This window comes from Pangasianodon hypophthalmus, chromosome 18, assembly GCF_027358585.1.
Source record: "Pangasianodon hypophthalmus isolate fPanHyp1 chromosome 18, fPanHyp1.pri, whole genome shotgun sequence".
Classification (NCBI taxonomy): Eukaryota; Metazoa; Chordata; class Actinopteri; order Siluriformes; family Pangasiidae; genus Pangasianodon; species Pangasianodon hypophthalmus.
Window position 1 is genome coordinate 18592597 of NC_069727.1, and position 126677 is coordinate 18719273.

A 126677-nucleotide genomic window follows, 5' to 3' on the forward strand; every position below is an offset into this window, starting at 1 on the left:
TAAAGATTGTGTCTAAGTACATATTATTATTGTTATTATTATTATTATTATTATTATTTTTAATAAAAGATCACTTCACAGCAACTGATCAGACTAGATGTGACAGAAGAAATTCAGGGTCAGTATTAATGATCAGTGATCATTTTGGAGCAGTAGCAGTCCTAAAGGTATTATGAAGGAAATATCAAACAAAACAAACATTTGTTTATTGTGTAAAACGGCATTTATGCAGTCCATCTTATATACTCAGGAACTCGAGAGTAGAGCCAGCAGCAGTGTAGGAGAACTGACTGTCCTCGGGTTTAGGAGGGACTGTGTGAACATTTTGACAAATATTGTCAAAAAAGTGCAGGAGAAGAGCCTTTTAAAATACCCAGCTGTGAGACAGATGACATGTTTGGACCCAGCTCACATGTTTTCAGATCCAGAGCTGTGCATTTCAAGAATGAGAAGGTTTGTACAGAATTTTCTGCAAGGTGATCAGTTATCGGGAGGTGTCTGTGCTGGTACATCAATTATTAAGATTTTATAGTCCATGTCAAAGATGTAGATCAAAACCAGATAGAGCAGTGATGAATGAAAATGGAATGGAATGAGATGTTTCATTACTCTGATTATATATTTTTTATTATTGGCTGTGCTACAGGTGACCAGAGTGTCCAGATTTCCTGTCTCTTGAGGCAAAAACTGAGTCATTTTCTTCCTTCAAGCCCATGGACACAAGACGAGATGTGTTCTTGCATGGATTCTGAGTCAGTCCTACCTGGAGCTTTGGGCTTTTTGTCAGAAATTCCTACTTCTGTCTCTTGGGCAGGCAACAGTTGAGGGGGGCTTCTCAGTGAACACAGAGGTGGAGACTTGCAACATCGAAGAACAAACTGTAATTGCTCAGCGGCTGGTGTGTGATTATACTGCTGCTTGTAGGGGGGTCTCAACACCCCACTGACTAAAGAACTACTAGATTCTGCAGCTTTAGCTAGGTCTGTTTATATACATATATATATATATATATATATATATATATATATATATATATATATATATATATATATATATATAAATCAGATTTGTACAGAGACGCTGAGGTGGTTGTTTAATAAAGTTTTCCACAAATTAATATATTCAGACCGTGAGTTAAGTTTCTCAAGATCCACTTTGTGGCCACAAAGCACTTTTCATGTGTCAACTATTGTAATTTTTAAAATGAGTGAGAAAGAGGAATCTATTGAATTAGACCAGTGTGGCCACAGAAATCATGCATCTTCAGTAAGCACTTTATCCTGGTCAAGGTCTCGTTGGATCTGTAGCCTATCCTGGGAACACTGGACACAAGGTGGCACTACAGTGGTTGTGGTACATGAGTTTTAGGCTCATTTACATATTCGTTGAACTGTCATGATCATTTGCATATCAAAAAGTACTTCACCAGACTAAACCATGCACTCGAAAAAATACCATATCTGATCAATGTAACCTGTGAAAAAAGGGCCAGATGACTGCTGTAAAGGTTCATAGGGCCAAATGCTGTAAAAATAAATGTGTATGTGACTTTTAATGAGCAAGATGAAACATTGGTACACTTTGACTGCAAAATCACTGCATCTCAATCTCAGAGAATATGGAGAAAGCCCAAACAGACACAGGGAACCTCCATGTGAACCTCCATACAGACAGTAACCTAAGATTAGGATCGACCCCTGACCCTGGAGTTGTGAAGCAACAACACAAACCACTGCGCCACTGTGCCACCCAGAACACAGTTACTTTCTCTTTACATACAGTATCTCACATATCTTTGTGTGCTAATGGAGAGTAGGCCTAGGCCTAAAGGGGAATCGAGAACGTAAGTACTTACAAAAGAGATTAAAATTTGAATTTTAATGAGGGGAAAAAAGGGACTATCATTTGACTAGTCAGTGTATTTAGATTTGTATTTGTAACTTTGCTCTCAAGTCTCAAGACATGATCCCTAGCATAAAATATCTTAATGTATTACTGTATTAACCTAATGTATTAAGGTTCCTGAATATTTGGACTATATATTTTATTATTATTATTATTATTATTATGTTATATTATTATAAGATTCTATAAAATAATTAACTCTACATATAAGACATTATATAAGATATTTAACTCAAACTAACTGCTTCAAAGTGGCTCTGCTGAGGATGTTCATGCTTTCAACATGATCGACTTTGTCATATCCTTATTGATTCATCAACCTCATCAAACATGCTTAAAAAATTGTATCACATCATTGAACTGTTTTGTCTCTTTTTACAGAGGTTTGTGGCAAATGTACTGCCAACAGGAAAAAGTTAGCTTCCTTCCTGCCATTATCAGGAACTATCTGAGGGCATCTGCGCTGGTGCGTTTGTGGTTTTAATGTTCATGAAAAGGCATTTTGATTCCGCATTGAGAAAACCCGTCCATGACTTTGCATAAGATTGCTTAGTGGTGCTCGAGTTAGCCACAGAGTGGCAGTGCTGTTTTGTTGGAAGAGTAATGCCTGTGTTTCTGTCTGATGTTAATATTTGACCACAGAGTCTGGATCGCAGTGTTTACAGCATGGCTACCTGCTTGTGTGAATTAGTTCAACCAATGATTTGTTGTGTAACCAGATTAACTCCTACCTGTGTCAATTTTGTTAACCTGATGTGTAAAATGACAGTGTATCACACATCTCAGGATATTCCTTCTCTCTCTCATTTGGAGCTTATGAATCATTCATAGATGATAGAGGTCACCATGCTTGGTTTGCCCTTTACCTCTTTTGGTGGACAGGTAGTCCATGTCTCTAATTTATAACTCTATTAAAATAAAGCAATTTGCTTGCTTTATATTTTGTCTGTGTTTGTTTACTCTCACATGTTAATTTGACTAACATTTCTCTATGTTTTCTACAAGGCTCCGTCCTACAGCCTATACTTTTTCTCTATATATGCTAACCATATATAATAAAAATGGTATCCGGTGCTTCGCTGATGACACACAGCTGCATGTTTCAGCAAATCCAGATAACAGACACCGGCTTAATAAAGAACGTGCAAAGGACTTTAGACACTGGATCCTGAGTAACTTCCTCATACTTGAGTCAGACAAGACAGAAATACTTGTACTCTAGGTGGCCTTTCAGTTCCATCATGTGTAGCAATGAAAGACTGTGGTGTGATTATTGACAGTACAAACAAAAATGAGTTGAAGTTTAAAGACGATGTTTGCTGCTACTGTACAACTGTGCTTTTTAGGCAACATAAGCATGTAGCCAGCCGGCTAGTTCACTGTTAGTAAATAAGCTCATGTCTGTCACATGGAAACACAAGTGGGAGTTCAGGATTCTAGCCCTGATCTGATTGTCAGATTTATTTATTAGGGAAACCTGTTCAAATATACCATGAATACCATAATTCTGCTTTCATTTTGTCTAACAACATGTTTTTAATCTGTATATTATTAGGTTTAGATTATGTGGAGCATCTGCAATACAAGTTCCTGAGAATGGACTTGTGAATCACCTTCAATTCAACAGCCCTGTGGTGTAAATTTTGTTTTATAACCACAGTACAATAAAAAGACAGGAGAGAAAGAGGATTTTTCTACAGAAGTGATTTTCTGGGTAACAACAGTTTGTGCCACTCTGCAATAGTAAATCGCATTTTGTCTCAAACTGATAGACTGTCTTGGATAATGGGAAAAAAAAAATTTGGCCAGATGACACCATACTTGGCTCTCTGCACTGCAGCACATTGAGGTAAAGATGAAATAAACCAGTCTAGAAATAACAGAGGCACCACAAAGTGTCTCCCTGCAGCCTGATATCTCTGCATGTGGGTGTGTAAGGACAAGACTAAATTATATAAGTTACTTAAGTGTAACAGTTCATGGAAAGTGATTACGGAGAAAAACAGATCATTACTATTAACATAATGTCCACGTTCTTATGTGAGCAGTGTGCCGATTTATATTTGTACTGAAAAGACATTAAAGAAAAACAACATGTGCAAAACAACATGATTTACTTCACTGCGTGCAAATATTAGTAGATGCCATATAACCTTACATTGATTTGTGGCTTGGATTATTGAAGACAGCAGGATTTAATGAAATTTACACAGTATCCCATTATCTCAAATATAATCCATCAGCCAAAAAACGTGCGTAGTGTTTGAAGTTTGCTTCTTTAGTTGCACTGGAGGTAAAATATTAACGAAATCTATGAAGTTTTGAGCACCATAGCATTGTAAGCTCCAGCACAAACCAAAAGAAGCTCATGTTGGAAACCAAACTTGCCTTGGCTCATGAACAATGTTTGAGCTACATGAACTATTCTCTTAACATCCCATTCTTTTGCCTCACTGGAAAATGATGACATGGAGATAAATGGATGTTTCTGAGTCAAATGGAGGACATTGCAATTCATATTTAAGAGTAACTCCCAATGAATCAGAACTACATATCAGCTTATAAGTTAGTTATCAGGAATTATCAGAAAGAAATAAAACTGTATATCTTCACATTATTACTTTTTCCAAGTGGATACAACTAGTGGGAGGGTTTTGCTTTTGAAATTGGAATCAGGACAAATTCAACAAAACGCTTTTCAGATCTCGCATCTGTGAAACAAGGAACAAAGTTTGCCTGGAGTCTTACTGTCTAAATGCAGCGTGTGTAAACTAGATATATTATGAGTGTTGAAATATGAATACATTCTCTTCATTGTCTGGCTCACACCTTATGTTCATAATTACATCAATAGTAGTAAAACTTTATATGGCACCATGCATAATTCATCATCAAAGTCTTTCTAAAAAAAAAAATGTAGAAGTTTGTTGCCATAGCATGTAGGCCTCATGTTAGAACTGTGACCAAGCCACTTTCTGAGTGTCTGGCATATAAAATTCCCAGAATTTATAATCTTGATATTTATACTCAAGGCTGTAAATGCAAATATAGGAACCTGAGAGGTTCCACAATTAGGGCAGTGGTGGCTCAACAGTTAAGGCTCTGGATTACAGGTCAGGGGTTCAAGCCCCAGTACTTCCAAGCTGCCACTGTTGGGCCCTTGAGCGAGGCCCTTAACCCTCTCTGCTCCAGGGTCGCTGTATCATGGCTGACCCTGTGCTCTGACCCCAAATTTCTAACAAGCTGGGATATGGGAAGAAAAGAATTTCACTGTGCTGTAATATATGTGACAAATAAAGGCTCCTTCAGTTTAAAGGTCATATAAAATGTGTCATAACTCTTTTTAGGTTCTTGAACCAAAGTTCAAACTTTGACTAGATTTACAGTACAGACTTACAGGCTATCATGAAAAGGGAACATGTAAAGGTGCTGTCTAAACACTACAGATTTAGAACAAAAGTGTCTTGGGTCTGATACTAGATTTAAAAAATGGTGATGTGTTATTGTATTTACAATAAATTTCAACATGAACAGACTTTCATTCAGTACATTTTAAAAGGTTTTTTTTTTGTTTGCTTGTTTTTTGTTTTAAAGCAAAACATTTTGTGGTTGATTTTACATTAATTACAGCATAATTTTAGTCATAAAGTGTCTTTTCTTCATAATTTACCCACACGTATTAGGGAAGTGTTGGTATTCCTGAGGGTTTTGTCTTGCTTCCTCTTACTCTGCATTAATATTGTTTGTAGAAACCCTTAATGCCTAATTAAATCTTTGTCCTCAGTTACTAGCTAGTTTCCATGCTTGGCATCTATATTTTTTAGTTGCATAGCTACAAGAGCCCCTTGACCTTACACACTCGAATGGCTCAATTGCATTTTATTTGTATACATTTTCAAGAATAGATATTGTGATAAAGCAGCTTTACAAGCATTCAGATGTAGATCCATAATGAGCGAGCAAGAGACAAAAGCTGCAAGCAAAAACTCCCTGCGATGACATGAGGAAGAAACCTTGAGAGGAACCAGACTCTTGTGGGTGACACCGGATAGTGTGATTACTAATCATTACTCTTCCTCTCTAACTGTATGCTAAAAAGGCAAACACATGTTCAGTATGAGTATATTGCATATGAGTCCTGGAATGAAAACAAAACAGTCTTTATGATTCCAGCAGCAGTTCTTTGAACACACAAATATACAGTTACAGTAACCAGGTGAGATTATCCACTGAAACAATGCTACATTTGAATGCACCATTACATTGCCTCCAGAATACCCGTACTCGTAGAAAAACATTTCCTGAATTTCCAAACATTCTGGTCTAGAAATAATCTTTAGAAATAAAGTCCATTTATTTCCAAATGTACCAGACTTTTGCATGTGAAATGCTATCCATGTTTAAAAAAAAAATCAGGGCTCACAAAAACCATTCAGGCATATTCAGTGCCTCAAAGATTTCTGAACAACAGCTAAAATAATTGTGATTCTTTCTCTTTGAAACACAGCAGATGAGATTATTGACTATTTCACAATTTCACATCAGTCTTTAAGACACATTTCCCCCTAGTTACAAATGGGACATGGGACAATTTCCTAGTGGAAGTGAATATTATCACTCTTTATTGACTCACCGTAGATTTATGGTTTGTTTACATGTTTGTGTGGCCATGACAGTGAAGACATATTGTACTTGGAAAAAAAAGCCATTACTGACTCATATACGATGATAAATGATTTGATCTTACTTTCCTGTCTTATTTCATACTCTAGTATAGTCTCAATGTACCATAGAGATTATTTTCTCATTTACAAGCTGCAGGATTACAAGTTGCAGCATTCTTGACTAACTTTGGGTTGTGTATCTAGCTTATGAGCTATTAAAACTCTCAGCTGACTATTTTTTAACTTCTGAGCCGGTGCCATTCTGACCTGTTTCATGTTTCGTGACTACTCCTAGTGGAAAGTGTCAGATCCTTATCATGCAGGAAATCATCCTGCTTCCTTGGAAGTGCTTTAGGAGGAGATTTCTTGCTACTTCACATTGAAAACTCTGAATATTTTCTATCTAATAAGATTCAGTCAGGGAAAATAAACATCAGTAGCCCCTCTGGCACCTATATTTGTCTTCCACCAACATGGATATGATCCAAATCCTGATAACTTTCCTCATGATTGAGGACATGTAGTGATCTGTTCTTCTAAAGTAAACACTTTCCCTTTTGTCACATACAGGAGCAATGTGTTTGTTACAGAGGTTTGGGTCGTGATTGTGATGCTATTGTGTACATCCTGATTGTTTGCTCTTATGCATACACATCATACAGTCAACTCCAGAAATATTTGCACCCTTCAAGCAATGTGCATAAATGTTAAAACACAATTCTACACAATGCAGCATTTTACCAGCAGCACATGGCATACATGGGAGTCTCTTTTTTCTCAAACTGACAGCAGCACTGGATAAAGGTCAGGAGGTGATGAAGCATTCTTTCTAAATGTCACTTCAATATGCATCTAATGTTCGTTATTCAATTCTTTCCTCAGCGATGTACAGATTTTGTATTTGGTTCCACATGACAGCATGAAAACGGTTGATAGCGACCCTTCCCCCACCCCACTCCTGTGGAGTGTCCTACTTGCCGACCTTCATGTGGAGCTTGTGGTGACGTAGGTCAGTGGAAAAAAATGCTCCGACTCCCTGCTGCTTCCAGGCATAAGGGAGAAGATCAAACAGTGGAGACAGGGCTGAGGCTCACATCAGTGACAGTGTGACGGTGCAACACTTCACTCGTCTGCCCTCTAAGTCTGGTGATGTCTGTGTGCACTGAAACCATTACAGCTGACATTTAGGTGACCTCATTTTAAATAACCAGGATCTTCAGATCACTAAGAGTGTTTTTTTTTTACCTTAGAGTGCACTTTTTTGCAATATCTTTTTCAAATACAAAAGAACACACTGACAGGTTTGTAGCTAATGCAGAATCACACAAGAGACACAGCTGGGAATGGAACATGACCTTATATTCTCAATTTAACTATGTTTAATGTTTCTTGTCCTTTTTTAATAGCCATAAAATTCTACAAGAAAGTTGGTTATAGTATGTTTTTATTTGACTTGCATTTTACACTTGTACTTCAGTCACCTACCAGTTCATGAGCTCCTAATTACTTGGCATTTACCAAGCAGACCATGGAATTCCCAAAAAATCATTCATATGTTATCACTTACTCACTCACTTTCACTAACTGCTTTATTCTGGTCAGGGTCCAGAGCCTGTCCTGGGAAAACAATACACGAAGTGGTAATACACCCAGGATGGGATGCCAGTCCATACCAATTCACACCTAGAGGCAATTTAGCAATTTAGCCCATAAACCTACTAGCATGCTTTTGGAAGATGGGAGGAAACTGGAGACCATAAAGAAAACTCATGCAGAGGAGGACATGCACAAAAACTGCACAAAGACAGTAACCAGAGCTCAGGATCAAACCAGGGACCCTGGCTTTATTAATCATTTACTGCTCCTTTTTATTCTATCAGCTTCTCACTTTTCTTCATTTATTAATTCCAGGACATGTTTAGTCATTTCTGTATTTACTAATCTCACTGCTTATATGATTATGTCCAAAATATAGGCATTTGACTGGTCCAGAGTGGTTGACAGACTACACAGAGCGATCGAAAGTGTCAGCACTGACCATCCTGCTTATTAGGATGGAATTTGACCCCATGCTCTCACTACTGTCAACATCATTTTAAGATGACACCTCAGATATTTTTACACACCCATTCAAAATGTCATTCCACGTTAAAGTTTGTTTCTCTAGTCTGTATACTTAAAGGGACATGGTGGGAAATTAATTCTGCAGAAATATTTTTGGCAATACTTTCCCAAGTAATAGTTTTGCATTTCCTCATGGGTTTTAGGGACTGGTGAAATGTAGGCTAGTTTACTTTTATAAATGTTGCATTCCTGCTGTGTAATTATTAATTAATGTTTAATAATGCATAGTACATACTTCATACGTATATGTGTTAAGGATCACCACGTCAGATCCTGTGGGAAAAACTCAATCATCACTGTAAAAAATTCACTGTAGATTTTTTACAGTAATTTACTGGCAACCTGAGTTGTCAATAAAGTAAATTTACAGTAAAGTACTGTAATATCATATATAGTATAAAATAACTCATAACCCAGTTTGCTTATTTAGTTGATGCAGGATACAGGTGAGATGAAGCGTCTTGCCCCAGGGTCAAGGACCCAGTCAAGGCAGTTTGCTGGTCCTGGGATTAAACAGACACCTTTTTTGTCTTATCTGTGACTCGAACTGTAACCACTGAGCCACCACAACTCACTCAACGCATAGAAGTAATTTAATCAGAGCAAGCTAGTTGCGGTGGTGTTGTGGTGTAGTTTTGGTGACTCAGTGGTTTAGGCTATGAGTCACAGCTCAGAAAGTTGTGCATTCAAATCCCAGCACGGCAATCTGTCATGCTTGGGCAAGACCCTTAACTTTCAGCTCAGCTTTTGTTCTGTATCAGCCAAATGAGCAAGTTTAGAGCTCTATAAGATAAAAAGATAGAGCTCTATATTAACACTGATTACTAGGAACAGGCTCTTATGCCCACTTCATCTATGTAGATAATCATTTGTGCAAATCAGGGTGAATTGGTACAGAATCTAAAGCCTGTACACACAGTATATGAAGTATTATAATGCATTAATAATCACTGTTTAGTAATCCCACAGTACCAAAACAATCCAGGTTCAGATAGCAAATTAATGACTTCTGTCGTTCTGGGAATTCCATAGCAGCATGTATTTACAAGCAGCTTGAGCTGTGGGGGTCTGATTTCACTGTTCTACACTAATGACCTCTTTTCTTCTGGTTCTGGCTGCATTTAGCAATACATCTTCATACGAAGTTGTCTTTCCTTTTCATTTCTAGATTACTTAAAATAACACAGCATATATATACAATTGTAACTTCAGGGTAAGGAGGACGATGCTAGTTTCAGGCTTGGGAGAGATTGGAGTGTTTGGAGACATGTCTGATGAATGGAGATTTAAAATAGTCCCTCTGGCAGCGAGCCCTGTTTTTTTGGTTTTTGTTTTGTGTGTGTTTGTGTTTGTGTGAGCGTGTGAGTGTGTGAGTGTGTGTGTGTGTATGTGTGTGCGTGTGAGAGAGAGAGATATATCTTATGAAAGCATGGATTCCAACTCAGTAAGCTCTAATGTTCAGCACCAGGAAACAATAACAACCTCTTTATCTCATATTCTTGCAGTGACCTCCAAGATGGATTCACATGAAAGAGCGTCTGTGTTACAAAAGCCAGCCTTCCTGTGAAGCAGCACTAAGCAATAAATATTGCCTTTAATAAAAGAAGGCCTACAGCCTTTATATCACTCTTTCTTCCACAGAGACGCTGGACAAATCTAAGGTATACACTGAAAAAATATTGAAGTGAGATTTACTCAAGAAAAGCATGGTAACAGTCTCTACACGTACAGTCTTAGTAAATACATCGATCAGCCATAACATTAAATCCACCTGCCTAGTATTGTGTAGGTCCCCCTTGGGCCACCAAAACAGCTCTGACCCATTGAGGCATGGAGTCCACAAGACCTCTGAAGGTGTGCTGTGGTATCTGGCATCAAGACGCTAGCATCAGATCCTTTAAGTCCTGTAAGTTGTGAGGTGGAGCTTCCATGGATCGGACTTGTTTCTCCAGCACGTCCCACAGATGCTGGATCAGATTGAGATCTGGGGAATTTGGAGGCCAAGTCAACACCTTGAACTCTTTGTCATGTTCCTTAAACCATTCCTGAACATGTTTGCAGTGTGGCAGGGTGCATTATCCTGCTGAAAGAGGTCACTGCCATTAGGGAATACCGTTGCCATGAAGTGGTGTACTTGATCTACAACAATGTTTAGGTAGGTGGTACGTGTCAAAGTAACATCCACATGAAAGCCAGGACCCGAGGTTTCCCAGCAGAACATTGCCCAGACCATCACACTGCCTCCGCCTGTCGCCGGTTCACCGGTTGTCCTTCCTTGAACCTCTTTTGGTAGGTACTAACCACTGCATACCAGGAACACTCCACAAGACCTGCTGTTTTGGAGATGCTCTGATCCAGTCATCTAACCATCACAATTTGGCCCTTGTCAAAGTCACTCAGATCCTTACGCTTGCCCATGTTTCCTGCTTCCAACACATCAACTTCAAGAACTGACTGTTCACTTGCTGCCTAATATATCCCACCCCTTGACAGGTGCCATTGTAATGAGATAATCAACGTTATTCACTTCACCTGTCAGTGGTTTTAATGTTATGGCTGATCGGTGTATAACTAAGCATATTTTAAGTAAGTATTTATATTTTTACATGGCACCAAGGATTACTCTTATAGAAATGTAAGTAATTATTTCTTTTTTCAATTTTTCTTTTTTTCTAAGTTAATTTTACTCAAGTTAAGTTAGTAAGTTAAGTTACTCAAGTTAAATTGCACAAATAAAATAAGTGAATCAAACTTACTCAAACTTACTTAAAATCATTACTACTTAATGGCCACGAACATTTTAATCTTCAGTCGTCTCTGCAAGGGCCAGTGTGGCTGCAGGCTTTCATTCCAACCAGGCAGGAGCCACACCTGATTCCACTTGTTTAATCAGTTCCTCTTGGTCTCCAATCAACTATCAAGTGTGTTTTCCGTTTGGTTGGTATGAAAGCCTGCAGCTACACCGGCCCCTTATGGATAAGACTGAAGACCCCTGTCTTAAACAGTTCTAACCAGAAGCAGCACTCCAATGGGTAAAATGCACTTTCATCAGCACTAGTAAACACACTGAACTGGCGGAACCCAAAATGATAACTTAACTGATTGGTTAAGTAATCACACACACACACACACACACACACACAATACACCTGCCTGAGAAACACAGGAGTGAACAAAGAAAACTTTACTGAAACAATCAGTGAGATTTACAAAAAAATCAAATGTTCTGATCTTTCAAAACATTTCATAATGCAAGAGCCTTAGGCCTTAAAGCCAACACAAAACAATTCTGCAAACAACCCATCCATAACACTCAAAATTAAATCAGTTTAAAGTGCAAATGCGTATGCAAATTGAGTTCAGTAACGACGCCCCAATTTAGTGTGCAATCAGTTCAAGTAAACATTATTTCTTTTTTCCAGTTTTGTTAGCACTTTCAAAATAGTATTAAATTTAGTCCAATAAAGTAAGTAAAATATACACTTTGGGTTTCAGCCACATACTAGCAGGCGATTCGCCACCAGCTCCGCATAGTTCCTGTTTTTAAAATGTTTGCTAAGAGATTTTCACCTGTATAGGCATTTACATTAAAACACATTTTGTCATCATTAATTTCAGATTTTTCATTTTCATCTCTTCTACAACTCTAAAAGTTATGGTTACTTCTTAATGGCCACTAACACCTTAAATGATTCCAACCAGAAGTAGTAATCCAATGGGAAAATCCACTTACATCACCCTTAAATAAAAAAAAAAATCAAACACAGTAGAGTAACTAAAATACACACTTTGGGTTTTACACTGTTTTCTTTGTGTACACAGTATGTAGGATAGTATCTTTTATATGAAAAGAATAATGTTTTGTCCATTTTGCAGGTTTTGCTCACTGACTGTGCAATTTGGGACATTTCTACCTGAAGGTGTAAAATACAGAGTGGTGTTTCAGTGTAAATAACCTGCAGTGTCATTCACCAGCCTGAAACTGTTTGAGCAAATTAATATGACTGAAGTGCAGGTATTAAATTTGTGAAATTTAGGGTTCTTGAGTGCTGAGGCAAGATTGTCTTTACAAATATTTTACCAACTGAACACACGCATGTGTCATTTTAACTTTCTGCTATATTTCAATTATATAATTATAATTATGCAATTATGCGTATATCTGTGGTACATTAAACCAAATTAAAATGGTAAGACAAAGGCAAAGACGCTCTATTCATCATAGTTTCAAGAAACTTTCCTGTTGTCATGAATTAGTTTTTTTTTTGTTTCAGCAGCAGTACTAGGATTTAATAAGATTTTCAAATGTGCAGATTATTTAATACACATTAGAGGCACTTCTTATTTTTTTAATTATCAATAATTTTAATAATCAATTTTTAATATATGCTACTTATTCTTTTTTTTTCTCTTTCCTAAATGTAATCTCAGTCATTCTTTTTGCCCATATTGCATTTCTTTGTGTAATATACTGTATACTACATACTTTGTGATACTGTAAATACTTTTTTGTCTCTTCAACTAATACCTCTAATTCTGTAGTCTCAGTTTTCAGTTTACATTTCCAGAATGACTTTTTGAAATCGGAGCTTGCTGCAGCTATTGAGAACAATTAGTGCTCACAAAAAGCCTGATTTACATATTGTTTTCTGCATCTTGTTTGCATTTTGATTAAATTTAGACTATTATTATTTTTAAATCCTCAACAATATTCCCCCCAACTACATGTGTAATTTACATGATTGAACAAGCAAATTATTACTCTTTATTTAATAAATCAGGGCCTTAGCGTGTTTTAGCCTTCACACCAGCTTTTCAAGCCCCAGTGCTGCTTTGACAGGAAGTTTTTTCTTGCCACTTTAACCTCTGGCTTGCTCATTAGGGATCTAAATCCACATCTGGATTTCTGCAAAGCTGCTTCACGATAATGTTTACTGATAAAATTGCTATACATAAAATTAAATTAAAGTGATATCAGGTTTTTGGTTGATGTGTATAAATAAAATGCCATGTGCCTTCCTCTGCTCTGTGCTAATGAACAGAATGAATGGGTGAAGCCTACATCACTGATGTCATGTTTTGGCTGAGTAGAAGCTCAGTGATTATGAGTTAAAGACATCTCTGCTTATTCTGTCTGGTATGGTTCCCCTCTAGCACAAACACTCGCAGCCGGCAGAATCCTTTGAGCTGTAAAATACTCCTACATTCATTCATGCATAATGTAGAAGCTTTAGGTTTGTACATGGTCAAGTTTTACCTTAGGTGCTTACACTGTGCATGTAGCATTTGTTTTTTCTTTTCATTTTCAGTGCTGGTTGTTCTGTATGATGCAGTATAATTAGGCTTGTTAAAATGACATAGGCCATGTTGAAAGCAAAAAAGGTTAGACATCACGCAAACGTACTGTAGAATGCCATTTTGGGAAGGTCGTGGTTGCCTTTGCCACATAATTATGCCCTGGGCATGAGCCCTGTTTTCTAGTTCTTGTGCACTGGTGTGCAGAGATTGCTGTTTCCATTCATATCTAAAAACACAGGTTGTAGTCGAAATGTCATTGTCCATTAAGTGATAGAATAAGCAGTTTTGGATGTTTTGGTATTCTGTTTGGATGGTTTGCTTTGCTTTGTAGCACTATTTACCTGGGGAAATGGAAAGTAAACAACATAAGGTAGCTATAGAAACTGCATTTGTATTCACAGGTTACACTTAATGTTGCATAAATTAATATTTTTAATACCTTTAAACTCAAGAATGTGATAAATGCACATTACGTTCTGATTAACTGCAAGCCAGGTATTGTGCCATGTTTGACATCATCCTTGCTTTGCGTGCAGATTAGTTTCTGTTCTTTTCATACTAAACATCAATGATCAAGAGGAAGCAAAAATAGAACCATAACCTTGAAGCCAAACAGATTTTCATGTTTGAGTGGCACTCGGTTCAAAAGGGTTCATGGCTGCATTTGTATGTAAAAGGCATCACAGTGCTTTCATCTTTTTTCCTCACATCTTCGTGTTACACAGTACTTTGTACTGGTGGGTGTATAAGCCGGCCTCGTTATAGCCAACAAAACTTTTCTACATTTATTAATTCACCAGTGACTTTTATGCAGAATGATTTACACATGAGGCAGAATCCAGTCTAAGCTCACAATCTTAAAAAGGGTTCCTGATGGATTTGTTGGATGATTAAAGGAAAAGTCGGCCATGAAACACATTAAATTATTTATATGTAAAGTATTTATATTAAACTATTTGTGATGTGATATTTTCGTTATTCCCATGTGAAGTTACTGACTGTATGTCACACAGGAGGACATTTCTAGTGGAATTACGTTTAGGACAACAAATTTAAAGAATCTCAAATATTAGTGATAACAGTCAGTTTATCTTAAAACCAAAAAAGCAAAGAGCTTCTCTTCTCACTTACCATTTTCCAGCAGCATTCGATGTCTTATTAATGAGAAATCCAATGTAGAAGTTGTGGAGACAGCAAACGTTGGACTGAAAGATCCAGAATGCACTGCAGCTACACATCGCAGACTTGTGGCAGAGACTCGGCTTGACTAGTTAGAGACCTACGAGATGATGAGCTAGATCACATTCATGAAAGTTTAAGCTTTGGAGTCTTATCTGTTTGAGCACAGTGTACAGGTAAGGAGGAGGGAGAGCTGGACAAACTAAGGGACTAAAGATCTGCTGCATCATTCTCTTTAAAAGCTAAAAAAAAAAAACAGTCCATTCAGAGTTTCATTACGAAATAAACGTTGGATGCCATTGAACTGAATGCCGTAAAAATTAATATGCAAGTCATTCAGGGTGGATTTTTTCTTCTTCTTAATGAGGTTCCACTTAAACCCTTTTGTGTAAGGCAGGGAAGTATATTGACAATGTACATCTCTCTATGTATATATTAGTATTTATTGTAAATTTGGATACATTTGCAGAAAACTTGAATGAAACTCCCTGTAATCTGTGAAATTCTGAGAACACTGGGAGTGAAAGGCCCAGCACACACAGGAGTGGCTTCGTTTTGATTGGACTACAGGTGATTTATGGCTGCACTATAAGCAGAATGGGTGTTTGGCCCAAATCACTCGGCTTTTCGTAGAAACATCTACTCTCCAGAGGAAGGAACAGTTCAAATATATTATTAGAAATTATATCAATATTCAGTGCTTTGATTTGGTAGAGCAATCTAATCACGGTCGGATTTGTCAGTATATTTAAAATATTTCTTTTCATAGAACACTTGTATGTAGTGAGTTCTTACAAACTGAGAATAAAAATAGCTGTAACCCTTGTATAAGAGGACTGGTAATATTTTCCGCCACTGCTATGGGCATAAAATCGGAAAATACAAATGGCAGGTGCTTCGATATAAATATTTAATATTGAGACAGTGGCCAATCTTGACAACATCCACTTTTAAGAGTGCATTTAGTGCCAGAATTATGGCCAACTGGACAATGTTAGAGATTATGAAAGCTCAGTGCCATTTATAGAGCAGTGCTGTTACTATGGACATTCACTGTACTAGTCTGCAGGCATAAAGGATGTTTGGTGCTTGACATCAGTCTAAACACAGGTGTTAACTCTCTAACTATGTACTTACAAATTTTCATTTTGAACAAGATATTTTGTAACACACTATAATAATCGTGTGACTCAATAATTTTATGCTTGGCTAACTGAACAGCAAAACATGTTTGGAAGCCTTTTAGTGTCTTGGCTTGAGTTTGGGCTTGCGTGCATTTCGAGTTCTTTAATAGTACTCCAGGTTTTATAATGGGTGACTTGATCAGTCCAGAGTGGAATTGGCGGACAGCTTCATTTACACTGATTAAGGAAAACAATCACTGGCTAGCTCACAGTGTTTCTGGGAGATTATTATGGATAGGAGCTTTGTGTGCAAAATGGAATCTAGATTTTAGAGGAAGAATATCTTGGCCAGAGATGAAGTGATACATCAGTCTGATGAACAGAATGAGAAAATGAGATCCTATTCTTCACATGTCCTCTCTTCCAGTCTCACTGTATCCCTATCCATTTGTGTGGATTAGTTGGGGAGATATTGTGGGGCTGAGAAGTCTCCGGTGCTTTGAATTGTCATTTTTCTTGCAGCTATTTTCCATTTAGAGGTGCGCTTTAAAGCGGCAGCCAAGACAAACACAGAAAACCTGCATGTGAGTGGTGCTTCATCTAAAAAAACATTTATAGATACACATGAACTGAATACACATGTGTAGTAGATTTATCCTGACCTGCTGTTTTTATTGTATGAATACAAAAAACTCCAGATGTGTAAATGCCAGCACTATCAACATGGTCTGTGAATTCTGGTTCTGACAAACACAAATAGTGCATATCCTAACACATTGTTTAGAACACATTATCTCTCATTTCAAATACTGGTTACCTCCCTAGCCTTTGTTTATAATGTAACCTCCATAACTCGTTTCTCCTACTACATACTGTATAACAGTTTCTTTTTAACTGCACTGGTTTGTACCAAATCTTGACTCCTAGTCACAATGTCTCAATTAATACCCTTATAATCTTTATCCTTATACAATCCAAACCCAGACAGTGAGTCTCTCGTGTTATCTTCTTTATTTGATTTTAAAATCATCTGTTCATTTCTTAAAGACGTTAGTCATTTCAGTGTGAATTATGAACAACAGGTTACTTTATTTTTTAGCACTTTTGTGATACTATGTTTTATGGCATGGATGAACTGCAGAAGACATTGCGCAAACTGACGGTTTCAAAGATTTCCACATCTCGCCCCTTCATAAGTCACTTTCTCAGATTTAGGTCCAAAAGGAACCAAGTGTGCGCAAGTCAGATAATCCACCATGATGAATGCCTCCAGGGCAGAACACCAGCAGTGTGAAGAGGATTCAGCAGCCTTACTTATGGCCTCAAAGAACAATTGCTTGAAGAAAAAAAATATCTGGCAAAACGGGGAATGTAGCAAAACATTGATTTCAAGCCAGGTGTATGAGAGGGAAAATGTCAAGAGTGCTAATAAAGATATATCAGTCTATCTCATGCTGTCCTGCTTCTGGCAATTTTGCAGATATAGAAGAAACTCCACTATAAAGAAATTTGCACTATATATTTTGTAGACACGACAAAGCAAACCCTTTTGGATATATCTGAATATCTTCTTGATTGGCTCCTAAAATGCAATCTGAACTTCATCTAAGTCACAGTAGTATGAATATTTTAAAATCCAATCATGAATGTGAACTCATATTTTATAGTAACTAGTGGAACACCTCTTAACTGCAATACACAAATTGGCAAAAATTAACGAAAATTTTTTAGTAGCTGTGGTGCAGTTGATGGGTATTTTGTTCAATGGCCCTATAAAAGCCTTACTGGTTTGTATATACTCTCAATTCCGAAACTATTGGCATCCCTTACAAGATTGGACAAAAATAATAACCATTACACTGATTCAAATTATAAAAACTACACTATATGGCCAAAAGTGTGTGGACACTGGACCATCGCATGTGTATGTGTTTCTTCACCAAACTGTTGCCACAAAGTTGGAAGCACACAATTGTATAGAATGTCTTTGTATGGTGTAGCATTACAGTTTCCCTTCACTGGAACTAAGGGGCCCAAACCTGTTCCAGCATGACAATGCCCCTGTGCACAAAGCGAGCTCCATCAAGACATGGTGTGTGAAGGTTGGAGTGGAAGAACTCGAGTGTCCTGCACAGAGCCCTGACCTCAACCCCACTGAACACCTTTGGGATGAACTGGAACACCTACTGCACCCCAGACCTCCTCACCAACATCAGTGTCTGACCTCACTAATACTCTTGTAGCTGAATGATCACAAATCCCCACAGCCACGCTCCAACATCTAGTGGAAAGCTTCCCAGAAGAGTGGAGCTTATTATAACAGCAAAGGGGGAATAAAACTGGAATGAGATGTTCAACAAGCACATATGGGTGTTTTGGCCAGGTGTTCAAAAACTTTTGGCTGTACAGTGTACTAACCAATTCTTGGTCTAAGAAAAAAGAAAAAAGAAACAAGAGGGAAAAATGTATTTTATATCAGAGGTTTTAAATCAAGTTTTTGCAGCCAGGGACCCCTTTAACTGTAAAATTAAATTCTATGTGCCCAGTATTTTTTATTAACATGATATAAATAATAGGGTCATTAATTAAATGTATCGTAATGCCCCTTTTGATCGTATGTTGTTGTTTTTTTTCACTCATTTTTCTCCCCAGTTTGGTAACTGGCAAGTCCTACCCACCAGCCAGGGATCCAACAGGGGAGGATGAAGGGTAACGTGTGCTTCCTCTGAGATACATCAAGCCATCCAACTGCATCTTCTCAATCTACTGTCTTTGCTGAGCCACAGGGCAGCGCAACACACATGAAGGTAAGTGCTATCTACCCTCTTCCACATACGTGAGCTCACAGACACCCACGATTAGCTAATGTCGCTGTGATTGACAGGGGAGAGAGAATGTGACGCCTCCCACCCAGAGATCACGGCCAATTTTGCTTCCTTGGTCACCAGACACAGATGGTCGTGGCATCGGTGGGATTCGAGCCCGTGATCTCCGACAATAGGGAAAACGCTAGTCTGTTGATACGTTTATTGTTTCTTTCTTTTTTAAAGTACAGCAGCCCTGTGCCAATAAAAGTTGAGGGAGAAGCGCTAAGGAGAGACATACACGACTCTCCCTCCCGTTCTGATGTAACCGTGCTGTTTGCAGTAGTTCTAGCCAAAATTAAATCTATATGCATATGTTACAGGAAATATATTATGGTGTATATCATCCCCCAGTCAACATTTGTATTTGAGTGACAACATCAACAACAGTGTACAAAAACTACCCTCTATTTATGAATCATGCAAAAATAAACACAGAATGCACTGGTCAGAAGAGTATGTGTGTGATATTACAAATCAGAAGGACAACCAGCACACAGTGCAAATGATACCAGTGACAGTAGGCCTCATTTACAGCATACATTACAGTGCAGACTAATGCAACAGATCCTCAATGGACCGAGCTCTCTTCTGCAGTAAACTCTGAGGCTCGATCATTAACACTTCTATGGTCTTGGGCTATACCCAGCTACTCCCTGCAGAATTTGCATGTGCAGGAATCAGTGTGAAATATTACAGCTGCTGTTGATTTTCTTTGCCACTGTCACATCTGGCTTGCTCATTAGTGATCTAAACCTACATGTGGATTTCTGTAAAGCTGCTTTGTGACGATATCTATTGTTAAAAACACTCTACACTCTAAAAAGAGTTGAATTAAACTAATAACCTGAACAGCCCCTTACTTTTCTTCCCCAGGTATGTATATACCGCTGATTTTAATTAATTAGTTGAGGTTTAATTAGTGTACACACTAATTAAACATCAGTCACAGATGATAAATCTGCTCAGGCGTTGTTTACAGTTTAAACGACGTCACGGTTGCCAGATTGGTGTTTAATCATCCACTGGGTCCTTTTATCGCATTAGGGTGGAAACACATGGCCGGTAGTTAGTCTATTATTTCGGCTGGTTTCATGCATTATTGGTGATTATCACGCCATTTATCGTAAGGTCCATTTTGGGTGGGTTCTGGTGAAATTGGGCGGGTTGCCTATGAACTGTCCGGAGTCTGAGGTTAAAAAAGTCAACCTGGCAACCCTGAGCAGCAGCGCGGCGAGCGGCTGAAAAGCGCCGGAGCTCTGTGTCGGGTTTATTACAGAGAGCGCAGGATGCGAGCTGGAGCGCTCCCTCTCACAGCACTCACTCAGTCTCTACTGCACAGCGGTTATTCACAGAGCACAAGCCGGACCTGAGGCTGCAGTGAGGTGCAGTGAGGCTGTCCAGACTTAACTTATTATTATAAACAGACACGCAGCGAAGATGAACGATATTAAAGTTGCTGTTCTTGGAGGAGAAGGAGTCGGAAAATCAGGTACACTTGTGTTCTCTTACACTCCTGGGCAATGTGTGCGTGCGTGTGTGTGTTTTAATTAATTGTATATTAATAATATAATTTTTAATTAATTGTATATTAATTATATATATATATATATATATATATATATATATATATATATATATATATACATACATACACGTATATGTATATAAATTAGCAAGAATTAAACAAATAGATAAAGGAGCTTAGTATGGGAAGCTTTTTCCTTTGTTTTCTTTAAATGTTTAAGTCTCGTGACACTTGGTGAGCTGTATCAGGCAGATAACCAGATAATCACTAATCTTTTAGAAAAAAAAAACATCCCAGAAGATATTTTTGGAAAATTTTGTACACCCACACATGTGTTAGTTTGAATTTTACATCAAACATTTTAATCATTATCATGATTTTTCCTTTGCGTATAAGAAGACTACATAAATGAATTTCCCTGTTTCTAGCTTTTCCCCAAACAAACAGTTCACTGCAGCAAAAGGAAACCAGCAAATGGAGACACAGGAGCTCTCAGGAGTGCACTTGTTTGATTTTTGCTCATTTACTGATAGTAATTTGTTGTTAAGACCATTAAAAGCTTAATATTTGCCATTTTGGGCTTGGCCCATTTTTTGCCCAGGAGTGTAGATGCTCCTTTTCCTTCTGTTTTGCTCTCTTTTGATTTGTAATGATTTTCTCTCCACTCACTCATTGTTTTGCATTGACAGCACTCATCGTGCGATTCCTAACCAGGAGATTTATCGGAGAGTACGCCTCATCATCAGGTACATTCACTTTGTTTACTGTACTCCTCTCACACACCTGTTGATTCACATGTTTTCAACTACATCTCTCTAATGCTCGACAACATATTTGCAAAACTGACCCATTTTTCCTAATGACAGTCTCATTATACTCTAATGTGGCCATAGAGTGAGTCACATCAAAGTGTAACATGCATAGTACATCATAATTATACTGTATTTTGGCCATAAAGTGTCCAATTAAGGTGTAATGTTCATAGTACATCATAATTATACTGTAATTTGGGCATAGAGTGCCATATTAAAGTGTAACATGTATAGTACATCATAATTATACTGTAATTTGGGCATAGAGTGCCATATTAAAGTGTAACATGTATAGTACATCATAATTATACTGTGATGTGATATAGTCCACTCTACAGGATTTTATATATCCTGCTCTTGTTCCAGGAGTATATCACACTAGAGCAGTATAGAATATTTTATGATCTTATATACACCATATGCTATACTCTGTGGTATATCTCCATGATATACAGTATGTAATATTATATAATACCTATTTAATAACACATTCTCTGTGGAGTCATGGAGTAGTACCTGTCCTGAAATATTAGTGTTTTCCCTCAGGAATTATCAGTGTTTCGACTCAGGAAAGGCTGTTGATTAGCTGATTAGTTGTCAGCTAATCGTGTGTGTTAGACCAAGCACAAAACATTAAAATGTGCAGGACCAGGGTCATGAGCCAAGCCTGTACTCTATAGACTGGCACAGTGTATATAATGTGGAGAGTATATAACTGAGTAGTAAAGTAGTAATGCTTATTATATCATACTAAAGTATATAATGTCATAGAATATATTACACCATGGAGTGTACTCAACTGTGCTATGAAATATTGTCCATGATAACCAGAGTGCAAATTATGCAATACCATTTCCTCAAGGTGATTGATCGTATCTGCATAAAATAACTCAGGGATGTGCTTTAGGTCATGCAGTTCCATTTAAATTACACCAATAAGCTAGCTAGCCACTTCATTTCATGTAACAGCAAATGCATGTGTAATAAAATGGTATAGCCCATTGTAGGGGTGTTCAGAACTAGACTAAACTAGACTAGTCTGAAATGGCTGGACCAACATTATATGTTAAACATACAAGAATATATCATCAGGGAGAATACGTCATACTAGAGTACATCTCCCATTCTAATATTTGGGGGGGTTTTGCTGTGTTTTTTTTTTTTTTGTCGTTACACTGCAGACTAAATCAGACGCTCTGCCAAGTGCCTGTACTTAGTTATTTAGTGTGATCATAAAATGCAGAAAACTGCTAAGTGCAGCAAAATGCATTTGCATGACTCTGTGAAAATTTGTTCTTGCTTTCAGAGTGTATATACAGAAAACGTATGTCTGTTGATGGAAGGCAGCTGAATCTGGAACTTTACGACCCATGTTCCCAGGTATGTGTTTACAGCAGTAGTGAAAGCAGCAATAATGATTACAATAAAATAGGATCCACAAGCTATGAGATATCACACCCTCATAAAGGTTAATAGATGCATTAAGGAAAACGAGACTGAATACGATATGCTGTTAAAATGCTGTAATGAATAGTAGTGCTTGTGTAAGGATATTTGAGTTTTATTCCCAGGCGCTTGCATTTTGCTGCAGCGTGGGGTAGGGGTGGGGACCAATGCATGTGTACTTGCAGTACCTCAGTTTTGGATAAATTATAGAATGTTGATTTAGGATATAGATTGTCAATGCAAAATTCATTTAAGTAGTTCACTTTGTGTGTTTAGTAGGTTAATAGTTGTGGAATAGAATTCCACATGGGGAAAAAACTAAAAAGAGATCTCTGTAGTTTCTCCTAGACAGCAATGAAATCAAATGTCTGTCAGCTTTTTCTCCTGCAATAAAATTACCCAGTAATTTATCTAAGTAAAATACTACCACATTTACTACAAGCATACTGATGATGTAAACTAGTGTATTTCTGATTTGCTTCTTTAAGTACTTTTCCTAAGCTAGCATTTGTAAGTATACTTGAAGAGAAGTACACTAGATGCCAAATAAACTATTATTAAAGCTATTATTTTAGTTATAGATGATCTTTCCTTTTGTTTGACTCCTTAAAAAAATCACATCACTTTTTTTTGTCTCATTCTATTTCTCCTAAGCAATTTTAGGAGAAACATTTGTGTTAAAGATGATATGTAAATGAAACACAAGTGAAAATCCCCAGTGCATCTCTGAGATATCAAACTTGAAGCAAAGTAAATTCTGTGGAAGCATTCACTTCAGGCTAAATTTGCCATTTTCTCCCACTAAGTTATGACTCTATACTGATCAGTACATGCTGAACTCTATCACACCTGCATAATTGACTGCCTTTATGTGTAACTTTCATGGAGACTAGATAGATCACCTCAAGGTATACAGTACAATACTTTAAACCTGTTTATGTCTCTGCAGCCCCGTGAGGGAAAGTCCACTCTGAATGAGCAGATCCACTGGGCTGATGGCTTTGTGGTGGTGTACGACATCAGTGACCGCGCCTCCTTCATCACAGCTACAGCTATCGTGCACCTGATCCGAGAGCTCAACCTGGGAGCAGCCAAAAGGTACAAAACAAATGTAGATGTGGAGGACAGAGCTATTTTTTATCCTCCATTCACAAGTACTTGATATGCCTCTGCTGTGTAGGCAGTCGATAGCTGACCAGGAATCCAGCTCAGGGTTTCATTATAGAGGAGAGCAGAGAGGCTATTGCTGCCGGAGGAGGCTGAGTGGGCGCTTTGTTAACACAAGGACTGACAGCGTAGCCTACTCATTTATTTTTGTCAATGGCTAAAGCCACCTACATTTTTAGCCCACATCTTGTTTAGCTTTTTAAATAGCAAAGTGAATCTGTGATTCATTGTAAGCACTGGCAGTGAAGCTATGACTGAATGTCAAATATTAAATGCTTTCCTGTTTGTAATTAATCAGCTGATTCCTCATCAGGCGCATATACTCAGAAATGTTTAATTTGGTCATCACAAAGAAATCCAAGGATTGTCCAAAATGGGCAGAGTAAAGCAGAAATATAAACACCACAATCAGGTTAAATCGGCCTTAATCTAACCAACCTTTTCTTTCAGTTTAGCTTTGAAGATAGACCACCTTATTAGTACATGGATTCCAAATGAAAAGTTGTAAACAATGTATAATTCTCACACAATTCAACAGATCTGATAAACTGAAATATTAACACTTAATCTATCTTTCAACATCCAGACAAAACTCTTGACATTATTTGTAACACAAGTCTCCTTCAGTCAATAAATGATTTCTTAACCCCTCTAGGGAGTCAGAGTCAGTGGTGTTCTTGGTGGGCAATAAACAGGACCTGTGCCACATGCGTGAGGTGGGCAAGGACGAAGGTCAGAGGTTGGCGACAGATGGGCGCTGCCAGTTCTACGAGCTCTCGGCTGCCGAGTGCTACCAGGAGGTGGCACTCATGTTCACAAAGTTGGTGCGTAATGCCAGCCTGAGCGGAAAAGCTAAAGAGCGCCGGCGCCGGCCCAGCGGCTCCAAGTCCATGGCTAAACTGATCAACAATGTGTTCGGCAAACGGCGGAAATCAGTGTGAGAAAGTTCCAGAGGAAGAAGAGACATGCATGGACACTTCTGGTGCCATCATAAGAGATGCACTTAGCTGCAAAGAGCATCAAAGATAAACATGGTTATTTCTGCCTACTGCATGCGATTATCTTTAAAATGTCACATCCAAGTGATAGCAGTAGAGTGTTTTGGGGTGACCATTTTTGGTTGACATTATCTGCTGTTTGCCAGAAATGTCATAAATGTCCCAGCTGTGCTCTCCAAATGTTCCAAATGTAGTATGCTACAGTTCATGTATGAGTATGAGCAGAGATTTGAACTATAAGCAAGTTGTGCCCTTAGTATTATAAGGTTGAAGAGCTGTTTTGAAATATGGGACATAGTTTCTAGCGCTCTAAAGTTTCTACTTTCTAGCAAAATTCTAGCATAAATATGTAGTTCATAAACGAACATTTACATCTCAACAAGGCCTACACTTTAAGGTGTATAATATTGCAGGTTTTCCAGGTCATGAGCTTGTACCTTGACGAGGGACCCTAAAATTACTTTTTCCTGGGTTTACTGGGTTTGAGGAGGGGATACACCCTGAATGGGATGCCAGTCCATTGCAGGGTACCATGCACACACATTCACACACTGATTCACATCTAGGGATATTTTAAGATCACCAATCCTCCATCGCCATGTTTTTTGGAGGTGGTAGGAAACTGGAGAACCCAGAGGAAACCCACATGGGCACTGGGAGAACATGCTCAGAAACTCCACACCGACAGTAACCTGAGCTCAGGATCGAACCAGGGACACTGAAAGTGTATTTTAACCAGAATATAGATATATTTTGGCCCTGGCTGCCTGTGTTTGTTCATCCTGGATGATGAATGGCTAGCTGATAGAACCTTATAAAATCTTAAGCTGTGAGCTTGGAGATAAAACTTTTTTTTTTTTTTTTAATATTACCAAAAAAAAAAAACTGGGAGAATAAAGTAGTTTGATGTTTATGTGGTTCACTCATGTAACACCAAAATTCCAGATGGAGTCTTATAATACTGAGGTCACATTATATAGTCACATTGTACAGAAATGCTCTTTGCTCTTTCCTAAAACTGCTGCATGACAGTTTGTAGTGTGCTACAGCGTAATGCCAGAAATTAATTCCACCTGTTGCTTTTTTGCTGTAATTCCTCTCAATGTCGTGTCTTGACAACTCATTAACATTATGAAAAATGGACTAGGTTTTGTAGAATGTAAACTTTTCAGAGTGCCTTTCTGTAAACTTCTCTGTATGTTTGAAATGCTGTCCTCTTCACAGAATAAAGTGAAACAGTTTTCACCTTTGCGCTCTCTTTGCCCATGTGCTACAGTGACTGTCTTTCTGCATGTTTGGACAAGTCAGCGGTGTTTTGAAAGCTTTGGTTTGTTTTGGTGTATAAACCTCACTATGCTAATTTTAGAAGTAAGTACTGCTGGGCAGAGCAGGGTGACTAAGCCACTCACTCCAAACAAGACCATTAATTAAATAAAGGATGTACTGCTGACCCTTTGGAGGGAAAAATAGTGTTTAAAATGGTTACGGTTTGTTTTGGGTTTTGCACTCTCTAACTCTCACATAGGAATATTTTGCAGTACATATAAAGCTTGGGTTTGCACTCCCATTAACTTCCCATAATCTTTTTAGTCTAAAAAATGTCTAAAAAGGAAAGTTAACATGAAGTCCCCATTATATGATATGATCATTATAGTCAGGGGAGGCTGGTTAAATGGGCTCACAGGGCTAAGCCCCACTTTTAAAGATAAAAAGCCATTATAAGGTTTTGTTTTTGGCATCTGTGTCAGATTATTTGCAGTTAACAAATGTAATCATGTGGATTATTGCAAAAGCACCACTAATAGTTGTAAGAAAAATGCACAGAATGGTATGAAGAAGCGAGGCTGGGGCTGATTTCCTTCTAGCACAGACTGTAGATTCATGCAGTCTATCAGTGACAGTTGTTTCAGAGTTGATCTCAATTTCAGTTAATATTTTTCAGCCCATCTCACTGACCCATCTGTAACACATCATCAAGACATGAAATACCGTGAACACAGTAATACAGGTTAATGAAGGTGAAAAAGGTGGTCTGTCAGCCTTTTTTCCCCAAAATGGTTTTTGAAGGTGTGAACAAAAGGGTTACAATTTTTGTGTTTACCAAACATGGCATAAACCCAGTATTATGAATGTAAAAAACAAAACAAAGCTGTCTATCTACTTTTATGTGTGTTTGTAATGATTTAATCAATTTGACTTTTTTACACTCAAACTGAAAAAAAAACCACTGCGATGGCTATTCTAATGACCACCCCTTCAGTAACGTCTAATGAGTTTATACTATTACTACACCTTTAAAAAAACCATGTCTATGACAGTCTGCAGTTTACCAGTGAACCTCAGCAATAAAGTAAAAACCCTAACAAGGGTTAGCTTGATGATTCCACACGTTTAATCTTCTTTAATGGCTGCTTGTAATGCCTTTGCAATTTTCTCTTTTATTCGCAAATTAACTACTCTCACAATAATAAAACCGACTACATTTACAAGTCACACTCCAGTTTAACTGCCAATAAATCTTGCTGTTTAATCACATTGTCTTTATCAGTCAGCACTCTGCAGGCCAATTACAACAAAATGGCAAGAAAAGGCAATATGAATAAAAAAGAAGCACCTTTACCGTTTAGAAATCTATGGTGCTTTGGGGCAAAATTCACAAAATGACTACTAACACTAAATGTTGTTTGCATTTGTCATTAGTAGGCTGTTTCTGAATGTTTCAAAAAGTTTCTCCACTTATTCACCCAACATTACTTTGCTGGACTTTTAATTAATGAATGAATTAATAATGCCTACATAAATGAAGTTCATTTGTGGAGCCATTCTCATCGGATCTTGTGACCTTAGCATAATGACGCTCTGTGCCAATCAATAACCCAGATAGAACCTTAATACTAAGGTCATGATCAGTTACCCAGGGGGCCGATTGTTAGGGAGCCCTAAACAATCGCTTGTTTTTTTGAGAAACGTTGGCTTGAGGAATCACAAACAGGTCTGATTTGTTGACATGCACGCACGGGCATGACATGTATGTGCAGAGCGAGACAATATCCTGCACTTACATTTTAACGGTTGAGCTGCGAGGGGGAACGAAAGACAAGGAGGAAAAAGCCTGTTTTTCTAAACTAAGAATAGCATATCAGATGGTAGAAATGCCTTAACAGCACGTGCATTGTGTTTGTTTTACTGTGTAGATTAAAAATAACTTTGTTTCTGCTTGTGAATCGATTCACTGAAACAGACATGTTCAAAAGGAACAAATTATCTACACGTCTCTAAGACAAATATAGCTGGCAGGGCCTGTAATAACTCTTGGCTTCAAAAGTTCAAAAGTAGCATTTTATTAGCAAACAGAATTTTACAGATGCCTATGTTTGACAGGACTGGCCTTTAATTATCGCCTGGTTTTCATAACATATTCTTCTTTAATTACTAACTGAAAATCCTGAAATGATCAGTGTTTGGGATATTATCATTACTCAGGATGATGAGTATGCAAATCTCTGTTTGTATTTTTTGTTTGTTTTTTTTTTTGTAAGGAGTTGACAAAATTGGCTATTTATTCATTCATTTTCAGTAACTGCTTTATCCTGGTCAGAGTTGTGGTTTATCTGGAGCGTGTCCTGGGAACACTGGGCACGAGGCAGGAATACATCCTGGATGGGATGTCTGTCCATCTCAGAGCACCATGCACACGCACATTCACAACAAGGGGCCATTTAGCGTAGCCAATCCACCTACTGGCGCAGGGAGGTGGGTGGAAACTGGAGAACCTGGAGGAAACCCAAACAGACCCGGGGGAGCTATGAGGCAGCAGCGCTACCCGCTGTGTCACTATGCCACCCTGGGCTATTTATGTATTACATAATGCCAACTTGCCCATAACTGTTCCCATTTTAATGGAACTACACCACACATCTTTTTTTTTTGGCTCATAATCATTACTTTTGCATTATTTTGTAATAACATACTGTCTATATTGAGTGAATGGCCATGTCATTAGAGAAGCAGTGATTAGATATTTGATATTTGCATCATTAATCACAATAAGAACACTACTAAATCATTAATCACTGATCCAAGCAGACCCTGCTGGGTGTATTGATTATATTAATATGACAGATTGGTCTGTGAGGTTAATCTTCTAGAGATGACTCGCACAGAGACATGCTGAAAAGGCCCAGACTATTTCTCTTTGCCCTTTAGCATAGACCATTAAACTGCCACTGGCCTACGGACACTGTGGCCAACATCAAACATCCAACATCCAGGATCCAGTCACAGCCACCTGCTCTGCGAATATAAAAAAGGAATTGTCCTTACAAAACATACACAACAGAAAATGTTTTTGAGATCTTAAATATGGCTTTTGATTTTGAGGGTGATGTGGAGAATAATAGCACGTCTTTATCATGTGGCTCTTGTCAACATTCCTCTTATCCAGGATCATCATGGAGGCAGACATTTGGACTGTTCAAAACAAATATGCAGTGACTGTAAACACTAGTCCATGTTTACACCCAGTTTTGCTAGGATAGACTACAGATCCACCTGGACCCTGACCAGGATAAAGCAGCTTTCGAAGATGAATGAATGAAATTCCTAGAATAGAAGTAATTTGTGTTTCATTTGACACTTTTTCAACTCAACTCAACTTTTATTTATAAAGCACTTTCAAAACCATTAAAATGGACCAAAGTGCTGTCCATAGATAATAAAATACTAACATTCATGAAAACATAGAATAACAAGAAAGACATAACATGAAAAAATCATGAAAAAAACATACAGCCAATCCTTCACAATTCTCCGACCTAATCACACGCCGAAAGCTTGAGAAAATAAATAGGTCTTCAAGTCCTTTTTGAAAATGTCCATGCTTGACGAGGATTTTATAGATAACGGTAACACATTCCAGAGTGCAGGAATATTACACATTCTTTTTGTAGAATTTACTAGAAATTTTTGTAATAATTCGATAAGCAGTTAGAATTGAGAAAGCTCTAGACGCAGTGAGAGTGGGAGTGATGGACGCTGTGGGCGGAGCAGGAGCACTATATAAGAGAAGCAGTGGAAAAGCAGAGTTAGTTGGTTGTTAGTTGGATTGCAACTCTTAGAAAACAGAGCTTAAGGACGGAAAAACTCTGTTATATGTGTACTAAATGACAAGATAAATAAAGGAAGACTTTGGCACAAAATTTAAAAAAAAAAAAAATCTACAAAATGACTGGGGCATCTCAGCATGCAAACGCTGACGCTTGGGTTAATCCTAAACAGGACATGGCTCTTGGCGGTGAACCCCCCTGAGACAATTTATGACAGTTCCAATTGCTTATTTGTGGATGGTTAACATAACACATCTACAGCACAGCTGATTATAAACTGTGTCAAATAACATGTTTGGTGCAGTAATTACACTACAATAATGTTCATAAAAGGTCAGGAAATCATCTTTACAATTCCTCATATTTAACCACCACCACACATGTCAAATGCCTTTGTTTTTCACATTTTAATTAGTTAAATTTGTTTAATCACATTTTACTGACTACCATCTGCTATTGTGAAAAAAAAAAAGGATTAACCATTTTTCCCCATTTCTGTTTGGAAGCTACTTCTCAGTTAGCTACACTCAGAGCTCAGGGATATCGGAGTGACAGATGATGAAGTACTGAAGGTTTACTGCAGGAGGAGAAAAAGAAGGACTGGTCTGGTTTTATATCACTTCAGTGGAGCTGTCACTAACATCACTACCAGCTCTACTACTGTTTGGCAAAATGCATGAGCATGTCACACTTAGCAATTTAATGGTACAGATCAGGCAGTGAATTTATTTAGCATATTTCCTCACTCACACTGAAATTAATTCTAGGCTATGCAACAGCATACAGCTTATTATAAAGTTGGATTAGTTATGTTTTTATGACTTTCTATCAAGTGAAACGATAATAAGAAATTTTTCTCCTTATTTCAGATGTCGTCCTTGTGAAATAATATCTTCAGAATAATCTCATTTGATTATTTCAGGTTTTGGATTTGCATAATATGAGAATTAATTGAATTAAAGTAGCAATATTGATTAAAATGGCCATCAGTGCAATACAGCTCAATGTTGCATTGGTATTTATGTGGATTTATCTTGGGCAATAATAACTGCTGCGAGGTTTAGGAGTAGGCTGAAAACAAAGCTGGCTATCATGTATACTCAGAGTCATCCTCCTCTCTAAAGCACATTTCCAAATCTGGGCATGAGACAGAATGAATAATATTGTTCATACCACCTTATCTTTCTCTCTCTCTCTCTCTCTCTCTCTCTCTCTCTTTCTCTGTCCCACTCACTGAGGGAAATGGTGTTAAAAACTATAGCCAATGTAGTAGGATGTTGTGAAGGCACTTAAAAGTGGTCTTCAGTGTGTGTGTGTGTTTGTGTGTGTGAGGATGAGTGAGCATTCATATGTGTGTATCTATTATTGCTTGCCAGAGAAAGAGAAATGTACATATGAAGCAAACAAGCTGAGATTAGTGTGGTAATAATGGAGCGATGAAGTCCTGCTCCAGATGTGAGCTCAGGCAGAACGGATCTCCAGCTGTGCTGGACAAATGCTGGCTGCAGAACAATCACAGCAGGAACGGTCTGCCCTCACACTTTCATGCAAAACTACCTGACCACAGCATGACATGTTTACGTTGGAGATGAATGAGTGTGTTTTCTTCACACACAGGATAATATGAGATTAGAACTGGCGTGTGGATGCAACACAGAACAGCAAGATAGCAGACAGATTTACCTCATCACATCACATCACACTTCTTTCGACTCTGCTGGACATACAGACAACACGGTGGTACACGTACAACAGTAGTGACGTTTTAATGAGCTTTCAAGGGAGATGGTGGGCTCAAATACAAAGGGGTTGAGGGGTAACTAAATTAAATACTTTTCTTAGTTTAGCTACCAAGGTTTTACCCAAACGTCATTAAAGTCATCTTGCTAGTGTAGTGAGATTATCGTAATAATAAAATATAGTAATACAAGTCTTGCTTGTATTAATTTCCCCCTACTTCAGTATTATGGGCTATTTTGTGTAGATTCCTGACATATAATCCCACTGAAATCTTTTACTCAAAAAAAATAGGCAGTTTTAATTTTTCGTTTGTTTATGTATCTTCTTACTTGAATTGCCTTGCACAAAAATTGCAATTTGGAACTAAATAAATTTCATTTCCTACTAGTAATAAATACAGACACCCTGCCTGAGTGGTTTAGGAAGCAGAACCATTTTTATGCATAATATTAGCCTGTGTTTTTTGTATTTTCTGGGGTTTTTTTATTTATTTATTTATTTATTTATTTTTGATGCAGCCTGAAATAAAATATGCCTATATTTCCATGTTGTTAGGTCACAGCAGGCAGCTGAATTAATGGCATAGTGAATCATTTCCATGCAGAGACATGAGCGCTAATATGTCTCGTTAACTGTGTTCGCCAGAGATGCAAATGAAAAAGCAATGGGCCACTGCTCAGCTGTTAATGAGGACAACTGAGACCGGCCATGTAAGACCAAAAAAGTAGGCCAATACCTGTGAGAGTGTGGAAAACTGAAACAGAGAACGACGTCAGAGCAACAGGGTGAGATTCCATTACTGTCCCAGTATGCGCTGCGAGTGTGATATCACCTCTGCTCCATCACACTGGGAGACCCAGGAGCGACGCTATATGCAGAGCCGACAGTAAGAGTCAGAGTAGATTCATATCAGTGGTGGGGAAGTGGGGAATAGTGTTTCTGAGGACACCATCAACATGAGAACATAACACGTGGACCTGATTTTTTAGAGCGAATGTCCGAAAGACTCTATCATGATAGTTGGCTAAATCAGTTTCAAATATTATGTAACTGCTAGTTTCTAAATTCCCAGCTAATTTAAGCGATCATTTATCACAATAAAGTGGAGTTTCTGTTACACATCATACAAATTAGGTTAAACAGTCCAATAAGTATTGGCACCTCTCATAATAATGAGCATTATTATTATTATTATGAGAATTATTGTATAAAATAATCATTGCACACAATTTTCCACTCAAACTGGCAAAAACAACTTAATTTTTCTCTAACAAAACCCATTCCTTTAAGATCTTTTTTCTCTCAAAAACATGTGTAGCCAAATTATTGGCACTCCTAAGGAAAATCTGCACACAAGCAAATTGTAAAATGACAGTCCACATACACTATCCTACGAAACGAAAGGAGTTTGAAATGCTCTACATGGAGGACTGGTCCAAGATCCTCTACATGTGTTAGTCAGTATTTAAAGTGGCTTAGTGCTGTTTTTCTCTACAGGGAAGGCTTTACCAAGTAGTAATTGTAGGGTGCCAATAATTTTGAAACTGATGCTTTACAGAGAAAAGCAATACTTAAAACAACTTAAAAATGTTATGTTAAATGAATATTACACATAGTCACTGCATGTTCAAAGTCAAGATATGACTAGACATAATATAATAGACTAGATAAGGCATGTTATACATTCTTGCTCATTTTCATAAAGGGTGCCAATAATTCTGGAGTTGACTCCAGGATCGGATGTTGGACATGGATTCTGAAATGGTAAAAGTGAGAAGTTGGTGTGGAGTGATGTATTCTTATTTGAACATGAGGAAAACTCCATTATGGAAGAAGATATGTGCCCTTGCCCATGAACACCAACAACTGAAGGAAAAAAGTTCATGAATTCTTTTATTTTTTCAATTACAAGTCTGTTTATCTGGATGCCATGTTTGATCTGGGTCAAAAGACTCTCGCTTTGGAGTCCACTGCACCACTGACTTTGAAACGTGACTAAAACATTCATTTTGTAGGTTGGGACACTGGGACAGTAAATAGGAGTAATTACACCACTTGGGATTATGGTTAAGACCCGAAGTCCTGACGTCATCTCACAGATAAGCCCAGATCTATCTTGACTTTTTGTGTTGAAGTCTTGGGAGATGACTCATTTGAATGTCCGGTATCGTCACACTAATTGATTCCTTTATGACTGCAGGAAATGGTGGCAGTTTGTGTGTCTGGACTGCTTTAGTATTGTCAACAGAGCTAAAGTGCTAAATGTTGAATGTTACAGGAACATAAAGCTATCAAGGTCGCCTTCTTTCCTGTGTGATATCCTCTAACCTCTGGGCACTGTGTATGTACATACTGTTCCACTCGAGTAAGAAGTATCACATTACATGTGTTTGTTTAATAGCATGCAGTACGCATTACATTATAATGAGGAGTTTATTGCATGCCAACATAGCTAAAGTTCCTGATCTTAAAGGCATATAAATGGAGTTTAACTTCCATTTTACTAATCCACTGTAAAGCAAAAAGCATGTCTGAGTTTCACATCATAAAAGGATTTTGCATCACTGCTGTTCCTACTGAACAAAAAAAAAAAACACACACACAGAAGAGTCTATGATCACAAACACACAGACCACCTACAGCAGCTCTCCTAGGGAGGCGAGTCACCTGGTGTGTTTCAGAGCACATTAATGAAACAGCAGAACCCGGCACCTGGCACTCACACTGCCTCACTGACGGGAACCAAGCGCAGAGATAGAGCAGATAGCCTACTGCGTCTCAACTGGCGCGGAACATACTGGGAAAAGTGCAGGTATTTACGCTGTGATAAGGCACAGTGGCTCTCGCTCCGCTCCGGTTGGTTCCAGGGCAGCGACAGCTCACCGCTGCTATGCTCGGAATGTGCAAGGACAAGGAGGGTTAGGAATCTAAGACATTAGAATTAGGGCTGTGGAAAGTTTCCCATCTGTATTGTAATGCTGGTGCGTAGAGGGGCAGTGGCAGCCTGGTCAGGGGCATGTAGGACATGGCAGATGAAAGAAGAGGAAGTAAGTAGAGACATTAGTGTGGGTTTCATCCACCTGTTAATGTAAAATTTGAATTTGTACACAAGAAAACCAGAACATAAACACAAAAAATACATTATACCATACTGTACCAAACCATATTATAATGTAAAACAGTATGTTTTTATCCAAACTATTGTCTAAGTAGGACCTTTAGTAAAACACTAGATACTTTCTACAATGTTATGTGACATATTTTCATTCATTCATCTTCAGTAACCATTTTATCTGGGTCAGAGTTGTGGTGGATCCGGAGCCTGTTCCAGGAGCCCTGGGAGTGAGATGGGAATACAACCTAGATGAGAAGACAGTCTCAGGGCACCATGCACGCACACACACACACACACACACACACACACACACACACACACACATATTCATACACTGTTTCCCAACTAGGGGCAATTTAGAGTCACCAATTCACCTACTGATATGTTTTTAGACAGTGGGAGGAAACCTACATGGACATGGGGAGAACATAGGAAACTCTACACAGACAGTAACGCGAGCACAGGATCAACCCGCGGACCCTGGAGCAGTGAGACAGCAACATCCACATTATACCACTTTAGGTAAATGTGTCACAACAGCAGGTGGAGATGAAGAACTTTGAAGAACGAGTTCACAGGATGTAACTCAAAAATACCAAGAATATTCAGAATAATCAGTGTAGAGTACAAGCATGTGCCTGACCTTTTAGAAACACTTCGAATTTGTGAAAACGTGTTTCTGAGGCAGACGTTGGCGCTCTGAGCAATGGTGTGGAATCTCTTTAAATCCTGAAGATGATCAGAAAAGAGAAGGAATAGATTATAATTCAGCCAAAGTGAGAGGAAATCCCCAGATTTATTGCAGTTACCTTATTTCACCTGTTTTCATACACAGAGCTTTAGCCAGTGGCCTATTATGCCAAAATGTTTACCTCCTAACATAATTCTTCACTGTTATCCTAATTAGGATTCAGCTACAGTATCAAGGGAAATGATAGCAATAATCATACCAGGCCAGGTTATATAAGTGTGCAAATACATGTGTGTGTGTGTGTGTGTGTGTGTGTGTGTGTGTATATGTGTTCGTATGTGTGTGTTGGAGCAGGCAAAGTGCTCATTGGATGAAAGTGCTGTGCTATCCGATTCTGCCTGTCCTGCCAACTCTCCTCCAGGAGACAAAGTTTACTTTCAGGAGACGTTGTGGGGATCTATTCTTCATGGAGGGAGACGAAGGAGGGAGGGGGGGGCAAATAACACAGATTACAGCCATCAAGGAAATATTTGACCACCATTCCTGGATAAAATGAGTAAGTAAACAACAACGGAGGGCAGACGGGAGAGCTTTCCCTGCCCAAAGAGGCCACTGGATGAACGGTGGAGTTTGTGAAGAGTAGCTTCAAACAGTTTAAAAGGCAGTTGGTTCAAATAACTAAAGATGACACAACGCTTTAATGCCAGTCACGCCAAAATATGGGCAAATGGCTGGTCATGCCAGAGTATGAGTGACTGAACAAACAAATGAAGTGCTTGAGCCTTACTTTTATATATATACAGTTCTGTGCAAAAGTCTTAGGCACATGCAAAGAAATGCTGTAGAGCAAAGATGCCTTCAAAAATAATGAAATTAAATGTTTCTACATTAAAAAATACTATAAAGAGCAGTAAACAGTAATAAATGAAACAAAGTCAATATTTGGTGTGACAATACTTTGCTTTAAAAAATAAACAGTATCTCAGGTGCAGTGTGTGCAGGTTTATAAGGAAATGAGCTGGAAGTGTTACTGAGCATCTTGCAGAAGCAGCCACAGTTCTTCTGGAGACTTTGACTGTCGACTCGCTTCTTATTTCTGCAGCGAAACCCAGCAGCCTTCATTATGTTTTTATCTGAAAAGTGTCTCTTATGGAATCTGCTGCTTTCTTTACTGACATACAAACATTTTTCTGTAACATTTCATTTTGTGCTGGAAAACTAATGTTTGGAATCTAAAATGTTTTTGTACTGAATCAATAATGTAGAGTCATAAAATAAACATCTATAACAAAGTTTGTACTAAAAACTATAGGGTGCCTAAGACTTTTGCACCGTACTATATATATATATATATACACACACTGCCTGGCCAAAAAAAAAGGTTGCTGTTTGGGTTTAAATAAGCAAATACTTAAGAGCCTATGATTGGATCATTACTGCAGAGATTAATATGTTTCAGCTGGCAACAATTCTTTTAACCTTAACTGATGCAGTCTGTAGCTTCTCATTTCTTAAACAACCACGGCAGATTACGTATCCCATGATCGTGGACAAGATGTTACTGAAGGGGAAAATTGTTGGCCTGCATCAAGCAAAGAAAACACCTAAGGAGATTGCTGAAATCACTGGAACTGGGTTATGAAATGTCCAGTGCATTATTAAAGCCTGGAAGGATATTGGTGAACCGTCAACTTTACAGCAGAAATGTAGTCAGAAAAAAATCTTGAATGATCGTGATCGGAGATCTTTAAAACGCTTGGTGATGTCACATCGTAAAAAAATCGACAGGAGAACTCACGGCTATGTTTAATAGTGAAAGTAAGAGCATTTCCACACACACAATGTGATGATAACTTACAGGATTGGGACTAAACAGCTGTGTGGCCACAAGAAAGCCATTTGTTAGTGAGACTAATCGGGAAAAAAATGACTTCAGTTTGCTAGGGAGCATAAAGACTGGACTGTGGAGCAATGGAAAAAGGTCATGTGGTGTGATAAAATCAGATTTATCCTATTCCAAAGCAATGGGCGTGTCAGGGTAAGAAGGGAAATGCATGAAGTGATTCACCCGTCATGCATAGTGCCTACTGTACAAGCCTCTGGAGGCAGTGTTATGATCTGGGGTTGCATCACCTGGTCAGGTTCATTGTGTGGCAATAAAATGAAGTCACCTGAGCATCTGAATGTACTGAATGACCAGGTTTTCCCGTCAATGGACTTTTCTTCCCTGACAGCACAGGCATATTCCAGGATGAAAAGATTCATCAGGCTTAACTTGTGAAAGAGTTGTTCAGGGAGCATGAGGAATCATTTTCACACATGAATAAAGTCCTGACTTTAACCCCACTGAAAGTCTTTGGGATGTGCTGGAGACTTTACGGAGTGGTTAGACTCTCCTGTCCTCAATGCAAAATCTCAGCCAAAGATTAATGCAACTCTGGATGGAAATAAATGTTGTGAAGTTTGTTGAAACAATGCCAGGACGAATGCGTGCCATAATCAAAGCTAGATGCAGTGCAACAAAATATTAGATTGTGCGACTTTTTTTTTGGCCAGGAAGTGGTATATAGTCCTTATATATATATATATATATATATATATATATATATATATATATATATATATATATATAAGGAGTGTCTGCCCTTGCCAAAAAGCTGTTTGCCTGGTAGTGTGACTGTACAGTGAGTCAGTGACATAAACAAGATCCTGATGTCTATTGTGGAATAGTGATTAAAATCTGAAGGCACACCCAGAGGTTGTTCCTGGAGCACGCAGTATGGAATCATACATTGTAAGTTTTGTGTGAGTCTTGGCTTTGGGTTTGTGGAACACTTTACCATCGGTTTATTTTTGATTTCCAAACTGCTGAAAGATTAAGGAACATGAAAAAGTAGAAATATAGGAGGCAGAATTTTGGAACATACATTGTTATGATTACTATGTATATTTGCAATAATAGTGTATGATTACTACATAAATGTAGACACTTAGAGGGTTTCTCAGTGGTTCTTTTAAAAGTTCAGGGATCTTCGGTTCCTTAAGGGGTTCTGATAAGGAAATCCTCTGGTGTAGTTTTACACAGAACCTTTAAGAGTTTACTAAACCAAAGATCACTTTTCTAAGAGTGTATTATTTTCAAGGATAACTTTTTGGATAAAAGCTGATATAATTAATTAATTAAAGTGGTAATGCCAGATTCAATTCAATTAAATTTTATTTGTATAGCGCTTTTAACAATGGACATTGTCACAAAGCCGCTTTACAGAAATAAATACATTCAGGATATAAATTTTAAATTTATAAATTTATCCCTAATGAGCGAGCCAAAGGCAACGATGGTGAGGAAAATCTCCCTGATATGATATGAGGAAGAAACCTTGAGAGGAACCAGACTAATTCCCTTCTGTAACTGTGTACTATATGGACAAATAGTGCAATTGTGCAACCAGTAAATTCATCACAGTTTTCACATGAAGTCTGTTTTGTGGAACCTATCCACTGTACACTGAGACCTGAGTACAAACCTGCTTCACGGCCAGTATTCCCAGGATAGGCTCCGGATTTACTGCAGGATAAAGTGGTTACTGAAGATGAATGAATGAATGAATGTCAGATCTTGAATCTTAAGTCAGTCTGTGTGATATTTTGTGCATGAAGTTGGAATAGGGTTAGAATTCTTCCACAAGTTATCATAGTATGTTTATCTGTAATTGGAAATGGCATATACATGGGGTGGACCAAATAAGGAAAACAAGAAGGTGACTGAAAGTGACTATGAAGTGACTAAATCACAATTATAAACACAGTAGCACAGATGTGTTATATTAGGTTAATTGGCAACTAACCACATATATCAGCTATTAAAGTTCTGACACTTTGATATGTGAGATTTCAAAGCTACACAATGCAACTTGCAGAGTTCCAAAGAGGCTGAACAGTGAATCAAATTGCAGGTGTATCAGTCAGAAAAACTGGAAAATTATTATTAATGTTTCAATGAGAACCTTCTAAAAAGTCATGGCAACATAGGTCAAACATGGACAAACAGTATCAAGAAGCTTACTGATGGAGATGGATACTTTACTGGATAGTTGCTAAATATCATAAAAATGTAGCCACAAAAATAACCACAGAATTGAATGAGCACCTCTATGATCCAGTCTCAACAGCAACTGTATGTCTTTAGCTTTACAAAGCTGGAATCATGACAAGGCTTTCATTCGGAAATCCTTTCTAGCAAATGCCAATCCACAAAGACGCATAACTTGGTCTAAATTGAACATTGAGGGGGAAAAAGAACAATGAGAAATGTAATATGATCTGATCAATCAACTTTGACTATATTTCCTACATCGGGACATATGTTTGAAGGAAGCCAAAGGATGCTGTCAACCCACAATGCCTCCTGGAAACTGTTAAATCCAGTGGGGGATCCATAATGGTTTGGGCAGTCATCTTGCGGAAATTATTAGGTGCAATGATTGCTTTGCGTGGTCCTATAACAGCCAAATATCAGGCTATTTCACAGGACCCTATGGTGCAAGCACACTTCCCTGATGATGGTCCCATATTCCTAGAACCCATGTCTCTATAGGCTACATACTTGTAAAATTGTTCAAGAGTCATGTAATGAACACAAACATGAAGTCAGGCTTCTTCTATGGGCTCCACAATCAGCAGATTTAAACATCTCTAAACCTTTTTGTGATGTTTTGGAGTGCAAACTGTGAAGATATCCACCTCCTTCATCCCTCACAGATTTTCATCTTGAATAACAGTGCAATGTTCCACCACAAACCAGTCAGGATTTGTATGACAGCATTCCATAAAGGATTAAAGTTGTTCTGGAGACAAAGGGTGGTGCTACTCCTCATTATCCTTGATGTTAATATATTGTTAGGTGTTAACGTTATTTTATCCATCCCTGTGCACTGGAAAAAGGAATCAAACCAACATTGTTCATATATCTTGTAAATTCATTAAGCTGTCTTATTGGACTATGTTCAGGGCTTTGTGTTTCTCAGAAGAATACCAGTGACTTACTCCCTTTGCCTCAGTGCACAGAGCCTAAGTGCACATCTGGCAGTACTGAGAAGAGCTGGATTACTCCGCAGAACTCTCCCACCTGCTTGGGTTTAAGTGTTACTTTCCACTATCGCTATATCTTCACCATGCTAAGCGTAAAAAATATTGAAGCCATGGAACCCTTTAACTGTAAAATAAATTCCACAGACACCCTCAGTAATGATTTATTTCCTAAAAATTATTTAAATGTGTACATTAATATTTTGTCTAATTATTTAGAGCCATAGAGTTTTCTATTCCTGAACCTTCCACCAACAAACCAGATTAGGTCCATATTGACATTATACATATCTATGTAGGTCTATTGATTTTTGAGGTTTGGATTGGACCCATTCAATGCAAGGAACCAGTCAAACTGAGAGCTCAATAGTTTATATAATAACTTTGATAATGGTGAGTTGTGATTTCCACCACTGTAACAAAATTTAAAATAGCAGACCTCCTGGTTATGCTTCACACACCCCACTTTGAGAACCACTGGTGTAGAGCAATTCCCTTCTGGTATCTCCAGTATGATCACAGTGATACACTGGGACACTGGCACTTTTGTTTCTTAGTAAGTCATTTAGAAGTTAATTAACGTGTTCTAAATATGTGTATTCATTAATGCAAAGTCAGGAGTGTACTAGACATGCAGAATGATTCTTTTACAGGTTTTTATACTGATAGCTTTGGTCATCACAGGTGCAAGCTTTGAACAGACACTATTGACTGTAAGCTGTTCTCAAAATGAGAAGTCAAACCAAGTGCCTCAGTAAGTTCAGACGTAAGTAACAGGGGTCGACAAATCAGCAGTCCAAGTACCTGTGACAAAGAGATTTTGTGTCTGGACTATTAGTTTTTATTCACAGTTGCCTGGTAGACAAGAAGGTTCAACAACCCGAAAATGTGCTACACTAACAGCTCATTATCAGAGGCTTAGCTTAGCTTTGGTATTCTTAGTCCCTGACCTATTTATACTAGCATGTTTTTGATGGAGACTACAAAGCACTTCTTTAAGTTGCTCTGGATAAGACATCTGCTAAATGCTGTGAATGTAAATGTAAAGTGAAAATAATTACTCCGTACTGACTTTCATAAGACAAAAATTTGCATTTGGTATTAGGGCTGTGTTTAAACGTAATTGATTTCAATGCTTTAAGTATAGCACATGCTTCCCAATGTCACCACCTGCTGCACTACACACACCACTGATGAAATCCAGCAGCATAAAGTCTGTATTAATGCAGACTAATTAGCTCACACTATGTTTGCTACCACTTTTTAGCCTAATCAGTTTCAGGACAAACAAAACATGGGACTGGGCAAGCACTTGTTGTTGTCCTGATTCAACCACAGACAAGTGATGACTGAAAATAATGTGTTGAGTTAAAGCAAGGAAACATCTACAGACATTAAACCAGATCTCTGTGAAAACAGACATTTTGAGAAGCAGGTGCAAATTGGGGAAAATGGCACTCTCCACCTGCCAGCACATGCCACCTCGCCTACACACACACACACACACACACACACACACACACATATTCATAATTCCTCACTCTATTCATAAAAAAGACTACTGAAACACATAACTCCTTGAACAAAATTGTTTAAAATTTTAAACCAATGGTCAGTTAATGTTGTTAGTCCAGTCCAGTCTCATTAGCTTCGTGGTTTCTTAGTCAATATGCAAAGTAAAAGCATTCATAAATCATACATTTCTATAAATTACACTTCTTTACTGTGGCATATGGATCGGTTCACTCTCTAGAGATTCTATCACCTTGACTTCAGGATCAATTCACACAGACATTCTTCACTGATGCCTATCTTTATTCCAGGAAAAAGACTAAAAAAAAAAAACATAAGTCTCTATTACACACTATTTGAGTCATAATCTTTGATAAGATCCCAGCACAGCAGACCTAATCTGAAATCCTTGCTACATAAACTCTATAAATTGGGTGTTTCTAAAAAAAAAAAAAAAAAGAACTTGTTCATTCTGTCAAACTGAATATATTTTATATATGAGAAATTGAGTACAAAGGCAGCTGCATGCTTTTGAGTTTCTTACTGAGAGGAAAAGAAACCAAACAGTAGGGCTTTATATATCCACACACATTTCCAGACTTGGCTACAAAATGTGTTACATATGTGCAAATAGCTGCAAAATTGATCCAGACAGATTTCCTACTATGTTTGGGCTTTTATCAAGGCACATTATGCTCATTATAGCAACAATCTTTTTTGCTAATTATTTTCCAAAGCCCAAAACAACACTGTTTTAGCTAGCAGACTTCAGTCATAGGTGAAATAACCTTGAAAGATCCTTCAACAACCGGCTAAACAGTAACATGAATAAAAAGAAATGGTTGACTATAATATGTAATGCTTATACAAAAGTTGACTACATGCTTCAGACATTATACAGTATATAGACTGATAATGAAAGTTATGTGTGTGACAGATAAAGTGATGTTAACTAACTTGTTAATTCATCTTCAGTAATTGTTTTATCCTACTCATGGTCACAGTGGATCTGGAACCTATCCTGGGAACAATGAGTGTGAGGCATGAATACAGCCAGGATGGGACACCAGTCAATCACAGGGGGCCATGCGCACACACACACACACACACACACACACACACACACATTCCACACTCATTTACACTTGGGGGCAATGTAGAGTTGCTAATCCATCTACTAGCATGTTTTGGGAGGTGGGAGGAAACCAGAGAACTCAGAGGAAATCCACACAGACACAGGGAGAACATGCAGAGAAACTCCACACAGACAATAACCCGAGCTAAAGATCGAGCCCTGGAGCTGTGAGGTGCCAACGCTAGCTGCTGTGCCAACACACCACCCAGCTAACCTGTTGTTAATGATAAACAGTCAGCTAGACAGCATGTTTTTGATAAGGCTAATATTTAACTGGCAATCTGGCTTGATTTAGCTAATACAGTTGTTTTAAAACTGTAAAGTTGCAAATGTGTCACAACAAGTGGCATGAAGATCACTAGAACAGGGAGCTGTTTCAGCTGGATTTGACAGATCTGAGCTCTGAGTAGTTCTTTGATTTTATCATTTAAACTATCTTCATATATCTTTCCACACCCTGTCCGAATAGCGTCCAAACAATTCACTTTAAACAGAGGATGCAATATTTCAGAGCTTCAATCCTTCTATTGTGTATAAAAACATGAGAGTGAACATGAGAGTGAACACCTGTGCTGGGTGTGGGTAGCCCTGATCCTGATCACACGGCTAATCTCGGGGTTTTGATATCACGCCTCTGTGGTGGTTTTGCCCTCATAGACTTGGGTTTGATCTCAGTGTGCTGTACATAAGTGACCCAGGACCATTACTGTTCTCAAACATGCTTGAGTGCTCCATGCTGTTTCAGTTCATTAGTGTTTCTTTCATAATCCATGTGCAGATGTACAGAGAGTGAGACGGTTCTGCACAAAGTACTCAGCACTTTGTACATGAAATATGCCATTAATCCTGTGCGTGACTGCCGAATGAAATGTGATTTGATGGTTTTACATTTCTGATCCATCTGTGGCCATGTAGACTGACAATGAGGATCCCCATGGTGGACAGACAAGCCCCTGCTTGGGCAAAATGGGTTAGAATTACAGTGTAGTCCTTTCTGGGAAGTAACAAAACACATATACTTTATACTGTACTTGAGGGTTTCGTTCATTTAAACACATTACATATGTTTATATTGAAATATTTGTGATGTGTTTTGTGATTCAGGTGCTAATTTGTTGGTTTATGTTTTATTTTCATTATAACCATGAAAGTTAGCGCTCGTCTCCCATGCTGCTGTCACAGGGGGATGTTTCTAGTGCAGTGTTTAATAGAAGAACAATTTTCAACACTCTCAAACACAAGTGTTAACGGTCAGGTTTTGCAGTTAGCTCCTAAAAACAAAAGAGCAAAACTAAAGCACTATTGCATCACTCTCTTTAGGCAGAGATGAAGCAAGAGCTAAATCCCACCGCACCACTATCAACAGGTCGTCAAACAGCATTGTGGGTAATGTAGGAAATGAAAGAAGTTCAGATTTTGATTACAAAACAAATCTGTAGAACATATATTATTTTATAAAGATTAATATGCAAGTCATTCAGGGATTTTACCTTTAAGATGTTTTACTTTTACTCACTACTTTTCAAAAACAAGTTCCTGTATAAAATCTGGAATATTTTTGGAAATCATAACTGTAATTTTTGCAAGACAGCATCGAGCAGTTGATATAAACAAGTATGAACTAAAATGATTCCTTGATGTACTTATTTGAAAATTTCCATTTTACATATGATTCGGTGTTTATACATACAGCCTAGCTGGCGTTATGCTGCGTTTGACTAAAGCTCATAACTCAGAATGTTCAATCTCTGACTAGAAACATAAATCAAATAAATCAAAGAATGAAAATAGAAGAAAACATTCCCTAAACTCGGTCTCCTCAACCGCAGCTTCAGCACATGACGACGAGGCAACATGGCTCCTCAGATCGTCAACAGTGAATAAAATATCACTTCACTACTTCAAATGAGTTCATAGTAGTATTTACTTTATATCAATCAACACAGACACATATTTGATTAAATCTATGACACTAACTCTTTTGTTTTGAGAAACTAAATACATCATAAACTCATCATTAATGTTAGCTGGCTAGCTTGTTGCTAAAAAAAAAAAAAACCACATGCTTTCATCAAAACAAAGCTAAGAAAATATGTGTTTAAACGTTTCGTTAAACCTAAACCTCAGGCAACATTCCATCACTTTACAAGGTTTCTTTGCATTTTGCTCTTAAATGAGTGAAAGCAACAGGGTTGAGTTTTTAGTATAGAATTAGCAAATACACAACATGTGGTTAATTAGCATCCACGCTAATTGCATGAGGACATTATGGCATTTGAATGATTTATTTAACATGTATTTAGTTTGTAATATCATATAGTCTCCCCCTTTTTTAAGCGCATTATTTAATAAAATGATGGTGATTTTAAAACTAGGGTCATATTTTATAGTTTATATAGTGTTTAGAACCCAAAAGAAGAGAGAAGTCTTTTAGAGAAATGCTGCCATCTTGTGGACGGTTTAAAAACCAAACAAAGCGAAGAATTGAGCGCTTTTCTAAATGGCTCCGTGTTGAATGTGTAGTGCACTCTGTGGCTTTGTAGTGCACCTATATAGGGAGCAGGGAGTGATTTGGAAATCATCCAGTGACGACTTCATCCTGCAATCCGACTGTAACCTGTTTGTTTCACTCTGAACGGCACAATAACACTCACACTTCCACTTTTTATTAAGGAAAATAAGAAATGTTTATTTTAGTAAGTTACACAGTAGCCTGTGAGAGGAGTGAAAGACAGAAAATACCAGGGGAGGTAAAAAAAAACAAACAAACAGCCTACTTCCGTTTCAGCTCTTCTGAGAAAGTGTAGGCAGGTCCTTCCAGTAAAGGCCAGGTGTAAACAGCACATTTTCATAAAGTCCAGGAAGTTCTCGCCTACTTTCACACCACACCTTATTCCCCTGCACTCCACTGAGAGCAGTCAGAAACCATTCTTCGAGCGTTATTGCTCCACAATGAAAGCAGCATGGCTTGGAAGATCTTAACAGCTGCTTTATTCCTCCTCTCTCTCTCTCAGGTGTCATGTCTCCACATCACAAACATCTCCTCTCTGTCCTGCAGCCACTTGGTGAGTAGAGAACATACTTCAGTCTTGTTTCAAAGTTCATCAGCTAACGCTTGAAGAGTTCAGCTTTAGGCCTTTTAGTTTCTGATGGCTCTAAAATCTCTGTGTTTTAAACAATAATAGCAAGTGTTATTATTATTTGTATTATTATTTTTTACTAAATACTAAGACACTGTGTGTTCCTGTGGCCTCATTTAACTTCCTGTGTTTTTTAGACTTGATCGTAACATCTCTCTGAGATTCCACAGGGTTTTTTAAAATCATATTTAATAGCAAAACACCTTAAAATACACAAAGCTGGAAAGTACTGTTAGACAAAACAGTTTAGTGAAGTACATGTTAGTCATATTCATATTGTTTATTATATATCAAAGTTTAGCCCATATGGTATTGTTCACTTAAAATGATTGTGCTTCCTTTTGTTCTTTTCTTTAAAGGTGCCATGTGACATTAAAATAAGTGAGTGTTTTACACACACACACAAACACACACACACACACACACACACGGTTGTCTTACTATCCTTTTGACTCTTTAATATTATTAATATTGTTATTGTTGTTGTTGTTATTGCCTTATTAATTTAATAATGTCAAACTGTCAATATGAAATTCATTAAAAGTATTAATAATCCTATAGCACTTTTCCTTTCGAGTTCAAAATCTGAGTTTATTCCTGTTTCCCCAGATAACTGTATATATAAAGAATGGCTGAAACCGCAGGCATACACTCCGACCAGTCCAGTGGATCTGAAGGTTCATGAAGACGTCACAACGGATGAGAACGGAGACTTGGTGCCTGTAATTGTGGCAGAATGGAAAGCAAGGGATGATGGTTAGTATGTGAAGTCACCACGCTATGCTGATGTAGGAGATGTGGGAATGTGTTCCCTGCTGAAGTATATGGACTCTTGCCTTTCTTTAGCACTAAGCCAGTGTTGTACAGACATGATCTGTGATTTATGTCAAAATTATGATACATATCCTGTTAATTATAGACAATATAATTTTCTAGGAACTGAATAGATGTATATGATTATTTCTAATCAACAATAAAGATGTTAATATATTATAAATAAAATTCAGAAAAAGTATGGAAGCCCAAAATGACAAATATTAAGCTCTTAATGGTCTTAACAACAAGTCATTGGTTAGAAAATGAGCAAGAGTGAAATAAATGCACTCCTGAGAGCTCCTGTGCCTCCATTTGCTCATTTCCTTTTGCTGCAGTGAACTGTTTGTTTGGGGGAAAGCTAGAAACAGGGAAAGTCTTCTTGTATGCAAAGGTAAAATCATGATATTGATTAAAATGTTTGATGTAAAATTCAAACTAACACATGTCTGGGTGTACAAAATTTCCATGAGATGTTTTTTTTTTTTTTAAAAGATTAGTGATTATGTGGTTATCTGCCACAACTGATGCAGCTCATCAAGAGCCACAAGGCTGAAACATTTAAAGAAATCAAAGGGAAAAGCTTCTCTTTATCTATTTGTTTAAATCTTGCTCATTTCCTGACCAGTGATTTGTTGTTAAGACCATTAAATTCATATTTTGCCATTTTGAGCTTGGCCCATTTTTTGGCCTGGAGTGTAGATCTTTCATGCAGTGCAATGAGTATGTGGTTTAAAAACAAAAATTAGGCCAACTTTTAGTCTGCATACTTTAATCATCTTTAGCCGGATTTTTGAAGTAGAACTATTCATGTATCTGTTTCTTTCAGGGAGCATTACTCATCTGATTGGAACTGAGTTTCAAGTGACAAAGCAGGGCAGCGGTGAACACTTCTGTGTCCATTACCTGTTTCTCAAGAAGATTACTACAATGAGAAATCCATTTGGTGAACAGGTGAGACATGAAACAACACAAAACCACTCTTTGTACCTTAATGTCTTTCTCTGATTATTATTATTATTATTATTAAATCTTTGATGTGGTACTTTTTATTGTAGTGGTCTTTTTCTCTGGACAAAGTGGTTGTTGAACCAGGTGAGACATATTTGGTGTCAGTCTCCAACCTCCCCAAGCCGAACATTGCCTACACCAGTTACAACATCAACAAAACTATCGAAGTCTCCGGTAAGTTAAAGCAAGTAAATGTTTAAAAGTTTAACCAAGGTTAAGGCTGATCATCACTTGTATCCAAAGCATTTGTGTTCTTGTGATTTCCTTCACAACATAGTACAGACTTTTATTCCAAGTCACATGATAATTAAAAAATAAACAATTCAATGATGTATTTGAATTTACATAATTTTAAAAGTAATTAAAATTACTTTTTGAATTGTGTATTTATGATTATCAGTGAAAAACACAGGACAAATCATGACAAAACTATGATTCATTCTACCATTGAAAAAGCTTTACAGCTGTGTTTGCAAGTGCATTTTCACTCTTAGTGGGACTTTTTGGTGTGGGACTTATGTTTAAGAGGAAGTGATATTTGACAAAAACACTGTATGACTCTACCTCCCTGGTAGGACTGTTCAAAGGTGGCGTCACTATCACTGCTGTTTGCCACAAACTCTACCAGCTGGCCAAAAATCACTTCAGCCTTAAATTTGAGGAAATCAGTTTTGACTGAATTGTTTTAGACCTGCCTGGAGTATGTCCTCCTTACTAGTATGTCTGTACTTTAACTACTACCAGAGAATTTACCACTACTGCCAGACGTTTTGCCACGTGCATTGTTTTGTGCATTTTGTCACATCCTCCTAAACATGCACTTGCTAAAAGCCTCACTCAAAGTCTCATATTTAGTTCAGAATGCTGTTATAAATTTGTGTCTGTTACAACAGGTTGTAAAAGTCCTGCTATGCAGTCGACTCGAATCTGTATTGAAAGAGGTGAGTGAACACCTGACTTTATTTGCCTTAAGAAAACAAAAACATGCATGTGTACTTTCATTATTTTTTACCACACTGCTTTCTTACACAATTTCCACGCATCACTGCCTACGAGTGTAATATTTATTGTGCCTCTCTCTCTTCGTGTCACAGGAGAAAACTGGAATCCCAACATTTCCATGGTGAGGTCAGGGCCTCAGGACAGGACAGTTTTTGTTACCTTTGACACTGATGAGCATTCGGAAATTTATAAAGTCCATGTGAAGTGCAAACAACACAAAGAAACCCAAAATCTCAGTAAGGTAAGGAATTGAATTAGACATTTCACGCATGGCCATCATATTATCACTACATATTTTGGAATTCTTGTTCTTTGGAGAAAGCAGTAAAGTGATACACATCTTACACTCAATGATACACACCTAATTTTTAAGGTGAATTTTCACTGTGTCTTTTCTTTTGCACAGGAAAACAGGTCATCCCTAAATGTCACGTTTGACCTTGAAGCTTGGCCACACACATGCTGCAGTTTCACTGTGGAGGTATTTTTCCAATAGTTTTGCAATACAACATATAAATTGTATACTTCTAATTATAATATACAATTTAATATTTTAAGTTAAGTGGTAGTATACATATTATTTGTAAATGTTTCCACATGTAGATCCAGCCCTTCTTTAAGTGTGGAAATGACTGCTTGCGGAAGAAAAAGAGTTTTAATATATGTCCAGGTATGAAACTAATACAAGCATCCAGTTTTCTTTATTATCTTTTATTATTGCTAAATTAATCAGATGAATGTTCCTGGCTATAACGTTTACGTTCATTTTCCTAAACAGAGCCACCTAAACCACCCAAAGTTGCAGATGATTTGTGGAAGGTTTTTACTGGTTTGTTTGTCCTGCTCTGTGGTCTTTGTGCCATATGTGCCATTTGTTTGCACTACAGGAAGCAGCGGAAGGGTAAGTAATATGAGATCATTTCATTTTCAAATATAGAGGTTCAAATAATTCCTGGTAGCTTTCAGAAATTTGCTACTTATTTATAAAAAAAAAATCACTGACAGACATGATTATCCAGTCAATATTATACTTTGGATCACAGGTCCAGGACCAAGCCTGTCTGGGCACCCCACTGCAGATGATCTTCCAGATACTAAGCATTCCGTGCTGATCATCTACTCAAGAGACCACCCAAAATACACTGATATAGTGCTGAAGCTCTGTGCCTTCTTGAGGGCCAAATGCGGTACAGAGGTTTACTTGGACCTCCTGGACACGGCCTCTGTTGGAGCCATGGGCCGCTTGCAATGGACGGAATTGCAGAAGCGTTGTATAGAGCAATCCTCTGACAAAGTGCTGGTCCTCTGCTCACGAGGAGTGCAGGCCAAGTGGGGAGCCATGTGTGGCAGACCTCGAGTCCTCTTACGTGAGGATGTTCGCTCACCAATGGGGGACATGCTGACACTCGCCCTGCAGCTCATCACACCTGACATGCAGCGGCCCGCCTCTTATGGCAAGTACTTGGTAGCATATTTTGAGGATATAAGTGATGAATATGACGTGCCCTCCATGTTTGACGTTGCGGTCAAATACAAGCTAATGAAGCACTTTGAAGAGCTCTTCTTTCGGATCCTGGATCTGGAGAAATATCAGAAGGGGAAGGTGCACACAATTAAGGGCATTGGCATCGACGACTATATCAACTGCCCATCAGGCAAAGCTTTGAGGGACGCCATTGAAACCTTCAAGGCTTACCAGTTAGAGAATCCAGACTGGTTTGAGAAGGAGTGCTTAGACAGTGAAGATGAGGTTCCAGTAGCCGAGAGCAGCCCTTTTCTTAACGAGTGTCCCAGACCGGTTTTTAAGTGTGAGCCTGTGCTCAACATCGGACCCTCCGTATGCGAGTGTGAGGTGGAGATACATCATGTGGACCAGACCCATAGTGTATGGTCCACTGAAATACCACATCTTAACCTGGAATTTGAGGAGCCTTCTGTTCTAGAGATCCAACCAGCACACCAGGTGTATTCCCTCCATCCAGCTGTGGAAGCCCCACTTGGTATCCACACAGCTGGGGTGTGCCATGCAGATTCAGAGAACCATCCCTGCCTTTTAGTTGAACCTGCACTACGGGAACCTTTACCATCTAGCAGGAATGAGATATTTGTGAACAGAGGGCCACCGCCAGAGGACTCCCCTGCCATTGATAAAGAGGAGGCTCTAAAGAAACTATTGAACCTCCAGGTCTCCCTGGTATCTGTTGATATTACAGCTCCTCCACCCTCAGTGGATGATCAGTTCCAGACATCTTGGGATATGCACTCATCTCAGCCAGTGGAGATGGATGAGAGTCAGGTGGAAGAGGCCTCAGGAAAGAGACAGTCTAGATGGTCAGATCAAGGATATAGTTCAAGAGACTCAATGGTAAGGGAGGAACCTCCTCCATCCTCTCTTGCTGCACTGGCTAAATTGCAGGAAGCCCTATATCTAAACAGTCCCATTTCGTCTGGTTTCTGCACAGAGACCATGGAGAGTTGATATTAATATGATAGTATGCTAGTGCAAAGAGACATTTTACAAGCCATGTAAAATGGCTACATACACGTCATAAATCGCATTTGTCCTAGTCAGGGTGGAGGTGCATCTCTAGCCTTTCCAAAGAACACTGGGCGTGGAGCAGGAATGCACCCTAATGGGATGCCAGTCCATCACAGAACGCCATGTATACACACATTCACAGCTACAGGGCAATTTAGCATAGCCAATCCACCTACTAGGTTTCACTTTTTAATTTTTTTTTGGAAAAAAAACATTATGTCCTCAGGTTGTCAACAGGAAATCAATGAAAATCCACATATTCTGTAGGAGATGTGTTTTATTGTTTTCTTATGTACAACAAGTGACAATTATCTGAAACCTGTGAGCTTGATAATGCAAAAAAAAATCTTGTAACATTTTTAATGACACATTTTAACAGACAAATGGATATCTGTCCACTGATTTCCATTTAAATAGGGTTTACATTTAATATTGCACATAACCTTTTTGGTTAAAATGGGTTTTCATCACAGGGAATCTACAAGCTGTAATTTACAATATACTGATTTCTTTACTACTGCATGCATTGCACTATAAACATCTTTTCATGTATTTCATGTAAAAACAAACTTGTGTATGAAGATGATTTGTTTCTCAGTCTTCTCGCAGGTAGATTTGTATAATCAGATTAATGGATCTCCATCAGATGGGGCTTTAAATGTAATACTATAATAGTACTTTAGTAATAACTGCAAATGAAAAACTGCATTCTTTGGTTGTCTTTGTTGTGTGCTTTTTTTTTTTTTTTTTTTTTCTTTACTGGAATTTACTGTAAACATATAAAACAAAATTGTTCACCTGTCCCCTTATTCCAGGTTTAAGATTTGCTAATAAAATTCTGCCATTTTATTTTCCAACAAGGTGATGTCAGGATTTTATAGTGCAAAAAAAGGCCCATAAAGACTCACACGAGAGGGACTTCTGTATAACATTTGAAGGTGTACGCACAAGTATAAGTCAGCATGAAAATTTTACATGCGTGTTATTTTTCTGACATACACATATTCAAACATGGAATACATTTGTATTATAAACATATTCACACTGCACGGTGAGGCACAAAATCCCATTTTTGATAATGCACTTTCGGCCTGCATATTTAACTTCCTTTCACATTCTTTCCGTTCCTGCTTATTAAGGTAACATTTCTGTTCGTGTATACCGGCTGATACACTTCCTTCTCTTTGAAATGTTTGTTATCTAAATCTAACTGAACCTGTAGACTAGCCAAACAGGTTTTTAGAGCAAAGTATGAGTTCTATGGAAAGAGTTAGAAAGGATGGGGTTTTCCATTTCTTTCATCAGGCCTACTTATATTTCCTGCTTCTGACCTATTATGATGCATCTTGAAATGAACATTTTGAACATGTTGAGCATTTTGAGGTCATGCAGAGAGGTAGCCTAGCTCTGAGTGGAGAATAACGAGCTACTGTGCCGAGGCCACTCTTGCGTGGGTATGAGGTCTAAAGATGGGCTATGTATTTCTTCACTTTGTGGTATTCACAAAGTATTAACAAGTATGTAGTTATGACCAAAGTTATTAGCAATCATCCCAAGCCCATACTATACACAATTAATGCAGTATTTCTTTCACAACTACCAGCCTTAACATATTCTCCATCGACATTTTGAATAAAAAGAATACATTATTTTCACTTTCACTTGAAACATACACAAGTCCTTAACATTTTACATCTTTTTCACAAGTGCATTTAAATACATCCACAGACAATGTGTCTGACTGCTCAACAACTGGGAGACGATGTCTACTTCACATTAGTTCAATGATATCTATTAAATGTTATATATTTTTAGTATATAAAATAAACCACTAATCGCATAGCACCTATTACCGACACTTTTTCATACGTTAGCACCCGTGAGCCTAAACGTGAGGTATGTACTGACACTAGTAACAGACATAATTTCTAAATTCTTTGCTTAGATCCATTTTCAAACCTTATATAGATCCTTATATAGACTGTCTGTCCTGCCATGGCTCATCAGAGCGACGTGCTCAACCTACTTTTTTACTGAATACACATGATTTTATTTTTTAGGTTCATCCAAAGATACAACCCTGCTGAAAAATTCAGCTTGGAGTGATCAGCTAGTCAGCTGCCAAATCACAGATCCAGCAGGTAGCCATCTGCCAGCTCTTCAGTTATTTTCCACTTTCCTTATTACTAGACTAAACTGATCGATAAGTGTTCAGGATCTTCTAAGGGCTTTACTGCTGTGTGATTTTCTTAAAAAGTAACTTGTCTATGATGTAGCATTAAAAGAGGTAATTGAGAAATTGTTTGCTTTCTACTAGCACTTACAGGCAAACTAGCAGGCAAAGATGGTCTACCATTTTGACCCACTTAGCCTGTGTTTTAAACATCATACTGTTTCTCTGAATGTTTTAATTTCACTCTCCTGACTAAACTTTTGCACTGATAAAACCTTGCTGCCAATTTAGGACTTTCTCTTAACTGACTCAAATTCTTAAGGCAAGACACTACAAGTAGAAACGACAAATTTCGCCACAACAGTGATTTTTCAAATTTTTGGAAAATTGTCCATACAACATTCACTTAAAATGTATTACTTATTTCTTTAATTCACTGTTTTTGCCCACTCACTTTTTTTTTGCCACATTATCTGAAACATTCAGTGAAGTTGTGTATTTTTAAAACTGTTAAAACTGTTTAATCAATTTTTTTTCTACATCCAGAACCAAAAATCTCAGTTTCTAAATGACCTGCATTCATTAATTTTAAGTCAATTCCTATCCCTAATTAGAAGGATATTATGGAGGAATTTCCCAAAATGCTTTTAGTTCTATTTTAGTTCTAAATTATTTAAGGCTTTAATTAGTATGCAACATTATGCATATTTATATAATGCCTCATCTGCATACATAAATGTACATTTCTGAAAAAGTGCCAATGCAAAAATACCTGTAAGAATACCTTGCAGAGATTTGTTGTTTTGAAAAAAGAGGTAATTCACCTGTAGTGTTTTGCCTTAACTGTTAAGAAGAACAGAGGAAGTTAATGTTTTCACACACAGAAAGTTAGTGTTAGTGAGCATTAGCCTGCAGCTGGTGATCAGCTACATACTACCCTGTCAGCAGTGTCGTGTCGGTAATAGATGTGTGTGACATTCCATTATTAATATTAATAAATTCTCAATAGCTTCATTAAAGTGCCTCACAATACAAGTGCAAATCAAAAACACCACAAGTCACGCATCACTAATGATCATCGGGATCATGAACACACATCAGAGAGGGTTTACAACCGGAGAAGTCATGGGAAGAGGAGTCGGATTTGGCTCTAATATAGCTTCCTATTGGACTTGGCTAATGATATGAAGTTAGCTTGATATTACATGTTTCATATCCACACCAAAAGGTTAGTGACACTAGTTAGGGACCAACTTCAAAGTGCCATAAATGAATAAGATGAAGAAATCAATAAATCTTTACTTGAGTACTATATAAAGGTTGCAGTTAGATGGCAGTAATGATGCACAACGTCAGGACTTTGGTTGTAATGTAATACATATTTTATATTCTTTTTTTTTTTTACCTTTCAATATTCTTTGAACTGACATTCAAAATTAAAACCAACTGTAAAGAGAGCAACTAGGTGACAATAATGATGCACAACCTTTGGACATTATACAATAGATATTTTATATTAGATTTTCGTAAGCAAGAAACATTTAAACTGTGATTTTCTCAGTTCTATGCAGATTAGGTATGCGATAAATAGGTTAAGTAGTCGAATGATTACTCAGACCAGTCCTACAGTGTCTGGTCTGACATTTATTACTTTAACTCCTATTTATAGTTTGACACACAAAAATGGAAGAAAAGCTTTTTTACCATGGTTAACCGTGGTTTCATCTTATCCTGTTATATACAACTTCTCAGTAAATGCGTATAGAGGTATTACGAAGAAAAGCAAGCTTAAAGGAAGTAGTAGAGATCACTGGTGCCTCTGGTGAGTATATGTAGCTACTGTAGTTAGCTTGCTTGGATAATGCCATGTAACATGGACACCCTGTATATACATCATTTCTCATTAGAAATTTAAATGGAAATTAAAAAAAAAAAAAAAAACACTCTGGACACTGCATTCTCATCAGACAAAAACTTAACTTGTCACTTGCTAGCATTATTGTCATACAGTAAATTATATATATATATATATATATATATATATATATATATATATATATATATATATATATATACTCACCACTTTAACCTTATCTGAGAGAGATAAGAGGAGAATGACCAGACTGGTGTCTGAGCTGCCAGGAAGTCTATAGTAACCCAAATAAGCACTCTTTATAACCGTGGCGAGCAGAAAAGCATCTCAGCATGCACAAAACATCAACCTTGAGGTGGATGAGCTACAACAACAGAAGATCAGGTTCCACTCCTGTCAGCCAGGAACAGGAGTCTGAGGCTATCATGGGCACAGACTCACCCACACTGGACGGCTGAAGACTAGAAAAAGAGCATTTTTTTTTTTTGTAACCTTCAACTATCCAGTTTCAATGAGCCCGTGCCCATGATCAACCTGTGTCTGCATTTTATGCATTGTGCTGCTGCTACCTGATTGGCTGATTAGATAAATGTATAAATGAGCAGGTGTACAGGTGTTCCCATTAAAGTGGACAGTGTATAGTATGTCCAAAATATCCTGGACACCCTTTACAGTTGGTTTTAGTTGGTTTTGTATGTCATACGGTTCAAAAGATATTGGAATACAAGTAAGTAAAAAAAATCTCAGAAGCGTGGACTTTGAGGCTGTACATCTGACTCACAGACATGCACTGCAAGAGTTAGGAGTATTTATGATTTCATCAATCAGATCTCCTGTAAAGTAAGCTTGTTAGCCAGCTAGCTAGCATTGGCAGTGAAGACTATGAATACTACACTTGCGAATATTAGTAAATCCCTTCAGAAATCCTGTCAGTGCAGTGCAGGTTAGCTAGTTAGTGTTTACAGTGCAGATTATGAACACCTATGAACAGAAGGTCCCCTTAAGAAATCCTGTCAGGTCAGCTTATGATAGCTATTTGGTAAGGAAAAATCCACCCTGAATGACCATATGTGATTTTTCAATGATTTATTTTATGATTAAATTCGGAGTTTACGTTTTGGTTTAAACTTTTTTCATCGACATGTCAAACAGATAATGTTCCAATCTTCAACTTTCATGCTAATAGTGCTGACACCATCACACTCGTCATCTCCTAGACTGCTAACTAGCCGAGCGGCGTCTCTGGCGTAACTCAGCGTAACTGCGTCGTGTAACTGCATTGCATTCTGGACTTTTGAGTCCGGCGTTTGCTGCCTGGGCCACTTCCATGTTGGATTTTTCATTAGTATGACATGGAACGTCCTGGAAAAATGCTGAGCGAGAAACGAAGCTTCTGCTCTTTTGTTTTTAACAGCAAAATCTGACTGTTATCACTTACGTTTGAGAGTGTTGAAAACGTTTGGTCTACTAAACGCCATTTTAACTGCCCTAGAAACGTTCAGACTGGCACGCAACTAATAATTTCTCACGAAAATAAGGAAAAGACAGCACCAAACAACAAATTAGCAGCACTAAGCACATCACAAATAGTTCAGTATAAACATATTTAAAGTGTTTCAGGGTGGAGTTTTCCTTGATTTAGAAATCCGGGCAGGTTAGGTTACTGGCTAACAACGTCAATGCCAAGATGCCCAGCTATAGAGTTAAAGCCACGCCCACTCCCAGCTGCTCACTTTTCAGTAATGGGCTCAAATACACGCCCTCTGTGACCTGCGCATTAGGGTGTGTAAAAGCCGTTCTGTCACACCCTAGGTAAACACTTGTAGCACACAGGGAGTAGCGCGCGAGAGTCTGCCTTTTCCACGTCGGTTTGTTTGTGTGGTTGTAGCACCTGTTGAGATGTTGGTCTTGCGACGGCGTTTCATAAGGCTGGTTATATGGTGAGTTCTTGGGAAAATCCTGTCAGTGCGCGTCCCAGTTTATTTTCCGCAGCAGCATCTAGGGCTGGGTGTTAACAGCCAGCGTGTTAACGTAGCCGCGCGGGCACATGTCGTTCTCCGAGACGCAGTGGGAGAACTGGGCCGGGTCTCCTCCGCGTGCCAGCCTGCGCGCACTCCTCAGGCTGGCGCACTGCTCCACTAACTCCAGGCACTTGCACGCCAAGAAAAAGACGTTCTTGAACATAAAAAGTGACACGGGCATGTCGTAGAGGAACACGAGCAAGCATCTGACGGCGAGCAGAGGCGCGTCGAGCAGCACGCCGCTAAGGAACCGCGCGCACATCCAGCGGCAGCGCATCCGCGAGGCAGCGGAAAGCTCGTAGAGCCAGAGCACCGGCACGGCCAGCGCCACGAAGTACGCCGCCATCACACCGTACTTCAGGTACGCGTTGTTGGGGATCTCGTTTTGCACAAGCAGCAAATCTACGAGCGTGAAGCTGTCCAGCACGTCCACGCACGTGCTCACGAAGCAGCTCTGCGAGTGGTAGCGCGGCGCGCCGTGCGGATCCTCCACCAGCGAGTTAATGAGGCAGAAGAGCAGCGGCGCGGCGAGCAGCGCGGTGGCCTCAAAGCCGGCGGCGCCCAGCGGCACCTCGCGCGCCACCAGCTCCAGGATGGATGTCTGCAGCACGAGCGCCACCTTCGGCGCGCACGCGATCACGTAGACGAGCCACGCGAGGTGCGCGAACGCGAACTCGCCCAGGTGACAGCCGAAGAGCGAGCTCTTTTGGCGGAAGCCGCACGCTCGCTCGCGCTTGCTCCTAGCGTTGCGGACGAAGAAGATGGCCCAGCCGGAGACCACCACAAGGTCCGTGGCTATCCATGAGCACCAGTACAGGTCGGTGAACGCTATGAGGTAGAAGTCCAGGATGCCGCCCTGCAGCACGAGCAAGGCGAAGCACAGCAGCTTGTAGAAGAGGTTCTTGGCGGAACGCGGGACGAAGGGCGGCGCAGACGGCGGGAATTCGCACCCAGAGGTCATGGCGCGAGCCGCCGCGGAGGCGCTGTCCGTGCTGCCTCGGTCCGCGTTGGCGCTGGACGCGCTCGTGCTCGTGCCCCTCGTGCACGCGCCGCTGCGGAGGAGAAGCTGGCCGTTCTCCGGTGCCGAGGACACGGGGGAGTCTGGGTAGATCGCCGCTTCGGCTCGAACACAGCTGGCCACGGAGTTCGCTTTACGAATGTCCGCGATCATCGTATTCCTGCCCGCTCTGCGTCCTCGCCCGCGTTTCGGCTCCGGCCCTGCGCAGTGACAGACGCTCGGAATGGCGCAGAAATCCCGTTATGGAGCGCGTTGGAATGGACTGTGTGCGCGTCGAAAGACGTATCAATATCAGTGCTTTCTAGTCCTGTGCTCTACTTCAGAGCGTTTCCCTGCTCACACCAGACTCTCCTCTAATCACCAGCAGCTGTAGTATCAGGAGTGAACATTTCTGTCAAATGCACAGTCCTGACCACAGGGTTCGGCACACACTGATGTACAATGCTCACATATGAAAATACACACCGCCCCAATCTAAAGTTATCCACTAGGCTACCCTGTACACACCTAGTGACCACAGCTGTTTCAAACCCTATTAAAATTGTGTTGAATGCAAAAATTAGCACCCCCTCCCTTATTTTATATTATCCAATTTTAAAATTTACATACCAAAAAATAATTACAAGATGATGATGATGATAATGTGGGAATATTCTTTCATAAGACAACAACCCAAATCATACCGCAAAATAAACAGAAAATAGTTTGATTGTGGCCTTCTCGCTCACATGAAGAATGAGCAAAATATCCAGCCATGCAATCTGCAAGAATTATAAGGGTGTTCCAGGGACTTTGGGGTGAATATCAGAGAACTGAGAAGATCCAAAAGCTGTTCAGAAGATATGAAGGAAGTTGTAGGCAGTTGTAAATGAAAGGGGATGGCATGGAAGTTACTACAGAATATTTATATTACATCCAGAAAGTAACCATTTCTAAAGTAATTTACTTCACTCATAACTATTAATATTCTAAAATACATGATACTTGTGATAGTGAAAGAGGCGGGCACTGTGGTTTAGTGGTTAGCACTGTTGCCTCGCACCTCCAGGGTTGGGGGTTTAACTTCCACCTCCGCCGCGTGTGCACAGAGCCTACATGTTCTCCCTGTGCATTAGGGGGTTTCCCCAGTCCAAAGACATGCCTTGTAGGCTGACTGGCATCTCTAAATTGTCTGTAGTGCGTGAATGAGTGTGATTGTGCCCTGTGATGAGTTGGCACCCCGTCCATGGTGTCCCCTGCCTTGTGCCCCGAGTCCCTCGTGATAAGCTCCAGGGTCCCCGCAAACATTACTATAATTAATTATACATTATAATTATAAGTATCTATAAATGGATACAAAGTATGATGTGTCATTCATTAGTAAATGGTTAATGTGGGCAATTTACTGTGGTACAAGACAAATAAAACACTTCAGGGATGTGCTATTTTGGGAAATTAATCAACAGTATCACTAACTCTGCAGCAGGTTTCATTACTCCAGAAACTCTTATCGAGAACCAAATGGAGCAGAGCTAAAGCATTACAATGTTTTGTTGTGTGTGTAATCATGAAACTTAAATCTGTGAACGTACATCATTCTATACATCCAAACTTTACAACAGAAAGACAAAAAAACAAAAAAAAAAAAAAAAAAAAAGAGACAAGACCGACAAAAGTACTGTGATAATAAACTTTAATTTTCAAGTTATGTTGGATGGTTCTGGACCATAGAAAACAAGCACATATCAGTATAAACATATGCAATTTTAATTTAGTTCAACAAGAACCGAATAACAACTGGGTGTTTGTGGATTGGCTACTGACAGCCGAGCTTAATATGCAATACTGAAGCAAAACATAAACCTACAATTACTAGACAGTTAAAGTGATGAAACACTCAGCTTCATATTTGAATGCATTTAAGTCTGCTTTCGGGAGTCCAATTTCACAAAAGTATCGCTACACTCAGTTCTGAGGAGAGACTGTATTTGATACCACAGGTGGTTATAACCTGTACACTTCAGGTAGGTTAAAAACTGACCTGACTAGGCCAATTAGAGAGAATTGGAGAAGGAGAAGTAGTAAGAGAGTGAGTGAGAGAAGGGGAGAGCGTGGGGGAGAGAGGGGGGGAGAGATAGTGAGAAAGTGAGAGAGAGAGAGAGAGAAAGAGAGAGAGAGAGAGAGAGAGAGAGAACAACGTTCAGTGACATGAATTGTTTTTATAAACGTTAAGAGTGCATGTGTGCATTTGACATCAAGGAAGCTCACCACCACCACCCCAGAATCAGTGCATGAGAGGAGAGAATATACCAGAAAAGCATCACAGCCACCACCAGTTACAGTAAAGTCTTATAAAGCTGCTGTATGCTCTGAGTCCCGTTTAATCAGGACTATACCTGGGTAGATAAGTCAAACCTAGACTTCAGAATAAAACCATTAAGATTTATTAGCAATATCATTCCAATTTTTTACATGTATAACTTAGTGTCTTTTTGTCATTTTTTAAGCTTTGTCATTTTTTTTTCTATTTTTATGTTTTTCGTTTAGTACATAATGTACACACAAACACTCACAGAACTGAAGAGGTTTTCTCGAAAGGCTTTAGCACGGGTGCACAGACCTGTTCTTCCTTTTTTTTTTTTTTTTTTTTTTTAAATCTGATTTTTATATAGATAGATATATGTATAGAATAATTCATTTTACTTTGAACTGAATTCATAAGTTTAACGGCCTGCTGAAAGGCACTGCCACAACACGGAGAAATATAAGCTACTGTCCATCACTCACACAGTCTAGCTTCTAGTAAGGGGAGGGGGTGAGGAGTAATTGATGGTGGCAGGAAAGATTAGAGAGGGAGAGAGGGAAAGAAGGGAGTAACGACGGGGTGCTATAGGTAGAGCTCATAGTAATCGTCCAGCTCCTCGTGAAATAAGTCCCACTCGTCTTCAGAGTCGGTGACGTCTTCGTCGGTTCCTGCCGCCAGAAGCATAAGCAGCATCTCGCTCAGCTCAAACGTTACCATCTCCTCATCGTCGTTGTCCAAGGAGTCGCTGCTTTCCCGTTCATCGAGCAGATCCCAGAGCGGCGTGCGCCTCGAGCCCTGTGAAACAGTGTGTCAGAACATTAGATGACACGTTTTAAGACAGATGGACTATTTTACTATTTTTTCCTTTATAAGGCTGTTCGCCATTTCATGACAGGTTCCCGTTCCCTGGCAGCTACTCTATTCTTATCAGCATATCTTATGGGAATAGAGAAGAGCAGGAAATAACAGTACTACAGTACAGTGCTTCAGGAAATCTTCTGAAAGTGAATCCATACGTAGCTTTATTCTATAGACAGACATCAGCTATTAAAATATCCCCAGTGCACCCGTGCCAAAACACAGAGGAGCGCTTACACACTCTGTACAGATAACAGTGGAGACTCAATGAATCCATCAGCGATTATTTCCTCACTGATGTAAAAGCAGACAGAGAAAAGTCAAGTAAAGAGCAACGCTGAGGCTCTTCAGACGCTGATATGGATGGAAAAGTGATAACTCATTTCCCATTCTACGGTTATAATTCTTTAAAATTGGTAGAATTATTATCCATAAATAGATTAGCTTAGAAACAAAGATGAAGGCGGGGCATTCACATGCTCTCACTTGCCAGTTCAGGATAACTTAAATCAGTTAGGATAATTCCAACTAAGATAATACAGAGATGACAGAATTATTCAGGACGCTTACAGTATTTGCTCTTTGGTACTGGATGAATAGTACATTTGAAACTTTGAATCGTCCATTAGTCTGTAGGCTATAAAGAGAGGCTGCTATAGACAGTTTCCATGGTCATATTTCCATTTTGTCTCCTTTACTACATTTAAATTAAGTACAAATTAAATTTAAAAATTTGTTTTAAACAACTGGTGTTTTGGTGTAATTTAGAGGAACTGGATTGGATTTTTTTCCTTTTTAATTGTAGAGTTAAGCAGACTTTAAAATGCTACAACTGTACTTCTTTTTGGGACCACTATGATTGAGACGTGCAAATAAGATGCTAAATTCAGTTCAGGAAATTCTCTAGTTTTCAGAACTATATAACAGTAAATGTCAAAAATTTACCATCTGAGTGTTTTCTCACTCTGAAAAATGTTGCTTGGCTTGTTCTGCTAGAGGAACCCCATTAGAAGCTAAGAAGCCTTAATTATGCAAAGAACCCTTGAAGAAGCCCACTTGTAAGAATCGCCAAAGTCTTACTCTGTTCCTTGCGTTGGAGCCATTCTGCCTTCGCTGGTTTTGGGACTGAGGCTGAGGCTCCTCGAGGCGTCCATCAGGGAAGGCATGCTTGTAGAAGCAATTAGCTCCAAATGGACAAGTTCCACGGCCCTCATCAAAATATCGACAGGGCTTACTCCTGAGGATGGACACAAATCCAGCTTTACATCCCAAAAATAATAACTAACTAACTTTATTTTGAAACATAAAAAACCACCACTAATGCAATCAAAGTGTTGCTGCATTTGGTTAGAACTTTTGTTGTAATTTGGCTCTCATCCAAAAGTTTGATAAACTCTGTACCCCATGCCATCCTTGTACTTCTGAATGAGATTCTGCTTTTCCTCCTTGTCCTCCACCCAGTACTCGCTTGGGATGACAAAGTTGGACGTGATTCGACACTCTGGGCAGGACCTGAAATACGAAGAGTGTCAAGAACAAATAAGCAAGTGCAGAGCAATGGGATATCAATTACACAGCAATAAGATGCATAAGCACCAACCAACTGTACTCTTCATTTGAAAACATACTTTATGATCTTGCTCTCAAACTGCTTGGCACTCCTCCACTTGCGGATGCATTTGAGGCAGTAGCAGTGGTTGCAGTTGGAGAGGATGCCGAAGCGACGCTCGCTGGGATTGGCCTTCTCGAACACCACCTCCATGCACACGCCACACATCATGTCTTTACTGCGCTGGATAGCGAACGAGATCTCCATGTCCTTCTCATGGGCCTCGATGCACGCCTGTCACGCACAACAGCACAGCACGCTCTTCAGACTGAACTGAATGGTGTTAATTAGTGGCGCTGCTTACAAATCATATTTATTAGCTAACCCTCCAGGCAAGTAAAAGCTCCAGTGTGTTGCCCAGTCTTAGGCTGCCTAACTGACTAGCCTAAAAGAGGTAGTAATGTAACATAATAACGTACTGTGAGCTAGCTTCTTAAGTTCATTAATACAGACTAAGAGTAACAAACCAGTACACGATCATGTGGCACATTGGGTTCGCACCCTTGACAAAACGTCACCAAGTCGTTGGCGAATATTTGGGTTATAAACTGATGTTCTGTCCTAACATTGCGTGTCAAAGATTCAAGTCTTGCTAACGTCCTTATTTTCTTTCAACATGTTTAACTGCATGTCGTGCTAGCAGGGGTGTTAAATGACAGCTTTGTGCCAAATTTTATATTTCTCGCTTTCCACATACTGATGTTCTTGATTCTGAAAAGACCATCTGTCAGACGTACACACTAATGAATCCACTTAGTAAAAATCATTCTACCATCAGCCAGGATCAGGCCTCAGCTGATGTGTGTAGTGCAGCAGGCGGTGGGATTTGGAACAAGTAGCTTCGCATTAGCGTGAACCACGTTACATCTAAAACATACACAGCTAATGAAAAATTTTGTTTATCAAATGTCAAGTCGAGGGTTTTGTTGCTTTCTCTGGTTGTTGAACTTACACAGGGCAAGAAGGAATAAAAAAAACTACCAGCCCGGACACAGGATCTGCTCGTCTCGGGCTTTCATGCTACTAATTTGTCCTCTGCTATCTCTCCTAAAACAAAATATTCTCGGTCCGATGTTGCTCATCACAAAAGGTATGAACATTAATTAAAAATCCGAGTCATTTTAAAAGCACACTCACTCTGATGTGCTGAGAGCGCTGAGCAGTGTCGGACGGATGGAGCGCCTGCAGGCCGCACATGTCGCACACGTCCCCGTGCAGATAGGCACAGTTGAGGCCGTAGCGGCACTCACCAACAGCTGCATACGGGCACAGCTGCTTCTTCAGCTCCTTGTTGGTTTGTTCCTTTTCATACTCATCCTCGATGAGAGGCCCTGGACAATCCACAATCACAGGATCTGCTGAGAGTACAGAGGAAGGAGGAGAAAGTCCAGGTGGAACAAAAAAAAAAAATAATTAAAATGTAGGACAATTTCTTTTGCAAGTATCTGGAATATAAAGCGCTATGCTATGATGATTTGATTCTAACAATCACAGTGTTAGAGCATCCAAAAACATTAGCAGCCTTTGTGACACTGTAAATTATTTAATTATTTAACTCAAAAATTTCACTTGTCACAGACATCTGTTGCAGTTAAATGTCTCAAATTCTGTAATTAAGGAATAAAACAAGACAGGGTGTGGTGTTAATCAGCAACAGGGTGGAGCGATGCAGCACGACATGAAGCAGAGTTACTGCTACCACACTGGAGCTGATCATTTTCCAATAACAGCACATCTCAAAGATTTACTCTTCTTCTACCACAACAGATTTCTGACACATCATGCTTTTTTAAATCACCTTATAGTTATGTTTAATGTTGTGGAACATGCCTGTTATCACTCCTGTTTTAACAACTCACCAGTTCCCACCAAAAAATGGCAGCTGTATTTGTTACCAAGAAACTGCAATGCGCAAAGATCTCCATCCTGAAAACTTTCCTGTGTCTGAAAACTTTGTTATGATCCATTACTGTGTAAGATGATACTACAGACACGATGGCGCATTAGAATGAGCACATTAATATAAACCAGTGATTTGTCTTGCAGACAGAAGTACGGTCAGAGCTGCTGTTATAGAGGTTTCAACACTTTCTGACCAATCAGAATTCGAGAATTCGACAGAGCTGTGGTACAAGTGTAAAATAACACCTAATTTTGTCAATCAGTAAACAAGATTATTCGATCACAAGAAAACGCAGCATTTTAACCTAGACAAGGTTGGATGCCAAAGATCACAAGCTATTCAATCCAATCTGCTGACAAAAAACTAATCAAAGAGAAAATTTTTATGTGTGATTGAGCCAAAAGCACACACTGAGATCAAAACCATTTCACTAAGAGGCCAGTGAATGCATACTGAAACCACAATAACCAGCAGTGTGTGTGAGGGCCACGAACCCAGCAGGCAGGATTCCCTAAATGACAACAAAATAAGCAAATCATGTGGTGTGTGAAAAGAAACCAGTGAGTCATATATGGGACAAGACATGAGTGAATGCTTCAGAAACTGAAAGGTTTAGGCAAATTTCAGTGCTCCTGAACACAGACTATGAGCTGAGGGCAGTAAGAACGCTTACAGCAACCAACACGGCCGAGTGTGTGATGCATCAGAGTTACTAGCTTACACACACTGGAGACCCAATTAGTGAAAAGAAGCAGTTGTAGTAAAAAGTGGAGACCTTTATGACAACTGCTACTACACTAACGCTATTGTTATTCCTAGCAATTGTTCAACTTGATATATATAACAAGGGTGAGTGAAAAGAAAACCTAAAATAGAATCAAATCAATTTTTTTCCTTGTTACATGTTGGGACACTTGCAGTGAACCACATAGAAATGATGGGGAAACAAATGAGACACTTTTGTGACACCTATTTTCCATAAACAATGCAAAATAAAAAAAAAATATTTAAGGTATATTTGACTCATCCTCATACAATAATGGACATGAAAACTAGATGATAATTAGTCATGTCTAATTTACAGAATTACCTTGAAACAGAGCTCGGGGGAACGTGAACAGCTGTGAAACACAGCATTTATGAGGAAATGCTTTATTGTTATCTCCAGTTGAGCTCTCACCAGAGCACAGTGCTCTGCAGCTTCACTGGTATAATCACAATTCTCAAAGCCTCAGAACTCATATTCCTCATTTGGGTAGGAAAGCTCATTTCAGACCATTAGTAAGCTGTATGAGTACAAGGGGAAATTATCTATGCAAAGTAAAGATCTCGGTATACTTTTATAAAAAGAAAGTCCACCAGGGTTATGAGAAACCGAAACCACTTCCATAAGCTTACACGTTCGTCTGTTCTTTGCAGTTTCGTTTTGGCTGTAGTTTCTGAATGCCCCAGTGGTGATGTTGATGTTGATCTGGAGTTCACAGTGCTGCCATGCGTGCGACACGAAAACAGAAGCCTCTGCACAATGTTTCCATTTGTTTGTTGTCTCAACAATTACATAAATTTCTTAGTCCAGACCACACAACTGTTGTCCCCGCAAGAATTATTTTATATATATATATATATATATATATATATATATATATATATATATATTATATATGCGCCACTTACCTTTCCTCAAATTCCACTAACTGACATGGTGATGTAGTAGCCAACAAATCAAAGATCACCAAAAAGTATCCACTCACCCCTTCCGCAGTAGGGCTGGCCTGGCACAAACTCGGCGGCATTGACCCAGTCCACTCCCCCGGAGCTGTGGGGCCTTTCCCGGGCTTTGGACATGCCAGCTGGCCCACTGGGCATGGACCCAGAGTCACCAGCAAGGGTGAGGGGGGCAGCGGGAAGCAGCACCGAGGGCATGGGGCCAGGGAGCTCCTCTTGCTTGGCTGGTTTGGTGTGTTCATACCTATAACAAATGTTAAGTAAACATCAGGCTATAGTTTGCATGCTTTAAACAAACATGAAATATGACAGAGGAAACAAGGTCACAATCATGTGACAGGAACAAGCGTCTGCCAGGGATTTACATTAAACAATCAGGAGAACGCATGACTCTTACGGTACTGTGTGTATGTGATGGTCATATAATTGAGCTGAAGAAGAATAGGAAGCCATTTCGAGTGTGTTCACTGCCCATTTCCACCACCTCTTATTCAAACAAGCTTTGTGCATCACTAAAAAGCAAATTGTTGGAAATGGGAAAGGATAATGCACAATGAATAAAGCTACTGCCTTTGTACAACTATTTATGAAGAAAGTTTACTCATTCGTTTATCTTTAGTAATCGCTTTAACCTGGTCAGGGTTGTGGTGGATTGAGAGCCTGTCCCGGGACACTGGGCATGAGGCACCGGTCCATCACAGGGCACCATGCACACGTTCACGTCTAGTGGCAATCTGGAGTAACTAATTCACCTCCACCTACCAAGCATGCTGTATGTAGATCAGACCTGGAATCACCTGTACAGGAGTGTGCACTAATGTTCCTCACATGCTACTGAAGGAAAAAGAACAGCCATTTATACATAGCTGCTGCTGCCACAACTACTAACAGCAGATCGCTCTGTGCACATTCACACAGTGTGGATTATATAAAACAGACTCGTACAGGAAGCCGGTCAGTTTAAGTGTACATTTAAACAGCTCAGTCGGAGTCTACATTTAAAAGTGTCCAATAGTGGTGGAAAATGCAAAACTGAATAAAAGTCATAGCCAAGCATGGAGATCGCATATGATTATTATCTGCAAAAATATTTAGCTGTAGTTTGAGACACCAAAACCTCAGCTTGGCCAATTTACCCAATGCAGAGTGGCTTAAGCTGTGCAGTCGCATGTGTGTATAAAATATGCAGCTAGACCCTTCTCGCTGCATGAACCTGACGTTTTTATATTCTTTAGCAGCAATTTCTCGATGTTCTGTGCTCATTATAGCACCACATGCCAGGTGACTCAACCTAAAACACAACCAAGACCCGGAATGCCCCAGTGTACCTCGCTTACCCATAAACCCCTACACTGCATCAGATACACAAACGCTTCCACACAGAAGCACAAGTACGCCTTCGGTGTGTTTTCCCCACAGACTGATTAAATAATGCAACTTTCTCATTTAACAAGTTGCAGCTTTAGCAACAACTCAGCGCACATGGAGGAGACGGACAGGAGGAAATTTATTTTTACGCTGCCAAAGAAATCACCAAGTGAATGAATTGACGCAAATTGGTCAATTCACAAACAGCCATAATAAAGGCACAGGCAGTCTGATGGTTTATCAGATAACTATTACTTCCTTTATATTAATTTTTAAACTAAAAATTTCAATAAAATAAAGAGCCAACAAGCTAACACCAAAATCTTCACAAGAGATGAGACACAGGAAGCTGCAGGAAATAGCAAACTGGATTTACTGGGTATAAAGTGCTGCAGGAGATGCTGCAATAATTTGATCCTAAACACACAAACTCTAAATGTGAAATGCTGGTGCACTGTAACCAACGTCTCAATATTTGGATTCATACTGTTGATTTTAAAGCTGAGAGAGAGAGAGGGAGAGAGAGAGAGAAACTTGAGATTATGTTTCAGAAATATCAGAGGCTTATAACCCTTAGTCTACAGAGTTAACCACAGGCTAAGAGTGGCACTGTTTGCTCAAGGATAGGACCAAAGACTGTTTTACACTGCAGGAAATGAGTTTATTTATTTATATCTCAGGGAGTTTCTCCTCGCCACCATCTCCTCTGGCTTGCTCATTAGGGATAAATTTATAAAATGTATAAATTTAAACTGTATATCCTGAATTTATATTATTCTGTAAAGCTGCTTTGTGACCATGTCCATTGTTAAAAGTGCTATATAAATAAAACAGAACTGAACTGAATTATTTAAACACAGTCAGCTGATCATACAGACAGCGGTTAATTTTACGTTTGCATCAAGCCGGTATTGCGACACTTCCTCTTTGAGTGTCCCAAGAGGTCATAATGTCATAGTTAGTGACGGACACATCTGGGCGGAATAAAATTCAGGAGCAACAAGAAGGAGCAAAAAAAAAAAAAAAAAGAAATTGGGAGATTTTTCACTACTCCAGATGTAACATTCTGAAAAAAACATTTCTGCTCCACTGTGAATGAGGACTATTAGATTAGATGAGATTAGATTCAGCTACATTCCAAGCTGCATGCTGTCAGTGAACTGTGATAGTCATGCATGAACAGGCTTCTGAACCATGCCTATCGGGCAAACAACAACAACTGCTGCATGATTTTATGCACACAAGACATCACTGCATCTTATAGCGCTTTTCCACCAGACGGTGCATCATGTCTCGGGAAACTGCCCGGAATTCTCCATGTTAACACGCCAGCCATAAGTACTGAACTTTCTTACCGTTCTTTCACAGGTACTATCTGAGCCAAGCGGGGATGTACGGCTGGCGTTCAGTGCAGACGACTGATTGGTCCTGTCGTGTCTCAACCGGCACAAAAATCTTGAGTGATGAGTATCAACTTCATCAAAGATCATCACAGTTTTAAATTTTATGCTTCAGCTTTGCGTTTATTTATTCACCCACAAGAAAATTTCCTTATTGCCATGTAGCTTCATCTTACATTCCTTCCACGTGATCCAGGTGAAACCTGACATTCTCATTTGCTAAATCCCCCATGGCTTCCTATACACTCTCTTTGTGCCCTAAATAGGATATAACAGGACGGAGCCGAACACCCGACCTAGTGACCTCATCCATAACGTAAAGACTTTTGAGATTCAGCCACAGATGCAAATCTTCTTGTGGTCTTTTTTTGAGATCTGCACATAAACAGCTTCATATTTTCACTCAAGATTAAAATTTTAGGTTGGGTGTATTTCACTTAATTAAGTGAGCGCTTGCTCGTTTATTTACTAAAGATTAAAGTGTTGTTGTGTTTGTGTTTGGGCGTACACACTTACAGTAAAACACATCTGCTGTTTCCCGTGCTTACTAGTTAACATCAAATGAGGGACGCCGGGTTTCATTTAAGGGTTTTATAATAAAACCTATCAAGTCACCACACATTAACCTCCAGAGAAACTCCTCCTGCGTGCACGGGTAGTGTTATATGATACGGATAGCCTTGAGTTTGGATTTGTTGTGGAGCTGTGTTGAGCAGAAGCGCTATTAGAGAAGTTCGAATTTAGCAGCACAACAGCTGGGGGAGGAAATGTTCTCACACGCTCACAGTGGCATGGAATATCATGATGCTACTGCACTGGTCAACACTATAGTGGGGGGAAAAAAAAAAAGTCTACGATAAGAAATTTATTGGACATGAAACTCTGACAATGCAGGGGTTAGACAGAAGTGTGCCAACGGATCATCTTTACTTTAATAATAGCCTTTAATGCTAGTTCAGCGTTAGCTCTTTCTGTCAGGATGTACTGATAGCGACACTGGCGTCATGTATCGGTCCGATACCATGCTCATTTACCTACATATGATTCAACATGACCGTATGTGACATGAGCCTAGTGTACACTGTCATGCTGATAAACAGACGACACCAAAAGACAGATCTGGATGCATTTCACAATTAATGATAATCAAATATCAAGAGGAGGTACTACATAAGCATCTTCCTACAATAAAACCTACCTGAGAAAACATCTTAAACATCATTACCACCTCAAAACTCATCATGAGGAGTTCACTGCCAGCAGCAAACTCGGGTGAGGTAAGGGGGGAACATGGCTATTGACAATGCAGGGTGAGGGAAAATAACAGCAGTGTGCTGTTCTAGACGAATAACTATTATTGCTCACTGACACGTGAAGAGGGATTCTGAGACAAAGAAGACAATAAAATATAAAATCCTAGTAGCCTATCGGCACTGACGAGTACGAATAACGTACTCAGTCAGTGTGGGGGGGGAGAAGAAGAAAAAAATAAATAAATAAAATAAAAAAGGCATCCCTAGAAAGCTGCGGTCACATATCCGACTAGAGAAAGACAAAATGCTTTCTCAAGCAACAATATGGAGAATGTAGGCTAAGAGGAAACGACATTATGAAATGCGCAAGCTGACAACACCATCACCACCACCGGCCTAACCAGCAAAACACACACACACGATGCTTCCTCTTAGAACAAAATATTTCCCTTGAATTTTTTATGAAACTCTAGCTGATGTAGAGAGAGGAGTGTAAAAATAAATGACATGCTGGTATTAAAAGCTACTGCGTCGGGGTGCAGCAGCAGCAGCAGCAGCAGTGCTGAAGAGAGGGGAGGGGAACGTGAACACGAACACACAGACACAGAGCATGGATGCGTTAACACATCGGGGTTATGTAATTGTGATGCAGACTGCAGTATGCTCTGCTCTGCTCTGTCTGGCCCCCAGGGTATAAAGGGGAAGAGAAGTGGGGGTGAGACAGACACAGGAAAGAAAAAAAGAAAAAAGAAAAAAAAAAAAAGAAAGAAAAAAAAGAGACAAGAGACGATATAAAAGCAGACTTCATCCGTAATGAAGTAATGCATGCAAGGTTTCTATGGGCCTTTAATGAAAGCTAGAGGACTCCCTCCCACTGCATGTGCATCTCACACACAGAGCCTGGTGGAGAAATGCCTGCTTTCTTACCATGACAACAAAGCCCTGTCACATACATCCAGACGCTGCTATCTGCGCAGAGCCCAAACACAAACTCCACGACCTCGAGGAGGAGGAGGAGGAGGAGGAGGAGGAGGAGGAGGAGCGAGCGCGTGAGAGAGAAAGAGAATGGACTGACGTCGCATGACGCTGTCACCGAGCAGGCCGCCGCACACAAAGGCATTCCCATGCTGCAGCGGTTACTATGGGGATGCACTTGACCGCAGACGGATACGACACAAACACAGCCGACGCCGTCTGGCTAGCAGCTTTACTCACACTCCAGCTATCAGTTCGGGTTCAATGCAGTCATGTGACAAGATCCATTTAGTCACAGAATGAATTTCCGGTACACGTACAGTCACCGGGTATGATCTACACAGCGGACACGCCTCCAGCCAAACCCTGTCTCTGAGAATTAGTTAAACATCCATCCACTTCACCATGGTCGACTTGCTTTTAATGATAAACAGTCTGTGTACCATGTATCTAAGCACCACAGTGTTGACAACCAAGCCCCGAATCACTGAACATTCCAAGATATAAGCTATCATCTGGATTAAAGAGTCATCCAAAACACATAACACACACACACACACACACACACACACACGAGTGGCAGAGAACTGCTACGTAAAGCAGCAGCTTCATTTAGAGTAAGCTACAGAGCAGAGGATCTCAGAGCTCTTTCATCCAGAGACCCGTTTATCTGTAAAATAAATTTCACAAACCCACTCAGTACATATTAATATTAGACTAATGTGAATATTAGGCTTAGTATTTAAACGTACGTACAATAATGTTTTGCTATTTATTGGAACCATAGAGCATTTTATTCAGTCGACAGAACACACCAGGTCCAAGCTGACATTACAGCCATTACAGCCATTCTGAAGTATTAATGTTTGGATTAAACCCTTTGAAGGGACCAAACAAACTGGCTAATAACTCTAAAAATCAATATTTAGATATAATATCTTTGATAATAATGGGTTGTGATTTCCATCATTTAAAAATAAAATAAAATAAAAAGCACCACCCCTGAGCTATGCTTCATGAACCCCACTCTGAAAGTCTCCCAAAATCACTGACACGACACTCATCCTCGAAATACATGCTGAGAGTAAAAACAGGTGAGAGAAGTACACACACCTAACCTTCCCAGGGGAGCGACAGGAAACTAAAACACACTCATGCTTGTTCCCGTGACGTGTGTTTGTCATTTGTACAAATAATAACAATAATAATAATAATAATAATAATAATAATAATAATAATACAATTCTGTATTAAAAAGTACATGTTATAAACACGTTAAAAACGTCTTGATCTAGCACTAATACACCCGACGTGTGTGACCTAAAGAAGTTCTCACCTGCAGCGGTCTCCAAACGCGCAGCATCCTTTCTGAAAGAACTTGCAGATCATGGCTGGCTTGCTGCTGCTTTGGTCATGCGAGTATCGACAGTTGTCCCCCTCTTTGCAAAGACCGTGCATGAAATACCTTGAAATGAAACAACAGACACCGTGTTTGAGATACTGTTTAATACACCAAAACATACTTTTATCACTTTGCCTCAAACTGGTTTTACACGGCGTGACTACAGTTGTCTTTTAAGTTTATTACTTGTCACGAGTAATAAATGTCACGACAAAATCTATAACAGGCGACGCCATAACGCACGTTCTCCAGGTCAGATTATACTGTGAAGAAAATCACTGCTCTGCTTCTGTCGTCCATCAGCGTGATCCTGGCTCCTTCAGAAAATGTGTTCGTGTAAAAAGAAATACGTACGAGGTGAGCTTGAGGTCATTTTTTCCTGTTTTCTTTAGGCTTTGTCATGGCCACTGTATCTGTAGCCGTCAACTCACAGCTAAAGAATTATATCATGATCATTAATCATACAATGTAGCCCTGGCTTTTTAATACGAGAGTGCCGGTATTGTCTTTCTGCACCACCGTGCATTTTGTCTCCGTTATACGTTTGGAACGACAAAAATCTACTTGATCTGAGTTTTACTCTGTGGTGGAAATCTCTTCGATCTGACCGTTCTCGTTCATGTTGCAGGGTCATTTATCAGACACGTATCCAGTCTATGAGCACATACGAAAGTGGTGCAGGTCTGATATGAAAAGATATGAATTCTGTTATGAAAAATTTTGATTTTTGTGGCAGAAAATTTGGATTTTGTGCCGCTTCAGCATGGTGATGTGAACCTAGCTGGTTTAAATGAAGCAAGGACGCAGCACTCGATAGAGCATTGAGTGCTTTCATATTTATCCGTTTTTTTTTTTTTTATAAACGATTTGATGTGCTGCGTTCACACATTTTTGAAAAATGATCACATACTTTTAAATAAAACACTTCACAAACAGTGACTAAACAGTGATTACACTGTGGTGCTGGAGCAATAATGACTATTAGATTTATGAATACACTTCTGTAAGATCAACAATTATACAGTTCGATTAGATGTTTCCTGATAACGATGAACTTAAAATAATCTGCCATTTCTTTGTAAATCTCATTGTGTCCACTGGTGTGTGTGTGTGTGTGTGTGTGTGTGTGTGTGTTAAACAATGGTATCTTGCTGAAGCTGTAATAAACTTAGTGAGGCTCAGACACTGATGATGACCACCAACCCGGTTATAACCCAATATATATAAAACCCCATATACATAGTCCAATATACAGCCCAACACATAACTCAGTATATAACCCAATATATATAAAACCCAATATACAGCCCAATACATGACCCAATATATAACCCAATACATAACTCCATAGCCTAATATATAACCCAATACACAACCCAATATATAACCCAATAGCCTAATATATAACCCAGTACACGGCCCAATATACAGCCCAGCATATAACCCAATACATACCCCAATATATAACCCAATACCCTAACATATAACCCAATACACAACCCAATATATAACCCAATAGCCTAATATATAACCCAATACACAACCCAATATATAACCCAATAGCCTAATATATAACCCAGTACACGACCCAATATACAGCCCAGCATATAACCCAATACATACCCCAATATATAACCCAATACCCTAACATATAACCCAATACACAACCCAATATATAACCCAATACATAACTCCATAGCCTAATATATAACCCAATACATAACTCCATAGCCTAATATATAACCCAGTACACGACCCAATATACAGCCCAGCATATAACCCAATACATAACTCCATAGCCTAATATATAACCCAATACATAGCCCAATATATAACCCAATAGCCTAACATATAACCCAGTACATACCCCAATGTACAGCCCAGTATATAACAGTATATATACACATGTCTGCCGGTCAGACTGACAGTGAAGGTGAATTTGGTCGAGTGTGTTTCCGGAAAGTGGGTTAATTTGCTGAGAGAGTGTGTGTATGTGTTGTTTACTCCTGAAGCGCTGCTCGCTATCGAGTATCACAACAAACCCAGTAGCTAGCGTTAATAGTTACTCCTCCAGCGCACAGCTTCAGCCGCTAAACGCCGACCTGCCCGCACACAAAACACCACGGAGTTACCTTAAAACACGGACTACCCCTTCGTCGTTAATCTGGACTTACCTGCAGGTAACGTGTTTGGTCCAGCCTCCCGTTGTTGTCGCCGGAGCTGCGGTAGACGCTACCGCCGCCGCCGCTGCCTCCGCCATTGCTGTTTATGTTCAAGTGCAGCAGCACCCGGATCTTCCGGCGAGCCTGAGATCCGCTTCGGCCATTTTCGGAAAACCGAAGCCGAGCAGTCACTTCTTCCGATCGCCACTAGAGGGCGCGCGAGCGCTATTATATAAACGGTATAAAAGTCTGACACAAAGGTCAAACGTAAACTCCACTTTGAAATTTATTAAATATGTTTCTGTAGAAATATTTGTGATGTGTTTAGTGATTCTTGTGCAAATTTGTCGGTTGGTGCCGTATTTCCGTTATTCCTGTGAGCAGTTAGCGGTTGTGACGTCACAGCGCGCTTCAGTGGAAAGTAGCTAAAGCCTGCTCGAGCAGTCGCTAGGTGGCGTCATGCGCTAATTAGCATATTTATGACGTAATCGCGTCGTGTTTGTATTATTCTGCCTAGTGTCAGCCTGTGGTTCTCTCCTACTCTCTGCACTCACATACTGTATTTTAATAAAGCCGAATTCCCAATAAAGCTGTTCACATTGACATATTTTTCTGTTTCTGTTGTCAGGCAACAGAACGAGTATTAAGCAGTGACTGAAATGCGGTTCATTAAGACTACGTTAACTAGCAGTCACTTCCAAGCCGTTTCCAAGCTGCTGCTCTGCACTGCTAAAATCCTGAGTTTATAAAATCACCGCACGCATGAGTTGAAGACAAATGGCTGTGCTGTGCTTTCAGCTATATTTACGTGTAAAATGATCACTCAGAGAGAGATTCAGAAGCGACAGAATGTCTTTCTTATTTTTTCTTTCACACTGAATATGTCACTCTGCCACTCACTGAACAGAGCAGACGCAGAGAGAGGTGTGTCTGCGGCAGGAAGGCAAGACTTCGCGCTCACAGGCACTACTGGCAACTCTCTCCTGCTGAAAGTAGCTAAGGTTTGTCCAAAAAAAGTCGCTACATTTGTCGCTAGGTGCATTTTTGAAGAAAAAAAAGTCGCTAAATCTAGCAACAAAGTCACTAAGTTGCAACAATGGTCACAGGGGGACCTTGCTAGCACAGTTACACTGGTGGTTGTTCGACTAGCATCGCAAATATACTTCACTTTCGTCCACTAGAGGGCAGAGCCAAAACATCCCTCTCTATCTGGTTTCCAAGTCGAACTGTAATGTTTAGCAAGTTCACACACAGTGATTTTAAACGCCCTGACGAGCTCCGTTTCTCTTTATAACTTTCTGCCGCGGGTGTAACTGAAGGCATGATCTGCGTCTCAGATCAAAACCCCTCACTGTACATTCAGAAGTATTTACTAATCTAGAAAATCCAGAAGACTGCTACTCAAAACAGACCTTTCAGCAGACCGTTTTTAAAATTAGAACACTAACTGTAATACCGTTAGTGTTAGTACTGAATAAAGGTCTAAAACAGTACATGAGTGTGTGATTTGAGACATGATGCTAGTTTGTTTATTCAGTTAAGGCCACAGTGTCACACGCCACTACACTGCCTCCACCGTTTACATCAGTACTGACCCACACATCAGTCTAGTTCACATCACATTCATTTCTCAGGACGGGCACAAAAGATGCACCAAACGACCACGACGGACCACGCATCTTGTGTACACGTACACACAGCAAATATAAATCAGTCTTAAGTGGTAATTCTCAGGTCAGAACAACAAAGTGGAAAAAAAGACATGGACATCTCCTTGTTCATTAGAGAGCTAACTGTGATGTTTCACATTCACATGAAATTATATAATAAGCTCACAAAAATCACATTATACACCCACACCTGCTCTTTTTTGTAGATTCTCCTTAACATGTCATTTGAAAGCTAAAAATAATAGATGTAGAACATTGTTTAACATGCTCAAGATGCTACTAAAATAGCCTGGGAACATCCTTACATAGACACAACACACACCCAAAAAGTGGAAGAAAAACTGAAAACAAATGTCTGAGAAATTCAGAAAAAAATCCAAAACAACCAGCAGGAAACCTGAGAAATGTCCTTACAGAGTAAATATATATCATATTCAGAAATATTTTATGCCTTCTTAACATACACTTTTTGAACTTTTTTTTGTCACTTTTGGTAATCATTTCAAAGAAAGCAAACTCTGGCACACAGCCGTAGCAGCACTGCTTAATGAGTAAATCCCAAATCTGCACCACAGTAGCAGCGGTCAGACAGTCTGAGGGTTTGTGCTGCACGTCGTTTCAAAAGGTTATATAAAAGCTAATGTTAATGTGCTCATGTTTAATGTCAGGTACAGTTGAGGTCAAAAGTTTACACCCCCCCTTTCAGAATCTGCAAAATGTTTATTATTTTACCAAAATAATAGGGATCATACAAAATGCATGTTATTGTTTATTTAGTGCTGACCTGAATAAGATATTTCACATAAAAGATGTTTACATATCGTCCACAAGAGAAAATAATAGTTGAATTTATAAAAATGACCCCGTTCAAAAGTTTACATCCCCTTGATTCTTAATACTGTGTTGTTACCTGAATGATCCACAGCTGTGTTTTTTTGTTTACTGATAGTTGTTCATGAGGCCCTTGTTTGTCCTGAACAGTTAAACTGCCTGCTGTTCTTCAGAAAAATCCTTCAGCTCCCACAAATTCTTTGGTTTTCCAGCATTTTTTGTGTATTTGAACCCTTTCCAACAATGACTATGATTTTGAGATCCATCTTTTCACACTGAGGACAACTGAGGGACTCATATGCAAATATTACAGAAGGTTCAAACGCACACTGATGCTCCAGAAGGAAAAAACATGCATTAAGAGCATGTTAAACAATAACATGCATTTTGTATGATCCTCTTATTTTGGTAAAATAATAAACATTTTGCAGATTCTGAAAGGGGGATGTAAACTTTTGACCTCAACTATAGAACCAAGTTGCACTTTGTTATGAAAATTTTTATGAAAATTCTGCCTGACGCGATTAAAAAAGTTTGATTAAGTTGGATTAAAAAGAAAGATTATAAACAAAACCAAAAAAAAAAAAAAACCAAAACGATACAACAGGGACCTGTTCCATTTAAGAGGGCTTTCAGATCAGGTGTTTAAACGCTGATTCTGCAAGTCAGCATAAAAAGACCAGCTTTCTGAAACAGACGGTGGCAGATCTTACTGTCTGAACAGTGTTCCACATAATTGCACACTACTCAAAATCAAGGCGCTCATATCCTTTTGTTTTCATCTCAATACACGAAGGACAATTTCAAAAACACTGATTATTAGTAAGATGTGTCAAGGACCGTGGAAGTGGGAGCATCCATGTGCACAGATCATTCCTGTAGATCACTCGGTCCACTACATCAGCAGTCGGACAGCGTTTAGGCCAAACCCTTATGCCTGGGCACCAAATACGTATTGTGTGATATATCCACATGATCCTGTGGATATGTGACTATATTCTAATGTGTGATATAGAGAGCATTTGTGCCAGCTCGGTTACAGCTGACAGCATTAGGTGTGCTCTTGAGAATTTGTTTTAGGATATTTATAAATTAATTGTTAGGATTTAGACAAGATAAAAATCAGATTAGGATTAAACAATCTGTAATATTTGCTGTATTATTATTATAACACTACAACACAGTATCATGGTTTCTGGTATATTTCAAAGTGGATGAGATTAAATGACATTCAACGTAGCAGTGACAGTGCAACAATTTCATTATTTAGTACGGAAAACTGGTCAAATATATATTTAAAACAGTTCATCAAAACAACGCAGAGGTATTTTTTAAATTCTGACAGCCTGGTGTTATTGGTATAACGACTTTCATTCCGGTTATATATCTGCACACGGTTATTTGAGACACACATTTAGTATTCGTTTACACTGTACATATCTGTTTATTTTCTATTTGTTTCACTGAATTCTAGCAATCTAGTGGACCATCATTTAGCATTTAATAAGCCAAGTTTGTTTATTAAAACTCTGTATAGTCCAGCTTATAACTGATTATTCAGTAACTACTAGAAATCAGCCAGTAGTGGAGGTGTGTAGTTACATGTGTGAAAAATGTCTGGACAAACTGACAGGTCCTGGGAGTTTAAGGTGTCAGTTTGTGTCTGTGGAATTTAAATTCCATTTGAAGATGTGAATTTCTGTATATATTATATTCAGAATATATACATATATAGATTATAAGATGATGATGTTCTTAATAAGCATTAAGAACAAATTTCATTAAAGCTTGAACATGCCAAAAACAACAAAATATGTTTTATCATTTTATCATCCACACTATCAAAAAAATCTTTCATTTTATTTAGAAGTTTTATGGGGTGAAAGTGAAAATGCTTCAGTTTGGCATTCTGGTTTTCATTACAAATGTTATTAACAACTTGAGTGAAAAGTAGAATCTGAGAAATATTTACATGAATTTCTTACATGAATACAATCAATTCCTTAGTATTTGGTACGTCTGTTTTTGCTGTAATGACAGTGTGCACTCGAGCTGGCATGGACTCCACAAGTTTGCGTAAGACCTGATTATCCATGTTAGATCAAATCCAGCGGTGTGTCGTCTGAACACACGCTTCAATAGAAAGGATAAGACTCACGGAAAATCTGACCTTTTACACATAATGCGACTTGCTGGTTTGTACTTCTGGTTAAATGCTAAGTGCATTTCATTGGCTTTGTATTTGTCCTCTGCTCAGTGACAGTAATGTCGAATCTAATCTAATCTAATCTTTTGTACAAAGGAGATAACATGGCAAATATCACAATTTTGCTTAAATTTAAATGGTGAATTAGAAATTGTGCAACATCTTGAATATTAAGATCAAGATGTTGCACATTTCCTTTTTGTTGTTGTTGTTTTAGAATTTTCTAAATCTTAAAACGTTCAGTTTATTTTCATTTTTAAATAAAAAAAAAAGATCCCAGATTTTCAGTGTGGTCTCAGACTTTTGGACCCCACTGTATATAATTGCCAACATCAATAGTCTATTGTGTGCTTAGCTAATTTATGAGATTTTAACTTAGTTCCTTGTTTCTCCGCGTGATGAATGTCAAGAACTTCCCTTTTTAACACGTGACATCAGGAAAACACTGTCATTTGTTTTATAGGTTTTTAAAATGGCCTATTCTCACACTCACATACTCACATTCAGTCACTGATTTTAAGCAGGTGATATTTGGTACCGTGTTCTAATCCATAACAGACGTGAGGATGATATGAAGATGGTTACGAGGTTAAATGTGTGAATATCAGTCAGATATATGGGAGAACTTCCTGATTGTTTTATTTTTTTACCACTGCAAAAAGAACTGAAACACCCATACTACCCCACACACACGAAGGAAGTTGCAATACTGGGCATTTACTATTTATAAGGACATCTGAGGTGGGGATTTTTCAGACACAGAAGCCTAAGACAAGAAGAAATAACCTCTCTATCATCTACTGTTGTGATTTCTAACAAAGGCATTAAGGTAAATGAGGATTTTAGACTTTTTTTTTTTGGTATTCCACTAATAACTACAATGCTGCTGAAATGTTTTGCAGGGGTGGAAAAAGTACTGAGAAATTGTACTCAAGATAATGTGTCAATATTTTACTCAAGTGAAAGTAAAAAGTAGCTACATTTAAATGTACTTAAGTATTAAAAAGCAAAAAGTAAATGCTTTTGACTGGTAAAAATTTAGTCAAGATTTTCATGTGCAAATATTATTAATTATCTAAAACTGTTAAAAGATGATTTTCATTTTACGGGCAACTGCATCCTTTTGCCTGAAAACATCATTCAGTTTCTGTAGGTATGAGGGTCATGTGCAAGAGTAATGTTACATAGTTTGATAATGAATTAATCAGAAGTAAAATATCATGTTAAAAAATCGAATATTCCTAACTAATATAGCTAGAATTTTAATCACTTGCTTTGACCTGCCTAGACGTTAGCTACTGGATTTAATGCGTGTCAAACCTGACTAACTTAGTTAAATAAAGCAAAGTTAATGTTAGCAAATTAGTGAAACTTACCTCAGAATGCTTTTTCTAATTTGACGGAAATCATGCCTTCTAGGGAGTTAAAGGAAACGCCTCATTTTATACGAGTCTTTGCTTACTCCAGCATTTTACTGAGGCAGGGCTGGGACACTCATCCTCAAGTCCCACACTGCAGTCCCGTGGCTAATCCATGTTCAAATGCACACGGATAGATATAGCTTTAACTAGTCTGTGTAGCATGAGAAGGTCACCACAGATGATGAATTGGCACAATTCCTGATAGATTTCTTTTATAATAACTTTATTTGTGTAGTACCTTTCATACAAAAAAATGCAGCTCAGAGTGCTTTACAATAAGGAAATTACATGCACCGAGTGCTTCACGTGAAAATAGATAAAATACCATAATTAATGTCACATCAAATTGAAATTAAAGCCAAATATTAATAAAAAGATAAAATTAGAATACATAGAATACATAGCATGAGCTAGAAAATAACTGTATAATAATAAAAAATAAAATAAAGTTAAAAATGAGAAAAACATAAAATACATAAAGCAAATAAAATAAAATATAAAATTTAGCTAGTTAAAGGCTAAAGTGAAGAGATACGTTTTTAGCTTCCTTTAAAAAGTATTTAGCGAACTGGCTTCCAATCTCCAATAAACCAGCAACAGATGATCTCAGTGTTCTTGAAGGCACATAGTTAACAACAGCGTTAGCAATGTAGCTTGGTCCTATAGCTCATTAAGGGCTTTGTATAGAAGGAGGAGGACATTAAAATCAATATTAAATGTTACAGGAAGCAGTGCAAAGCAGCTGAAACTGGAGTGATGTGCTTTCTCCTCTTGGCTCTGGTTAATAGCCGAGCTGCAGAGTTTTGCATGAGCTGAAGTCTCTCGGTTGGTTTTTATCGAGAGGTCAGTAAAAAGTGCATTACAGTAATCAAGTCGGCTTGAAATAAAGGCATGAATCAATTTTTCAGCATCTTTTTTGATTTATAAATGATTGAAAGCTTAGATCTGAATCTAAGATAACACCAAGGCTCATAACCTCAGATTTAATCCAGATTATTAAACAGCATTTCTCTTTTGGCTTTAGGACCGACTGGTAGGATTTCAGTTTTGTCCTCGTTTAACTTTAAGAAATTATTGCTCATCCATTTATTTATTGCCAGAAGACAAGCAGTAACGGGATTTATAGCTGCAGCATCATTTGGTTCAACAGAGGTGTACAGGTGAATGTCATCTGCATAACTATGGAAACATACACCGTGTTTTCTAATGACATCACCAAGTGGCAGCATGTATAGTTTTCAACATGAATGAACTAGATTGGATGCTTTAAAATGAAATGTAAATAAAGTGCACTCATTCTGTTGATGTATTATGTACAGTCACATGATAGATGAGAGAAGAAGAACCTCTGAGTACATTGAAGCTCTAAATAAAAAAAAGGACTGAAAAGTTTTTTTTCTTGAAAATGCAATTAAGAGTACAAGTACTCAACTTTAATAACACACAAATAAAGTATAAATACCCCAAAATAATACTTATAGTATAATAACGAAGTACAATTACTCAAGTATTTTCCACCCCTGATGCTTTGACCATGATATCCGCTGCAGTCACAAACCTATAAAAATGTACTTAGAATTTAATACACTCTTGTCTTACATTATTTTCAATAACTTCATTAGTTAAATATACAATATCCAACAGTTACATAAACCTTTCTGTTAAATGAATACAATTTAATTATGATGTCCTTTTTGCACAGCATGCCACCCACCTTCTGGACCATTGCAGTCCCATCATTGCTTTTAATGGTCAGATCCACAGTTTTGATGAATGTAGACAGAAATGTCCAGCTCTGTTCCTTTAGGAGGGAAAATAGAAAGGACCTTACCAACAGCAACCTGAACAGGATACCATCAGACTTGCCAGATGACACGGAATACTTAGATGTCTCTGAAAACAATATTTCTAGTATCATCCATGATGACCTGTACAGACTCACTCGCCTGTGTTTCCTCAAGATCACCCACTGTGGCCTTCGATTCATCTCCCCTGATGCCTTTTATAATAACTCAGAACTCAAGGTTCTCAACATCTCCTACAACCCACTGACCGTTATTCCGTACTTGTCCCTGCCACAGCTTAGGATCTTAGACCTTTCCGGCAATGATTACGGCAGCTATACGCTTCCGGCTTTTTTCAGTAACTTGACGCATCTTACTACCTTTGCAATAGGAAGTCCAAAAGTAACGTCAGTTGATATCGATGATTTGGCACCACTTCGAAATACACATTTAAAACAATTCACATTTGGAGGTGGCACTGAGATGCAAAAATACGAAAATGGTTCTTTTGCCCAACTTAGATCATTGGAGGAAGTGTCTCTGAGAGTGACCTTTTGTCACAACTTTGATATTTTCAAAACCATGTTGATGGACCTTGACCAAACACATACAAGGAAAGTCAGGCTAATCAAGCTCTTTCCAGATCAGTGTGCAATTACAAGCGATCCTTTCGAGAACCTTGAGAAACTCCATGTACTCTCCAACTTAACCATTGTGGACACTTTGATTAACAGCTCTGTCATGGTGAAACTCATCCAAAATATCTGGAAATCATCTTTTGAGGAACTTGAATTTCTAAACATAACTTATAATGAAGATACTCCATATGGGTTTCAATTCCCCAGTCAGAACCATACACTCAGTTTACAAGCAATTGTTTTTGACGGTGTGAACCACTATCAATATCGCTATCCTACAGTCAACATGAGCATGGACTTGATTTCTCAGCTGACTTACATGAAGTTCTCTGGTACTGGAATGAATATTCTTCCATGCAATCTCATTTCGGTTATACCATCACTACAAATCTTGGACCTGTCCAACAACCTTTTGGATGATACAGGATTCTGGTGGTATTTGTGCTCATATGAGGGTGTGTTTCCAGCTTTGAGACAGCTTTCGTTAAGCAACAATCGTTTTTCTGACCTGGCGTATATTTCTAAGAGGACTCATGAAATGAAGGTTTTAATGTCCCTTGACTTAAGTTTCAACTCCATTAAGATTGGGGAGCCATGCTCCTGGCCCTCACACCTCACTGAACTGAATCTCAGCCATAACAACTTGGGCGACACTGTATTTCAATACCTGTCCTCTCATTTCCAAAAGATCGACCTCTCCAAAACAGGCATAAGCGTCATCTCCCAGGATGTCCTCTCACAGTTCCCCAGTCTCACACATCTCATCCTGAGCTTTAATAGCATACAGCTCATCCCCTCGGATCTCCATGCACCTGCACTGCACACCCTTTACGTTGATCAGAATGCCATCACGTCCATTGACCAGGCTGCGCTAGACGGCCTCTCCAGCCTGCAGACTTTAAAAGCAGGTAACAATCCATTTGTCTGCGATTGTGACTCTTTTTGGTTTGTGACCATGTTGAACAAGGCTCTTCTTCCTGAATGGCCATTAGACTACACATGCAGTTCTCCACCATCACTAGCAGGAAAGTACTTAGACACGTACAAACCGGGAAAACTTTCCTGTCTACCAGGACTCCAGGCAGCCGTGGCTCTACCAGTAATTATTGCTATTACAGCTGCTCTGGGCATCATTTTCTATGCATGTGATGGAATCTGGTACACAAAAATGCTCTGGGTATGGATAAGAGTGAAGCGTCGGAGCACCAAACAGGCAGATAAATCGATGAACAGCACCTTTCTTTACCATGCTTTCATTTCCTACAGCCAGCACGACTGCACCTGGGTGGACTCTGAACTCGTCCCGACTTTGGAGAGCGCAGGCTTGTCCATCTGCATTCACGAGCGAGACTTTGTTCCTGGCCAGTGGATTGTGGACAATATCATTAACTGTGTGGAAAGCAGCTACAAAACAATCTTTATCCTGTCAAAGCACTTTGTTCAGAGTGAATGGTGCAACTATGAGCTCTTTTTCGCTCAGCACAGAGCGATTAGTGTGAAGGACGACTCGCTGGTCTTCATTCTTTTGGAGCCCATCCCGTCTGACTCTCTGCCTAAGAAATACCTGAGGCTAAGGACCTTGCTAAGGCAGAAAACCTATCTGGAATGGCCAAAAGATGAAACCAAGAAAAAAGTTTTTTGGTCTAGTCTCAGGTCCATCCTGCAGACTGCAGACAAGAGTGTGGTGCTGAAAGAGATTGCGTTTGACATAGCTGAAAATGCTCTTTTACTGAATGCTCAACAGTGAATTTTCCTACAAACTGGCATCTTACTCAAGTTTACTTTTGTATCAGTGGTAGCTGCAGAGACTCAGATCATCAAAACAACAACAGCATGTCCCAAGTGTTTACTTTTTTTATAGCACAGAAATTTGGCAATAATTAAATTTTTTAATTAATTAAAACAAAATATCATACTTTGTATTGCTTTATAGTTACATTTAATGCTGTGAATGTTGACAGGTTCCTGTTATCACTTACGCTATAGCAGCTATAAACAGTTGTTCCCTCTCCAGCCTCTCTATTTTTCTCTCTCTTGAAGTTAATAAGACAAAAAAAGTATAGCATGTGCAGCAGCTTCTTATGTTACGGAGAAAGTACGTACTTTCTTGTGTCAAAAAACTTAACTTTACAGGTTTACCTCTGACTGTTATAAAGCACTGACAATGGAGACTTCTTCCAAAATATGCTAATTAAACATCATCTCAGAAAACGTCACACATTAATCTGTTCATGCGGAGCGTCTGCCATACAAGTATCTGCGTTAGTTATTAGAGAAATGATAATGTATTAGAAAGAGTGCATTAATATTAACTTTGCAGCTGGAACTACTGTCAGAGCTGCTGGTATAGAAAATTAATCAACACCTTCTGACCAATCGGAATTGAGAAGTCAGCAGCGCTGTGGTATAAGTAGGTTTAAGGCCATGACACAAAACACGGAATGTTGCGTGACCCATTTTATCTACTGTCTTTTGGCAATGGCTGTCTGAGGACATAAACTGCCTCAACTACACAAATAACACTTATTTATTGTGTATACCTGACATACAAGCGAGTCTTTGGAGTGACTCTGTCTCCATCTAGTGTTAAAGTAGCATTTACTTTAAATTTCAGTGTACAGTGTGTGTGGGTTTCCATTTTGTATGATATTTCTATCTGATCACCTGTAAACAGCATGGTATGGATGGTCCAGTGACAGTATCACACATGATGTTGACACTACACAACTTTTCTTTTTTTCATTGTTGCTGTTTTTAATAAAACAATAAATGCTTTGTTTATCAGACCCTGTTGAGTGGCAGGTGATGTCTGATCACATAAAAGTCACAAACGTGTTCTGGTGGCTGATATCTAGCCTCATGAGGATTATTGATTGTAACATGGTTCGTGATATTATTGTGGTATTGGAGCAGCAGGTCTCTCTGTCATGTATTTTTCACCAAACCTTTTAAAATTCTCATCCAGTAACCAGAATTAAGGGATTGCCTCTGTGAGAAGGAGACTTCAAATTTGTCTGAAATCGGGAGACTTAGAAGACGGCTGTTCTTACTGTCCCAGATTTTACCAAAAATCCTGCCTGCATAGACAGCTTCCTGCCAGAAGGAATAATGATGGTATTTTGAAATACAGTCTGTATAGAATATTTTGATAACATAATAATATTTTGCTAAAAATAACTGATTATCAGCACATCCCTACACATATGACTTGTGTTTATCACTGTATGTAATATTACTGTACAAGTAAAATTTTGTTAGCAGAGGTTTGGGCCTTCGTCATCCCTTCCTGCTCGCCTGCATGTTTGTACCAAACAAAACACACATTCAGTTTTAATCTGGCCAACAGCAGTGCTTATGGCACCCACAGTGCAATATATTTATCTAAGCAAAAAAATTATTAAAATCTATCTTTTGTGCAATCACAAACACACAAACTATACAACACAAGCACTTAGCTACACTTTCCATAGATTAGCAGGTGTATGTTAGCTGTAGGGAAGTAGCCATGCGAAGGACATTCAGTTTAAACTAAATGTATGTAATAATGTAATAATACTGTGTGCTTACAGCCAGGCAGTGACGAGCATGAGCGCCAAAACAACGATACACAAAACAACGAAACACAAGACAACGATACACAAGACGCCGATACACAAAACAACGAAACACAAGACAACGATACACAAGACGCTGATACACAAGACGCCGATACACAAAACAACGAAACACAAGACGCCGATACACAACACAACGAAACACAAGACGCCGATACACAAGACGCTGATACACAAAACAACGATACACAAGACGCCGATACACAAGACAACGATACACAACACAACGAAACACAAAACAACGAAACACAAGACGCCGATACACAAGACGCCGATACACAAGACGCCAATACACAAGACAACGATACACAAGACGCCGATACACAAAACAACGAAACACAAGACGCCGATACACAAAACAACGAAACACAAGACGCTGATACACAAGACGCCGATACACAAGACAACGATACACAAGACGCCGATACACAAGACGCCGATACACAAGACAACGATACACAAGACGCCGATACACAAAACAACAATACACAAGACGCCAATACACAAGACAACGATACACAAGACAACGATACACAAGACGCCGATACACAAGACGCCGATACACAAGACAACGATACACAAGACACCGATACACAAAACAACGAAACACAAGACAACGATACACAAGACGCCAATACACAAGACAACGATACACAAGACGCCAATACACAAGACAACGATACACAAGACACCGATACACAAGACAACGATACACAAGACGCCGATACACAAGACAACGATACACAAGACGCCGATACACAAGACAACGATACACAAGACGCCGATACACAAAACAACGATACACAAGACACCGATACACAAAACAACGAAACACTAGACGCCGATACACAAGACGCCGATACACAAAACAACGAAACACAAGACGCCGATGCACAAGATGCCGATACACAAGACAACGATACACAAGACGCCGATACACAAAACAACGAAACACTAGACGCCGATACACAAAACAACGAAACACAAGACGCCGATACACAAAACAACGATACACAAGACGACGATACACAAGACAACGATACAGAAAACGATGATACGCAAGACGCCGATACACAAAATGATGATACACAAGACGACGATAAACAAGACGCCGATACACAAAATGATGATATGCAAGAAGATGATACACAAAACAACGACACACAAAACAACGATACACAAAACAACGATACACAAAATGATGATATGCAAGAAGATGATACACAAAACAACGATACACAAAACAACGATACACAAGATGCCGATACACAAAACAACGATACACAAGACGACAATAAACAAGACGCCGATACACAAAATGATGATACACAAGAAGATTATACACAAAACAACGATACACAAAACAACGATACACAAGACGCTGATACGCAAGACGTCGATACACAAGGCGCCGATACACAAAACGATGATACACAAAACAACGATACACAAAACGACGATACACAAAACGATGATACACAAAACAACGATACACAAAACGACGATACACAAAACAACGATACACAAAACAACGATATACAAGACGCCGATACACAAAATGATGATACGCAAGAAGATGATACACAAAACAACAATACACAAAACAACGATACGCAAGACGCCGATACACAAGACGCCGATACACAAAACAACGATACACAAAACAACGATACACAAAACAGCGATACACAAGACGCCGATACACAAAACGCCGATACACAAGACGCCGATACACAAAACAACGATACACAAAACGACGATACACAAGACGCTGATACACAAAACAACGATACACAAAACAACGATACACAAGATGCTGATACGCAAGACGTCGATACACAAAACGATGATACACAAAACAACGATACACAAAACGACGAAACACAAGACAACGATACACAAAACAACGATACACAAGACGCCGATACACAAAACAACGATATACAAGACGCCGATACACAAAATGATGATACGCAAGAAGATGATACACAAAACAACAATACACAAGACGCTGATACGCAAGACGCCGATACACAAGACGCCGATACACAAAACAACGATACACAAAACAACGATACACAAAACAGCGATACACAAGACGCCGATACACAAAACAACGATACACAAGACGCCGATATACAAAACGACGATACGCAAGATGATACACAAAACGACGATACACAAGACGCCGATACACAAAACAACGATACACAAAACAACGATACACAAAACGCCGATACACAAAACGACGATACACAAGACGACGATACACAAAACAACGATACACAAGACGCCGATACACAGAATGATGATACACAAGACGACGATAAACAAGACGCCGATACACAAAACAACGACACACAAGACGCAGATACACAAAACAACGATACACAAGACGCCGATACACAAAACAACGATACACAAGACGCCGATACACAAAACAACGATACACAAGACAACGATACACAAGACGACGATAAACAAAATGATGACACACAAAACAACGATACACAAAACAACGATACACAAAACAACGACACACAAGACGCCGATACACAAAACGATGATACGCAAGACGCCGATACACAAAATGATGATATGCAAGAAGATGATACACAGAACAACGATACACAAAACAACGATACACAAGACGCCGATACACAAAACAACGATACACAAGATGACAATAAACAAGACGCCGATACACAAAACGATGATACGCAAGACGCCAATACACAAGACGCCGATACACAAAATGATGATATGCAAGAAGATGATACACAAAACAACGACACACAAAACAACGATACACAAGGCGCCGATACACAAAACGATGATACACAAAACAACGATACACAAGACGCCGATACACAAAACAACAATACACAAGACGACAATAAACAAGACGCCGATACACAAAACGATGATACACAAGACGCCGATACACAAAATGATGATACACAAGAAGATGATACACAAAACAACGATACACAAGACGCTGATACGCAAGACGTCGATACACAAGGCGCCGATACACAAAACGATGATACACAAAACAACGATACACAAAACAACGATACACAAGACGCCGATACACAAAATGATGATACGCAAGAAGATGATACACAAAACAACAATACACAAAACAACGATACACAAAACGTTGATACGCAAGAAGATGATACACAAAACAACGATACACAAGACGCCGATACACAAAACGCTGACACACAAAACAACGATACACAAAACGATGATACACGAGACGATGATACACAAAACGACGATACACAAGACGCCGATACACAAAACGCGGATACACAAGACACCGATACACGAAACGACGATACATGAGACGATGATACACGAGACGACGATACACAAAATGATGATACGCAAGAAGTTGATACACAAAACAACGATACACAAAACAACGATACACAAGACGCCGATACACAAAATGATGATACGCAAGAAAATGATACACAAAACAACGATACACAAAACAACGATACACAAGACGCCGATACACAAAACAACGATACACAAGACGACAATAAACAAGACGCCGATACACAAAACGATGATACGCAAGACGACGATACATAAAATGCCGATACACAAAACGACGATACACGAGACGATGATACACAAAACGCAGATACACAAAACGCAGATACACAAAATGACGATACACAAAATGCTTATGCACAAAACGACGATACACAAAACGCAGATACACAAAACGACGATACACAAAACGACGATACACAAAACGGCGATACACAAAACGAGGATACACAAAACGCAGATACACAAAACGACGATACACAAAACGGCGATACACGAGACGATGATACACAAAACCCCGATACACAAAAGACGATACATGTCCACCAGGTCTCTTAGGTGTTCAGCTGCTCTTAGCTGCTCCCGGGTCCAGAGTAAAGCGCAGTGCTGACCGTGCCGTTAGGACAGCTGGCCCTGAGCGCTGGAACAGATTTACCTCTGCATCTCAGAGCAGCTTCAACTTTATCTCTTTTTACAACTCGGATAAAATCACACTTATCTCTGGCCTTTAATTATAGGGAAATCGGTAGCTGAGGCATGTTGGATATTTCAACTTCATGTTTGTTGTGTACATGTTGTTACACTTTCTGTGTATTATTTAATTAAAATTCTTTCATGGAAACCTTTTCACCATCTCAGATGTGGTTTTGACTCAGTTGTGTTAGTGGATCTGCTCGGTGTAGTCACGTCATGTGACTAACAAATCTTCATAATTAATAATTCTCTGTAAATATAATGTATGAAATGCAAAGTAATGTTAATTAGGAGGTAGAGTAAAATTTCAGGAAACAATATCAGTTATAGTTAGATAAAGAATATTGTGCACTGTTTAGAAAAAAAACATGGCACATGCGCCGTTTGGGAGCCAAAAGAGTCGACTCTTTTATGACTCACTAAAAACAGCTGAAATTCCAGTACTACATGGATGCTACTACTTCTTCTGCTTATATATACATACATAAATATATATAAACTCTTAACAAGATAGGATTTCAGAGTGATTGAAGTGTGAATATATATATATATTCACTCATAAATCCTATTTCTCCCATCTGTATATTTCAGATATTTAAAGATAAAGTATCTTTCAGATATTTATACAGCATGTTACACACTCTTGAATCCATATTTAAAACACTCTGCAGTGAAAGTCGAGTAATTCCTACAGATCTTAGTGTATCTATAAATTGTACTCTTTCATTCTCATGACCTTCACACTTTATTAGGACCTGCTCAACTGTTTTGGGAAGATCAGATCTAGCACAATATCCGGATTCATGTTTTCCAGTGATATGAAGTGATTGATTGATTTGAGTGTCCATTTCTATTCGAGATATTATGATATATATCTTCTCTTCGATTGCCATAACTATTCCTCTCGAGCCCAGCTACTCTCTGAAGAGTGTATAAGTGTCGTCCCTTTGTCTCACTATCCCATTTTCTTTACCACATCCCATGTACAGCTCCTTTAATCAGGCCTTTTCCTTCCAGTTTACTCTCGGGAGCATTAAACTCTCTGTGATTTAGAGGTCAGTTATGTGATCCACCTCCTCGTTTCCTTCTACAGCTACATCAGCAGGTCCCAATAAAAAGGAAATCACTGCTGTTGAGTGATATATCCTGAGCCGACTTTGTAGTGTATCTGATACAACATCCCACCTAGTAGGGCTGAAGAGAAACGTGATATGTGATAACTCGTTAAATAATGCGATATGCAGTAAGATAATGCTATAAGTGTGTAAAGTCTATTAAATTATATATATTTATATTTTAAAAACTGAAAATGACCTAACCAACATACATGTTTCATGTTCTTTTGAGGAAAAGAAAGCGTTCTCTGTTTCGCCCTAAAACTTTGACTTCTTAGTATCTTTTTGAAGTATTACAGTAATTCCGTTATGGTAAACCCTTGTGATAGGCATATCGCGATATTTACACTGCGATATTTCGATAATTTTGATATACCGTATATAAGAGTCCCACTCTTTAAAGCTGACAGTGCTGAGAGGGAGTCAGGGCCTCCTGCGCACACACTGCACAGCTCTAACACACCAAACACTGCTGCTGGAGTCCCTGCTGCTGCTGCTGCTCGGTACCCGGATGTTACTACGTTACCCATGAACCGTTTGAACTGACGCATGCGCGGTAAGCAGTAACACCCCCTCCCCTTTCCCCCGTCACCCCTCCCACTTCACGTAAGATGGCGGTTTGAAGGTGTACATGGTTATAGAGGCTTATCACAGCGCCTCGGGCTTTCACTCAGCTAACAGCGCAGAAGTAATCCCGCGGTCCCACTTTCCTACACTTCCGGAGTTCAGAAAGAGTCATTAGAGCACCTTCCTGGCTGTTGTGAATAAATCTTGAGAAGAGCCAGTGTAGGCAGGGTGAGTATCCCCCAGCTAGCCGCGCAGCTAGCTCTCTGCTCTCTGCTCTCCGTCTGAGGGTTTACTGTACACCAGACTCACACACACACACGCGTGATTCCTGAGAGTCAGTGAGTGTGTTTCTGCTGGAAATAACCCCTCCGTGCTTCTCGGAGGTGTGTGTGCTCGGGAGAGACTCGCGCTCTACTGGAACAGTGCAGGCCTCGCGGCTAACGCTGCTAGCATATCGGCTAGTTAGCGCTTACAGAGAGCCTGTGACTGAGCTGTTTACCTCGCTTCTGCTTTACTCCTCATTTCCTCTTTCTCTTTTTTCCAACACACATTTTTACATTATATTTTCTGCTATGTAGACGTGTACTTGGCGGTGTTGCTCCACTGTAAACACACTAGCTAGCATGCTAGCTGTCAGCTGCTACCCCCGTGTCAGTTAGCATTAGCGTTAGCATCAGCGTAGAGCAGCACCAGGTCTCAGTGCTTACTGTGTTTATTATACAGCAGCTTAACTCTGAACTCCAGCTGATTCATGTGGCGTGTAAGTGAGGAGTATTTTCTGAATCTTCCAGTCCTATAGTAACAGTTAGTGTGCTAGCTTAGCGAGCTAACCCCCTCCACCCTGACATAACTGTAGGGCTAGCTACTGAGAAAGGAGATTAGTGTCTGATAGTGAGTGTGTGTGTGTGTGTGAGAGAGTGAGTGTGTGTTTAATGAGTGGGTTAATAGTGAATTGCCGTTGAGCTGCGGTGTTTAGCCAGCTGTCACTGTGCCTGTGATGTGAGGTTTTATCTCTCACCTGAGAGTCCAGACAGAAAATATCGTTTTATTTGCAATCAGAGTTTTGGATACTTAATCAGGGTCATTCACACACTCATTCACACACTCATTCACACACTCAATAACACACTCATTAACACTCTGATCAATACACTCCTTAACACAATCAATAATACAGTCATTAATACATTCTTTAATACACTCATTAACACAGTCATTAACACACTGATCAACACACTCATTAATACAGTCATTAATACATTCGTCAATTCACGTAACACACTCATTAATACACTCATTAATACACTCATTAACACAGTCATTAGCACACTGATCAATACACAGATTAACACAGTGATTAGCACAGTCCTGTCTCTCTGCAGTGTTTGCAGGCCCGTGCTGTCTGTGCGTCTGCTGCGGTTTGGCTGAGGCAGTGTGTCTTCATGGACAGTTTGATTTTATTTTAATTGCTTTTGCGAGTCAGTGATCACAGCCTGATCCTGCAGCTGAGTTGGTGATTTTAGTGTTTAGTTCATCAGCTAAAGCTGGATTTACACGCTATGATTTTTACAGAAATCACACAGTGTAAAAGAAGTCGTGAGTTGAGAGCGGTGGTCTGACGTGCTCGGACGTGGCGCTGCGACCACAGACAGCCGACAGGGGAATTCTGGCAGTGTCAGAAAATTCAGATTAAAATCGGGATCTAAAAGAAGAGCGGTACAGCAGCAGCACCGAGAACGTCTCTGTAATGTCTCATCACAGTTATACCACAACAGGACAAAAAGAGACGCGGCATGGAACTAAACCGAGGGTCGATTACACCTTCCAGGTGTGTAGCTAGATAATTAGCACACAGACGCACACCCTGTATGGCACGTTGCAGTATCTGTCTCCATCGAATAATCTGACACGAGTCTGTTACAGGATTCTTATTGTGATCGTCTCGCACAGACGATTGCGGCGCGGAATAACGGTAAAAGACGCGGCGTAACTCCGCTCTCTGGTCTCAGTGGCACTAAAGTTCAGTGGCGGCGTCTGAAATACTGTGTGTTATTAATCTCACTGCTGCGCCACTCGTCTGAACGCCAGCGACAGCAGGACGGGAAAGGATCGTGCAAAACTCCCAGGATAGCTGGGAGACGACTGCAGTCTCAGAAATGACGAAACGTTAAAACAAAATGCTGATGATCATAAACAGCGCCATTATTACCGCAAGCTAACTGTGCAGAATATTTCCCTTTTCTGCTCAAGCTAATTTCCAGATCGCGCTGATTGATGACAAACACGACGTAGTGCTTTTCTTTAACCGCAGCTCTGCCATCGGAGGATCTTCACCGACACAGAGAACACACTGCACATTCAGCCAAGACTGTGTGAGGATTGTCTCATACGGTGTGACGAAATAACGCCAGAACACCATACGGTCTAAACTCGGCTTCAGCACGAGTGGAACACAGAGACTCGTAAGAGTGCCGTGTGTCGTTTTTCTCAAAAATTGAAAACTAGCAGGCGACAGGTGATGATTCAGTTTCTGTGTGTGTGTGAAGCACGCAGCCGTGATTTTATCAGCAAACAACAATTGAACTCTGTTCTCATGAAAGCAGCGTGGGAGAGTTTTCCAGAGAAGATCACGTACTGATTGTCAGCAGCGTGTCCTGTAAATTTGTGCTCCAATTCCAATCTGTTTATTAAACATTACAGACGTATATTTGCGTTATTAAAGCGGGTCCGATCAGCCAGCGGCTCTCTGAGAGAGGAGTATTCTAACAGTCGTCTGATTCAGATTTCTTTTTATATCTTTGCTCCTCGCAGCTTTTATATCGTGTTCTCTGTAAAATACACCTCCGTGGTGGAAATATTCACAACACAGACGGCTCCAAAATTATTGGCACTCTTGGAGAAGATGGATAAAATGTTTCATAATCATGTCTTTGTAGTTATTTGGCTTAATCTTCCTGTGAAAGTATGAATGGAATATAACTTTTAATGGAAATTTATTCTAAGATTTATTCTTTTTATTGAATTTGATCAATTTTGTCGATTAGTTGTTACAGACTGTTTAGTGAGATCTTCAAATTCCTTCCAATTATTTTATTATTGTTTTAATTATTTATTTCAAAACATAGATTTAGTTTTGGTTAATTCCCACCCAAAAGTTATTTCTCCGTGTCAGACAGCTACTAATCCGGAAGAGTGAAGCCAGCCATCTGCATCTTTTCGAGCTGCTGCTGCATCATGGGGCGATATAATGCACTCCGATGCCCCTGATTGGCTAGTGTCGCTGTGATTGACAGGATTTGCTCCCGGCCACTGATAGCTGTAGCATCGTTGGGATTGAAATGCAGACAACATGGTTTTTCATCTCCTAACGCAAGCAGTAATCTTTCTAGTGATCTTTAGTTACAGTGCAGTAAAATAATTCAGCATGTCTGGGTTCTGTGAATTCTGTCGCCAGCTAATGTGTGATATAATGTAGATGCATGAGCTTATTATTGACCTAATTGATGATGTTTTGCTAATAGTCCTGGTCTTGAAGATTATTTACAGAAGTGGTGCTTTATGTCCAATCCAAATTGTCCAAATCTTTTCTCCCATAGACAGCTCTCTGGTCTTCATGTGGGTTTATATTTTTCAACAACAAATGCCGTCTTCACAGACGAAACCCGAAAAGCTCAGAACAAGAGTAGACACTCAGAGCTATTAATCGTTTAACAGTCGATCTAACAATCTGGCAACAAGAAACTCCTGTCAGTCGCATGTTCCAGTAATTCTGATCACTTGAAAAAGGGGTGGGTTCAAACGAAAGGTGCCAGGATCTAAGTTGTTTAACACGTCTAGATGTAAATATCGGGAAATGAAAGATCAGGAAATGAAAGCTGAAATTCTGATCTGTTGTCTCATAATCATCTTTTCATCTCAAACCCAAGTGTCATCAGTGTACAGAAAAACAACAGACTTCCCCTTGCTGTTCCAATACTTACGTACGGGACTGTATATAACCTTTTAGCGGCGGTAGAACAGCGTAGACAAATTATAAATTCCCCAGCTAACACTCCCATTGGCTAAAGAGTGGCAGCTACACTCTTTAGTGATTATTGCAGACTGAGGGATATGAAGATTATATAAAGATTAATTCTGGCTAACATCGTTATATTCAGGGAAATTCTGGCAGTGTCAGAAAATTCAGATTAAACTCTCGCAGTGAGATCGCAGTGCTGTCTGAAATCCACCAGCAGGAGGATGTTCACAGGGTTAAACAAAACTCCCGGCACAGCTATGGATCCGGTCGGGATCTAAAAGAAGAGCAGTCTGTTGAATTGCAGCAGCAGAGAGAACGTCTCTGTAATGTCTCATCACAGTTATACCACAACAGGACAAAAAGAGACACGGCATGAAATTAAACGGAGGGTAGATTACACCTTCCAGGTGTGTAGCTAGATAATTAGCACACAGACGCTCTGTTCATGGAGTTTGTTTGCAAGACGAAACTGTTTTGTTGCGTTCCAGATGAAGAATATAACATCGTTATATATAACATCGTTATATTCTCCTGACATGTTTAACTGCTAGGTTGCTGCATGTTGTGATAGCAGGAGCGTTGTATGGAGTATGACTGCTTTGCCCTGCGTTATATTTTTCTCAGTTTCGTCACTGTTCCCACATTCCTGCTGATAAAACGATGATCTGCCATCCATACACGCTAATTAATAAGTCAGCAGGATGTGGGATTTGGAAATATCCAAATATACATCATCAATGTGCTTCGTTTAAATTTCAAGAGAAAACTTTGCTTTGAAAAACAGAGTTTTTTTTCCCCCTCTGTGTTGTTGAACCTGCTCCACTGGGCAGTTGTGAATAAAAACACTAAGAGCCTGAACACAAAATCTGCTTGGCCAGGATACCATTTTGTCCACTGCTGCATTGTATTTCTAGCGCTGCACACAAAATGAGAACAAAACCGAAGAACCTCAAAGGCGCAGGATCTCATTTACTGATAAACCAGTTTATGCTGTAACCGTATGACTTCATGAGACTTGAGAGAGGTTGTGAGGAAAAGCACAGAATCTCCTGGATTGAATATTTCTCTCAGACGTAGTCTTCCTAAAAGTGCACTCGGTGTAATGGCAGTTGAACCAGACGGCGAACTTACAACATGTTATAACTCTTTTGTTATTTGTGTGACATGTGGCACTTCCCCTTTGTTTACACATGAAGAAAAAAATGAGAAGTTGCCGAGACTGAGGTATTTTTGTATGCATGTATTTTATTTCCATTCTGCATTCCTGCTCACAGTTAAGCTTGTTTTGTTTGTTTTTGTTTTTAATCACTTGCGTGTTTGCGTTTATGTTTGTCTGGGTTTTAGCGTCTGACTGTCTGCAGTGATTTTGGAATTAGCATATTGGGTATGTCTGCCTTCCAGAAACATACACAGCTAATGCCAAATCTTATTTGTAGTCGGTTTACTCCACTCCATCTTTCTGCTCCATGTACTCAGTAGGACACTTTATTATCGAGGAAGGCTGCTCCGTGACTGATCTCGCATTACTAGAATTGAAATGAAATGAGACTCCTTCCTTAGCATTAGCATGCAACAGGCTAGGCAAGTAGCAGCGGTGATTCCATGGACCTACGTTGTGTCACGTGGTGTTGGAAACATTACACTGGGATTCTGGTCCATGTTGATGTTCACAAAATTGCTGCAGATTCTACATTCTATCATTTCAATGAAGTGAAGTGAAGTGTGGCCAAGTACCGTGACCCATACTCGGAATTTGTGCTCTGCATTTAACCCATCCAAGTGCACACACACACAGTAGTGAACACACACCCGGAGCAGTGGGCAGCCTTTTTTTTCTTTTCTTTTTTTTTTTTTTTTGCTCAAGGGTCTCACCTCAGTCGTGGTATTGAGGGTGGGAGAGAGTGCTGGTCATTCACTACAATCCCTGCCAGACCTGAGACTCGAACCCACGACCTTCAGGTTCACCTTCGAGTTGCAAGTCCGAGTCTCTATCCATTAGGTCACGACTGCCCCCATTTGTATAGCGCTTTTAAGAATGGACATTGCAACAAAGCAGCTTTACAGAAATAAATACGTTCAAATTAAATTAAATCACATCGCAAAGCTGCTCTGTTGGAGTCAGATGTGGTGATCGGGGAGGGGACGTACACTGCACGCGTCATCATGTTCGACTTGTTGTAAAGAGTCATTATTTGAGTTATCGTAGCCTTCCTGCCGTAGTCCCTGATATCACATTAGGGCCTTTCGCACCGCGGGAACCTTTTCATAGTACCTGAACTAATTGTGGAACTACCCACTTTTTGGCGTTTTCGCACCTCCGGAACTGGGTGTGATTTTAGTACCGACTGCCTTTTTCGAGAACCAAATTAGCTCCTACTCCGGAGCAGGGTCTAACCAGCACAACTGGTACTATCCGTGACGTAAGTAGACATTGATTGGCCAAACGCGTACGAAAACGCCCTCACGCGCCATGATTTAAAACGCTGTGTAAACATACCGCTCTTTCAATCGCTTTACGTACACGTCGACATTCCATGTCCGTTATTGTGAAACCCGCGAGACACAACAAAAACACGGCTCCGATCACAGCGTCCTCCATCTTCCGGTTGTTTACGTTGTTGTTCTTTGTTTCTGTTGTTGAACGCCGCGCACAAATGACGTCGCTGTCGACCGGCTTACGTCACTTCCTAGTGCCCGCTGTCGGTGCGAATGCAACCCTTTAAACGGTACTGGGAAATAGTTCACGCAAAATCGCCCAGTACTTTGGTACTGTACATTTAGTTCTGGAACTAAAGCGGTGCGAAAGACCCTGTATTCTCCCCATTCTGATGTTTGATGTGAGCATTAACTAAGGCTCTTGGACTGTATGTTGTTCATGACTGTATGCGTTGTGATTATTATCAGTGATTCCTGGATGATTCAGGGTGTTCCTAATAACAACGTATTATCCACATGCATCATGAGCAACAACAAAAAATTCATATTTATGAGTCATATAAACCAAATAAACTCTTCAGCTATTAACTCGGCAGCTGTTTATGATCAGGGTGAAGAAGAGATGTCCAGTGCATGTGCAGTTTCAGGGATGGAGTCAGCAGTGACGAGGGCATGTGCTGTGAAAACGTGAGCTTAATTATGTATACAGTATATTCCTATATGCTAGTGTAAATATCTCACACTGCACAGCTCTTTGTTCTTAGAGCAGTTTTTCTCCATTGAAAGATGTTCTCTCGTGCATGTATTCCAGATAACAGAAGAATGCGCTTCCTCTGAGTTTACACAATGCATTGGCTTATCACAAACTGTATCTGTGGGAAAGTGTTTTCACTGAGACTCAGCCCACTTTGGATAAAAGGTCATTTCATACTCATCCTGACTCAGAAGCGTGTGAGTGAAAATGAGAACATGCTTTAATGGCGTCATAGGATATGGGACACACAGTAAATGATAAATATTATCAAAATGTGTGATGATGATGATGTGTACCATTTATTTCCTTATAATCTTATTGTGTAAATAATGCTGAGGTAACGTGTTCGTTCGGTGTAAGACATACATGAGTAGTAGAAGATCAGTAATGGTTTTGATTCATGTGTAATTTTGAAAAGAGTTTTAAGTTTCGTAGTCAGTTGCCACCATGAGCCTCTCGAACATGTTTCAGTGCAACTCGACAACGATTCTACACGTCTCTGGAGCTGTACTGGAGACATGAACATCGTTCTTCCATAAAATATTCCCCAAAAGGTTTTAATGATGGTGGTGATGGAGAACACGTCACTCCAAAATCTCTCATTAGTTTTTCATTTCAGTTGGAGTGAGATCAAGTGACTGTGAAGACCACAGGACGATAGATGTTTTACATCATTTTCATCCTCATCAAACGGTTCAGTGAGCGCTCATACCATGTGGAATCTGAAAGAGACCACTCCAGTCAGGATAGAAAGTTGTATCGCTTGGCAGTGACCCTTCCCTCTAAAGGGACAAATGAACCCAAACCGTACCATCAAAATGCCTCCTTCTGCATAACAGCCACCATTTTGTCTTTTATTTGTCCCCAGTTGTACAAAAGTGTGATGCACTCAGTTCAGCTTTCGTCACTCAGTATTGATTAATACTTACGGGTTGGAAAGCGTTTAGACTACTTTCCCTCCAAAATGAATTGCATGTTTGATTGCCTCAGATGGACAAACTGTTTCCTAACTCACATATAATGGAAGACGGAGGGCAGTCGGGGTCGCACCGGCGCTCTGATACTGATATCATGGTGGAAATGTAACATTGAGGTCGGTGCAGCTGTAATGAATATTAATGCGGTAGTTTAAAGGAGATGGCTGCTGTTGCCTGCTGGTGCTCCTGCTTCTGCAGTCACTGCTCTTGTTGATTTTGGGGAAATTGCTTATTTTTGAGTGACTAATTAACACATGCACATCGAACTTCACCTGCGTTTGCATTTTCTATCGTTTTTGCTTGCACACAGCAGGGCGTTTTATCAATGACAGCGTTTGCACATGTTTGAAATATACAGGTGCGATATCGACGCTGGTGCGATACCAGCACTTATTTGAAATCTACTTGGTGGTAATGGGTTGAAGTTATTCTTATTTACAGTCAGACGTATCACCTGCGTTAGTTCAGCTGTAATGAGGTCGGCCCAGCTGGACATAAGGCGTGCTGTTTTCTTGGAACGGATGAATAAATAAATAGAAATTCACTTTGTCATCAGTAAACCTAATGGGCCTAAGTATCACCTGTGTGTAGAAAGAACTGATAAATTAATAGTCAAGCTCTGAGATGACGATCGTGCTTTTTCTTCTGATGGAGAATGAATAGATGGAAAGAGCAGGATCAGCCTGTAGGGCCTAGTCTTTCATAGTTAAGAAAAAGTTACTTAAAGGAATGTAATGAAATGCCGTAACATATTGTATTGTTTGATACTGCATAATAAAGACGCCATAAAATGCTGCTTATGTTACATGTGTAAGATGTTACTTTCAGACTTCATCAAGCCGACACGCCCTCCTTTGGAAAAAATTAGCCTCCTTTTATCTCGGATCAGGATAGGCTGCAGGGGTTTAAAAGCACACTTCTCCTAAACATGATGCTTTTTAAGAGCTGATACTAGCGTGGTAGCATGCTAACGTATTCGCTCAGGAAATGCAGTAATGCCTACAGTCGGCTGTAAGCAGGAACTGGAAGATTCGCCAAAATCCGTAAGGTCTGGTGTAAGGGAGCGCTTTTCCCAGTAAGTTCAGACACCGATGGCTAGGGAGCAGTGAGTGTTGAACCGAAACGCTACACCGGCACTAATACCGCAAACATATCCACACATCTGCGCCGAGTCGGGAAGTGGAACTAGACGAAAACGCAGCGAGAGAAAGAGAAAGAGAGCGCTGTCCTTGCTGTTTTAATCTGGGTTAAAGAAATCACCACGGCGATTGGGAACATTTATTACAAAATCTTTGCACATCATTGTGTATGTAACAAAGTTTTTCGTTTTGCTGCTTTGTGCAAATTCTGGCAGTGACTTATTTTACATTTTCTTGGGCACCTGAAGGCAAATATATCCATCACTGTTCTCACCCTTCTTCATTATCTTTCTCGTTTAGTTTGAAAAGCGTAGACTCTGGTGCACACGTGCTGCTGCTGACACATGACCGAGGTCAGTAAACTTTATTCCTGTCTGCTTGTTGTTTTATTGTTGACGTTACAGTTAAATCATGCGATCGATGAAAGCTTTTGTTTTTGTTTTTGACTGAATTCTTAGTTCTAATAATGATAATTTGTCTGTACAAATACATGAGTGTGTCTGTGGAAAGTTTGTTTCTCCAGCGATTGTAAGAGATTGTCTCAGGTGCAGTGAATCTTGGGATGTAGAATCTTGGACATTTGATGGGGTAAAAAAACCCCAACCCCAGGCAGTGTTGCTAATTCCATCCAGGCATGTTCTGGACATGGTGCGTTTGAGCCATTGACTGCTCGGGACCTTGTTGGCTCGAGGAAGTGCTGATGACCCTACATGTAGAGCGGCAGGGTGAGGGGAGGAGCCGCGAGCGTCCTGCCCAGCTCTCAGTCTTTGCTGTCCTTTTAAAGAGACCAGAGGCGCTGCCACTGGCTTCAACAGCTGGTGTGTGTTGAGCGTGGTATTTTTAGCTGCCTTTTCTCTGTCCTGCCTCCACTCTTTCTCTTCCTCCTGCTGTCTCACTACATGCACCTTCCACTGAGTATGGCAAAGTGTATTAAATGCAGATATTCTGGAGGAGGCAATGATCAGGAGGTCCAAATGTCATGTTGATATGACGGTCAGAGTGACCTGGAGTGTGTCAGTCAGTCCATTTATCAGCGCTTTGGCAAGGCTGCGTCAGAGCTTTCTGGCTAACGCAGGATGCAGTCTGACTGAGAGAAAGTGATTGTGCTCACCATGATCTGTACTAATTGCTGGTTTTGCTGTCTGTTAGAAATGCCGTTTTCTGTGTGTGAAATGACTGCAGTCATCAGGAGGTAATGGTGGAGCTTGGCAACGGAAGTGCAGTTAGCTAAACTAAAAACCAGAAGGAAACCTTTTCACTCAATCAGCACTAGGGCTGGCTACTGAAAATCTCCCCGAAAGGCACAGACTGAAACAATTCATAAATGAGGCTCATTAACCGCAAAGATTCGATGCCGTGTTGTAGAGTAGGTGGGAGCTCTGACAGTGCCAGGGCCAGTTCTTCTCAGGTTAATGTGGGGTCTGAGAGGAGAGAGCAGTGTCACAGAGCAGTAACACGACTTTACATACAAAATATAATAGACTCAGTATCCTCACTCATATTGTGTGTTACTTGTTTTCTCTCTCATACACACACGTGCTCAGTGTTTGCTAAATGAGACTTAATGATGGTCTCTTTACTGTGGCTTTGTGTGTGTAAATGTGAATGCAGGAAAAGACCTACTATACTGAAACTTCTTTTAGACCTGAGAGAAACAGTTACAGATGTCATGAGTAATGTCTTCTGTGCACATTGTAACTGTGCTTGCTACAAGCTTATTTCGGCTCTTTGCTTTCAGAAAAGCCCGATTAAAAAGCGATTTTAGATCAAAGCCTCATAAGTGCTTTACGTTCATTGGGTCATCTCAGTAGTGCTTCCTATTGAAGTTAATGTAATGCTCCTTATCTCGCCTCTCTCTCTGTGTTCCTCTCCAGTGTCACGCCTAGTCCTTCCTCTGCAGTGAAAGAACGCCTCCACTCACCACATCGTGCCATAGGATGTCCCGTAGCCCTGAGGTGAAAGAGGATCCGATGGAGTGCCCTCTCTGCATGGAGCCCCTGGAGATCGATGACGTTAACTTCTTTCCCTGCACCTGCGGCTACCAAATCTGCCGTTTCTGCTGGCACCGCATCCGCACCGATGAAAACGGCCTCTGTCCTGCTTGCAGGAAGGTACGGCTGCGTGTGCACGTGGAGATTTGAGGGCCTTCTCCCAAAAGAGTTTAAATTAGGAAGCTTGTTTGTGCCACTGAGATAAGATTTGCAGAATAATGCCTTTACTGGTGGGGAGAAATGGCTAATTATTCTGTCCAGATTAGAAGAGTGTTATGTCACTTGGAATGTGGTGCTAAATTGCTTGCGCATCCATTTTTTTTTTTTTTTTTTAAACAAGCTATAACTTATCACTGTGACACAAAAAAGCACAGATTTTTATTGAGTCACTTTGAAAAGCCTTAATATTTTCTTAGCTTCAGGAAGTCCGTGAGAGGTTTTCTGTATAGCGCTTAGTTTTCAGGGAAGCGCTCCACAGGGGTTGGGGAGAAAAGCGGTTTTTGATAGCTGGTGTTCAGCATCCCAGCAAGCTTCGATAGAGTCGTTTGCGCTCTGTTGCCTAAGGCTTCCAGCGATTTCAGTAGGGCCTTTCGCACCGCGGGAACCTTTTCATAGTACCTGAACTAATTGTGGAACTACCCACTTTTTGGCGTTTTCGCACCTCCGGAACTGGGTGTGATTTTAGTACCGACTGCCTTTTTCGAGAACCAGATGAGCTCCTACTAACCAGCACAACTGGTACTATCCGTGACGTAAGTAGACGTTGATTGGCCAAACGCGTATGAAAACGCCCTCACCCGCCATGATTTAAAACGCCGTGTAAACATACTGTAGTGTCGACTTATTCCGCAAGTATGGAGAACAGCGATAGATGGACGCGAGACACGACACAAACACACAGCTCCGATCACAGCGTCCTCCATCCTCCAGTTGTTTACGTTGTTGAAAGCCACGCACAAATGACGTCGCTGTCGACCGGCTTACGTCACTTCCTAGTGCCCGCTGTCGGTGCGAATGCAACCCTTTAAACGGTACTGGGAAATAGTTCGCGCAAAATCGCCCAGTACTTTAATACTGTAAATTTAGTTCTGGAACTAAAGCGGTGCGAAAGGCTTTATTGATTCAGTGCTCTGGAGCTCTCTAAGAAAAAGGGGCAGGAAACTCAGTGTAACTCTGTGTTCCCTGTGCTCTAGCCCTATCCAGAAGACCCAGCTGTATACAAACCCCTGTCTCAGGAAGAGCTGCAGAGGATAAAGAATGAGAAGAAGCAGAAGCAGAACGAGCGCAAGCAGAAGATCACAGAGAACCGCAAACACTTGGCCAGTGTACGCGTCGTACAGAGGAACCTGGTGTTTGTGGTGGGGCTGTCGCAGAGGCTCGCTGACCCAGAGGTGATTTTACATACATGCGCGCACACACACACACACACACACACACACACACCCCTACGTGCAGTCCAAATAAGCAAAACAATACATTTTTATGTAACACGTGTGTTGTTCGGAGGCACACAATGCATAATACAAATTTAAAAAATGCTTATAGCAGTAACCTCAGTAATCTTGTCCTCTTCCACAAGGATTTGATTCACACTGGAATGTTCATAAATGCTATCAGAACTGTTTGCCATTAAAAAGGAAGTACTTTTAATAAATAACCACTGTTTTAATGTTTTAATCAAATTGGACCCAGGAGTTAATGCAGTGAATTTAACTGGAGCTGCTTTAGCCACTTGTGTTTGTGAAAATATATTAAAGTTATGAATTATGAGCAGAGTTATGTTTGTGAATTATATTGTAATATTTATGACACTCAGTTGCTGGGATAATCTGGGAGAAATTTTTGCAAGAACCTTCTTGGAGATAGATTTGTACAGATTTGTCCTATATTTCATAACAAGAACATTTTGCAGCTCCACTCAGCCTCCGCTGTCAGTCTGCTCCATGCCCACGGACCACATCTCTCCCTCTCTCTCTCTCTCTCTCTCTCTCTCGCGCGCGCTCTGTTTTGTTTGTTCTCTCTCTCTCTCTCTCTCTCTCTCTCTCTCTGTTTCACTCATGCTCTCTCCCTCTCACCCCTTCTCTCTCTCTGTTTCATTTGTTCTCTCTCTCTGTGTTTCACCTGTTCTCTCTCTCTCTCTCTCTCTCTCTCTCTCTCTCTGTTTCACTTGCTCTCTCTCTGTTTCACTTGTTTTCTCTCTCTCTCTCTCTCTCTCTCGCGCACTCTGTTTTGTTTGTTCTCTCTCTCTCTCTCTCTCTCTCTCTCTGTTTCACTTGCTCTCTCTCTGTTTCACTTGTTTTCTCTCCCTCTCTCTCTCTCTCGCGCACTCTGTTTTGTTTGTTCTCTCTCTCTCTCTCTCTCTCTCTCTCTCTGTTTCACTCATGCTCTCTCCCTCTCACCCCTTCTCTCTCTCTTTCATTTGTTCTCTCTCTCTGTGTTTCACCTGTTCTCTCTCTCTCTCTCTCTCTCTCTCTCTCTGTTTCACTTGCTCTCTCTCTGTTTCACTTGTTTTCTCTCTCTCTCTCTCTCTCTCTCTCTCTCTCTCTCATTTGCTCTTGCATGTTCTTTCATTCCGTCTCCTGATTGCCATCACCGCTGACATCATGCACCCTGAATAGCTCCCAGCACAGAACAAATTATTCGGAGTGAGAAGTGGAGAGGCAGAGTGCTAACATGTCTGCCTGTTCGTAGACTGTCTGAATGAGAGAGGAGTGTAGAGCTCAGGAAACATTCACACTGGAGCAATGTGTTTGTGGTGTTTTTAGCTTAGCCTTAAAACGGCACTGTGCATTTCTGCTAGAAACAGCTCAAGACTCCACTCCCTTCCTTCAGACCTCAGTGTAAAGCCCCTCCCTGCAAGTACAGCAAAAAAAACCTGCTGCTTAAGAAAGCACTGAGGAGAGAGAGAAACTGATGGGCTGATATGCTAATGTGCCTTGAGTGATAACAAATCCCACCTGAAAGTAGGTTTTGCAGAACATAATATTTCCCTGTATGCCTGCATGGATTTTTAAACATTCTTGGCTCTCTGAAGCCAATATTTATTCTGGTCTTCCATATTTAACATCATGTCTCATTTCTTATTGTTTCAAACTACTTTTCCTGTTGTCTTTTTCATTGATAAAACTGGAATTTTTTTTTATTGATAAAACTGGAATTTATTTTATTTTTTATTCACAGCTATTTCTATATGCACTCCAGCTCTCACATTAGCCTAGTTCTGTCTTCTCGTTCTGCTGTGTTAGCACTTCCTGAGCCCTGTGTGTGCAGAATGATAGACAGACTTACATCAGCCCTCGAGTACAACTCAGGATTGTGTAAAGCCTTAAAGTTAACGTGTGTTAGAGTTGGGAATGTGAGGCTTTGTTTGCAAATTTGATGAATTTTACCTAATTATTGATTTTTATTTTTATTTTATATTTGCTATCTATTTTATATTTTCATCTTGTTCAGTTGTTCTTCACATTCCCTGATGCTTGGTAGAGGAGTTGATTAAGAAGGGAGCAGCCTTGAGTGAGCAAAAGCCACAAAGAAACATCTGGACGTAGTCCTGGTTTAAGAGTGACTGCAATCTCGACAAGGGGCCTGATAGATTCTACGTCTTCTGAGCTCAGCTAGTGGTTTAGTTTATCAGTTTATTTTATTAATTTTAATTTATACACATAAAAGGATAAAAATCCCTCTTCCTTATCACACAATGACTCGGATGTGCTTCCTAAGAGACACGCGAGGCCAGAAACTGCATCTTTTCCAACTGCTGCTGTATCACAGCTGAGCACTCAGAAAAGTGCTAAAAGCTTCCATATAAATGAGTTCACAGACGCCTACGATTGGTTCACGTTGCTCTGATTGACGGATCAGAGCATCACCATCCCTCCCACCTAGAGAACACAGCCAGGTTTTCTCTCTTGAGCTCCCGGCGCAGATGTCCATGGCATCCATGTTGTCAGGTTTTGAACTTGTGATCGCCTGACGATAGGGCAAAACATTTTTCTTGTTGTGCCACTTGGGAGCCGTTTTAGACTTAGTTTGTTTCTGCCAAATTTAGTAACCTAGCTTTGTCTTGCACATTTCCTTTCAGGTCTTAAAGAGGCCAGAATATTTTGGGAAGTTTGGTAAGATCCATAAAGTGGTCATCAACAACAGCACCTCATATGCTGGCTCACAGGTGAGCTTCACTATCTTTTACTCTATAGCTAAATATATCTTGGGGTTTCTCTTTAATTTAAAACATACAGATAGAAAAGATCTTCAAATTTGCCTTTTACAGGAGTCCCAGTAAACCTTTTGGCTAGATTAATCTCTCATTTTATGCTATAATTTCCCCCGAACTGAATGACTTGCTCATTTTGCTGTTTCATTTTGCCATATCTCCCTCAGGGTCCTAGCGCTAGTGCCTATGTCACTTATATTCGGTCAGAAGATGCCCTTAGGGCTATACAGTGTGTCAACAACGTAGTAGTAGATGGCAGAACTCTTAAGGTAACACATTAAATAACACTAAATGGAGACTTATGTCATTAAAGGTCTAGTTTTATTATATCGTTCAAAGCAACTGACCTGTCATGTATAATGCAGGCATCTTTAGGTACAACAAAGTACTGCAGTTACTTTCTAAAGAGCATGCAGTGTCCCAAACCGGACTGCATGTATCTACACGAGCTAGGTGACGAGGCAGCCAGTTTCACAAAAGAGGAGATGCAGGTAAAGTTAGTACCTTTTTGAACCTCTGGATTATTTAAAAGAAACTGGAATCTAAAGTGGACTGTTTGTTAATTGCAGGCGGGAAAGCATCAAGAATACGAACAGAAACTTTTACAAGAACTCTACAAAATGAACCCGAACTTCCTGCAGACATCCACTGGGACTGGGGAAAAGACAAAAAGCAAATCAGGCTCTGTACAGAGGTTTGGGCTGGATATTTAATCTAGATAACTCGTATAACTGTACAGCAGAGTACTCAGAGTTACTAGACACTATAGAAACACTGAGTGTGTGTGTGTGTGTGTGTGTGTGTGTGTGTGTGTGTGTGTGTGTGGATCATTCACTAATATTTTCCATTTAAACTCAGTTAACCTGTACTGTTTCTTGGTACACGTGTGGTTTTGTCATATTATTAGATATTTTTCACTTCTCTTTGCAGCTTTTTGTTTTTCATACTCTTTCATATTCTTGCTAACGGGGATCTCATGCCTTTTCTCTCTCTGTATTGGTTCATAGTTCCAATAATAATAAAGATGCGTGGCCATCGTTACAGCCCATGGGAAAGACGCCCAATGGGCTTCCAGAGCTCCGCAAGAGCCCGACTCTGGATGGAGGCTCAGACTGTGAGCACTTGACTCCTGACGGGCCGGACGCTGAGCTTGGCCTTGGACCTCTCCCAGCCCTCTCGCCTTTCTCTTCAAACTGTGAAACTGCCAGGTACGAAAATCACAGTCACAGAACACAGAACATATAATCAGCTTGGTCATAAACAGATTTTATTCAAATTATGCAATGATTGCACAAACGTGAGCAGTCTCAGGCTTTTATTTTTTCTGTATAGCCTGATATTTGGGTCGAGCGGGTTCTGTTTATATTGACTCAGATATCATCTGGTCAGAGAATGAGAACTGCATGCGTGTCTTAGGCACGCTGTATGAATTTTAAATCTGAGTAACTTTGTGCAACCGCTTGGCAAGCTTAAAATGGATTTGGTGAAAATGGTCATTTAATAAGGTCATCTGTCCGCATATAAAAACAAAAAATTCAGTCACACAGATGTAAGCATGATGCCTGTATCCTGTTGGTTTGGGCAGTGAGATTAGGTAAGGTCAGATCAGTTGTGTAAAAATTAAAAATTATATTGTGTAAAAATTATATTTTTACAAGTGATCTTTATTCATGACTGTTATGTAGTATTTCAGTCACTACCTGAAGTGTCTGAGTAATCACATCTCTCTCTTTAGTCCCAGTGACAAACCAACAGAAGCCATCAGTATAGGAAACGGAGAGACACCACAGGTAATTCCTAGATCAAAAGTACCCAGTTTTCCTTTGGTAATGTTTTTAACAGTATTATTGATTTCATATATCTAGAATTTCCAGGGTATGATGCCTTTTGTGACACGACTTTTGGTTCCTCATTTCCTTCCTGTGTGATTTCCGTCAGTTTTGACACACACTTTTTCTCCACCCAGATTCCCTCCAGTGACTCGCCGTCGCCCCCTCCAGGTCTGGCAAAGCCGTGTCTGGTGGTGCCTGCCAACGTAGCGGGTTTAACAGTGCGGTCACCCTTCGAGGGGGCAGGCACCGAGTCGCAGTCACTGTTCTCTGACAACAGCAACTTCAGACATCCGAACCCCATCCCCAGTAGCAGCAGTGTTCCTGGTTTTTCCCAAGTTTTCCCAAGCTCCACACAGAGCAATGCAGACTGGCCCACTGCTCCCGAACCACAGAGCCTGTTTACATCAGGTTAGCACAACTCTCACTGTCACAGCTAGTTTGTTTTCTCCTCACAGATCCAGAGTGTGTATCACTTATGCCTGTGGCCACTTGCAGCACAAATAGATGGGGGTAGAAATGGATATTTCCAAAAAAAAAAAAACACTTGTCTTTGCTAATTTGCTAATAGACACAAAAGTTTCAATCACATTTTTCTACTGAAGTACTTTAGTTAATAAAGTAGTGGAATTATGGTAGTGCCCGTAACAGAATATTGATATTCAGTCAACCGTCTGAGGCTATCATGGGCACAGGCTCACAGAAACTGGACAGCTGAAGACTGGAAAAAGACCAGACGATTCTTTAACTGTGCGGTTTCGGTTTGCCTGTGGCCATGATAGCCTCAGACTGGCTGACAGGAGTGGAACCTGATGTGGTCTCCTGCTGTTCCACCTCAAGGTCTGATGTGTTGTGTGTTCTGAGATGCTTTTATAATATAACAATTCTCTAAGAAACTAAAACGTGCATTGTGACTATTTCATGTTTTGTAATCAAGTATTAAAAATCACATCGTGTGAATAAATGACACACAGATGGATACATGCATCCCTGTCAATCATTTTGCACACACATGCGCACACACACACGCACACACTCACAGCACTCAGTGGGCAGGATGTGAAAATATACTCGATAGAGTGCTCTGTATCTGTGTGCAGGCATTGTGGCTGTGTCTGACTGCCTGTCTGATTTAGCTAGCTAGTGTTTACAGTAGCAACGTCTCTACAAGGAAACTAGTTGATTAGCAATTGCTTGGTTTTAAATAAAAAATGAACCAAGTGTGTAACATGTAACAAATACGTCGTCTTGGCACATCAACACTTGCTGTACTAATAGGTTTACTTGGCATTGAATTTAAAATGGGCACTCTCCCAAGTTGGTAATGCAGATTGCAGGGAAATTAATTATTATTATTATTATTATTATTATTATTATTATTATACATTTTATTTATAGGCGCCTTACAAAGTCCATAAAACAGAGTAAAACAATAACATTAAACAGTAAAGGCCAGTACAACAAACATAAAATCACGTAAAAGCCTGCCTAAAAAATACGTTTTAAGACGAGATTTAAAGACTGGAAGACTTGAACTATTGTGAACTTCTACAGGAAGTGAGTTCCATAAAAAGGGAGCCGCATAACCAAAAGCTCGTGACCCCATGGAAGTAAAGATAATAAGGATATTTCTACGACGATGTGTTTAAATACAGTACCAGAACACAGAGGGTTTAGGTTAGAAAAGCCTAAAATACTGTAGTGATTAGTCTATAATCTGTTTGGATGGTCTGAAAAATGCCCAAAATGTGAACAATTTGATCTGTGGTTAAATGTGCTTTAAAGTAAAAGTATGTTGTTTTTCTTTGGTAGATACTATACCAGTCTCATCCTCCACAGACTGGCAGGCGGCCTTCGGCTTTGGCTCTTCCACCAAGCAGCAGGAAGACGACCTTGGCTTTGACCCCTTCGACATCACGAGCAAGGCGCTGGCTGACCTCATCGAGAAGGAGCTTTCGGTACAGGACAAAACTTCGGTGCCTATGAGCCATGTGACCCCAGCACCGGGTTTCCCTCCTCACATCCCCAGCTCGCTTCACAGTGCCAAGGGCCCCATGCTGCCTCCTGCCTCGACCGCACACCTCCCTCCGAACTGTGGGCTGGCCCCGCGAGCCTTCTCCCACCATCTCCAACATGCCCAGCTTGCCCAGCGCCCTGGCTATGCCTCATTCAGCTTGCCCGGGCACACGCAGACGCTGGCATCTCGCCACAGCTGGCTGACCATGACAGCACGCGCCAACCTGCAACACCTGAACCACACCGCACAACACAACAGCAGCTTCTTGGACTTGAGTTTGCCACCTCAACAGCAGCAGCAGCATAGTACAGGTCTAGGAGGAATCCCCATTACAGGTGAGTGTAGAGGGTCAGCACAGGGTTTTTTGGGTGTATTGTTTCCAGCCTGCACAAATTAAGCAGCTTAATGTGCTAATGAAGATTAATATAGGCCTGTTTCTGCTTAAAGGGTAGGCTAGGTAAGAGCAGACCTTAGTTTTCAAAGCACGCACTAATCCACAAGGAGGCACTGTAATGCTGTGATGGAAACAGTTTAGAACAAGCCTTTAGACGCAAACTACACATAACTGTCAAGAATATTCAGGTAAGTGACGTCCTCGACACCATTCCTCGTAATTTTAAAGATTTTGTCCTGGAGTGAAAGAAGTGTAGCTTTTCACATAATCAGGTCTGCACTGATGAGACTGCGTTTTCTTTTTTTTTTTTTTTTTAAATATCTACTCTTTATGTAAATAATTATGAAGACAAAAGACAGTTGAGCTGGTTTAGCAACTCTCCCATGGAACACTTAAAAACATCATTCTGCTCATTTTGAATAATTTCCTGGTAGATAAATTATTTTTCTTGACAGTCTGTGTGGCGCTTTCACTTAGAACTAGCACTGAATTAGATGTGCACTGGTATGAAATTTATTACTGAAAGTCTTTACTGATCCTCCTGTCCCCCAATGTTAATATCATATATATATACATAAATACTCACTGGCCAGTGTTAGTAGGAAAAGGCCAGGTGATGTTCTTCCAATCATCAGCAGTCCAGTTTCAGTGAGTCTGTGCCCACTGTAGCTTCAGATTCCTGTTCTTGCCTGATGAGAGAGGAACTCGATGTGGTCTGCTGCTGATGTAGCTCATTCACCTCAACGTTTGGTGTGTTGTTTATTGTTTCTGCTCACCATGGCTATAAACAGTGGTTACTTGAGTTACTGTACGCTTCCTGTCAGCTCGACTCAGTCTGGCCATTCTCCTCTGATCTCTCCTCTGATCTCTCTCATCAGCAAGGCGTTTCTGCCCACAGAACTGCTGCCTACTGGATGTTTTTTGTTTTTTGCACCATTCTGAGTATACGAGACTGTTGTGTGTGAAAATCCCAGGAGATCAGCAGTTTCTCAAATACTCAACCCAACCTGTCTGGCACCAACAGCCATGCCACAGTCAGAATCACAGAGATCACATGCTTCTTGTGAACATTAACTGAAACTCTCGACCTCTATCTGCATGATTATATGCATTGCACTTGATGAGCTGATTTGATAACTGCATGAATGAGCAAGAGTACAAGTGTTCCTATTAAAATGGCGGATTGAGTGTCTATCTTATACCATACAAAAGTTTTAATATGAAGGATCACACATAATAGCCAATCAACATACTTGATTACGGCGTGTTCATAATTTTAGTATGAAACTTGTGCTTGTTCTGCGCTACATATTTATTGCATATGTCAGGCTTCGTGATTCTTATTGGATTATTATGGAGCTTTTCTGTTAATTTATGTAAAGAAGGATTTATGTTAATGTTGTTCTACCATTTAGAGGAAGGTCATATATCGCCCTTCTTTTCTCCCTCTCATGGATGAGCTTCGTTTCATCGGTTTTTGAGGTTCAGCTCTAGAGAAATATAGAAATAGAAACAGGGTATCCATTATAGAAAGGTGCAAAACTTTACTGTCCTTGTCGATGCTGCTTGCCCTCATGAGCTTACTGCTAGGATATGGCGTAGCGTAGCTGCTAAACCAATAGCCAGCGGCTCTCGAGGCTTCCATTATAGCAGCTTTCTGAATCAACGTTGTTATTCATGTCATTCATGGAAATGTGAGGTTTTTAGATTTGGTACAGATTTGCAATAATTATATACCGAATCTAAAAACATCACATTTCCACGTGTTAATGCGTTAATTTACTTTTTGAATTAAAGACTATTTCAATGCTGCAACTTCAAATGTAATTTACAGTTGCATTAAAAGTCTTTAATTTAAAAAAAAAAAAAAAAGTATTTAATTTGGCTTGCTGACACCATGGAAGAGACCAAAGTGTTGCATTTTCTTCATGTCCTAAACTAAACACACAGACAGCAGCACTGCATGATGGGAATGAAACGTGTAATGTGACTGTAGAAATCTCTGCAGTACACTGATTAGAGATTGCAACAGACCCAGGAGGAATATTTTGGACTAAATTATTTAAATAAAAAATCTAAATCTTTAAATTGATAATGTGCCAATTCATAAGTAATAATGAATTGAAATTGGAGCATAAATTAAATATGGCTCAAATATTTCTTTATTATTCATTCATTTAATAATTTGATTGTCACCGACGCTACGTGAGACCTGAAATATGCCTTGAAATGTTTAAGCCGATAGATACACAGGATTTTTCTGAAGCCAGAACCTGCATGTGTCATACTTTTGTGAGAAATTTCCTCTCCCCAGGTCCTCTGTATCCCCCTGAACACTTGGAAAGCAATTCCATATGCACTTTATTGACTTTGTTCTGTTAAGCAGTGCTTGCCTTTCCTTTCACCGCTCCAAGGTACCTTGCATTAAACATGCCACGACCGCTCACAGTAGATTCAAGATGAAATAGGCTTCTGATGTTCAGAGCTCTAAAAAGAAGCACATTAAACCTGGTCCTTTCTTTTTCTCATTCAGAAAACCTTTTAAAATAACTAAAAAAAAAAAGAATGGATGAAAAGAAAAACATGATTTTAGCCGTTTGAGGTATAAAAATGAAAAACGTGTGTGTATAATGATGATGAATAATGACTAAACAAGCAAGACCGCATACCATCACCATCATAAGCATTGACGAATGATGTGCTATAGTTATTAGGAGGGAAGTGGATTCTTTGCTACATTGGTACAAACCTATTATATACCTTCTGCCGTTTTATTAATAATGACATGCCTCGCTAGAGCCAGCAATAAAGACAAACAACTTTCCCCTGTGCTCGAGAAGAATTGTAGTATAGCCTAAGCACAGCAGCCTTTTTTTCTGTGTGTAATACAGCTGGTGCTTATAGTGTTTGGAGAAACAAATTATCGTGTCCTGATACGGTTCTAAAAGCATTTCACTTTGCTTAGGCACATGGAAAGGTCACATAGTTGGTAACAGTAATAGTTTTAGTCCTGACAACGAAATAAATGTGTATATCGACAGTGCTGCTTGAGGCACGGAAAATCAAATTACACATCCAGTGAAGCTAGTAGCAATTCGGTTCATCGATGTCAGGACAAGCTAAATTGTAGAAATCAGGGATGTGCAAAGTTTTACAGCGAAGTGGACGCTTATGTTGGCAAGTGGATTATTCAGGAAAGTGGTGTTATTGGAAGAAAACCTGCAGGACACACTGCTTGATTTCTACAGATGCACTTTGCTGAGTTTGATAGTAGATTGTATTATCAGCTCTCGGTCTATCCACGGATCACCACATACCTAATAGAAAAAGGTGGCTGTGTTATTGCTCCTCTTAGCATCTAGCTGTTGAATTTGAATGAGCTGCTAAGTGGTAATACTGAATTTATTCTTTTTTGTGTCCCTTTCTAGTCAGGCACTAACTGTTACTGTCACAACTTGACTCCCAATTGTAGTTTGGCTTTTGAGTGATGGTTCTAAGAGTCTGATTAATTCAGTTTAATTCATTTAATTTTATTTGTGTGGTGCGTGTAAGAGAAGATATTTCCCCTGAAGCTAGGGGGAGTCTTGTGTAAGGGAAGGGCAAATCTTTAGGGCTCTCTGGGTGCTAATTTCCCCTCACCAATACCATTTGTTAGATTTATATTCGCACAAACTCGGGTACCTACTGCCTCGATGAGAAAATACTCTGGCTTTGTTTTGGCCATTTTATTGTAATAGCGTATTTCTTCCTTAATGAGAATATTTTAAAAATATTCCACTCAGCTCCTTATCACTGGCCTTTGCTTTCCCCCTTTCCTCTTTTTTCTCTCTGTCCATGCAGAAAACAGCAATTCAGTAGAGAGCATAAATGTCAAAGAGTGGCAAGATGGCCTTCGAGCTCTTTTACCCAACATCAACATCAATTTCGGTGGCTTGCCCAACTCCTCGTCTTCCTCATCTTCATCCTCATCCTCCTCGTCATCTTCGTCCGGCGTGAATCACACAGGGGGCATGACACACAGTCTGAGCTGGGACGGCACGGCCAGCTGGATGGACCCAGCGATCATCACAGGTACGCTACCAGATCCAGCACCAAAGTGCTTCAGTGTCATTATGTGGACCAGTGTAGCTTCAGTCCACCAATTTCGAAGTGACATTTAATTCAAAGTTTAAACTGACACGTCCTTGAGGGCTTTCGATGATTAATAGAACTCTGCATTATCTTCTGCATTAGCATAATGGAAATGGAAAAAAGGGGGTATAGGCATATTTGTTTTGTTTTGTTTTTTAATAGTGGCAAGTGCTGAATCATGGCAGCACTTTGTCTGAAATGGCTTTGATGAAAACTGCGATTTCTACAAACAGCCAATAACATCATTGCTTCTTTATCTATAGGAAGGAGGATTCAACAAAAAAGGGAGCTGACAAAAAAAAATCAACTAATACCAGGTCTTGGCTGATCTTTTTAGTCTTTTTAACCATATTTTTTTTCTTGTAGAGAAACATATAATGCATGAAAGCCTTTAACTGTTTCCTTTAATAGTTCTGTGTCCTTTAGAAATCTTAAAAATGCCAAAATGGGCCAAAATGTTACAGAAATGGCACCTTTGCTTTTTAAGCGTCTTGTTCTATGTGTCACTTTTGCTTATTTCTCTAAGAATTGATGAGAAAGTCACCTGCCTTTTTTCAGCATATCTATGATGCTTGGCACATGTGAGTACGCTACGATTACTAGTTAACAGCTGATCATCACGGAAATCAGCCAGTCGTATTTCTGAAAGGGTGTGGCACATAAAATATCTATTTTTTAGATTATTTATTTTATTATTATTACTAGAAGAAAAGCTAGAGAGGTGCCAGACCCGTGTAAATCAGTTCTGGCTCGCAGGCACATCAAACCGGAGCGGTACGGGATCCTGTCGCAGCACAAATGAACTCCTAGGGGTGACCTTTCCACATCCCAAACATCATTCGACTCTCAGCCATCTTCTGCAGTTGTTTTTTATTTGTTTTTTTTTTCTAAGAGGCCTTCCTTAAGAGAGAATTATAATCTGTGAGCAGGCAGTGATTTAAGCACGCTCGTGCTGCTTGCTTTTATAAAGAGGATGATCAGCATGGAAGTCACGTCTGTTGTCTGAGTGTTGGTGGGTGCTGCTGGGCATCATCTATCATCCAGAAGAGGTTTAAAATTAATGATTCACAGCCAAACCTCTGAGTGAGGAATGTTTCAACTTCTTTACACTGAACAAAAAAAGTATAACGTATCATCCTGTTTCCATGGTAATTAATCTTTCAATGGCAACTCAGTATATCCAAGTGCTTTAGATGGTGGCCTGCATTCTGAGTAGATTTTAAGATGTATAGACGCCAAAGATTAGTCTGACGACTTTTGCTGTTCGTTTCTGTTCTGTAGGTGTCCCAGCATCCTCAGCCAACTGCCTGGACTCTCTTCAGGACGACAGTCCTCCACATTGGCTAAAATCCCTGCAGGCCCTGACAGAGATGGACGTACCCTCTGGCTCCACAGTACCCCCTCAGCCCCCACACAGTACACCCTTTAGTGCCCAGATGTCTCTCCACAGAGCCAGCTGGGCACCTTACCTGCCCCCGGGCACTGCCAGTGCTGCCAGCCAGTTCCACTCTCCCCCACCAGGCTTCCAGACAGCGTTCAGAGCCGCGGCTCAGCCCCCCACAGACCTGCTGCAGAGTGCCGGACTGGACCGCCACTAGGGACTGGGACACTAACACCCCCTTCCTTTACTCCGAGAAAACCCAACACACACAGAAAGACGAATAAATATAAAAATACAAACCTGTTAACAAAGTAATTATGGGATTATGTATTCTTTTTTTTTTTTTTTCCTTCCACATCTTGGTCTTTCGAGCTCATTTTAACTCTTGGTTTCACATTTTCCTTGGTTTAGGATTTGGTTCATGTTGCCCAAGTGCTCTTATCCCAGCATAAGCAAGGACGTTCTTGAACAACGCATTGTTAGTGAGAGAGTTGAGTGAGGAATTTGGTGGTGATGAAGCTGATATCTGTGTGGAAATCATGAAAGTGAATGGATTAGAGAACTAGAGAATATTCCAGTCGAGTGTGTTGATCAAATCTGCCTTTAAATCTGTACCAAATAAGCACCTGTTCTCTGCCTGTGTGCACAACCGCGAGACCCTTTCCTATAACCTCTTAGCCTGTGACATTCAAAGAAGTGACACAGAAATCCAACAAATCTGGATTTAGATTTGTTTTCCCCTTTGCATTCTTTACTTTCAGCTTCCCTGAAAGATCAAATACCTAACGGAGAGTAGCGGAGAAATCTCCGTGCTTTTTTTTTCTTTATTGAATGTTAAGCCTTTAACTCTGTTCTTTTCTTCAGGTTGCAGTAAAGAGGCCTTTTAGAAGTTATCTCAGAGCGTAGTTACAGCTTACGCATCATGCCTTAAAAAAAAAAAAAAATCGACCAGGATGTGTTCTCAATCACACTCCCTTTTTCCTACATGGTCTTTCAGATACTTGTTCATGACCCTCCTACCAGCTGACTGGTACCAGGATGGGCAAGAGGCTTTCCAGCTGCAACACTGGACGTAACCTCTGTATCAGAGGGCAGTGCATTGCAACGAAAAAAGGCGGAAACCTCCATTTTAAAGAACAAGCAAGCTGTAAGACACGTTTGAACAAAGGGCAGGTGTAGCGGATGGAGCACCACCGTGTGGTGATTTTCATAGCTGCCTTTACTTGAATAGGACACCACAATTTCCGTGTGTGTTCTTAGAATATATATATATATTCTCCCTTGAAGCAACACGGTGAAAGGTTTCGGGGAGACTTCGCTGGATGTGTTTTATGCAAACTCTGACGAGGAGTTCGTTTTGAGACAAATGACACAAACAAAATCATGATGCATCTCCATTCATCACTGAGAAAAGCACTTAAGTGCGTTCTTTGCACTGATGGGTGTCAAGACAGAAGAAAACATTAGGGGTACAAGCTGAGTTTCGATGATGTAGTGCAAAAGAAAATTCAGTTGTTAATTTGACTCACTCTGAAGACCATTTTAAGATTGTCAGAAAAGATACCAGGAAAGTGATTTGATTGATTGTTTTTCTCACAGTAGACAGATAATCTGGCCACACTGCTGATGAAAGCTGGGATAGCAGCACCGGTAGGCAACAAGAGTTTGTTTTTTTTTTTTTCCCTCAACACAGGGCTTCATCAGAGGTCAGAAAAAAATGCACTCTTCTCCTTCTGCCTTCTTTAATTTTCTTTTAACAGTCTTAATTCTGTATCACTTGTGTAGGTTCTTGCCAACTGTTCAGTATTCAGCAGTATTCAAGAGCAGTGATTAAATTAAAAATCTTAAGATAAAACCAGTACAATTTAACTATGGGTTTTACTCAATGCTAAAGATTAAGAAAGAAATTAAATGAAAATGAAGAGTCAAAGGAATTGTATCTCTGCAGGTCTGAAAGAAAAAGAAAACAATCTTTAATAAAAGATTAAATATGAAACTGATGTTGAAACTTTTTCCCCTGCAGCCACAGAATGAAGTGTACATCACATTTTTCTCATCACCACGTTTATAGGAAAACTCCACCCTGAAACATTAAATGTCTTTATATTGTAGTATTTGTGATGTGTTTAGTGATTCTGATGCTGATTCGTTGGTTGGTACCATATTTTCATTGTTCCTATGAGGAGTTATGCTGCGTTAGACTAAAACACGTAACTCGTAATTTCTGACCTCCGTCTAAAGAAGAAGCAAAAGCTCGGAAAGTCTGGAGTTCAGCATGTGACATCAAATCAACATGGCTGCTCACAGCATCGACAGTAAACAAAGTAGCACTTATTTACTTGCTTTTAAGTGATTTATGCCGTACGTGCTAGTGTTTGCTTTACATCAATCAACATACAGAAATATTAGCTTGTTAAATCTGCAACATAGATTCTACAGTTCGCAGTTTTGAGGAGGAAAATATACATCACTCATCACTGTTAGCTGGCTAGGCTGTTGCACACAAAGGACAAACATGGAAGTGTAAAGGTTTCCCCCGCACCTCGTAGCTCAAAGACAGGAGGTTGAAAATGATGTAATTCCGAGTTCAGACTTTAAATGGAACGCAGCATTACGGGTTGTGTGCTGTGCAGATTTCACAGGAGGACGCCGGCTGCACAGTTACAGTGGAGTTTAATAGGAGAAAACTGTTCAGTGTTCGTCTCAAACACAAGTGATAACAGTCAGGTTTCACTGCCAGCCATTAGCACCACTATCAGCAGGTAGTCAAACAGCATTGTGGGTAATGTTAGAAAACCACAGTGAAAATACCAATGAAAGGAGTTAATACTGAGAAATGAAAGTTAAATGAGATGTTAACTAAGCAATAACGTTAGCTTACATGCAATCAGACATTCAGTCATCTTTATATTTTAATATCTAAATGTTAAGATTTTCTGAAAAGATGCACAGACTAAGAGCAAATGATAGGCTTTGAATATCTCACTGACTCAAAATGTAGTGAACTCTAAATTAAATAAAGATTAACAAAAGTATGGTTGTACTCAGAGAGTGTCACAGTATCACAGTAGATGATCCAGTGACGAAGACAAATTATGAATTGTTAGTAAATTCACTGTTAAAAATGAGTCCAGTAACCACGTTATCCTGTTCAGAGCCTTTCCTGGGAACACTGGGTGTGAGGTGGGAATACACCCTGCATGAGCTGCCAGTTCATTACAGCATGCCATCTACACACACACACACACACACCTAGGAGCAATTAGTCATACCAGCAGTGGGAGCAAACTGAAGAACCCAGAGGAAACCTACCTGGAGATGGGAAAACATGCAAAACTCTGAATTCAGGATCAAACCAGGGACCTGGGAGATGTGCACAGACATTTCTGACATTGCTGCTCTGCCATAATCAACCCTGTAATCTACATCCTTTTTTCAAAAACAACAATTTTTTAAAGCTGGAAAACACAGTAAAATCTTTCAGCTTTCAGTCTGGCTTAAATGTAGATGGTTCATTAAATTCTAGTAAAAAATGTCTTTTAAATGACTTTGTGTTCACTGAGTTAATAAACAGTATCAGTCAAAAAGTAAGTTTAGTGAACGTCACTGCCTTCTAGACATTTTGAATCAGTTCATTATGTGTGCATAGTTTTAATGTTTTCACTATTATACTTGTGTTGAAATCTGTATGTGCACTTAACTGATACTGTAGATACACTCAAATAACCATTCACTACTCATATGAACTGAAAATGTTTGACAAAATTCACTTTATTGTTTCCAAATTAATTAAGATACTGACAGCAAATTGGTCATTTGTACAGGTACATCTCAATATTCAATCCAGTGCTCTTCACTTTTATTTGTAGACCATTAGAAATAGAAATCCATTTGTAGGTTTAGATCTCAGAGTTGAAAACTCCCTGAGAAGACATGAGGAAGAAACCGTGAGAGGAACCTGAACCAGAAGGGAACCCATCCTCTTCTGTGTGACACCGGTGAGCGGGATTAAACAAGCAGTGCTCCAGACGACACTTTATTGCTCTGCACACTTACTTTTTAACAGTGCCTAAAATATAATTAATAAAGAATATATCTGTTGATCCATTTGTGGTGATAATGATTTGCTTACTGAAAATGCTGACTGCTGACTAAACTTGAAAAACAGCTAACCACAGAGCTGTAACGTTCATTTCAGTACACTGAAAAGTGAGCCGAACACAAGCACCATTAACTACATGGCCAGATCAGATACAAAGCTCTAACTTTAGCTAACAGATGCCTGATCATTTCTTAGCAGGTAAAGTAATACTAGCTAATACTCCCATTTCTATCCAGCTCACTGACTGGTTTAATAGGATCACAATGATGTAACGATCTTTCCCCTATGAGATATTTTGGAGCGATGCGTTAGGCAACACTCTTCATCACCATCATCAAAACACTGATTGAGGGAGTATCTTTTGGAAGAACAGCGTTCATCCCAGTGCACTGAAGCGGTTCTGGTTGCTCGTGATGGCCCGACAGCATTTAAATAAGCGGCCATGCATTTCATTTTAATATGGATGATGTAAGGATTTGCGCTGGACTGTTCTGTAATCTCTCTTCCACCTGCTCTTGCACCTGCCCATAATATTTTCTAAAGAACTTCGTTGGTTATATTTTCCAAAATATAAACAAATAAGTAATATAACCAAGGCGACCCTGACCAGGATAAAGCCGAATATGTATTGTACTTATATAAATTATATGTCATACTGATATGGACATATATTATTTGCCATGAATAGGAAAATATTTAGAAGTTTTCAAATATGGGACGTATCTGTTGTCCATGTATAAATATATATGATCATATACACAGGAGGAGAAACATATATATGGCGGCCTGGGAAAACATATTGACATATTCTACAATTTTAACATTGACTTAATTCGAATAAAGTTCTAACATTTTAAATTTCCCCAAAAGTGAATAGGGAGAAAATTGCATTTTAAATATTCCAGTCACTGAAAGACACCTCACCTACCTTTACATTTATAACCTAATCTAATTATGGACAAACAATATAACTGCAGTATAAAGAATTATAGTTTTACAGCGAGAAATGAGTTCAGCATCATCCACATCAGGCTCTGTCTCATCACCTGAGGTGAATGTCAGGGCCGGCGTTTAAACACGAGCCTCATCGACATCTCTTCACTCCACTGATCTCTGTTAGATATAGATATAAATATCTAGAATAGAACTGATGGTGATATTATTGACAAATCACGGTTTAGAAAGAAAAAAAAAAACCACAACCACAGATTGAAAATCTCCTCTGAACCTGAATATGTGAATCTGTATTCAGTTACTAAGCAATAAGCAATAAGCAATACAAACACCATTTAAAACACTGACACTTGTTTAAAACCATGTTAAAGTCCACTGAAATGCCCACTGTTGTGTTTATCATGCACAATTCTTTTTAAACCAATTGTCTGTGTTAATGTAACACTTCTGGACTCTACAGAACAGCAACATTTGAGAAATTAGCATCATCTAATAGTACAGTGCAGGATAGCATGGCAGTGTGGTGCAAAATAAATGCATATAAAATGGGGTATGACATCACATTCTCTTTTGCTAACATACATTCATGTTAATGTTTTGCGAATTTCCTTTGTAATCTTTTTTTTTCTGTGCAACAGAAAAGGGCTTGTCGATATTTTGATTATCAGCGTCGTTGGAATAGCTTTCCAGAAAGCGAGTATGTACAATATAAAATGTTGTAGCAGCTGAAAAGTGATGGGACATGATAAAGTGACCGCAGTCCAACATAATGCAGCCATCATACACAACCCTGTCAGCTAATGCCCAAGCTAGAACACGATCATGGAAGTAAAATTACACGGTTAGCCCTATCTACAGTGTCCTGGCACAAGACAACTTTTGAATTTGAAATTGAAAAATGTTTCTAACAACATTGAAAATGGTTACAAATAGAGATAAAGTCAAAGGTTATCATAAAGAGCTAACACTAGCTAATGCGCTAGTACTAGTTAATGTATCAAAAGCTTGTACTAGCTTGCATATAGAGAGCGAACAGGAGCTGAGACACAGAGAGCGAATGCAGGCTAACATGTAAAGAGATAATGCTACTTTACATAAAGAGCCAGTACTAGCTAACATGGTCAGAGATGATTTTAGCTAATGTTAGTTATACACAGCGTGTACAGTTAAAATCGTAATAGTAGTAGGAGGAGTGAAACCAAAAAGCGCTTTTCGTCCATGATTAAACCGCTCCTGTTCAAGAGGGAGAAGAAGGAGCGGTTTACTCGTTAAGTTTTTCGTACGTGTGCATGTTTTTTATGTCTTTGTTTAGGGTTTGGTCATTTTCCTGCAGCGCTTGCAGTGAGTCACTCAAACAACTGCATTCCAGAGAGCTCCTTGATATACTCCTTAAGAAGAGACGGAGTTTACACACACACTTCAAACACAACAACTCAAACACCACAAGTCAAACACACACAAGTCAAACCCGGCTGATCTGAGGCACAGAGGGTTGACCATTACTTTTTAATACTATTTAATCAGTGAAATGATGGCTGTATCATGGTTGACCCTGCGCTTTATGTCTTCTTTTGTCTAAAACTGCTGTGCTTATCTGAAAGTGTTTTTTCGTAACTGCATGAAGACCAAAGGCTAGCTTGGGTGATAAAAAAGGAGCAGAGAAGAGAATCACTCATGAATACAAACCTCTGCACCAGAGCACTTTAAATACTCTCACTGCCACTAGCATAATTTGAGTGAGGAGGCAGCACTTCCTGTATGTCAAGAGTGCATTAGTTGCTCATGCTGAGGTTTCTGAGTCCCGGCCAATGGCTCTCATCTAGCGGAAGTTACTGGAGTGCAGGACTCGGGTGCTATGAAGAGGAAACTGTGCCACAATTCAGTATAATTAATACTCTGAAGAAGTGTGAAACGCAGTGCATTACACATGGCATTAGGGCTCTTTTCCCTAGTCATTCAAGGAAAAGTAGCTTTTATTGTTTTATCCCTTTATTAAAAACATGCAGGCATTTGCTCTCTAAATGACTTAACACTCTGCAATGGGCTATGCACAAGCCAATATTTGTTTGAAATGTTTATTCTGGTATCAACCCAAGATTAGAGCTAGATCTTTATCATCTGCATTAGGAACACAATGAAATACACAGATTTCCAGCAAAATAACTTTATCATAGCATAAATGGCTCAAACGTTACCTCAGTAGTTACAGTGGATGTATACTAACCATCGAGTGCTTACCATCACTGTAGAATTAGATATTTGAGAAGAACATTAAAGCTTTAGAAGCACTTACATCATTTCAGTTCATCTTCTGTTTTTTTGTGGATTTTTTTTTTGACTCCACAGCCCTTCCCTTCCCTTCGTAGACATGGATGCAAGTCTATAAGCCTGGTAAAAGATTGTGATTGGTTAATGCTGAGTTCCACC

General features: G+C 39.6%; 7 protein-coding genes across 10 annotated transcripts; 5 read left to right on the forward strand and 2 right to left on the reverse strand.

The window, feature by feature from the left end:
• The first annotated feature begins 19187 nt into the window (after positions 1 to 19187).
• rergla (RERG/RAS-like a) lies at positions 19188 to 26358 on the forward strand. Its single transcript, XM_026922650.3, has 5 exons — positions 19188 to 20650; positions 21376 to 21432; positions 22805 to 22878; positions 23894 to 24042; positions 24767 to 26358. Exons 1-5 carry the CDS (start codon positions 20599 to 20601, stop codon positions 25050 to 25052), a joined length of 618 nt encoding a protein of 205 aa, XP_026778451.1. The 5' UTR covers positions 19188 to 20598; the 3' UTR covers positions 25053 to 26358.
• Positions 26359 to 46076: 19718 nt separating this feature from the next.
• Positions 46077 to 52729, forward strand: il17ra1a (interleukin 17 receptor A1a). The gene is made up of 12 exons (XM_034313345.2): positions 46077 to 46245; positions 46510 to 46560; positions 46995 to 47016; positions 47245 to 47391; positions 48278 to 48402; positions 48507 to 48633; positions 49353 to 49400; positions 49554 to 49702; positions 49868 to 49942; positions 50065 to 50131; positions 50240 to 50362; positions 50505 to 52729. Exons 1-12 carry the CDS (start codon positions 46180 to 46182, stop codon positions 51938 to 51940), a joined length of 2436 nt encoding a protein of 811 aa, XP_034169236.2. The 5' UTR covers positions 46077 to 46179; the 3' UTR covers positions 51941 to 52729.
• A 3527-nt stretch (positions 52730 to 56256) lies between these two features.
• On the reverse strand, positions 56257 to 59457 carry tmem121b (transmembrane protein 121B). Its single transcript, XM_026923419.3, has one exon. It carries the CDS (start codon positions 59236 to 59238, stop codon positions 58045 to 58047), a length of 1194 nt encoding a protein of 397 aa, XP_026779220.1. The 5' UTR covers positions 59239 to 59457; the 3' UTR covers positions 56257 to 58044.
• A 2230-nt stretch (positions 59458 to 61687) lies between these two features.
• Positions 61688 to 76192, reverse strand: mkrn1 (makorin, ring finger protein, 1). Of its 2 annotated transcripts, none has more exons than XM_026923824.3 (8): positions 76037 to 76192; positions 73797 to 73925; positions 67491 to 67708; positions 64974 to 65191; positions 63856 to 64070; positions 63629 to 63739; positions 63308 to 63464; positions 61688 to 62164 (listed from the first exon to the last, which is right to left on the reverse strand). In XM_026923824.3, the coding sequence occupies exons 1-8, from the start codon at positions 76120 to 76122 to the stop codon at positions 61952 to 61954; spliced, it is 1347 nt and encodes a 448-aa protein (XP_026779625.1). In that variant the 5' UTR covers positions 76123 to 76192; the 3' UTR covers positions 61688 to 61951. The 2 variants fall into 2 exon arrangements, with proteins under 2 accessions (XP_026779625.1, XP_026779624.1); XM_026923823.3 differs by having other exon boundaries at positions 64974 to 65194.
• A 4893-nt stretch (positions 76193 to 81085) lies between these two features.
• LOC113531846 (toll-like receptor 1) lies at positions 81086 to 87812 on the forward strand. Its single transcript, XM_026922777.3, has 2 exons — positions 81086 to 81560; positions 83855 to 87812. The coding sequence occupies exon 2, from the start codon at positions 83856 to 83858 to the stop codon at positions 86319 to 86321; it is 2466 nt and encodes an 821-aa protein (XP_026778578.3). The 5' UTR covers positions 81086 to 81560; position 83855; the 3' UTR covers positions 86322 to 87812.
• On the forward strand, positions 87455 to 91542 carry LOC128321087 (dentin sialophosphoprotein-like). The gene is made up of 2 exons (XM_053241610.1): positions 87455 to 87490; positions 88144 to 91542. Exons 1-2 carry the CDS (start codon positions 87455 to 87457, stop codon positions 91540 to 91542), a joined length of 3435 nt encoding a protein of 1144 aa, XP_053097585.1.
• A 2388-nt stretch (positions 91543 to 93930) lies between these two features.
• On the forward strand, positions 93931 to 121190 carry cnot4b (CCR4-NOT transcription complex, subunit 4b). 3 transcript variants are annotated; one of them, XM_026922914.3, is made up of 15 exons: positions 93931 to 94142; positions 103539 to 103591; positions 105113 to 105349; positions 106423 to 106620; positions 109311 to 109397; positions 109610 to 109711; positions 109808 to 109933; positions 110012 to 110136; positions 110450 to 110650; positions 111178 to 111232; positions 111409 to 111682; positions 113084 to 113623; positions 117523 to 117753; positions 118077 to 118130; positions 119095 to 121190. In XM_026922914.3, exons 3-15 carry the CDS (start codon positions 105176 to 105178, stop codon positions 119409 to 119411), a joined length of 2484 nt encoding a protein of 827 aa, XP_026778715.1. In that variant the 5' UTR covers positions 93931 to 94142; positions 103539 to 103591; positions 105113 to 105175; the 3' UTR covers positions 119412 to 121190. The 3 variants fall into 3 exon arrangements, with proteins under 3 accessions (XP_026778715.1, XP_026778714.1, XP_026778716.1); XM_026922913.3 differs by lacking the exon at positions 103539 to 103591; XM_026922915.3 differs by lacking the exons at positions 103539 to 103591; positions 118077 to 118130 and having other exon boundaries at positions 93932 to 94142.
• The last annotated feature ends 5487 nt before the right edge of the window (positions 121191 to 126677 follow it).

Coding starts and splice junctions, on each gene's coding strand:
- cnot4b (XM_026922914.3), top strand. CDS start 105,176: ATGTCCCGTAGCCCTGAGGTGAAAGAGGATCCGATGGAGTGCCCTCTC. Junction 105,350..106,422: donor TCTGTCCTGCTTGCAGGAAG/GTACGGCTGCGT, acceptor CCTGTGCTCTAG/CCCTATCCAGAAGACCCAGC. Junction 117,754..118,076: donor GGACCCAGCGATCATCACAG/GTACGCTACCAG, acceptor CTTTATCTATAG/GAAGGAGGATTCAACAAAAA.
- mkrn1 (XM_026923823.3), bottom strand. CDS start 76,122: ATGGCGGAGGCAGCGGCGGCGGCGGTAGCGTCTACCGCAGCTCCGGCG. Junction 64,071..64,973: donor AGCGCTCTCAGCACATCAGA/GTGAGTGTGCTT, acceptor TGTGCGTGACAG/GCGTGCATCGAGGCCCATGA. Junction 62,165..63,307: donor GCTCCAACGCAAGGAACAGA/GTAAGACTTTGG, acceptor ACTGTTTCACAG/GGCTCGAGGCGCACGCCGCT.
- LOC128321087 (XM_053241610.1), top strand. CDS start 87,455: ATGGTTCGTGATATTATTGTGGTATTGGAGCAGCAG. Junction 87,491..88,143: donor TTGTGGTATTGGAGCAGCAG/GTCTCTCTGTCA, acceptor GTGTGCTTACAG/CCAGGCAGTGACGAGCATGA.
- LOC113531846 (XM_026922777.3), top strand. CDS start 83,856: ATGCCACCCACCTTCTGGACCATTGCAGTCCCATCATTGCTTTTAATG.
- rergla (XM_026922650.3), top strand. CDS start 20,599: ATGAACGATATTAAAGTTGCTGTTCTTGGAGGAGAAGGAGTCGGAAAA. Junction 20,651..21,375: donor AGAAGGAGTCGGAAAATCAG/GTACACTTGTGT, acceptor TTGCATTGACAG/CACTCATCGTGCGATTCCTA. Junction 24,043..24,766: donor AACCTGGGAGCAGCCAAAAG/GTACAAAACAAA, acceptor TAACCCCTCTAG/GGAGTCAGAGTCAGTGGTGT.
- il17ra1a (XM_034313345.2), top strand. CDS start 46,180: ATGTTTATTTTAGTAAGTTACACAGTAGCCTGTGAGAGGAGTGAAAGA. Junction 49,401..49,553: donor TCGAATCTGTATTGAAAGAG/GTGAGTGAACAC, acceptor TTCGTGTCACAG/GAGAAAACTGGAATCCCAAC. Junction 49,943..50,064: donor GCTGCAGTTTCACTGTGGAG/GTATTTTTCCAA, acceptor TTCCACATGTAG/ATCCAGCCCTTCTTTAAGTG.
- tmem121b (XM_026923419.3), bottom strand. CDS start 59,238: ATGATCGCGGACATTCGTAAAGCGAACTCCGTGGCCAGCTGTGTTCGA.